Source organism: Oncorhynchus clarkii, chromosome 7 (assembly GCF_045791955.1).
Source record: "Oncorhynchus clarkii lewisi isolate Uvic-CL-2024 chromosome 7, UVic_Ocla_1.0, whole genome shotgun sequence".
Lineage (NCBI taxonomy): Eukaryota > Metazoa > Chordata > Actinopteri > Salmoniformes > Salmonidae > Oncorhynchus > Oncorhynchus clarkii.
The window spans coordinates 85254529-85398707 of NC_092153.1; the positions used below are offsets into that span (position 1 = coordinate 85254529).

The 144179-nt window shown below is 42.7% G+C and overlaps 1 protein-coding gene and 1 long non-coding RNA gene across 4 annotated transcripts; one reads left to right on the forward strand and one right to left on the reverse strand.

Moving 5' to 3' along the window:
* Positions 1 to 23790: 23790 nt before the first annotated feature.
* On the reverse strand, positions 23791 to 80479 carry LOC139413943 (MAP kinase-activated protein kinase 2-like). 3 transcript variants are annotated; one of them, XM_071161832.1, is made up of 10 exons: positions 79528 to 80479; positions 36015 to 36154; positions 32759 to 32823; positions 32613 to 32692; positions 32347 to 32473; positions 31979 to 32054; positions 29174 to 29298; positions 27903 to 27988; positions 25627 to 25707; positions 23791 to 25334 (listed from the first exon to the last, which is right to left on the reverse strand). In XM_071161832.1, exons 1-10 carry the CDS (start codon positions 79771 to 79773, stop codon positions 25173 to 25175), a joined length of 1188 nt encoding a protein of 395 aa, XP_071017933.1. In that variant the 5' UTR covers positions 79774 to 80479; the 3' UTR covers positions 23791 to 25172. The 3 variants fall into 3 exon arrangements, with proteins under 3 accessions (XP_071017933.1, XP_071017936.1, XP_071017935.1); XM_071161835.1 differs by having other exon boundaries at positions 25627 to 25732; positions 79528 to 79773; XM_071161834.1 differs by having other exon boundaries at positions 23799 to 25334; positions 25627 to 25704; positions 79528 to 80274.
* LOC139413944 (uncharacterized) lies at positions 79664 to 87965 on the forward strand. The gene is made up of 3 exons (XR_011634856.1): positions 79664 to 79846; positions 85887 to 85974; positions 86888 to 87965. It is a non-coding gene; the product is annotated as an uncharacterized lncRNA (long non-coding RNA).
* Positions 87966 to 144179: the final 56214 nt, after the last annotated feature.

Genomic DNA, 144179 nt, shown 5'->3' on the forward strand with positions numbered 1-144179 from the left:
GAGGAATAATGGTCTGGGGCTGTTTTTCATGGTTTAGGATACGCCCTTTAGTTCCAGTGGAGGGGAATCTTAATGCTACAGCATACAATGGCTTTCTAGACGATTCTGTGCTTCCAAATTTGGGGCAAAAGTTTGGGGAAGGCTCTTTCCTGTTTCAGCATGACAATGCCTCCGTGCACAAAGCAAGGTCCAGACAGAAATGGTTTGTTGACATCGGTGTGGAAGAACTTGACTGGCCTGCACAGAGCCCTGACCTCATGGAAAACCTTGAATTGGAATGCCTAAACGCCCAACATCAGGGCCCGACCTCATTAATGCTCTTGTGGCTGGATGGTTCCAAGTCCCCGCAACAATGTTCCAACATCTAGTGGAAAGCCTTCCCAGAAGAGTGGAGGCTGTTATAGCAGCAATGTTCCAACATCTAGTAGAAAGCCTTCCCAGAAGAGTGGAGGCTGTTATAGCAGAAAAGGGGGGGACCAACTCCATATTAATGTCCATGACTTTGAAATGAGATGTTCAATGAGCAGGTGTCCACATACTTTTGGTCATGTAGTGTATCTTTCATACTGGATCCAGAGACATACACATGGTATACAAGCATCCCTTTAAGGTTTGGATTGGGTGAGGGGAACCAAGATCTGTACCTAGTGGTAACACACCTGTAATACAGTGGAAACTGAAATGGTTCACCCACACAGAAGGTGTACAACCTCAGAAGGCTGAGGAAATTTGGCTTGTCGCCAAAAACACTCACAAACTTTTACAGATGCACAATCGAGAGCATCCTGTCGGGCTGTATCACCGCCTGGTATGGCAACTTCTCCGCCCACAACCGTAAGGCTCTCCAGAGGGTAGTGAGGTCTGCACAACGCATCACCGGGGGCAAACTACCTGCCCTCCAGGACACCTACACCACCTGATGTCACAGGAAGGACATAAAGATCATCAAGGACAACAACCACCCGAGCCACTGCCTGTTCACCCCGCTATCGTCCAGAAGGCGAGGTCAGTACAGGTGCATCAAAGGAGGGACCGAGAGACTGAAAAACAGCTTCTATCTCAAGGCCATCAGACTGTTAAACAGCCACCACTAACATTGAGTGGCTGCTGCCAACACACTGACTCAACTCCAGCCACTTTAATAATGGGTATTGATTGGAATTGATGTCAAATATATCACTAGCCACTTTAAACTATGCTACTTAATATAATGGTAACATACATTTACACACCCTACATTACTCATCTCATATGTATATACTGTATTCTATACCATCTACTGCATCTTGCCTATGCCGTTCGGCCATCACTCTTCCATATATTTATAAGTACATATTCTCATTCACCCCTTTAGATTTGTTTGTATTAGGTAGTTGTTGTGGAATTGTTAGATTACTTGTTAGATATTACTGCACGTTCGGAACTAAAATCACAAGCCGTTCGCTACACTCGCATTAACATCTGCTAACCATGTGTATGTGACAAATAACATCTGCTAACCATGTGTATGTGACCAATAACATCTGCTAACCATGTGTATGTGACCAATAAAATGTGATTTGATTTGATCTTTACCCCAGAGTTAACACACCTGTAATAAGTGGAAACTTTACCCCAGAGCTAACACACCTGTAATAAGTGGAAACTTTACCCCAGAGCTAACACACCTGTAATACAGTGGAAACTTAACCCCAGAGTTAACACACCTGTAATAAGTGGAAACTTTACCCCAGAGCTAACACACCTGTAATAAGTGGAAACTTTACCCCAGAGCTAACACACCTGTAATAAGTGGAAACTTTACCCCAGAGCTAACACACCTGTAATACAGTGGAAACTTTACCTCAGAGCTAACACACCTGTAATAAGTGGAAACTTTACCCCAGAGCTAACACACCTGTAATACAGTGGAAGACAACAGAGAACGAGAGAAATTACATCACATCTTACAGTAACAAACATACTTTAACACCTAGACAGTAAGCAACACCCTAGACGGTAAGCAACACCCTAGTCAGTAAGCAACACCCTAGACAGTAAGCAACACCCTATACGGTAAGCAACACCCTAGACGGTAAGCAACACCCTAGAAGGTAAGTAACACCCTAGACAGTAAGCAACACCCTAGACAGTAAGCAACACCCTAGACAGTAAGCAACACCCTAGTCAGTAAGCAACACCCTAGACAGTAAGCAACACCCTAGACGGTAAGCAACACCCTAGTCAGTAAGCAACACCCTAGACAGTAAGCAACACCCTATACGGTAAGCAACACCCTAGACGGTAAGCAACACCCTAGAAGGTAAGTAACACCCTAGACAGTAAGCAACACCCTAGACAGTAAGCAACACCCTAGACAGTAAGCAACACCCTAGTCAGTAAGCAACACCCTAGACAGTAAGCAACACCATAGTCAGTAAGCAATACCCTAGTCAGTAAGCAACACCCTGGACAGTAAGCAAAACCCTAGTCAGTAAGCAACACCCTAGTCAGTAAGCAACACCCTAGTCAGTAAGCAACACCCTAGTCAGTAAGCAACACCCTAGACAGTAAGCAACACCCTAGTCAGTAAGCAACACCCTAGACAGTAAGCAATACCCTCGTCAGTAAGCAACACCCTAGTCAGTAAGCAACACCCTAGTCAGAAAGGAACACCCTAGACAGTAAGCAACACACTAGCCAGTAAGCAACACCCTAGACAGTAAGCAACACCCTAGATGGTAAGCAACACCCTAGTCAGTAAGCAACATCCTAGACAGTAAGCAACACCCTAGTCAGTAAGCAACACCCTAGACAGTAAGCAACGCCATAGTCAGTAAGCAGCACCCTAGACAGTAAGCAACACCCTAGATGGTAAGGAACACCCTAGATGGTAAGCAACACCCTAGTCAGTAAGCAACACCCTAGTCAGTAAGCAACACCCTAGACAGTAAGCAACACCCTAGTCAGTAAGCAACACCCTAGACAGTAAGCAACACCCTAGATGGTAAGCAACACCATAGTCAGTAAGCAACACCCTAGACAGTAAGCAACACCCTAGTCAGTAAGCAACACCCTAGTCAGTAAGCAACACCATAGTCAGTAAGTAATACCCTCGTCAGTAAGCAACACCCTAGTCAGTAAGCAACACCCTAGTCAGTAAGCAACACCCTAGTCAGTAAGCAACACCCTAGACCTTAAGCAACACCCTAGACAGTAAGCAACACCCTAGTCAGTAAGCAACACCCTAGACAGTAAGCAACACCCTAGTCAGTAAGCAACACCCTAGACAGTAAGCAACACCCTAGATGGTAAGCAACACCCTAGTCAGTAAGCAACATCCTAGACAGTAAGCAACACCCTAGTCAGTAAGCAACACCCTAGACAGTAAGCAACACCATAGTCAGTAAGCAGCACCCTAGACAGTAAGCAACACCCTAGATGGTAAGGAACACCCTAGATGGTAAGCAACACCCTAGTCAGTAAGCAACACCCTAGTCAGTAAGCAACACCATAGTCAGTAAGCAATACCCTAGTCAGTAAGCAACACCCTAGACAGTAAGCAACACCCAAGACAGTAAGCAACACCCTAGTCAGTAAGCAACACCCTAGACCGTAAGCAACACCCTAGACAGTAAGCAACACCCTAGACAGTAAGCAACACCCTAGTCAGTAAGCAACACCCTAGACAGTAAGCAACACCCAGACAGTAAGCAACACCCTAGATGGTAAGCAACACCCTAGTCAGTAAGCAACACCCTATACCTTAAGCAACACCCTAGACAGTAAGCAACACCCTAGTCAGTAAGCAACACCCTAGACAGTAAGCAACACCCTAGTCAGTAAGCAACACCCTAGACAGTAAGCAACACCCTAGATGGTAAGCAACACCCTAGTCAGTAAGCAACATCCTAGACAGTAAGCAACACCCTAGTCAGTAAGCAACACCCTAGACAGTAAGCAACACCATAGTCAGTAAGCAGCACCCTAGACAGTAAGCAACACCCTAGATGGTAAGGAACACCCTAGATGGTAAGCAACACCCTAGTCAGTAAGCAACACCCTAGATGGTAAGCAACACCCTAGTCAGTAAGCAACACCCTGGAGAGTAAGCAACACCCTGGACAGTAAGCAACACCCTAGACCGTAAGCAACACCCTAGACAGTAAGCAACACCCTAGACAGTAAGCAACACCCTAGTCAGTAAGCAACACACTGTGAGGTGAAGATCGGGAGGATTTTCTCTCAGTGACTGTCAGAGAGAGAGAGACAGAAATACCCTCAGTAACATTGGTTAGGGTCAGGGGGAAGGGTCAGGGGTCAGGATGGGGTCTTTGTTTCTCACTGTCTGGTTCTAGGTTCTACTATACCCACACCTCCAACATGCTACATTATACACATGCTACATTAGATGTGCAGTATGTCAATGTGCTAAACACACAGAGGTGATTAGCTAGCTGTCGCCACATCAAAGCTAGATGACACGCTCCCACCCCAGCCTTGCTACACTCTCAGGTTGGGCGTGTGTGAGAATGCCCCTAAAACATTTGCCCCATTCCATTACAATCTTTTCAGTTGCAGTGACTAGGAACAGGGTTCGGGCCTGCGTTTCATTGTCTGGTTCAAGGGCTCTCCTCTGACCCCATTCTCACACCTCCAACATGGTTCACACACACACACACACACACACACACACACACACACACACACACACACACACACACACACACACACACACACACACACACACACACACACACACACACACACACACCCGTTAGACATTGGATAAAACAGAGCACCGTGTGTATTCAGCGCATTGGGCGGCAGGGTAGCCTAGTGGTTAGAGTGTTAGACTAGTAACCGAAAGGTTGCAAGTTCATATCCCCGAGCTGACAAGATTTGTCGTTCTGCCCCTGGACAGGCAGTTCCTGGGCCGTCATTGAAAATAAGAATTTGTTCTTAACTGACTTGCCTAGTTAAATAAAGGTAAAATTAGGATTCAGTCCTCCTGAGTTTATCCACATTTTGCCTTCTTCATAAAATGTATTAAATATTTTCATCAATTTACACACAATTATGACAAAGCAAAATAAGTTAAGAAATGTTTGCAAATGTATTCAAAATAAAAAACAGAAATACCTTATTTACATACGTATTCAGACCCTTTTGCTCTGAGACTCAAAATTGAGCTCAGGTGCATCCTGTTTCCATTGATCATCCTTGAGATGTTTCTACAGCTTGATTGGACTCCACCTGTGGTCAATTAAATTGATTGGCCATTATTTGGAAAGGCGCACAGCTGTCTGTATAAGGTCCCACAGTTCACAGTGCATGTCAGAGCAAAAACCAAGCCAATGAGGTTGAAGGAATTGTCCGTTGAGCTCCGAGAAGGGATTGTGTCGAGGCACAGATCTGGGGAAAGGTACCAAAAAAATATCTGCAGCATTGAAGGTACCCAAGAACACAGTGGCCTCCATCATTCATAAATGGAAGAAGTTTGGAACCAACAAGACTCTTCCTAGAGCTGGCCTGAGCAATCAGGGGAGAAGGGTCTTGGACAGGGGAGTGACCAAGAACCCGATGATGACCAGAGTTCCTCTGTGGAGATGGGAGAACCTTCCAGAAGGACAACCATCTCTACAGAACTCCACCAATCAGGCCTTTATGGTAGAGTGGCGAGAGGGAAGCCACTCCTCAGTAAAAGGCACATGACAGTCCGCTTGGAGTTTGCCAAAAGCCACCTAAAGACTCTCAGACCATGACAAACAAGATTATCTGGTCTGATGAAACCAAGATTGAACTCTTTGGCCTGAATGCCAAGCGTCACATTTGAAGGAAACCTGGCACCATCCCTACGGTGAAGCATGGTGGTGGCAGCATCACGCTGTGGGGATGTTCTTCAGCATCAGGGACTGGGAGAATAGTCAGGATCGAGGGAAAGATGAACAGAGCAAAGTAGAGAGATCCTTGATGAAAACCTGCTCCAGAGCACTCAGGACCGCAGACTGGGGCAAAAGTTCACCTTCCAACAGGACAACGACCCTAAGTACACAGCCAGGACAACACAGGAGTGGCTTCGGGACAAGTCTCAATTGTCCTTGAGGGGCCCAGCCAGAGTCCGGACTTGAACCCGATCAAACATCTCTGTAGAGCAAAGGGTCTGAATATCTATGAAAATGTGTTATTTAAATTCTATTTCAGTATTTTATTTTGAATAAACTAGCAAGAATTCTAAAAACCTGTTTTTGCTTTGTCATTATGGGGTGTTGTGTGTAGATTGATGAAGGGAAAAAAACTATTATCCATTTTAGAATAAGGCTGTAACGTAACAAAATTTGGAAAAAGTCAAGGGGTCTGAATACTTTCCAAAGGCATTGTATATATGAAATATAAATGTGATGAAATGTTATACACCTTTAGTATTTATAGTTACCTGATTTTATATATTCTGTTGTTATTAGTGTACCTTAGTTCATGGCTCTCCCTCTTGCACATTCATTGTACTGTGACGTGTGTTAGTGTTAGGATTAAGGCGGGATTAAGGCAGGAAGTTGGGCCCTGGGTGGGAGGAGTCCTAGCTAGATGCGGTATAGTGTTTTGATCACACACACACAGACCATATTATGTCTTTTCATTGCCAGTTATCTATGATTTAAGTTGATCAGATCATAATTTTGTTTGTTAAAAAAAGGAAAATAAATCCTGTTTTGTTGCATCATATCAGATTTTTGTGAAATATGTTTTGTCATTTGGGAACTTTGAATGTGGACTGTATGCATCCAAAACAACCCTTTAAATGGTAAGGAAGGAAATCTCTCTCTCTCACACACACACTCCCTGTCCTGAGGGGCTGTACACATGAATAATATATAATATATCCCACAAGGCACTCTATTCACTATTTAGTACACTACTACCCATAGGGCCCTGGTCAAAAGTAGTGCACTACATAGGGATTAGGGTGCCATTTGGGACAGGTGAAGACATATAATCATCTCTCCCGCGAGACAACCGTAAACACAGGAAACAAACAAGGTGTTGGCTTGACAAAGGAATTTCAAACTACAACCTGTAACAACCAACCAGATAATTTTCCTGTCCCCCAGTGTGACCAAACAGAGGAGTTTCCTGTCCCCCAGTGTGACCAACCAACCAGAGGAGTTTCCTCTCCCCCAGTGTGACCAACCAGAGGAGTTTCCTGTCCCCCAGAGTGACCAAACAATCAGAGGAGTTTCCTGTCCCCCAGTGTGACCAACCAACCAACCAGAGGAGTTTCCTGTCCTCCAGTGTGACCAACCAACCAGAGGAATTTTCCTGTCCTCCAGTGTGACCAACCAACCAACCAACCAGAGGAGTTTCCTGTCCCCCAGTGTGACCAACCAACCAGAGGAGTTTCCAGTCCCCCAGTGTGACCAACCAACCAGAGGAGTTTCCTGTCCTCCAGTGTGACCAACCAACCAGAGGAGTTTCCTGTCCCCCAGTGTGACCAACCAACCAGAGGAGTTTCCTGTCCTCCAGTGTGACCAACCAACCAGAGGAGTTTCCTGTCCTCCAGTGTGACCAACCAACCAAGCAACCAGAGGGGTTTCCTGTCCTCCAGTGTGACCAACCAGAGGAGTTTCCTCTCCCCCAGTGTGACCAACCAGAGGAGTTTCCTCTCTCGCAGTGTGACCAAACAGAGGAGTTTCCAGTCCCCCAGAGTGACCAACCAACCAGAGGAGTTTCCAGTCCCCCAGTGTGACCAACCAACCAGAGGAGTTTCCTCTCCCCCAGTGTTACCAAACAGAGGAATTTCCTCTCCCCAGTGTGACCAACCAACCAGAGGAGTTTCCTCTCCCCCAGTGTGACCAAACAGAGGAGTTTCCTCTCCCACAGTGTGACCAAACAGAGGAGTTTCCTGTCCATCAGTGTGACCAAAAAAACAGAGGAGTTTCCTCTCCCCCAGTGTGACCAACCAACCAGAGGAGTTTCCTGTCCTCCAGTGTGACCAAACAACCAGAGGAGTTTCCTGTCCTCCAGTGTGACCAAACAACCAGAGGAGTTTCCTGTCCCCCAGTGTGACCAACCAACCAGAGGAGTTTCCTGTCCCCCAGTGTGACCAACCAACCAGAGAATTCTCCTCTCCCCCAGTGTGACCAAACAGAGGAGTTTCCTCTCCCGCAGTGTGACCAAACAGAGGAGTTTCCAGTCCCCCAGAGTGACCAACCAACCAGAGGAGTTTCCAGTCCCCCAGTGTGTCCAACTAACCAGAGGAGTTTCCTCTCCCCCAGTGTGACCAAACAACCAGAGGAGTTTCCTGTCCTCAAGTGTGACCAAACAGAGGAGTTTCCTGTACCCCAGTGTGACCAACCAACCAGAGGAGTTTCCTGTCCCCCAGTGTGACCAAACAGAGGAGTTTCCTCTCCCACAGTGTGACCAAACAGAGGAGTTTCCTGTCCCCCAGTGTGACCAAACAACCAGAGGAGTTTCCTCTCCCCCAGTGTGAACAACCAACCAGAGGGGTTTCCTGTCCTCCAGTGTGACCAACCAACCAGAGGAGTTTCCTGTCCTCCAGTGTGACCAAACAACCAGATGAGTTTCCTGTCCCCAAGTGTGACCAACCAACCAGAGGAGTTTCCTGTCCCCCAGTGTGACCAACCAACCAGAGAATTTTCCTGTCCCCCAGTGTGACCAAACAGAGGAGTTTCCTGTCCCCCAGTGTGACCAACCAACCAGAGGAGTTTCCTCTCCCACAGTGTGACCAACCAGAGGAGTTTCCTGTCCCCCAGAGTGACCAAACAACCAGAGGAGTTTCCTGTCCCCCAGTGTGACCAACCAACCAGAGGAGTTTCCTGTCCCCCAGAGTGACCAAACAACCAGAGGAGTTTCCAGTCCCCCAGTGTGACCAAACAACCTGATGAGTTTCCTGTCCCCCAGAGTGACCAAACAACCAGAGGAGTTTCCTGTCCCCCAGAGTGACCAAACAACCAGAGGAGTTTCCTGTCCCCCAGAGTGACCAAACAACCAACCAGAGGAGTTTCCTGTCCCCCAGTGTGACCAACCAACCAACCAGAGGAGTTTCCTGTCCTCCAGTGTGACCAACCAACCAGAGGAGTTTCCTGTCCTCCAGTGTGACCAACCAACCAACCAACCAACCAGAGGAGTTTCCTGTCCCCCAGTGTGACAAACCAACAAGAGGAGTTTCCTGTCCTCCAGTGTGACCAACCAACCATAGGAGTTTCCTGTCCCCCAGTGTGACCAACCAACCAGAGGAGTTTCCTGTCCTCCAGTGTGACCAACCAACCAGAGGAGTTTCCTGTCCTCCAGTGTGACCAACCAACCAAGCAACCAGAGGGGTTTCCTGTCCTCCAGTGTGACCAACCAGAGGAGTTTCCTCTCCCCCAGTGTGACCAAACAGAGGAGTTTCCTCTCCCCCAGTGTGACCAAACAGAGGAGTTTCCTCTCCCACAGTGTGACCAAACAGAGGAGTTTCCTGTCCCCCAGTGTGACCAAACAACCAGAGGAGTTTCCTCTCCCCCAGTGTGACCAACCAACCAGAGGAGTTTCCTCTCCCACAGTGTGACCAACCAGAGGAGTTTCCTGTCCCCCAGAGTGACCAAACAACCAGAGGAGTTTCCTGTCCCCCAGTGTGACCAACCAACCAGAGGAGTTTCCTGTCCCCCAGAGTGACCAAACAACCAGAGGAGTTTCCAGTCCCCCAGTGTGACCAACCAACCTGATGAGTTTCCTGTCCCCCAGAGTGACCAAACAACCAGAGGAGTTTCCTGTCCCCCAGAGTGACCAAACAACCAGAGGAGTTTCCTGTCCCCCAGAGTGACCAAACAACCAACCAGAGGAGTTTCCTGTCCCCCAGTGTGACCAACCAACCAACCAGAGGAGTTTCCTGTCCTCCAGTGTGACCAACCAACCAGAGGAGTTTCCTGTCCTCCAGTGTGACCAACCAACCAACCAACCAGAGGAGTTTCCTGTCCCCCAGTGTGACCAACCAACAAGAGGAGTTTCCTGTCCTCCAGTGTGACCAACCAACCATAGGAGTTTCCTGTCCCCCAGTGTGACCAACCAACCAGAGGAGTTTCCTGTCCTCCAGTGTGACCAACCAACCAGAGGAGTTTCCTGTCCTCCAGTGTGACCAACCAACCAAGCAACCAGAGGGGTTTCCTGTCCTCCAGTGTGACCAACCAGAGGAGTTTCCTCTCCCCCAGTGTGACCAAACAGAGGAGTTTCCTCTCCCCCAGTGTGACCAAACAGAGGAGTTTCCTCTCCCACAGTGTGACCAAACAGAGGAGTTTCCTGTCCCCCAGTGTGACCAAACAACCAGAGGAGTTTCCTCTCCCCCAGTGTGACCAACCAACCAGAGGAGTTTCCTGTCCTCCAATGTGACCAAACAACCAGAGGAGTTTCCTGTCCCCCAGAGTGACCAACCAACCAGAGGAGTTTCCAGTCCCCCAGTGTGTCCAACTAACCAGAGGAGTTTCCTCTCCCCCAGTGTGACCAAACAACCAGAGGAGTTTCCTGTCCTCAAGTGTGACCAAACAGAGGAGTTTCCTGTACCCCAGTGTGACCAACCAACCAGAGGAGTTTCCTGTCCCCCAGTGTGACCAAACAGAGGAGTTTCCTCTCCCACAGTGTGACCAAACAGAGGAGTTTCCTGTCCCCCAGTGTGACCAAACAACCAGAGGAGTTTCCTCTCCCCCAGTGTGAACAACCAACCAGAGGGGTTTCCTGTCCTCCAGTGTGACCAACCAACCAGAGGAGTTTCCTGTCCTCCAGTGTGACCAAACAACCAGATGAGTTTCCTGTCCCCAAGTGTGACCAACCAACCAGAGGAGTTTCCTGTCCCCCAGTGTGACCAACCAACCAGAGAATTTTCCTGTCCCCCAGTGTGACCAAACAGAGGAGTTTCCTGTCCCCCAGTGTGACCAACCAACCAGAGGAGTTTCCTCTCCCACAGTGTGACCAACCAGAGGAGTTTCCTGTCCCCCAGAGTGACCAAACAACCAGAGGAGTTTCCTGTCCCCCAGTGTGACCAACCAACCAGAGGAGTTTCCTGTCCCCCAGAGTGACCAAACAACCAGAGGAGTTTCCAGTCCCCCAGTGTGACCAACCAACCTGATGAGTTTCCTGTCCCCCAGAGTGACCAAACAACCAGAGGAGTTTCCTGTCCCCCAGAGTGACCAAACAACCAGAGGAGTTTCCTGTCCCCCAGAGTGACCAAACAACCAACCAGAGGAGTTTCCTGTCCCCCAGTGTGACCAACCAACCAACCAGAGGAGTTTCCTGTCCTCCAGTGTGACCAACCAACCAGAGGAGTTTCCTGTCCTCCAGTGTGACCAACCAACCAACCAACCAACCAGAGGAGTTTCCTGTCCCCCAGTGTGACCAACCAACAAGAGGAGTTTCCTGTCCTCCAGTGTGACCAACCAACCATAGGAGTTTCCTGTCCCCCAGTGTGACCAACCAACCAGAGGAGTTTCCTGTCCTCCAGTGTGACCAACCAACCAGAGGAGTTTCCTGTCCTCCAGTGTGACCAACCAACCAAGCAACCAGAGGGGTTTCCTGTCCTCCAGTGTGACCAACCAGAGGAGTTTCCTCTCCCCCAGTGTGACCAAACAGAGGAGTTTCCTCTCCCCCAGTGTGACCAAACAGAGGAGTTTCCTCTCCCACAGTGTGACCAAACAGAGGAGTTTCCTGTCCCCCAGTGTGACCAAACAACCAGAGGAGTTTCCTCTCCCCCAGTGTGACCAACCAACCAGAGGAGTTTCCTCTCCCACAGTGTGACCAACCAGAGGAGTTTCCTGTCCCCCAGAGTGACCAAACAACCAGAGGAGTTTCCTGTCCCCCAGTGTGACCAACCAACCAGAGGAGTTTCCTGTCCCCCAGAGTGACCAAACAACCAGAGGAGTTTCCAGTCCCCCAGTGTGACCAACCAACCTGATGAGTTTCCTGTCCCCCAGAGTGACCAAACAACCAGAGGAGTTTCCTGTCCCCCAGAGTGACCAAACAACCAGAGGAGTTTCCTGTCCCCCAGAGTGACCAAACAACCAACCAGAGGAGTTTCCTGTCCCCCAGTGTGACCAACCAACCAACCAGAGGAGTTTCCTGTCCTCCAGTGTGACCAACCAACCAGAGGAGTTTCCTGTCCTCCAGTGTGACCAACCAACCAACCAACCAGAGGAGTTTCCTGTCCCCCAGTGTGACCAACCAACAAGAGGAGTTTCCTGTCCTCCAGTGTGACCAACCAACCATAGGAGTTTCCTGTCCCCCAGTGTGACCAACCAACCAGAGGAGTTTCCTGTCCTCCAGTGTGACCAACCAACCAGAGGAGTTTCCTGTCCTCCAGTGTGACCAACCAACCAAGCAACCAGAGGGGTTTCCTGTCCTCCAGTGTGACCAACCAGAGGAGTTTCCTCTCCCCCAGTGTGACCAAACAGAGGAGTTTCCTCTCCCCCAGTGTGACCAAACAGAGGAGTTTCCTCTCCCACAGTGTGACCAAACAGAGGAGTTTCCTGTCCCCCAGTGTGACCAAACAACCAGAGGAGTTTCCTCTCCCCCAGTGTGACCAACCAACCAGAGGAGTTTCCTGTCCTCCAATGTGACCAAACAACCAGAGGAGTTTCCTGTCCCCCAGAGTGACCAACCAACCAGAGGAGTTTCCAGTCCCCCAGTGTGTCCAACTAACCAGAGGAGTTTCCTCTCCCCCAGTGTGACCAAACAACCAGAGGAGTTTCCTGTCCTCAAGTGTGACCAAACAGAGGAGTTTCCTGTACCCCAGTGTGACCAACCAACCAGAGGAGTTTCCTGTCCCCCAGTGTGACCAAACAGAGGAGTTTCCTCTCCCACAGTGTGACCAAACAGAGGAGTTTCCTGTCCCCCAGTGTGACCAAACAACCAGAGGAGTTTCCTCTCCCCCAGTGTGAACAACCAACCAGAGGGGTTTCCTGTCCTCCAGTGTGACCAACCAACCAGAGGAGTTTCCTGTCCTCCAGTGTGACCAAACAACCAGATGAGTTTCCTGTCCCCAAGTGTGACCAACCAACCAGAGGAGTTTCCTGTCCCCCAGTGTGACCAACCAACCAGAGAATTTTCCTGTCCCCCAGTGTGACCAAACAGAGGAGTTTCCTGTCCCCCAGTGTGACCAACCAACCAGAGGAGTTTCCTCTCCCACAGTGTGACCAACCAGAGGAGTTTCCTGTCCCCCAGAGTGACCAAACAACCAGAGGAGTTTCCTGTCCCCCAGTGTGACCAACCAACCAGAGGAGTTTCCTGTCCCCCAGAGTGACCAAACAACCAGAGGAGTTTCCAGTCCCCCAGTGTGACCAACCAACCTGATGAGTTTCCTGTCCCCCAGAGTGACCAAACAACCAGAGGAGTTTCCTGTCCCCCAGAGTGACCAAACAACCAGAGGAGTTTCCTGTCCCCCAGAGTGACCAAACAACCAACCAGAGGAGTTTCCTGTCCCCCAGTGTGACCAACCAACCAACCAGAGGAGTTTCCTGTCCTCCAGTGTGACCAACCAACCAGAGGAGTTTCCTGTCCTCCAGTGTGACCAACCAACCAACCAACCAGAGGAGTTTCCTGTCCCCCAGTGTGACCAACCAACAAGAGGAGTTTCCTGTCCTCCAGTGTGACCAACCAACCATAGGAGTTTCCTGTCCCCCAGTGTGACCAACCAACCAGAGGAGTTTCCTGTCTTCCAGTGTGACCAACCAACCAGAGGAGTTTCCTGTCCTCCAGTGTGACCAACCAACCAAGCAACCAGAGGGGTTTCCTGTCCTCCAGTGTGACCAACCAGAGGAGTTTCCTCTCCCCCAGTGTGACCAAACAGAGGAGTTTCCTCTCCCCCAGTGTGACCAAACAGAGGAGTTTCCTCTCCCACAGTGTGACCAAACAGAGGAGTTTCCTGTCCCCCAGTGTGACCAAACAACCAGAGGAGTTTCCTCTCCCCCAGTGTGACCAACCAACCAGAGGAGTTTCCTCTCCCACAGTGTGACCAACCAGAGGAGTTTCCTGTCCCCCAGAGTGACCAAACAACCAGAGGAGTTTCCTGTCCCCCAGTGTGACCAACCAACCAGAGGAGTTTCCTGTCCCCCAGAGTGACCAAACAACCAGAGGAGTTTCCAGTCCCCCAGTGTGACCAACCAACCTGATGAGTTTCCTGTCCCCCAGAGTGACCAAACAACCAGAGGAGTTTCCTGTCCCCCAGAGTGACCAAACAACCAGAGGAGTTTCCTGTCCCCCAGAGTGACCAAACAACCAACCAGAGGAGTTTCCTGTCCCCCAGTGTGACCAACCAACCAACCAGAGGAGTTTCCTGTCCTCCAGTGTGACCAACCAACCAGAGGAGTTTCCTGTCCTCCAGTGTGACCAACCAACCAACCAACCAGAGGAGTTTCCTGTCCCCCAGTGTGACCAACCAACAAGAGGAGTTTCCTGTCCTCCAGTGTGACCAACCAACCATAGGAGTTTCCTGTCCCCCAGTGTGACCAACCAACCAGAGGAGTTTCCTGTCCTCCAGTGTGACCAACCAACCAGAGGAGTTTCCTGTCCTCCAGTGTGACCAACCAACCAAGCAACCAGAGGGGTTTCCTGTCCTCCAGTGTGACCAACCAGAGGAGTTTCCTCTCCCCCAGTGTGACCAAACAGAGGAGTTTCCTCTCCCCCAGTGTGACCAAACAGAGGAGTTTCCTCTCCCACAGTGTGACCAAACAGAGGAGTTTCCTGTCCCCCAGTGTGACCAAACAACCAGAGGAGTTTCCTCTCCCCCAGTGTGACCAACCAACCAGAGGAGTTTCCTGTCCTCCAATGTGACCAAACAACCAGAGGAGTTTCCTGTCCCCCAGTGTGACCAACCAACCAGAGGAGTTTCCTGTCCCCCAGTGTGACCAACCAACCAGAGAATTTTCCTGTCCCCCAGTGTGACCAAACAGAGGAGTTTCCTGTCCCCCAGTGTTACCAAACAACCAGAGGAGTTTCCTGTCCCCCAGTGTGACCAACCAACCAGAGGAGTTTCCAGTCCCCCAGTGTGACTAACCAACCTGAGGAGTTTCCTGTCCCCCAGAGTGACCAAACAACCAGAGGAGTTTCCAGTCCCCCAGTGTGACTAACCAACCTGAGGAGTTTCCTGTCCCCCAGAGTGACCAAACAACCAGAGGAGTTTCCTGTCCCCCAGTGTGACCAACCAACCAACCAGAGGAGTTTCCTGCCCTCCAGTGTGACCAACCAACCAGAGGAGTTTCCTGTCCCCCAGAGTGACCAACCAACCAGAGGAGTTTCCAGTCCCCCAGTGTGACCAACCAACCTGAGGAGTTTCCTGTCCCCCAGAGTGACCAAACAACCAGAGGAGTTTCCTGTCCCCCAGTGTGACCAACCAACCAACCAGAGGAGTTTCCTGTCCCCCAGTGTGACCAACCAACCAGAGGAGTTTCCTGTCCTCCAGTGTGACCAACCAACCATAGGAGTTTCCTGTCCCCCAGTGTGACCAACCAACCAGAGGAGTTTCCTGTCCTCCAGTATGACCAACCAACCAGAGGAGTTTCCTGTCCTCCAGTGTGACCAACCAACCAAGCAACGAGAGGGGTTTCCTGTCCTCCAGTGTGACCAACCAGAGGAGTTTCCTCTCCCCCAGTGTGACCAAACAGAGGAGTTTCCTCTCCCGCAGTGTGACCAAACAGAGGAGTTTCCAGTCCCCCAGTGTGACCAACCAACCAACCAGAGGAGTTTCCTGTCCTCCAGTGTGACCAACCAACCAGAGGAATTTTCCTGTCCTCCAGTGTGACCAACCAACCAACCAACCAGAGGAGTTTCCAGTCCTCCAGTGTGACCAAACAACCAGAGGAGTTTCCTGTCCCCCAGTGTGACCAACCAACCAGAGGAGTTTCCTGTCCTCCAGTGTGACCAACCAACCAGAGGAGTTTCCTGTCCTCCAGTGTGACCAATCAACCAAGCAACCAGAGGGGTTTCCTGTCCTCCAGTGTGACCAAACAGAGGAGTTTCCTCTCCAAACAGAGGAGTTTCCAGTCCCCCAGAGTGACCAACCAACCAGAGGAGTTTCCAGTCCCCCAGTGTGACCAACCAACCAGAGGAGTTTCCTCTCCCCCATTGTGACCAAACAGAGGAGTTTCCTCTCCCCCAGTGTGACCAAACAGAGGAGTTTCCTGTCCCCCAGTGTGACCAAACAACCAGAGGAGTTTCCTCTCCCCCAGTGTGACCAACCAACCAGAGGAGTTTCCTGTCCTCCAGTGTGACCAAACAACCAGAGGAGTTTCCTGTCCTCCAGTGTGACCAAACAACCAGAGGAGTTTCCTGTCCCCCAGTGTGACCAACCAACCAGAGGAGTTTCCTGTCCACCAGTGTGACCAACCAACCAGAGAATGTTCCTGTCCCCCAGTGTGACCAAACAGAGGAGTTTCCTGTCCCCCAGTGTGACCAACCAACCTGAGGAGTTTCCTGTCCCAAAGAGTGACCAAACAACCAGAGGAGTTTCCTGTCCCCCAGTGTGACCAACCAACCAACCAGATGAGTTTTCTGTCCTCCAGTGTGACCAACCAACCAGAGGAGTTTCCTGTCCTCCAGTGTGACCAACCAACCAACCAACCAGAGGAGTTTCCTGTCCCCCAGTGTGACCAACCAACCAGAGGAGTTTCCTGTCCTCCAGTATGACCAACCAACCAGAGGAGTTTCCTGTCCCCCAGTGTGACCAACCAACCAGAGGAGTTTCCTGTCCTCCAGTGTGACCAACCAACCAGAGGAGTTTCCTGTCCTCTAGTGTGACCAACCAACCAAGCAACCAGAGGGGTTTCCTGTCCTCCAGTGTGACCAACCAGAGGAGTTTCCTCTCCCCCAGTGTGACCAACCAACCAGAGGAGTTTCCTGTCCTCCATTGTGACCAAACAACCAGAGGAGTTTCATGTCCTCCAGTGTGACCAAACAACCAGAGGAGTTTCCTGTCCTCCAGTGTGACCAAACAACCAGAGGAGTTTCCTGTCCTCCAGTGTGACCAAACAACCAGAAGATTTTCCTGTCCCCCAGTGTGACCAACCAACCAGAGGAGTTTCCTGTCCCCAAGTGTGACCAACCAACCAGAGAATTTTCCTGTCCCCCAGTGTGACCAAACAGAGGAGTTTCCTGTCCCCCAGTGTGACCAAACAACCAGAGGAGTTTCCAGTCCCCCAGTGTGACCAACCAACCAGAGGAGTTTCCTCTCCCCAGTGTGACCAACCAGAGGAGTTTCCTGTCCCCCAGAGTGACCAAACAACCAGAGGAGTTTCCTGTCCCCCAGTGTGACCAACCAACCAGAGGAGTTTCCTGTCCCCCAGTGTGACCAACTAACCTGAGGAGTTTCCTGTCCCCCAGAGTGACCAAACAACTAGAGGAGTTTACTGTCCTCCAGTGTGACCAACCAACCAACCAGAGGAGTTTCCTGTCCTCCAGTGTGACCAACCAACCAGAGGAGTTTCCTGTCCTCTAGTGTGACCAACCAACCAACCAGAGGAGTTTCCTGTCCCCCAGTGTGACCAACCAGCCAGAGGAGTTTCCAGTCCCCCAGTGTGACCAACCAACCAGAGGAGTTTCCTGTCCTCCAGTGTGACCAACCAACCAACCAACCAGAGGAGTTTCCTGTCCCCCAGTGTGACCAACCAACCAGAGGAGTTTCCTGTCCTCCAGTGTGACCAACCAACCAGAGGAGTTTCCTGTCCTCCAGTGTGACCAACCAACCAACCAACCAGAGGGGTTTCCTGTCCTCCAGTGTGACCAACCAACCAGAGGAGTTTCCTGTCCTCCAGTGTGACCAACCAACCAGAGGAGTTTCCTGTCCTCCAGTGTGACCAACCAACCAGAGAATGTTCCTGTCCCCCAGTGTGACCAACCAGAGGAGTTTCATCTCCCCCAGTGTGACCAACCAACCAGAGGAGTTTCCTGTCCTCCAGTGTGACCAAACAACCAGAGGAGTTTCCTGTCCTCCAGTGTGACCAAACATCCAGAAGAGTTTCCTGTCCCCCAGTGTGACCAACCAACCAGAGGAGTTTCCAGTCCCCCAGTGTGACCAACAAACCAGAGAAGTTTCCTCTCCCCCAGTGTGACCAACCAGAGGAGTTTCCTGTCCCCCAGAGTGACCAAACAACCAGAGGAGTTTCCTGTCCCCCAGTGTGACCAACCAACCAGAGGAGTTTCCTGTCCCCCAGTGTGACCAACCAACCTGAGGAGTTTCCTGTCCCCCAGAGTGACCAAACAACCAGAGGAGTTTCCTGTCCCCCAGTGTGACCAACCAACCAACCAGAGGAGTTTCCTGTCCTCCAGTGTGACCAACCAACCAGAGGAGTTTCCTGTCCTCTATTGTGACCAACCAACCAACCAACCAGAGGAGTTTCCTGTCCCCCAGTGTGACCAACCAGCCAGAGGAGTTCAGTCCCCCAGTGTGACCAACCAACCAGAGGAGTTTCCTGTCCTCCAGTGTGACCAACCAACCAGAGGAGTTTCCTGTCCCCCAGTGTGACCAACCAACCAACCAACCAGAGGAGTTTCCTGTCCTCCAGTGTGACCAACCAGCCAGAGGAGTTTCCAGTCCCCCAGTGTGACCAACCAACCAGAGGAGTTTCCTGTCCTCCAGTGTGACCAACCAACCAGAGGATTTTCCTGTCCTCCAGTGTGACCAAACAACCAGAGGAGTTTCCTGTCCCCCAGTGTGACCAACCAACCAGAGGAGTTTCCTGTCCCCCAGTGTGACCAACCAACCTGAGGAGTTTCCTGTCCCCCAGAGTGACCAAACAACCAGAGGAGTTTCCTGTCCCCCAGTGTGACCAACCAACCAACCAGAGGAGTTTCCTGTCCTCCAGTGTGACCAACCAACCAGAGGAGTTTCCTGTCCTCTATTGTGACCAACCAACCAACCAACCAGAGGAGTTTCCTGTCCCCCAGTGTGACCAACCAGCCAGAGGAGTTCAGTCCCCCAGTGTGACCAACCAACCAGAGGAGTTTCCTGTCCTCCAGTGTGACCAACCAACCAGAGGAGTTTCCTGTCCCCCAGTGTGACCAACCAACCAACCAACCAGAGGAGTTTCCTGTCCTCCAGTGTGACCAACCAGCCAGAGGAGTTTCCAGTCCCCCAGTGTGACCAACCAACCAGAGGAGTTTCCTGTCCTCCAGTGTGACCAACCAACCAGAGGAGTTTCCAGTCCCCCAGTGTGACCAATCAACCAGAGGATTTTCCTGTCCTCCAGTGTGACCAACCAACCAGAGGAGTTTCCTGTCCTCCAGTGTGACCAACCAACCAACCAACCAGAGGGGTTTCCTGTCCTCCAGTGTGACCAACCAACCAGAGGAGTTTCCTGTCCTCCAGTGTGACCAACCAACCAGAGGAGTTTCCTGTCCTCCAGTGTGACCAACCAACCAGAGGAGTTTCCTGTCCCCCAGTGTGACATACCAACCAGAGGAGTTTCCTGTCCTCCAGTGTGACCAACCAACCAACCAGAGGAGTTTCCTGTCCTCCAGTGTGACCAACCAACCAGAGGAGTTTCCTGTCCTCCAGTGTGACCAACCAACCAACCAACCAGAGGAGTTTCCTGTCCCCCAGTGTGACCAACCAACCAGAGGAGTTACCTGTCCTCCAGTGTGACCAACCAACCTGAGGAGTTTCCTGTCCTCGACCAACCAACCAGAGGAGTTTCCTGTCCCCCATTGTGACCAACCAACCAGAGGAGTTTCCTGTCCCCCATTGTGACCAACCAACCAGAGGAGTTTCCTGTCCCCCAGTGTGACCAACCAACCAACCAGAGGAGTTTCCTGTCCTCCAGTGTGACCAACCAACCAACCAGAGGAGTTTCCTGTCCTCCAGTGTGACCAACCAACCAGAGGAGTTTCCTGTCCCCCATTGTGACCAACCAGAGGAGTTTCCTGTCCCCCATTGTGACCAACCAACCAGAGGAGTTTCCTGTCCCCCAGTGTGACCAACCAACCAACCAGAGGAGTTTCCTGTCCTCCAGTGTGACCAACCAACCAACCAGAGGAGTTTCCTGTCCCCCAGTGTGACCAACCAACCAACCAGAGGAGTTTCCTGTCCTCCAGTGTGACCAACCAACCAACCAGAGGAGTTTCCTGTCCCCCAGTGTGACCAACCAGAGGAGTTTCCTGTCCCCCAGTGTGACCAACCAGAGAAGTTTCCTGTTTCCCAGTGTGACCAACCAGAGGAGTTTCCTGTCCCCCAGTGTGACCGACCAACCAGAGGAGTTTCCTGTCCCCGAGTGTGACCAAACAACCAGAGGAGTTTCCTGTCCCCCAGTGTGACCAACCAACCATAGGAGTTTCCTCTCCCCCAGTGTGACCGACCAACCAGAGGAGTTTCCTGTCCCCCAGTGTGACCAACCAAACAGAGGAGTTTCCTGTCCCCCAGTGTGACCAACCAGAGGAGTTTCCTGTCCCCCAGTGTGAGCATGGAGCAGCATAGAGTAAGAATGAGCAGAAAATGCATCCTCATTCCGGTAGCAACGCACATGCCCTGCCCACCTGAGGATCGGTCTCCTTCAGTCATCTCATTCCTGTGTTTGATGTAAAAATCCACTTGTCACCTAAATTTCACTGGATTGTCTGTTTTCATTTTACTCCTGCGACTCTTTCATCCTCTTGCTTGTGCCTGTCGTTTTTCCCCCGTTAACGTTACGACTGCAGAAATGTTTGTAATGACCTGTCAAACACCTCGGTAATGAGTGAAATGGGCTCAATGTTGTCTTTCCGCTGCATCTATAAGAACGCTAAAGCTTTGTCCGGGATTCAACGCCTCGACATTTACATCACAAGGAAGATAACTTTATTTTGATGGATGTTATTTTTTGGGTGGAATTGAAAAAAAAAAGTTATAATTTAATACAATTGAAATGTTTACAAATTAAAAGCTCTGAAATGAAAGCAACTTCCTGAAAATGAACACTTGACTATATTTATGTTATGTCTGATCTCACAATGTAAAGTATTTTTAGATAGGTGTAATCTAGAACCTGTTGATTTTTAAACCTAGGGTGTCCTGCTATTGAACTGTACAACAGAATGTGACAACAGTAATTAATGAGGTCTAGACACCGCAGGTGAGTGCAGGTAGGCCGAGACAAAGCACGTTTTTTTTTGTGGTTGCAGCCTTGTCCCAATCATTTATGTTAATGTATTAATATATGCAAATACACCCAGTGTATTTATGCAAATGCAGCACTTAGAAATGTTATTTATTTTCACACAAAATATAGAAAAATACCTGATACCATTAGAACATGTAAATATGAGAGCATTAAAATACACTGCTCAAAAAAATAATAACACATCCTAGATCTGAATGAATTAAATATTCTTATTAAATACTTTTTTCTTTACATAGTTGAATGTGCTGACAACAAAATCACACAAAAATGATCAATGGAAATCAAATTTATCAACCCATGGAGGTCTGGATTTGGAGTCACACTCAAAATTAAAGTGGAAAACCACACTACAGGCTGATCCAACTTTGATGTAAATGTCCTTAAAACAAGTCAAAATGAGGCTCAGTAGTGTGTGTGGCCTCCACGTGCCTGTATGACCTCCCTACAACGCCTGGGCATGCTCCTGATGAGGAGGCGGATGGTCTCCTGAGGGATCTCCTCCCAGACCTGGACTAAAGCATCCGCCAACTCCTGGACAGTCTGTGGTGGATGGAGCGAGACATGATGTCCCAGATGTGCTCAATTGGATTCAGGTCTGGGGAACGGGCAGGCCAGTCCATAGCATCAATGCCTTCCTCTTGCAGGAACTGCTGACACACTCCAGCCACATGAGGTCTAGCATTGTCTTGCATTAGGAGGAACCCAGGGCCAACCGCACCAGCATATGGTCTCACAAGGGGTCTGAGGATCTCATCTCGGTACCTAATGGCAGTCAGGCTACCTCTGGCGAGCACATGGAGGGCTGTGAGGCCCCCCAAAGAAATGCCACGCCACACCATGACTGACCCACCGCCAAACCGGTCATGCTGGAGAATGTTGCAGGCAGCAGAACGTTCTCCACGGCGTCTCCAGACTCTGTCACGTCTGTCATGTGCTCAGTGTGAACCTGCTTTCATCTGTGAAGAGCACAGGGCGCCAGTGGCGAATTTGCCAATCTTGGTGTTCTCTGGCAAATGAAAAACGTCCTGCACGGTGTTGGGCTGTAAGCACAACCCCCACCTGTGGACGTCGGGCCCTCATACCACCCTCATGGAGTCTGTTTCTGACCGTTTGAGCAGACACATGCACATTTTTGGCCTGCTGGAGGTAATTTTGCAGGGCTCTGGTAGTGCTCCTCCTGCTCCTCCTTGCACAAAGGCGGAGGTAGCAGTCCTGCTGCTGGGTTGTTGCCCTCCTACGGCCTCCTCCACGTCTCCTGATGTACTGGCCTGTCTCCTGGTAGCGCCTTCATGCTCTGGACACTACGCTGACAGACACAGCAAACCTTCTTGCCACAGCTCGCATTGATGTGCCATCCTGGATGAGCTGCATTACCTGAGCCACTTGTGTGGGTTGTAGACTCCGTCTCATTCTACCACTAGAGTGAAAGCACCGCCAGCATTCAAAAGTGACCAAAACATCAGCCAGGAAGCATAGGAACTGAGAAGTGGTCTGTGGTCACCACCTGCCGAACCACTCCTTTATTGGGGGTGTCTTGCTAATTGCCTATAATTTCCACCTGCATGTGAAATTTATTGTCAAGCAGTGTTGCTTCCTAAGTGGACAGTTTGATTTCACAGAAGTGTGATTGACTTGGAGTGACATTGTGTTGTTTAAGTGTTTAAGAGCAGTGTATATTTAAAACCCAAATTCCCATCAAAATACCAGAACCATTATTCGTCTGCACCCAGCAACATGTTTTATGTGCTATAATTCAGTTAATACCTGATGGATTTTTTTTACTCAAAATATTTGAGCATATTCATCTATTGTTCAAATTGTTGCATTTATTATATATAAAAAAAATAAAAAATGTTGTTGTTCTTAAATTTTTGGTGATTACATTCAGGTCAATGATGCCATAATTCATTCAGATCTAGGATGTGTTATTATTTTTTTGAGCAGTGTATTTTAATGCTCACAGGTGTCACTCTACACTCCATGACCAAAAGTATGTGGACACCTGCTCATCAAATATATTCCCAAAACATTTTATAACTCTGTGTTCCCGCTCTGTGAACTTGTGTGGCCTACCACTTCCCGAATGAGCCGTTGTTGCTCCTAGACATTTCCACTTGACAATAACAGCACTTACAGTTGACCGGGGCAGCTCTAACAGGACAGAAATTTGGCAAACTGACTTGTTGGCAATGTGGCATCCTACGACGGTGCCACGTTGAAAGTCACTGAGCTCGTAGAGGTGGAGTCCCGTAGGCCAGGGAGACCAGAATGTCACCACACCTCTCAGTGAGATATAGGGAGGCTTGCTGTTTCTGTGTCCCAAAATACAAATTCCCAATAAAAAGTGCCCAAATCATTTTTACCCTTTTCCTCCCCAATTTCATTGTTTCCAAACTTGTCTCATCACTGCAACTCCGTATGGACTTTGGAGAGGTGAAGCTTGAGAGCCGTGCTCCCTCCGAAACCCTGCCAAGCCACACTGCTTCTCAACACAAACCCTCCCCTAACCCGGACGACGCTGGGCCAATTGTGCGACACCTCATAGATCTAACGGTCACAGCCGGCTGTGACACAGCCTGGGATCGAACCCGGGTCTGTAATGACGCAGCTAGCAGGACTACTTGTGACCCACAGTGAGAGGATGCAGGAACACACACACACACACACACACACACGAGACACAAAGTGACAATAAGATTCTGCAACACTATATTTACACACAAAATCAAAGCAGTATCAAAATGATGTAGAAGGTAGTTTTGGGGTGAAGCCCTCTGCATAGCATTCACACAGTACAAAGTCTGAGCAGAAAGGGATTCTGAACATTGTAACAGCCAGGATAAGAACAGGCTGAGATGGCCTCTGGCTGCATTCCATTACGAAACATGGCTGCCTTGTCTCTGCCCTTAAACACTTGTACCCTGGGCGTATCAGCTCTCCACAAGTGCATAGGGGGTAGAGGGAAGTGGTTAAGGACTTGGGTGGAGGCCAAGTGAACTGTACTCAACTATTCATCTTGTACTGTGGGAAAGTGGTTCATGAATGGGGCGTGACTTCATATGTCTCTCAATGGGACGTAACCAGGAAGTGACTTCATATGTCTCTGAATGGGACGTAACCAGGAAGTGACTTCATATGTCTCTGAATGGGACGTGGCAGGGGGGTGCTACACAGGGCTCTGAATGAGACGTGGCCGGGGGACGACGACACACTTCATAGGTCTCTGAATGGGACGTGTCCGGGGGACACACACACACACACTTCATAGGTCTCTGAATGAGACGTGGCCGGGGGGGGGTGACTTCATAGGTCTCTGAATGAGACGTGGCCGGGGGGGGTGACTTCATAGGTCTCTGAATGAGACGTGGCCGGGGGGGGTGACTTCATAGGTCTCTGAATGGGACGTGTCCGGGGGGGGGGGGGTGACTTCATAGGTCTCTGAATGAGACGTGGCCGGGGGGGGGGGGGCGACACACTTCATAGGTCTCTGAATGGGACGTGGCCGGGGGGGGGGGGGGGTGACTTCATAGGTCTCTGAATGGGACGTGTCCGAGGGGGGGGGTGACTTCATAGGTCTCTGAATGGGACGTGGCCGGGGGGTGACTTCATAGGTCTCTGAATGGGACGTGGCCGGGGGGGGGGGGGTGACTTCATAGGTCTCTGAATGGGACGTGTCCGGGCCGTGACGTCCCAGACCTCGATGTGTAAGTGTGTGTTTACATTCCCACAAGCCATTTCAATAACACACATGGTTTGTTAATCTATCACTAACGGATACAGGGAAGTCTGTTTGGATTTAGTCAAAACCATGGACTCAGACCCTCTTCTCATAATCTCTTGGTTGGTTTAAAAGGTGAACATAGCAGAGTGGTTGATTAGGTAAAAACATTGATTAATCAAAATAAATGCCTTTTAAAAACATTAAAACTGGTCATGAAAAATAAACTTCTATGCTTTAAGAAAATTCATGCACTCCCCAGAGAGTCGATAACCCTTATTGCTTCTGTTTACCAACACGTGTATGAGTGGGTGTATCCCTGTGTGTGTGTGTATATATATATATATGTCTCATAGGGCAGGTCTCTGTGTGTCTGGGACCGTGTGATTGGCTGAGGGCTGTATTTTCTTCCTCCTCTTCATCAGAAGGGGATTGGAGGACTCCTCAATGGTCTTGATTTTGACTTGCTCATAGTCCACTCTCATGGTCGCTAAGGCGCTATTCATCTCCTCCTGAGAGACACACAGACAGGAAGTTCATCAGACAACGTTCTGTAACAACATCCCACTGACGTCTAGGTAGGAAGACATATTTAATTAAACATTTTCTTTACCAAGACACCGGCGGCCCCAAAAAGAGCATCCCACTGGGCTTGGCTTGGAACCCTCTCACTGGGCTACATAGGGACTAGTGTGCACTACATAGGGACTAGTGTGCACTACATAGGGACTAGTGTGCACTACATAGGGACTAGTGTGCACTACATAGGGGAAAGTGTTCCATTTAGGATGCATTCAGTCTCACCCTGAGGTCCTCCCAAGCATCTCTCTCCTCGATCAGAACTCGCCTGGTGTGGAGAGGAATCTGGGGAACCTCCATCGACTGCTACAGAGAAAGAGACACACACACACTAGGGATGAGACACACACACTCACACACAAGCGATGTGACACACACGCTAGGGATGTGACAAATGGAAAATGTTAATTGTTTTCCGTTAAATGAATAACATATATGTACACACACACTAGGGATGTACCAGTCAAAAGTTTGGACACACCTACTCATTCAAGGATTTTTCTTTATTTGAGCTATTTTCTACTTTGTAGAATAATAGTGAAGACATCAAAACTATGAAATAACACATACGGAATCATGTAGTAACCAAAAAAGTGTTAAACAAATATTCATTTATTTTATATATGAGATTCTTTAAAGTAGCCACCATTTGCCTTGACAGCTTTGCACACTCTTGGCATTCTCTCAACCTGCTTCACCTGGAATGCTTTTCCAACAGTCTTGAACGAGTTCCCACATATGCTGAGCACTTGTTGGCTACTTTCCTTCACTCGGAGGTTCAACTCATCCCAAACCATCTCAATTGGGTTGAGGTCGGGTGATTGTGGAGGCCAGGTCATCTGATGCAGCACCATCACTCTCCTTCTTGGTCAAATAGCCCTTAGACAGTCTGGAGGTGTGTTGGGTCATTGTCCTGTTGAAAAACAAATGATAGTCCCACTAAGCGCAAACCAGATGTGATGGTGTATCACTGCAGAATGCAAAAAAATGTCTCTCAAATTTGGACTCACTTTCCACCGGTCTAATGTCCATTGCTTGTGTTTCTTGGCTTCATGCAGTCTCAACTGAACAGTTGATGTTGAGATGTGTCTGTTACTTGAACACTGAAGCATTTATTTGGGCTGCAATTTCAGAGTAACTGTAATGAACTTATCCTCTGCAGCAGAGGTAGCTCTGGGCCTTCCTTTCCTGTGGCGGTCCTCATGAGAGACAGCTTCATCACAGCGCTTGATGTTTTTTGCGACTGCACTTGAAGAAACTTTCAAAGTTCTTGAAATTTTCCGTATTGACTGACCTTCATGTCTTAAAGTAGATTCTCTATGTAATTTTTTTGGAGAGGTATTTTTCTTTTAACGTGACAGAGTCTGGAGACGCCGTGGAGAACGTTCTGCTGCCTGCAACATCCTCCAGCATGACCGGTTTGGCAGTGGGTCAGTCATGGTGTGGGGTGGCATTTCTTTGGGGGGCCGCACAGCCCTCCATGTGCTCGCCAGAGGTAGCCTGACTGCCATTAGGTACCGAGATGAGATCCTCAGACCCCTTGTGAGACCATATGCTGGTGCGGTTGGCCCTGGGTTCCTCCTGGGTTCCTCCGAATGCAAGGCAATGCTAGACCTCATGTGGCTGGAGAGTGTCAGCAGTTCCTGCAAGAGGAAGGCATTGATGCTATGGACTGGCCCGCCCGTTCCCCAGACCTGAATCCAATTGAGCACATCTGGGACATCATGTCTCGCTGCACCACAGACTGTCCAGGAGTTGGCGGATGCTTTAGTCCAGGTCTGGGAGGAGATCCCTCAGGAGACCATCCACCCCCTCATCAGGAGCATGCCCAGGCGTTGTAGGGAGGTCATACAGGCACGTGGAGGCCACACACACTACTGGGCCTCATTTTGACTTGTTTTAAGGACATTTACATCAAAGTTGGATCAGCCTGTAGTGTGGTTTTCCACTGTAATTTTGAGTGTGACTCCAAATCCAGACCTCCATGGGTTGATAAATTTGATTTCCATTGATAATTTTTGTGTGATTTTGTTGTCAGCACATTCAACTATGTAAAGAAAAAAGTATTTATATATATATATATATATTTAGATATTTAGATATATATATATATATATATATATACATACACACACACACACACACACACACATACATATATGTATGTATATATATTACATATGTATGTGTGTATATATATATGTATATATATATTATATATGTATATATATATACACACATACATATGTAATATATATACACACATACATATATAATATACACATATATATATGTGTGTGTGTATGTGCGTATATATGACATTTGTAATGTATTTATTATTTTGAAACTTCTGTGAGTAATGTTTACTGTTCATTTTTATTGTTTATTTCACTTTTGTATATTATCAACCTCACTTGCTTTGGCAATGTTAACACATGTTTCCCATGCCAATAAAGCCCCTTGAATTGAATTGACAGGGGAGAGGAGAGAGAGAAACTCACGTTGATCCATGGATTGTTCATGAACTCGGTGATGGTCAACCTCTGCGTGGGCTCGGTCTTCAGCAGGGTTCTGATGAGCTGCTTGGCTACACACACACACACACACACACACACACACACACTAGAATTAAGTAACTATTAAGGTACATTTATATTGTGGAAATCCAGGATGGCGAAGTACACTCTATATGTGAATTACCACGTACTGGAGCGCCAAGTGTGGACCAAAATATTCCTGAACAGCTTCTACCCCCAAGCCACCAGACTACTGAACAGCTTCTACCCCCAAGCCACCAGACTACTGAACAGCTTCTACACCAAGCCATCAGACTGCTGAACAGCTTCTACCCCCCAAGCCAACCGGAAAGCTGAACAGCTTCTACTCCCAAGCCATCAGAAAGCTGACCAGCTTCTACCCCCCAAGCCATCAGACTGCTGAACAGCTTCTACCCCCAAGCCGTCAGACTGATGAACAGCTTCTACCCCCCAAGCCACCAGAAAGCTGAACAGCTTCTACCCCCAAGCCATCAGAAAGCTGAACAGCTTCTACCCCCAAGCCATCAGACTGCTAAACAGCTTCTACCAGCAGGCCATCAGACTGCTAAACAGCTTCTACCAGCAGGCCATCAGACTGCTAAACAGCTTCTACCAGCAGGCCATCAGACTGCTAAACAGCTTCTACCCCCAAGCCATCAGACTGCTAAACAGCTTCTACCCCCAAGCCATCAGACTGCTGAACAGCTTCTACCCCCCAAGCCATCAGACTGCTAAACAGCTTCTACCCCCCAAGCCATCAGACTGCTGAACAGCTTCTACACCCAGCCATCAGACTGCTGAACAGCTTCTACCCCCAAGCCATCAGACTGCTGAACAGCTTCTACCAGCAGGCCATCAGACTGCTGAACAGCTTCTACCAGCAGGCCATCAGACTGCTGAACAGCTTCTACCCCCAAGCCATCAGACTGCTAAACAGCTTCTACCCCCAAGCCATCAGACTGCTGAACAGCTTCTACCCCCAAGCCATCAGACTGCTAAACAGCTTCTACCCCCAAGCCATCAGACTGCTGAACAGCTTCCACACCCAGCCATCAGACTGCTGAACAGCTTCTACACCCAGCCATCAGACTGCTGAACAGCTTCTACCCCCAAGCCATCAGACTGCTGAACAGCTTCTACACCAAGCCATCAGACTGCTGAACAATTATTTATTATACAAGCCCATTATACAAGCCCATTATACAAGCCCACTATACAAGCCAAGCCACACTTACCCTCCTCTGATACGTCGGACCACTCTGGGTTAGGAAACTCATACTGTCCCATCCTGATTCTCTTCTTCATCCCAGGAGAGATGGCCAGACCATGGTTAGAGTAGAACGGTGGATAACCACATAACCTGGGGGGGGGGGGGGGACAGGGGACAGAAGAGAGGAGAGAGAGATGGACAGACCCTTAGAGTAGAACCAAGGTTAGAAGGAAGGAGAGATGAGACTAGACTCATTCAATATTCAGTTTAGAAACACACAACCCGTTTAGGGGGGGGGGGGGGGGGACAGGGGACAGAAGAGAGGAGAGAGAGATGGCCAGACCATGGTTAGAGTAGAATGGTGGATAACCACATAACCTGGGGGGGGGGGGGGGGGGGTGGGGGGCAGGGGACAGAAGAGAGGAGAGAGAGATGGACAGACCCTTAGAGTAGAACCAAGGTTAGAAGGAAGGAGAGATGAGACTAGAATCATTCAATATTCAGTTTAGAAACACACAACCCGTTTAGGAAACACAACCCGCTGAGAAACACATAGGACAGGTAGGCGTGTAAAGGGTTAACCCTATAATAATGATACAGATAGAGAGGTAGGCGTGTAAAGGGTTAACCCTATAATAATGATACAGATATAGAGGTAGGAGTGTAAAGGGTTAACCCTATAATAATGATACAGATAGAGGTAGGAGTGTAAAGGGTTAAAACCCTATAATAATGATACAGATAGAGGTAGGAGTGTAAAGGGTTAAAACCCTATAATAATGATACAGATAGAGAGGTAGGAGTGTAAAGGGTTAACCCTATAATAATGATACAGATAGAGAGGTAGGAGTGTAAAGGGTTAACCCTATAATAATGATACAGATAGAGAGGTAGGAGTGTAAAGGGTTAACCCTATAATAATGGTACAGATATAGAGGTAGGAGTGTAAAGGGTTAAAACCCTATAATAATGATACAGATATAGAGGTAGGAGTGTAAAGGGTTAAAACCCTATAATAATGATACAGATAGAGGTAGGAGTGTAAAGGGTTAAAACCCTATAATAATGATACAGATATAGAGGTAGGAGTGTAAAGGGTTAGAACCCTATAATAATGATACAGATAGAGAGGTAGGAGTGTAAAGGGTTAACCCTATAATAATGATACAGATAGAGAGGTAGGAGTGTAAAGGGTTAACCCTATAATAATGATACAGATAGAGAGGTAGGAGTGTAAAGGGTTAAAACCCTATAATAATGATACAGATAGAGGTAGGAGTGTAAAGGGTTAAAACCCTATAATAATGATACAGATAGAGGTAGGAGTGTAAAGGGTTAAAACCCTATAATAATGATACAGATAGAGGTAGGAGTGTAAAGGGTTAAAACCCTATAATAATGATACAGATAGAGGTAGGAGTGTAAAGGGTTAAAACCCTATAATAATGATACAGATATAGAGGTAGGAGTGTAAAGGGTTAGAACCCTATAATAATGATAAATAAAAAAATAACTTGTTTAAAAAAAATAAAAACAGTTAATAACTGAAAAGTGGTGTGTGCATATGTATTCACCCCCTTTGCTATGAAGCCCCTAAATAAGATCTGGTGCAAAAAATTACCTTCAGAAGTCACATAATTAGTTAAATAAAGTACACCTGTGTGCACTCTAAGTGTCACATGATCTCAGTACATATACACCTGTTCTGAAAGGCCCCAGAGTCTGCAACACCGCTAAAGCAAGGGTCATCACCAAGCAAGCGGCACCATGAAGACCAAGGAGCTCTCCAAACAGGTCAGAGACAAAGTTGTTGAGAAGTACAGATCAGGGTTGGGTTAGAAAAAAATATCAGAAACTTTGAACATCCCACGGAGCGCCATTAAATCCATCCACCAGTCGTACTCTCCACAGAGCTGGGCTTTACGGAAGAGTGCCCAGAAAAAAAGCCATTGCTTAAAGAAAAAAAAAGAAGCTAACACGTTTGGTGTTCACCAAAAGGCATGTTGGAGACTCCCCAAACATATGGAAGAAAGTACTCTGGTCAGATGAAACTAAAATTGAGCTTTTTGGCCATCAAGGAAAACGCTATGTCTGGCGCAAACCCAACACCTCTCATCACCCTGAGAACATCATCCCCCCAATGAAGCATGGTGGTGGCATATGTTTTTCATTGGCAGGGTCTGGGAAACTGGTCAGAATTGAAGGAATGATGGATGGAGCTAATTACAGGGAAATTCTTGAGGGAAACCTGTTTCAGTCTTCCAGAGATTTGAGACTGGGACGGAGGTTCACCTTCCAGCAGGACAATGACCCTAAGCATACTGCTAAAGCAACACTCTAGTGGTTTAAGGGGAAGCATTTAAATGTCTTGGAATGGCCTAGTCAAAGCCCAGACCTCAATCCAATTGAGAATCTGTGGTATGACTTAAAGATCGCTGTACACAAGCGGAACCCATCCAACTTGAAGGAGCAGTTTTGCCTTGAAGAATGGGGCAAATATCCCAGTGGCTAGATGTGCCAAGCTTATAGAGACATACCCCAAGAGACTTGCAGCTGTAATTGCTGCAGAAGGTGGCAGTGCAAAGCATTGACTTTGGGGGGGTTAATAGTTATGCACGCTCAAGTTTTCAGTTGTTCACAATAAAACATATTTTGCATCTTCAAAGTGGTAGGCATGTTGTGTAAATCAAATTATACAACCCCCCCCCCCCCCCAAAAAAAAATAAATATATATTTTAATTCCAGGTTATAAGGCAACAAAATAAGAAAAATGCCAAGGGGGGTGGATACCACTGTATGGGGGTAGGGGTGTAAAGTTAACAGGACTTACAGGATGTACATGATGACACCTAGCGACCACATGTCACATGACTTATCATACTTCTCTGGTCCCAACACCTCTGGAGCTGAGAGAGAGAGAGAGCGAGATACATATCACCAATATTGATATTCCCCTCACTATTAGTAATACAACTATCAGCCACATTGTTAAAACACTGGACGCAGCTGATCATACAAACACTTTGCAATGTTCACTGTTAATTTCTGTTTTTTTTGTTGTTCTGTTTATTTCATTTGTAAACATAAAGCCCTTTGAAGAGACAGAGAAAATTCAAGACCGTAAACTATCCTAATGGTACATTCTGTATAGTTCATGCAAGATGAGTGTGAGGTGCGTGGGTCTGTGCGTGTCCTTACCAACGTAGTATGGTGTGTAGCAGGGGGTGACCAGTGAGTTGTGTGTGGTGGTCTCTTTAGCAAAACCAAAGTCTGTCAGTTTCAGCAGAGCATTAGGCCTCTTAGATAAATACAGTAGGTTCTCTGGCTGCAGAAGGGACGAGAGAACGAGCGAGGAGGTCAGTCACTATGGTTATATAATCATATTATAGAGTCAGCGATATAAGAAGGGGAAGCTTACAAGTCAGCGGTAAGGGGTTAGAGGTCGAGGGGCAGGGGTTAGGTACCTTGACATCTCTGTGAGCGATGTTGATGGCATGAAGGAACTGAATGGCCTCTCCTATACTCTTCATGATATCAGAGGCCTCTGAAATACACACACAAAGTTAGCAAACAGATAAAGTTTTTGCCTCTGTGTCTGTGTGTGTTCTACCTCTCTCTGTGAAGGCCTGGTCTCCTCTGTCCTGGATACGACTGAACAGCTCTCCCCCATCCATGCTGTAACACACACACACACACACACACACACGGTTAGGGCCGAATTATAGTAAATCTAATCTGGATTCTCACGATGAGGTAGACCACACACACCACTCTGCATGCTACAGGCGGAAGGGTCTGAAACAAAACCAAGTGTTTGTCAGAACGTGTCATCTCTGGCAGCTTTCCAGTAAACTAACCCCAACACCCCCCTCCCATCTTTCTGGGGTTAGTTTACTGGAAAGCTGCCAGAGAGGGCAAGGGGTCTCAGTCATTCAGAAAGGGAAACAGAAAAAAAAACAAGACCTTAGAAGAGATGAAAAAAAGAGAAACAGAGAGAGAGGGAGAGAAAAAAACCCTGACAGACAGACAGAGAGACCATCTTAATTATCTGCACCAGTCATGTGAACAGGCTCAACCAACCAACAACCTCAAAACACAATTAAGAAAAACGCATTGGAAATGTTGCCTTTTCTTCTAACATCAAACGCTGTGACAGTCATGAAAAGCTATTGAAAACTGCTGCTACTGCTGTAAATGCTGTGACCACAAAAAACACCATCCCCAAGTGACAGCGATTACCACACCATGAGAATGTGCACCCCGGTGTGTGTGTGTGTGTGAGAGAGAGAAGAAGTTCAGTGGTTTGATATCTCTCACGCCTCGTTAGTGGAAATAGAACAGTAAGTCAACGGAACTAACCTGGTTTAGGAGAAACGAATCAGCTTCATTTAACTCAACATGCTACTCTGCCGGCTCAGACGGCATCCCAAGCCGTGTCCTCAGAGCACGCGCAGACCAGCCGGCTGGTGTGTTTACGGACATATTAAAGTCGAAGTCACCCCAAACTTTTGAACGGTCGTGTTTGTCTCGTGTCTGAGCCGTTGAATTGGCGACTTCACTTTTAGACAAAACATCCTGATTATTATAAATATGAAAATATTTTAAAAAATGAATGATTTGTTTGTGTTTCTATTCCAAAGAAATGCGGGCAACAACATGAAACTGGTTGTAAACCGTGTATTTAAAGCGATGCCACATACACATTGAAGGAGTAGAGAAATAATGTTTTCAGATCTTTTATGCGTTTTTATGGGCTAATAGCAGTATGGGCTAATAGCAGTATGGGCTAATAGCAGTATGGGCTAATAGCAGTAAGGGCTAATAGCAGTATGGGCTAATAGCAGTATGGGCTAATAGCAGTATGGGCTAATAGCAGTATGGGCTAATAGCAGTATGGGCTAATAGCAGTATGGGCTAATAGCAGTATGGGCTAATAGCAGTATGGGCTAATAGCAGTATGGGCTAATAGCAGTATGGGCTAATAGCAGTATGGGCTAATAGCAGTATGGGCTAATAGCAGTATGGGCTAATAGCAGTATGGGCTAATAGCAGTATGGGCTAATAGCAGTAAGGGCTAATAGCAGTATGGGCTAATAGCAGTATGGGCTAATAGCAGTAAGGGCTAATAGCAGTATGGGCTAATAGCAGTATGGGCTAATAGCAGTATGGGCTAATAGCAGTATGGGCTAATAGCAGTATGGGCTAATAGCAGTATGGGCTAATAGCAGTATGGGCTAATAGCAGTATGGGCTAATAGCAGTATGGGCTAATAGCAGTATGGGCTAATAGCAGTATGGGCTAATAGCAGTATGGGCTAATAGCAGTAAGGGCTAATAGCAGTATGGGCTAATAGCAGTATGGGCTAATAGCAGTATGGGCTAATAGCAGTATGGGCTAATAGCAGTATGGGCTAATAGCAGTATGGGCTAGTAGCAGGATGGGCTAATAGCAGTATGGGCTAATAGCAGTATGGGCTAATAGCAGTATGGGCTAATAGCAGTATGGGCTAATAGCAGTAAGGGCTAATAGCAGTATGGGCTAATAGCAGTATGGGCTAATAGCAGTATGGGCTAGTAGCAGTATGGGCTAGTAGCAGTATGGGCTAATAGCAGTATGGGCTAATAGCAGTATGGGCTAGTAGCAGTATGGGCTAGTAGCAGTATGGGCTAGTAGCAGTATGGGCTAGTAGCAGTATGGGCTAATAGCAGTATGGGCTAATAGCAGTATGGGCTAGTAGCAGTATGGGCTAATAGCAGTATGGGCTAATAGCAGTATGGGCTAATAGCAGTATGGGCTAATAGCAGTATGGGCTAATAGCAGTATGGGCTAATAGCAGTATGGGCTAATAGCAGTATGGGCTAGTAGCAGTATGGGCTAGTAGCAGTATGGGCTAATAGCAGTATGGGCTAATAGCAGTATGGGCTAATAGCAGTATGGGCTAATAGCAGTATGGGCTAATAGCAGTATGGGCTAGTAGCAGTATGGGCTAGTAGCAGTATGGGCTAGTAGCAGTATGGGCTAGTAGCAGTATGGGCTAATAGCAGTATGGGCTAGTAGCAGTATGGGCTAATAGCAGTATGGGCTAATAGCAGTTTGGGCTAATAGCAGTATGGGCTAATAGCAGTATGGGCTAATAGCAGTATGGGCTAATAGCAGTATGGGATAATAGCAGTATGGGCTAATAGCAGTATGGGCTAATAGCAGTATGGGCTAATAGCAGTATGGGCTAATAGCAGTATGGGCTAGTAGCAGTATGGGCTAGTAGCAGTATGGGCTAATAGCAGTATGGGCTAATAGCAGTAAGGCCAAATACACCTTTTCATCAAATAATTATTTTTTCTATACAGGACCAGTCAAAAGTTTGGACACACCTAGTCTTTCAAGGGGTTTTCTTTATTTGTACTATTTTCTACATTGTAGAAACATAGTGAAGACATCAAAACGATGAAATAACACACATGGAATCATGTAGAGTGTACAAAGCTGTCATCAAGGCAAAGGGTGGCTGCTTTGAATGATCTAAAATCGATGTATATTGTTTAACACTTTTTTGGTTACTACATGATTCCATATACGCCATTTCATAGGTTTTGATGACTTCACTATTATTCTACAACGCTCCCTCCTATGGCTCTCTCACAACGTCACAGCATAATAGAGAAAATAAAAACATGTTTGAGAAAACATTTAAATTGGGAATATATTTCGTAGAACAGACATGATTCTGTCTGTATTAGGCTACGTCATGTGTTAGGCTACGTCCAAACCATATAACCACTGCCTCCCGAATTTCTAGCACAATCCTCTTTTTTTTTGTCCCAAGTGTGTGTATTTTTTAAATGTGGGCAGTGTCGTGTAGCACCCACCATTCCATGACTATGAGCAGACACTTCCTGCCCTGGTAGAGGTTTTCAAAGACGTCCACGATGCGTACGATGGTGGAACAGGGCGACGCCCTACAGTGAAGATCCACCTCCCTCCGAGCCTTCGCACAGTCCTGCAGCATCTACACACACACACACACACACACACACACACACACACACGAACACACACACACACGTTAAAGAAGCTTGTGAAAGCCAGAAAGGCTCAAAAGGAGCCCACCTCCTGTTTCTGTAGTGAAGCAGCTTGATGTACCAGTACACCCCCTAGTTTATAGCAGGGTCACATTATCAACAGTACTCTCATTTTATCACAGTTAACCCAAACCTCTAGGATACATCCACATTGCCCTTATAACCAAGGTCTCTAGTAATGTAGTGGCAGAGAGAAAGGAATATCTGTGTTCGTGGTGTAGTGTAGTGGCGCCCTCTATGGGTGGCAGTCAGTAATTACAGCTAGGTTAACAGTCGTTCCACATCAAAAAGCACTAGAAACCATCTCAGATTGTTCTGAAATTGTGTCTGTAGTTAGAAACAGATAAGATTTACATTCCTGAAACATCATTTAAAAAATATTATTTGATCTCAAAATTAAACTCAAAATTGTCCATTATGTCCAGCTCAGGATAACCAAAACATTTCTTTATTAAAAGACCATCAGAAAGAACGTATTCAGTCAACATATATATATATATATATATTTTAAGAATATCATGGAACATAATTGAACATTTTAGTTACTCCATGCTTGTCTCAGAGCAGTGCGAAACGGTGCTGAAATAGTTGACCACAGCGGGTAGGCTATATTATATCACGATATTTAAGATAATTTAGTTTTCAAAAAAACTAAAGTGAGCGATTGTAATCTGAATAAAAAGGCCAAAATATTTACTGTAGTTTTTAGAGGGAGAGAAACCATAAGCCCAACTTGCCTATTTTTTTTTAGACAAGGACATCCCGGCCAGCCGAACCCTCCCTATGGGACTCCCAATATGATACAGCCTGGATTCGAACCAGGGACTGTAGAGATGACTCTCGTTAATAACAATAACTTTTTTTTTTACACTTCCATGTTATTAAAAGGTTCCAATTGATAACGTTTTTATTTATTTATTTTTACATCAATTCGTATATTTGAATTTAACCACAATATTTGTTGTATTATTTGTTCTGTCTTTAATAATAATAATAAATCGCTTTGTTAAAAAAAATATATATATATATTTTGGAGATTATTTTTTTTTCCAAATAAGGGCCATTCTTGAACGTGGGATGAGACATTGTTACTAATTTGTAAATTAAGTTGGTTTGTAATTTAGAGTCGCCTCAGTCGCGGCCGGCACGGGTATTGAACCAGCATCTGTAGCAGGGCCGTTTGCACTGCGATGCAGTGTCTTAGACCGCTGCGCCACTCGGGTGCTGTACAATGTGACCGGTCGGGAGTAGACTACAGTACTACAGTAAGAGCAAAATAATCCTAACATTTCCACACCCTAATTGTAGTCTACGTTTCTCTTAGAATAAAAACCTTAGTGTAACAACAGTATTAGTAAGTAATACTAAAGTTGTGCACAATTATCAGTTTCTATTTAGGTTTATGTCGCCCATTTATTGTCAGTTAGAGACACAGTAGGACACAAAAGCATAATCAGTGCTCTAACTCCCCCTTGTGGTGGTCTGGAGCAATGAACCAGTGACGCAGGGTACCGTACTAAACCACGAATTACCTCTTAAGTCCCGCAGCATAATCTCAAAACCTTTAGTTGAGCAACCACAGTGCATTCGGAAAGTATTCAGACCCCTTGACTTTTTCCACCTTTTGTTAGGTTACAGCTAGGGCTGTGGCGGTCACGAAATTTCGTCAGATGGTGATTGTGATGCATATAACTGTCAGTCTCACGGTAATTGACCGTTAATTAACATAACACATTTTGTACTTCCACACAGACTACAAGCCACTGATGCAGACCTTTGGAACAGCTACACTTAAAACAAGTCTAATAAATCCATATAGTCTACACCATCACCATAAATCCATGTAGTCTACACCATCACAATAAATCCATATAGTCTACACCATCACAATAAATCCATATAGTCTACACCATCACAATAAATCCATATAGTCTACACCATCACAATAAATCCATATAGTCTACACCATCACAATAAATCCATATAGTCTACACCATCACAATAAATCCATATAGTCTACACCATCACAATAAATCCATATAGTCTACACCATCACAATAAATCCATATAGTCTACACCATCACAATAAATCCATATAGTCTACACCATCACAATAAATCCATATAGTCTACACCATCACAATAAATCCATATAGTCTACACCATCACAATAAATCCATATAGTCTACACCATCACAATAAATCCATATAGTCTACACCATCACAATAAATCCATATAGTCTACACCATCACAATAAATCCATATAGTCTACACCATCACAATAAATCCATATAGTCTACACCATCACAATAAATCCATATAGTCTACACCATCACAATAAATCCATATAGTCTACACCATCACAATAAATCCATGTAGTCTACACCATCACAATAAATCCATATAGTCTACACCATCACAATAAATCCATATAGTCTACACCATCACAATAAATCCATGTAATATAGTCTACCTACACCATCACAATAAATCCATGTAATATAGTCTACCTACATCATCACAATAAATCCATGTAATATAGTCTACACCATCACAATAAATCCATATAGTCTACACCATCACAATAAATCCATGTAATATAGTCTACCTACACCATCACAATAAATCCATGTAATATAGTCTACACCATCACAATAAATCCATGTAATATAGTCTACCTACACCATCACAATAAATCCATGTAATATAGTCTACACCATCACAATAAATCCATATAGTCTACACCATCACAATAAATCCATATAGTCTACACCATCACAATAAATCCATGTAATATAGTCTACCTACACCATCACAATAAATCCATGTAATATAGTCTACACCATCACAATAAATCCATGTAATATAGTCTACACCATCACAATAAATCCATGTAATATAGTCTACACCATCACAATAAATCCATGTAATAGTCTACACCGTCACAATAAATCCATGTAATATAGTCTACACCATCACAATAAATCCATGTAATATAGTCTACACCATCACAATAAATCCATGTAATATAGTCTACACCATCACAATAAATCAATATAGTCTACACCATCACAATAAATCCATATAGTCTACACCATCACAATAAATCCATGTAATATAGTCTACCTACACCATCACAATAAATCCATGTAATATAGTCTACACCATCACAATAAATCCATATAGTCTACACCATCACAATAAATCCATATAGTCTACACCATCACAATAAATCCATGTAATATAGTCTACCTACACCATCACAATAAATCCATGTAATATAGTCTACACCATCACAATAAATCCATGTAATATAGTCTACACCATCACAATAAATCCATGTAATATAGTCTACACCATCACAATAAATCCATGTAATATAGTCTACACCATCACAATAAATCCATGTAATATAGCCTACACCATCACAATAAATCCATGTAATATAGTCTACACCATCACAATAAATCCATGTAATATAGTCTACACCATCACAATAAATCCATATAGTCTACACCATCACAATAAATCCATATAGTCTACACCATCACAATAAATCCATATAGTCTACACCATCACAATAAATCCATATAGTCTACACCATCACAATAAATCCATATAGTCTACACCATCACAATAAATCCATGTAATATAGTCTACACCATCACAATAAATCCATGTAATATAGTCTACACCATCACAATAAATCCATGTAATATAGTCTACACCATCACAATAAATCCATGTAATATAGTCTACACCATCACAATAAATCCATGTAATATAGTCTACACCATCACAATAAATCCATGTAATATAGTCTACACCATCACAATAAATCCATGTAATATAGCCTACCTACACCATCACAATACATCCATGTAATATAGTCTACACCATCACAATACATCCATGTAATATAGTCTACACCATCACAATAAATCCATGTAATATAGTCTACCTACACCATCACAATAAATCCATGTAATATAGTCTACACCATCACAATAAATCCATGTAATATAGTCTACACCATCACAATAAATCCATGTAATATAGTCTACCTACACCATCACAATAAATCCATGTAATATAGTCTACACCATCACAATAAATCCATGTAATATAGTCTACACCATCACAATAAATCCATGTAATATAGTCTACCTACACCATCACAATAAATCCATATAGTCTACACCATCACAATAAATCCATATAGTCTACACCATCACAATAAATCCATGTAATATAGTCTACCTACACCGTCACAATAAATCCATGTAATATAGTCTACACCATCACAATAAATCCATGTAATATAGTCTACACCATCACAATAAATCCATGTAATATAGTCTACCTACACCATCACAATAAATCCATATAGTCTACACCATCACAATAAATCCATATAGTCTACACCATCACAATAAATCCATGTAATATAGTCTACCTACACCGTCACAATAAATCCATGTAATATAGTCTACACCATCACAATAAATCCATGTAATATAGTCTACACCATCACAATAAATCCATGTAATATAGTCTACACCATCACAATAAATCCATGTAATATAGTCTACACCATCACAATAAATCCATGTAATATAGTCTACCTACACCATCACAATAAATCCATGTAATATAGTCTACCTACACCATCACAATAAATCCATGTAATATAGTCTACCTACACCATCACAATAAATCCATGTAACATAGTCTACCTACACCATCACAATAAATCCATGTAATATAGTCTACCTACACCATCACAATAAATCCATGTAATATAGTCTACCTACACCATCACAATAAATCCATGTAATATAGTCTACACCATCACAATAAATCCATGTAATATAGTCTACCTACACCATCACAATAAATCCATGTAATATAGTCTACACCATCACAATAAATCCATGTAATATAGTCTACCTACACCATCACAATAAATCCATGTAATATAGTCTACCTACACCATCACAATAAATCCATGTAACATAGTCTACCTACACCATCACAATAAATCCATGTAATATAGTCTACCTACACCATCACAATAAATCCATGTAATATAGTCTACCTACACCATCACAATAAATCCATGTAATATAGTCTACCTACACCATCACAATAAATCCATGTAATATAGTCTACCTACACCATCACAATAAATCCATGTAATATAGTCTGCCTACACCATCACAATAAATCCATGTAATATAGCCTACACCATCACAATAAATCCATGTAATATAGCCTACACCATCACAATAAATCCATGTAATATAGTCTACCTACACCATCACAATAAATCCATGTAATATAGTCTACCTACACCATCACAATAAATCCATGTAATATAGTCTACCTACACCATCACAATAAATCCATGTAATATAGTCTACCTACACCATCACAATAAATCCATGTAATATAGTCTACCTACACCATCACAATAAATCCATGTAATATAGTCTGCCTACACCATCACAATAAATCCATGTAATATAGTCTGCCTACACCATCACAATAAATCCATGTAATATAGTCTACCTACACCATCACAATAAATCCATGTAATATAGTCTACACCATCACAATAAATCCATGTAATATAGTCTACCTACACCATCACAATAAATCCATGTAATATAGTCTACACCATCACAATAAATCCATGTAATATAGTCTACCTACACCATCACAATAAATCCATGTAATTTAGTCTACACCATCACAATAAATCCATTATTTATTTTAGACAGGTCTAAAGAAACATGATATGAAGAAAATATGATAATATGATATGAAGAAAATTTAGTTTATTTCAGAAGAACAGATTAACATACTCTGAGTTGTCCTCATGTTAGGTCCTGATGTGGCTATGCCAAATGGCTGTGGGCTACACTAGTTCATTTAGCACACTAGATTTGCTTAGAATTCCGTGGCATTATTTTATAGTATGAAGAATACAATTGAAAAAAGCTGAATAAAATAGAAAGTTGTTCTACAAACGTTGGGCTATACGTTTAAACATTTATTTTTTTAGGCTGCATGATGCGACTAATGATGATTTTGAAAGACGTTGCTTTAAAAAAGGCTCTGCTTAGTTTGTTTGCGCACTTCATCAACCTCGGGTTCACAATTTGACACGTGATACAGCCTCGAATTTCACGGCGGCATCACCACCTCTCTGTGGCCGTAATGCGCGGTAAAAAAAAAAAGAAATCCATGCCTTTTGTGGCCAGTGGCCGTTGTGCGCTTCTCCCGGAGTGCTGTGCGCTTCTCCCGGAGTGCTGTGTGCTCCATCACCTGATCTCACAAGTGAAGACAGACACATCGGAGACGCAACTGCTGAATTATCCAATTCCGAGGAGCATATTGAAAGAACTGTCCACGTTTACTTTTCGTCAGCCAACAAGATGAGTAGGTCTAATGAACAGAAAAAAGCACTAGCCTATGTCAATCTACTATCCCCCATAGTACAAAATTCATCCTATTCTATTCTGTGCGAGAAATAAATATTCCAAACCGTCTGGGACAGTTGTGGGATGGGCTAGATCCCAAATTAATACAAAAACATTTTTTTACGCAATGTGGCAGACGCAACAGATCAGAACGTTAAGCTTAAAATGTTGATAAACTATTAGTAATGATAGCAAAGCACATGGTAGTAAGCGCGAATGTTCCATTAGTGGAAAACACCATTATCAAAAGTGATCGCAAATGTGATTGTGCAGGTCATGCTTTTATAATAAAAGTGCGTTTTTTTTAATGGTGAAAATGAACTTCCCCCACACTTGAAACTCACACTCTGCTTATGTATCCCAGTTAGGCTCTTGTAAAATGGATTAATGTGCTTAATTCAAATGAACCTTTATTGGTCGCATGTTTAGCAGATGTTATTGTGGGTGTAGTGAAATACTTGTGTATTCCAACTAGAGGTCGGCCAATTAATTAGGGCCGATTTCAAGTTCTCATAACAAATCGGAAATCGGTATTTTTGGACACCGATTTTACACCTTTATTTAATCTTTATTTAACCAGGCAAGTCAGTTAAGAACACATTCTTATTTACAATGACGGCCTAGGAACGGTGGGTTAACTGCCTCGTTCAGGGGCAGAACGATAGATTTTCATCTTGTCAGCTCGGGGGATCCAATCTTGCAACCTTACGGTTAACTAGTCCAACGCAATAAAGACCGTTGCACTCCACGAGGAGACTGCCTGCCTGTTACGCGAATGCAGCAAGCCAAGGTAAGTTGCTAGCTAGCATTAAACGTATCTTATAAAAAACAATCAATCATAATCACTAGTTAACGACACATGGTTGATGATATTACTAGATATTATCTAGCGTGTCCTGCGTTGCGTATAATCTGACTGAGCATACAAGCATACAAGTATCTCAGTATCTGACTGAGCGGTGGTAGGCAGAAGCAGGCGCGTAAACATTCATTCAAACAGCACTGTCGTTCGTTTTGCCAGCAGCTCTTCGTTGTGCGTCAAGCATTGCGCTGTTTATGACTTCAAGTCTATCAACTCCCGAGATTAGGCTGGTGTAACCAAAGTGAAATGGCTGGCAAGTTAGCGCGCGCTAATAGCGTTTCAAACGTCACTCACTCTGAGCCTTGGGGTGGTTGTTTCCCTTGCTCTGCATGGGTAATGCTGATTCGAGGGTGGCTGTTGTCGTTGTGTTCTTGGTTCGAGCCCAGGGAGGAGCGTGACGGAAGCTATACTGTTACACTGGCAATACTAAAGTGCCTATAAGGGGTGGCAGGGTAGCCTAGTGGTTAGAGCGTTGGACTAGTAACCGAAAGGTTGCAAGTTCGAATCCCCGAGCTGTCGTTCTGCCCTTGAACAAGGCAGTTAACCCACTGTTCCTAGGCCGTCATTGAAAATAAGAATTTGTTCTTCACTTGCCTGGTTAAATAAAATAAAAAAAATAAGAACATCCAATAGTCAAAGGTATATGAAATACAAATGGTATAGAGGGAAATATTCCTATAAATACTATATTAACTACAACCTAAAACCACTTTCCTTGGAATATTGAAGACTTGTTAAAAGGAACCACCAGCTTTCATATGTTCTGAACAAGGAACTGAAACGTTAGCTCTTTTACTTTATTCTCCAACACTTTGTTTTTGCATTATTTAAACCAAATTGAACATGTTTAATTATTTACTTGAGGCTAAATTGATTTTATTGATGTATTATATTAAGTGAAAATAAGTGTTCATTCAGTATTATTATTACAAATAATTTTTTAATTTTTTTTAGTCATTATTACTATTTTTTAAATTGGCCGATTAAAATCGGTATTGGCTTTTTTGGTCCTCCAAAAATCGCTATCGGCGTTGAAAAATCATAATCAGTCGACCTCTAATTCAAACAGTGCTGTAATATCTTTCAGGTTATGTTGATATAGGACTCATTTTACTGTGGATATAGATACTTTTGTACCCGTTTCCTCCAGAATCTTCACAAGGTCCTTTGCTGTTGTTCCGGCATTGATTTGCACTTTTTGCACCAAAGTACATTCATCTCTAGGAGATGCTCTCCTTCCTGAGCGGTATGACAGCTGCGTGGTCCCATGGTGGTTATACTGGCGTACTATTGTTTGTACAGATAAACGTGGTACCTTCAGGTGTTTGGAAATTGCTCCCAAGGATGAACCAGACTTGGAGGTCTACAATTTATTTTCTGGGGTGAGGTCTTGGATGATTTTTGATTTTCCCATGATGTCAAGCAAAGAGGCACCGAGTTTGAAGGTAGGCCTTGAACTACATCCACAGGTACACCTACAATTGACTCAAATGATGTCAATTAGCCTTTCAGAAGCTTCTAAAGCCAAGACATCATTTTCTGGAATTTTCCAAGCTGTTTAAAGGCACAGTCATCTTAGTGAATGTAAATGTCTGACCCACTAGAAATGTGATACACTGATTTATAAGTGAAATAATCTGTCTGTAAACAATTGTTGGAAAAATGAAATAAATTAAATCTACATGACCAAAAGTATGTGGACATCAGCTCATCGAACACCTCATTCCAAAAGCATGGCCATTAATATGGAGTTGGTCCCCCCTTTGATGCTATAACAGCCTCCACTCTACTGGGAAGGCTTTCCACTAGATGTAGGAACATTGCCGCAGGGACTTGCTTCCATTCAGCCACAAGAGCATTAGTGCGGTCGGGCACTGATGTTGGGCGATTAGACCTGGCTCGCAGACGGTGTTCCAATTCATCCCAAAGGTGTTCGATGGGGTCGAGGTCAGGGCTCTGTGCAGGCCAGTCAAGTTCTTTCACACCGATCTCGACAAACAATTTCTGTATGGACCTCGATTTGTGCATGGGGGAATTGTCATGCTGAAACAGGAAAGGGCCTTCCCCAAACTGTTGCCACAAAGTTGGAAGCACAGAATCGTCTAGAATATCATTGTATGCTGTAGCGTTAAGATTTCCCTTCACTGGAACTAAGGGCCCCGAACCATGAAAAACAGCCCCAGACCATTATTCCTCTTCCACCAAACTTTACAGTTGGCACTATGCATTCGTGCAGGTAGCGTTCTCCTGGCATCACCAGATTCGTCCATCAGACTGCCAGATGGTGAAGCGTGATTCATCACTCCAGTGAACGGGTATCACTGTTCCAGAGTCCCATGGCGGCGTGTTTTACACCACTCCAGCAGACGCTTGGCATTGCGCATGGTGATCTTAGGCTTGTGTGCGGCTGCTCGGCCATGGAAACCCATTTCATGAATCTCCCGACGAACAGTTCTTGTGCTGACGTCGCTTCCAGAGGCAGTTGAACTCGGTAGTGAGTTTTGCAACCGAGGACAGGGGATATTGACGTTCTATGCGCATCAGCCCTTGGCAGTCCCGTTCTGTGAGCTTGTGCGGCCTACCAATTTGCGGTTGAGCCATTGTTGCTCCTTTTTAAGGGGTGTCCACATACTTTTGTGTATATATAATTTTCAACAAAAATCCAAAGATCTGTACCTCTGTGTCCTACAGCTCTGCACACACACACACAATCAGTCATCATCATGGCTCAGTTAAACTGTAGTGTGTGTGTGTGTGTGTGTGTGTGTGTTAGTGCCACATTTTTTCCTAAATCAACCCATTCAATGTCAGTACATCTGCTGTTGAAGTACAGAACAAAAACCTGGTCCTTCATTATTTTGGTTCATGTTGCTACAGACACGACCCAGTCGTTAATTCTTTTTGCATTAGTTGCTAGAGAAGTTTAGCAACCAACCTAACGCTTGTGCAACTACGGGAAAAAACAGACGTGTTTGGCTTAGATTGTTGACAACATGTAAACTATATTTAGTGTCCAAAATGTTTGAAAACATAAACACAGCCATTTTTGTCGCTCAAATATCATTGTTACATTGTTAACATGACGACAGTCAAAACACCTCACAACAAGACATGGTAACAATAACAAGACACAACGAACTGAAACCAGCCACCTACCAGCCCCCACAAGGCAGCTTCGTGTCATTGTTGCTAGCTATCTGACCGTTCAGAATCACAACAATGCACACCTTCCAGCCATAGGTCCACCCACTTGGGAGCCAGGCCCAGCCAATCAGAATTAGTTTTTCCCCACAAAAAGGCTTAATTACAGACAGAAATACTCCAAAGTTCCATCAGCTGTCCAGGTGGCTGAGCCGGTAGGTGAAGAAGCCGGATGTGGAGGTCCTGAGCTAGCGTGGTTACATGTGGTCTGCGGTTGTGAGGTCGGTTGGACATACTGCGATATTCTCCCCAAAAAACATTGAAGACGGCTTATGGTAGAGAAATGAACAGAGATAAGACACCCGCACACTGCTCTGTCTAGGATGCTCCAATCAGGACGCGGAGGTCTGGAGTACCACGATGAGGATGATCCAATCAGGACCCGGAGGTCTGGAATACCACGATGAGGATGATCCAATCAGGACCCGGAGGCCTGGAGTACCACGATGAGGATGATCCAATCAGGACCCAGAGGTCTGGAGTACCACGATGAGGATGATCCAATCAGAACCCAGAGGTCTGGAGTACCACTATGAGGATGATCCAATCAGGACCCAGAGGTCTGGAGTACCACGATGAGGATGATCCAATCAGGACCCAGAGGTCTGGAGTACCACGATGAGGATGATCCAATCAGGACCCAGAGGTCTGGAGTACCACGATGAGGATGATCCAATCAGGACCCAGAGGTCTGGAGTACCACGATGAGGATGATCCAATCAGGACCAGATAGAGTCAACAGACTCAAGACTCAGTATGATCTGATACAGGGCTCTCCTGGAGTTACCATCTAGTGCACCTGATTCTAATCACTAGCTGGTTGATAAGCTACAGGAGGGTAAACTCTCCAGGAGATCTGAACCTCCAGCTAGTCTCCCCCCCCACCATTTTCTCCTGTAACCTCTCTCCCTATACTGTAGCAGTCTTTGACGATTGGACTGAGATGGATGTGAACACAAGACGGCTTGCAGCTACCACATTTAATTAACAAACGTGTGATACATTCACCATTACCTCATCGTTCCAATTAAGTGGAATATTCTTTGTTTGTGCAAAAGTCTCGTTCAGGTGGGTTAATATGGAATAGTAATGCTGACTGTATTACAATCATATTGTCACGGTTGTTATGGTTATGTTTTTATTTTTTAATTGTCATATATTCTGTAACTGGTCTCATCAGGTGCTGCTTGCATTTTCAATAGCTCACATCAGTCAACAGACATTTTAGTGCAGAACAACGTTGCCCGGACACATATGTTTTATTTGTAGTGAGACGAAAGGGGACATATGGTCAAAGAGTAGCTAATACTGACGATCAAGGTAAGAACAGACATAGCGTTCTACTACCTTTTGATGACTTTTGATGGCGCAGTATTATGAGCATTGGTTTGAGTAGCTAACTAGCTAGTTACGGTGGCTAACTAGCTAGTTAAAAACAAAATATTGTTGTTTTTTTTAACCTAAAAATCAACAACATCTTTCTCGAATATTCAAATGAAAGGAAGTGGTCATAATTAAATCGTTCTCTGAGATTTGAGTGTCACTGTTGACTGTGGCGCTATCTGGCTACCATTTAGGGAATGGGGTTCTCAGAGGAGGTCCCATTTAGGGAATGGGGTTCTCAGAGGAGGTCCCATTTAGGGAATGGGGTTCTCAGAGGAGGTCCCATTTAGGGAATGGGGTTCTCAGAGGAGGTCCCATTTAGGGAATGGGGTTCTCAGAGGAGGTCTCATTTAGGGAATGGGGTTCTCAGAGGAGATCCCGTTTAGGGAATGGGGTTCTCAGAGGAGGTCCCGTTTAGGGAATGGGGTTCTCAGAGGAGATCCCGTTTAGGGAATGGGGTTCTCAGAGGAGATCCCTTTTAGGGAATGGGGTTCTCAGAGGAGATCCCGTTTAGGGAATGGGGTTCTCAGAGGAGGTCCCGTTTAGGGAATGGGGTTCTCAGAGGAGGTCCCGTTTAGGGAATGGGGTTCTCAGAGGAGGTCCCGTTTAGGGAATTGGGTTCTCAGAGGAGGTCCCGTTTAGGGAATTGGGTTCTCAGAGGAGGTCCCGTTTAGGGAATGGGGTTCTCAGAGGAGATCCCGTTTAGGGAATGGGGTTCTCAGAGGAGATCCCGTTTAGGGAATGGGGTTCTCAGAGGAGATCCCGTTTAGTGAATGGGGTTCTCAGAGGAGATCCCGTTTAGGGAATGGGGTTCTCAGAGGAGATCCCGTTTAGGGAATGGGGTTCTCAGAGGAGATCCCGTTTAGGGAATGGGGTTCTCAGAGGAGATCCCGTTTAGGGAATGGGGTTCTCAGAGGAGATCCCGTTTAGGGAATGGGGTTCTCAGAGGAGATCCCGTTTAGGGAATGGGGTTCTCAGAGGAGATCCCAAATGACCTTCAGGAATTTGGAGTATTGACCACGGAGGTAAAACAAGAACTGGAGACTGCGTCCAAGATGTCCGACCGTTGTTTTCAAGGTATTCTACTCACATTTGTGTACCTCGATTCATGGACCGTCTTTGTCGGGCTTGCATCTGGTTTAAACGGACCAAAATCACTAGCGCTCAGGGAGCAGCGACGACGTCATCATGTTATCCAAAAACATGACAGACATTGGATGAATGTAAAATGTTAATATCTTTGGCTGTGAGAGATGTAAAATGATTATTATTATAATCTTTTTCATATTATTTTTATTATTATTTTTAAAAATCGGCCTCAGCGACCGGCTTGATTTGGTTCTATGTAGCAACATCTGTACGTGTTTTTTTTTTTTTTTAAACGTAGAGACTCAGATCTAGAAAAATGGTATTTCATACACTACAGTTGAGGAATAATGGGAAAGTAATTATGTTTTTAAAGTTGATAAACTTGTAACCCCACTTTTGAGAAAATGGCCCTTGAATGTACTTTGTCTACACCCATTTGTTCACACCCTCTTAAGCCTTAGCCTCACCCATTTCTTTAAGGATTCACATGTGAGGCCATGTACTAAACAGAGTGGGTAAGGTAGCATAGTAAACAATCAAAGACTAATAGTGGTGAAAGTAGAAGCAAAAATACACTATCTAGTTCTTGGCCTATATCCTAATCTGCCTTTGGTGCAGGTCATGTTGATCTTTACATTACCATCTCTGGTAAACACACACTGTCTCACATGCTTAGCATACAGAAGGTGCAAACGGTAGGGTGAAATGGTTACTTGCATAGTAGCAATATCAAACATTTAAAAAATAATATTTTATAATTATTAGATGATTCTTAACCAGACGCACTTGTCTAAATTGATGGGTTGTGTGAAAGAAACGCTATATCCACATCTAGTTAAGTGGATGGGCCACTATTGTCTAGACGTGTACACCTGTTCATGAAATAATCACCCCCAGTCACATCTAGCTAAGTGGATGGGTCACTATTGTCTAGACGTGTTCAAGAACTACAATATATGGCTGTAATCACCCCCCAGACTCACCTGGCTAACTTGATGGGTCACGTAGCTAGCTAGCTAGCTGAACAATGAGCCTGATGCTGCTTTCAAGACAACTGGGAATTTGGAAAAATATGAGGTCAAATCATGACGTCAGTGATCTTCCGGTCGGAAGAGTTCTCGAGTTGGAATTTCGAGTTGGATGAGCTGGAGTTGCCAGTTGTCTTGAACGTACTGAAGTCAAAGATTACCGAGTTCCCAATTCAGAGTTCTCAGTTATTTTGAACGCAGAAATGATCCCAACCCATACTACTAGCAATACAAACTGATTGTCATAGCTTGCCACCATGCATGAAACTGCAGGTAGCTAAAGCTAACCAACTACAGTAGGTTCAATGTTAGCTAGCTAGCTAACATTAGGCTACAACTAATAATGCAAATGTATTTCTGAGATACACGGATCATACACGTAATTGTAGCTAGTGAGCCAGCAGGCTAAAGTTAGCTAGCTAGCTAACTAACAGTACCCTTTAACTTGCAATGAAAATGACATTGACAAAATTTGAAACGTATAATATCTGAAAATGTAGCTAGCTAGACTATTTTACCCATATACATGGATGAACGCTTCTCCCTCTCTGTCACGGATGCTGTGACCTTAGTTTCAAGATTTAATCCGGAGACAGGTGTTTTAAACAGCCTTCTGTGCTCTCTTTCAACTCCCTCCCCATATTTGCAATCAAACGTCAGAATTTTTGCCCCAAAAGCATATTTTACATTCAAATGCCAAATGTTCCTGAAATGAGTCACAATTATTTGAATAATTCAATGGATGTTTTTTGCACAATGGTGATGACTAAAGTGTCTTATTAGGAATTTTAAAATCTGACATCTCTATGTGGCAGTCTATGGTAATTGTCTTTCTGGGCCGAGCATCAGTTAAACTGGAGTACCAAAACAAAACTGTAGGAGCAGTCAAAACTGTGTTTCTAGACCGAAACCCTGGAGAAAAGATGGGGGGGGGGGGGACTCACTTAAACATGTATTGGCCAATCAAAACCTAATATAGACGCAGCCATTGTCACGTTTACAATACACCCTCATGTCCTCCGACTGTTTGAACAATTTAGCCTGTTAACTTTGTTTAAATCAGAGGTTTGTTCTCAACGTGCCTACCTGGTTAAATAAAGGTGTTCTCAACGTGCCTACCTGGTTAAATAAAGGTGTTCTCAACGTGCCTACCTGGTTAAATAAAGGTGTTCTCAACGTGCCTACCTGGTTAAATAAAGGTGTTCTCAACGTGCCTACCTGGTTAAATAAAGGTGAAATAAAAAGGTCACCATCCTTTTCAGAGTTAAGATCACTTTGAGTCAAAATGCAAGATGTACCGCTCAGATGTTTTTAATGACTTAAATAACATAAGCCTATGCAACATTAACCAATTAAAAACAGTTCTGTAGCAATGAGGTTTGTACAGTAGTAGGCTATAGACCCAATACATTATCCCTGTATATTGGCTATACTCAGTAGGCTATAGACCCAATACATGATCTCTGCATATTGGCTATACTCAGTAGGCTATAGACCCAATACATGATCTCTGCATATTGGCTATGCTCAGTAGGCTATAGACCCAATACATTATCACTGCATATTGGCTATACTCAGTAGGCTATAGATCCAATACATTATCTCTGCATATTGGCTATGCTCAGTAGGCTATAGACCCAATACATTATCACTGCATATTGGCTATGCTCAGTAGGCTATAGACCTGCATATTGGCTATGCTCAGTAGGCTATAGACCCAATACATTATCCCTGCATATTGGCTATACTCAGTAGGCTATAGACCCAGTACATTATCCCTGCATATTGGCTATACTCAGTAGGCTATAGACCCAATACATTACCACTGCATATTGGCAATGCTCAGGTAAATTATCACACTGGTAATATATAATTTGTTGTTTTACTTGTGAGGCACATCCGAGTGACTGATGGCCTGCATCTGATGGTCAGTCTGAGGGGAGGGAGAGCTGTGGTGAGACTCCCTCCCTCCAAGGACACCGAATCAATCACCTATTGCCGACAGCACAAAACAGACAATAGGAAGGCAAGGCCTAATCTTAAAAAAAAAAAAAATTACAGACATGTTTGGTGATCGACTCGGAATGCCTTGGACATCAACCAGTCAATGGCGATTGGCCGGTTGGTGACCACTGGTTTAGAGGTTCAAATCAAGGGCCCTACCTGGATAAGAGGATTATTTCTCAGAAAGAGTTGCCAATTCCTGATATTCATATTTCTATGGTCCTTGCACACAACCATCCCTACCTAGGCCTGTACAACTTCCATTGCTCTTTCACACTGAGGATTGGTGATTATTGTTGATTTTTTTTCTTCAAATAGCTTGTGAGTTACTATAGTTTTAATATATTATCATTCACAATGAATGTTAAAAAAAACAAAAAAACAACAACACTTTCCTACATTTCCGAGCAGCAGGTCGAGGTTTCTCAGGTACGCGCTTCTCCCTCAACGTTATCAGGACAGAGAAACCAGACGCATGCTCACATGGAACACATGGAACACATGGAACACACGGAACACTCCAAAAATGGTACACAGAACAAACCACATGATGGTTATGAAATACACACAAAAAAAACTTTCACTAGTGTAGCAGGTTGTGAACTGCTGTAAACAACGCTTTCCACTGAGAATGACAACAGTAAATGACTGTAATGAATATATACATTAACCGAAATGAATATAACCAAACCACTGGGATTAATGGTACATTTACTACTGGGGACATATGTCAATGGGGAATTGCTTAAAATAAAAAATAAATAAAAATAAAATAAAAATGAAGGACAAACAATTCAGTCAACGAAAACGAATGTGCACGAATTGGCGGGAGACAGCGGAGCCATTTTGGAGAGAGACTTCACCACATACCCCTCCCATTCTTCTTGTCTCAACATTTTAAATTATACTCGAGAAATCTTATCTTCACACATATTTGAGATGTTTTACAGTCACAGCTCAATAATCAGCCTATTGCCAATCGTGCTGTTTAAATTACGGGCTTCCTAAATAGGCCTATGAGCATGTGATATGAAACAATCTAAAGCCATTTTAAAAGCTAATGATCCTCGATTCCTCTGTGACTAAGTTATGCTTTCTGGTAAAGTATTTAGAATGATTTCAATGTATTTCTGTACAGACCGGTGTAATTATATAACTTCGGCAAATGTATTTCCATTTACTTCCCTATTGGATCCACCACTATGTCATTTCTCTTCCTGTTTGGCCCTGTCCGGGGGTGTCCTCGGATGGGGCCAGTGTCTCCTGACCCCTTCTGTCTCAGCCTCCAGTATTTATGCTGCAGTAGTGCTCTGTCTAGAATGGTGTTCTCCCAGGTGTTCTGTCTAGAATGGTGTTCTCCCAGGTGTTCTGTCTAGAATGGTGTTCTCCCAGGTGTTCTGTCTAGAATGGTGTTCTCCCCAGGTGCTCTGTCTAGAATGGTGTTCTGTCTAGAATGGTGTTCTCCCAGGTGTTCTGTCTAGAATGGTGTTCTCCCAGGTGCTCTGTCTAGAATGGTGTTCTGTCTAGAATGGTGTTCTCCCAGGTGTTCTGTCTAGAATGGTGTTCTCCCAGGTGCTCTGTCTAGAATGGTGTTCTCCCAGGTGTTCTGTCTAGAATGGTGTTCTCCCAGGTGTTCTGTCTAGAATGGTGTTCTCCCAGGTGTTCTGTCTAGAATGGTGTTCTCCCCAGGTGCTCTGTCTAGAATGGTGTTCTGTCTAGAATGGTGTTCTCCCAGGTGTTCTGTCTAGAATGGTGTTCTCCCAGGTGTTCTGTCTAGAATGGTGTTCTCCCCAGGTGCTCTGTCTAGAATGGTGTTCTGTCTAGAATGGTGTTCTCCCAGGTGCTCTGTCTAGAATGGTGTTCTGTCTAGAATGGTGTTCTCCCAGGTGTTCTGTCTAGAATGGTGTTCTCCCAGGTGCTCTGTCTAGAATGGTGTTCTGTCTAGAATGGTGTTCTCCCAGGTGCTCTGTCTAGAATGGTGTTCTGTCTAGAATGGTGTTCTCCCAGGTGTTCTGTCTAGAATGGTGTTCTCCCAGGTGCTCTGTCTAGAATGGTGTTCTGTCTAGAATGGTGTTCTGTCTAGAATGGTGTTCTGTCTAGAATGGTGTTCTGTCTAGAATGGTGTTCTCCCAGGTGCTCTGTCTAGAATGGTGTTCTCCCAGGTGCTCTGTCTAGAATGGTGTTCTGTCTAGAATGGTGTTCTGTCTAGAATGGTGTTCTGTCTAGAATGGTGTTCTGTCTAGAATGGTGTTCTGTCTAGAATGGTGTTATCGCCAGGTGTTCTGTCTAGAATGGTGTTATCGCCAGGTGTTCTGTCTAGAATGGTGTTCTGTCTAGAATGGTGTTCTGTCTAGAATGGTGTTCTGTCTAGAATGGTGTTATCCCCAGGTGTTCTGTCTAGAATGGTGTTATCCCCAGGTGTTCTGTCTAGAATGGTGTTATCCCCAGGTGTTCTGTCTAGAATGGTGTTATCCCCAGGTGTTCTGTCTAGAATGGTGTTATCCCCAGGTGTTCTGTCTAGAATGGTGTTATCGCCAGGTGCTCTGTCTAGAATGGTGTTCTGTCTAGAATGGTGTTCTGTCTAGAATGGTGTTCTGTCTAGAATGGTGCTCTGTCTAGAATGGTGTTCTGTCTAGAATGGTGTTCTGTCTAGAATGGTGTTCTGTCTAGAATGGTGTTCTGTCTAGAATGGTGTTCTGTCTAGAATGGTGTTCTGTCTAGAATGGTGTTATCCCCAGGTGTTCTGTCTAGAATGGTGTTATCCCCAGGTGTTCTGTCTAGAATGGTGTTATCCCCAGGTGTTCTGTCTAGAATGGTGTTATCCCCAGGTGTTCTGTCTAGAATGGTGTTATCCCCAGGTGTTCTGTCTAGAATGGTGTTCTGTCTAGAATGGTGTTCTGTCTAGAATGGTGTTCTCCCCAGGTGTTCTGTCTAGAATGGTGTTCTGTCTAGAATGGTGTTCTGTCTAGAATGGTGTTCTCCCCAGGTGTTCTGTCTAGAATGGTGTTCTGTCTAGAATGGTGCTCTGTCTAGAATGGTGTTCTGTCTAGAATGGTGTTCTGTCTAGAATGGTGTTCTGTCTAGAATGGTGTTCTGTCTAGAATGGTGTTATCCCCAGGTGTTCTGTCTAGAATGGTGTTATCCCCAGGTGTTCTGTCTAGAATGGTGTTATCCCCAGGTGTTCTGTCTAGAATGGTGTTCTGTCTAGAATGGTGTTATCCCCAGGTGTTCTGTCTAGAATGGTGTTATCCCCAGGTGTTCTGTCTAGAATGGTGTTATCCCCAGGTGTTCTGTCTAGAATGGTGTTATCCCCAGGTGTTCTGTCTAGAATGGTGTTATCCCCAGGTGTTCTGTCTAGAATGGTGTTATCCCCAGGTGTTCTGTCTAGAATGGTGTTATCCCCAGGTGTTCTGTCTAGAATGGTGTTCTGTCTAGAATGGTGTTCTGTCTAGAATGGTGTTATCCCCAGGTGTTCTGTCTAGAATGGTGTTCTGTCTAGAATGGTGTTCTGTCTAGAATGGTGTTCTGTCTAGAATGGTGTTCTGTCTAGAATGGTGTTCTGTCTAGAATGGTGTTCTCCCAGGTGCTCTGTCTAGAATGGTGTTCTCCCAGGTGCTCTGTCTAGAATGGTGTTCTGTCTAGAATGGTGTTCTGTCTAGAATGGTGTTCTGTCTAGAATGGTGCTCTGTCTAGAATTGTGTTCTGTCTAGAATGGTGCTCTGTCTAGAATGGTGCTCTGTCTAGAATGGTGTTCTGTCTAGAATGGTGTTCTGTCTAGAATGGTGTTCTCCCAGGTGTTCTGTCTAGAATGGTGTTCTCCCAGGTGTTCTGTCTAGAATGGTGTTCTCCCAGGTGTTCTGTCTAGAATGGTGTTCTCCCAGGTGTTCTGTCTAGAATGGTGTTCTGTCTAGAATGGTGTTCTGTCTAGAATGGTGTTCTGTCTAGAATGGTGTTCTGTCTAGAATGGTGCTCTGTCTAGAATGGTGTTCTGTCTAGAATGGTGCTCTGTCTAGAATGGTGCTCTGTCTAGAATGGTGCTCTGTCTAGAATGGTGCTCTGTCTAGAATGGTGCTCTGTCTAGAATGGTGCTCTGTCTAGAATGGTGCTCTGTCTAGAATGGTGTTCTGTCTAGAATGGTGTTCTGTCTAGAATGGTGTTCTGTCTAGAATGGTGCTCTGTCTAGAATGGTGTTCTGTCTAGAATGGTGTTCTGTCTAGAATGGTGTTCTGTCTAGAATGGTGTTCTGTCTAGAATGGTGTTATCGCCAGGTGTTCTGTCTAGAATGGTGTTATCGCCAGGTGTTCTGTCTAGAATGGTGTTCTGTCTAGAATGGTGTTCTGTCTAGAATGGTGTTCTGTCTAGAATGGTGTTATCCCCAGGTGTTCTGTCTAGAATGGTGTTATCCCCAGGTGTTCTGTCTAGAATGGTGTTATCCCCAGGTGTTCTGTCTAGAATGGTGTTATCCCCAGGTGTTCTGTCTAGAATGGTGTTATCGCCAGGTGCTCTGTCTAGAATGGTGTTCTGTCTAGAATGGTGTTCTGTCTAGAATGGTGTTCTGTCTAGAATGGTGCTCTGTCTAGAATGGTGTTCTGTCTAGAATGGTGTTCTGTCTAGAATGGTGTTCTGTCTAGAATGGTGTTCTGTCTAGAATGGTGTTCTGTCTAGAATGGTGTTATCCCCAGGTGTTCTGTCTAGAATGGTGTTATCCCCAGGTGTTCTGTCTAGAATGGTGTTATCCCCAGGTGTTCTGTCTAGAATGGTGTTATCCCCAGGTGTTCTGTCTAGAATGGTGTTATCGCCAGGTGCTCTGTCTAGAATGGTGTTCTGTCTAGAATGGTGTTCTGTCTAGAATGGTGTTCTGTCTAGAATGGTGTTCTGTCTAGAATGGTGCTCTGTCTAGAATGGTGTTCTGTCTAGAATGGTGTTCTGTCTAGAATGGTGTTCTGTCTAGAATGGTGTTCTCCCCAGGTGTTCTGTCTAGAATGGTGTTCTGTCTAGAATGGTGCTCTGTCTAGAATGGTGTTCTGTCTAGAATGGTGTTCTGTCTAGAATGGTGTTCTGTCTAGAATGGTGTTCTGTCTAGAATGGTGTTATCCCCAGGTGTTCTGTCTAGAATGGTGTTATCCCCAGGTGTTCTGTCTAGAATGGTGTTATCCCCAGGTGTTCTGTCTAGAATGGTGTTCTGTCTAGAATGGTGTTCTGTCTAGAATGGTGTTCTGTCTAGAATGGTGTTATCCCCAGGTGTTCTGTCTAGAATGGTGTTATCCCCAGGTGTTCTGTCTAGAATGGTGTTCTCCCCAGGTGTTCTGTCTAGAATGGTGTTATCCCCAGGTGTTCTGTCTAGAATGGTGTTATCCCCAGGTGTTCTGTCTAGAATGGTGTTCTGTCTAGAATGGTGTTCTGTCTAGAATGGTGTTCTCCCCAGGTGTTCTGTCTAGAATGGTGTTCTGTCTAGAATGGTGTTCTGTCTAGAATGGTGTTCTCCCCAGGTGTTCTGTCTAGAATGGTGTTCTGTCTAGAATGGTGCTCTGTCTAGAATGGTGTTCTGTCTAGAATGGTGTTCTGTCTAGAATGGTGTTCTGTCTAGAATGGTGTTCTGTCTAGAATGGTGTTCTGTCTAGAATGGTGTTATCCCCAGGTGTTCTGTCTAGAATGGTGTTCTGTCTAGAATGGTGTTCTGTCTAGAATGGTGTTCTGTCTAGAATGGTGTTCTGTCTAGAATGGTGTTCTGTCTAGAATGGTGTTATCCCCAGGTGTTCTGTCTAGAATGGTGTTATCCCCAGGTGTTCTGTCTAGAATGGTGTTATCCCCAGGTGTTCTGTCTAGAATGGTGTTATCCCCAGGTGTTCTGTCTAGAATGGTGTTATCCCCAGGTGTTCTGTCTAGAATGGTGTTCTGTCTAGAATGGTGTTCTGTCTAGAATGGTGTTATCGCCAGGTGTTCTGTCTAGAATGGTGTTCTGTCTAGAATGGTGTTCTGTCTAGAATGGTGTTCTGTCTAGAATGGTGTTCTGTCTAGAATGGTGTTATCGCCAGGTGTTCTGTCTAGAATGGTGTTCTCCCCAGGTGCTCTGTCTAGAATGGTGTTATCGCCAGGTGCTCTGTCTAGAATGGTGTTATCGCCAGGTGCTCTGTCTAGAATGGTGTTATCGCCAGGTGTTCTGTCTAGAATGGTGTTATCGCCAGGTGCTCTGTCTAGAATGGTGTTATCGCCAGGTGCTCTGTCTAGAATGGTGTTATCGCCAGGTGCTCTGTCTAGAATGGTGTTATCGCCAGGTGCTCTGTCTAGAATGGTGTTATCGCCAGGTGTTCTGTCTAGAATGGTGTTATCGCCAGGTGCTCTGTCTAGAATGGTGTTATCGCCAGGTGTTCTGTCTAGAATGGTGTTCTCCCCAGGTGTTCTGTCTAGAATGGTGTTCTGTCTAGAATGGTGTTCTGTCTAGAATGGTGTTCTGTCTAGAATGGTGTTATCCCCAGGTGTTCTGTCTAGAATGGTGTTATCGCCAGGTGTTCTGTCTAGAATGGTGTTATCGCCAGGTGTTCTGTCTAGAATGGTGTTATCGCCAGGTGTTCTGTCTAGAATGGTGTTATCGCCAGGTGTTCTGTCTAGAATGGTGTTATCGCCAGGTGTTCTGTCTAGAATGGTGTTATCGCCAGGTGTTCTGTCTAGAATGGTGTTATCGCCAGGTGTTCTGTCTAGAATGGTGTCATCGCCAGGTGTTCTGTCTAGAATGGTGTCATCGCCAGGTGTTCTGTCTAGAATGGTGTTATCGCCAGGTGTTCTGTCTAGAATGGTGTTCTGTCTAGAATGGTGTTCTGTCTAGAATGGTGTTCTGTCTAGAATGGTGTTATCGCCAGGTGTTCTGTCTAGAATGGTGTTCTCCCCAGGTGCTCTGTCTAGAATGGTGTTATCGCCAGGTGCTCTGTCTAGAATGGTGTTATCGCCAGGTGCTCTGTCTAGAATGGTGTTATCGCCAGGTGTTCTGTCTAGAATGGTGTTATCGCCAGGTGCTCTGTCTAGAATGGTGTTATCGCCAGGTGCTCTGTCTAGAATGGTGTTATCGCCAGGTGTTCTGTCTAGAATGGTGTTATCGCCAGGTGCTCTGTCTAGAATGGTGTTATCGCCAGGTGCTCTGTCTAGAATGGTGTTATCGCCAGGTGCTCTGTCTAGAATGGTGTTATCGCCAGGTGCTCTGTCTAGAATGGTGTTATCGCCAGGTGTTCTGTCTAGAATGGTGTTATCGCCAGGTGCTCTGTCTAGAATGGTGTTATCGCCAGGTGTTCTGTCTAGAATGGTGTTCTCCCCAGGTGTTCTGTCTAGAATGGTGTTCTGTCTAGAATGGTGTTCTGTCTAGAATGGTGTTCTGTCTAGAATGGTGTTCTGTCTAGAATGGTGTTCTGTCTAGAATGGTGTTATCCCCAGGTGTTCTGTCTAGAATGGTGTTATCGCCAGGTGTTCTGTCTAGAATGGTGTTATCGCCAGGTGTTCTGTCTAGAATGGTGTTATCGCCAGGTGTTCTGTCTAGAATGGTGTTATCGCCAGGTGTTCTGTCTAGAATGGTGTTATCGCCAGGTGTTCTGTCTAGAATGGTGTTATCGCCAGGTGTTCTGTCTAGAATGGTGTTATCGCCAGGTGTTCTGTCTAGAATGGTGTCATCGCCAGGTGTTCTGTCTAGAATGGTGTCATCGCCAGGTGTTCTGTCTAGAATGGTGTTATCGCCAGGTGCTCTGTCTAGAATGGTGTTCTCCCAGGTACTCTGTCTAGAATGGTGTTATCGCCAGGTGCTCTGTCTAGAATGGTGTTCTCCCCAGGTGCTCTGTCTAGAATGGTGTTCTCCCCAGGTGCTCTGTCTAGAATGGTGTTCTCCCCAGGTGCTCTGTCTAGAATGGTGTTCTCCCCAGGTGCTCTGTCTAGAATGGTGTTCTCCCCAGGTGCTCTGTCTAGAATGGTGTTCTCCCAGATGCTCTGTCTAGAATGGTGTTCTCCCAGGTGCTCTGTCTAGAATGGTGTTCTCCCCAGGTGCTCTGTCTAGAATGGTGTTCTCCCAGGTGCTCTGTCTAGAATGGTGTTCTCGCAGGTGCTCTGTCTAGAATGGTGTTCTCGCAGGTGCTCTGTCTAGAATGGTGTTCTCCCCAGGTGCTCTGTCTAGAATGGTGTTCCCCCAGGTGCTCTGTCTAGAATGGTGTTCTCCCCGGTGCTCTGTCTAGAATGGTGTTCTCCCCGGTGCTCTGTCTAGAATGGTGTTCTCCCCAGGTGCTCTGTCTAGAATGGTGTTCTCCCCAGGTGCTCTGTCTAGAATGGTGTTCTCCCCAGGTGCTCTGTCTAGAATGGTGTTCTGTCTAGAATGGTGTTCTCCCCAGGTGCTCTGTCTAGAATGGTGTTTTCCCGCAAATTGCATTTTGGCAAATGTTTGAAAATGCCGTTTTATTAGTCGTTTCATTAATAAATGCATGACCATAATCTACATGTGACTTCTGTCCTGAGCACAGTGTGTGGACACCCTCATGGGTTATGGACCCACAATGCATAGGAGTTGGGTCAATTTAAATCTTACAGGTCACGTTGTTTGACACCACATTTCCCAAACAGAAACCCTGCCCCCCGTGCGCGCACACACGCGCACACACACACACACACACACACACACACACACACACACACACACACACACACACACACACACGAGGAAGTGAGAGCAGAGTGTTTAGTAAAGAGGGGTGGAGGTGTCAGAGAAACACTTCCTCCCTCTCGTATTCCCCCCTCAAAAGAAAATAGACCAACACTCATTAGAAGATGGTGGCTGACCACCGAACATCGGCCACCATTTCCTGTTCCGGGTTATTCAACACGTTGTAGCTGTCTGCTGTAATATGCTACCTGAAGCATCTCTAATGTAGAGAGGTTGGTTCTCATGTTAGCTCCACTAACTCACTGCTAGCCTGGGAGTCTGGGCTGTATTATGTTAGCTCCACTAACTCACTGCTAGCCTGGGAGTCTGGGCTGCATCATGTTAGCTCCACTAACTCACTAATAGCCTGGGAGTCTGGACTGCATCATGTTAGCTCCACTAACTCACTGCTAGCCTGCACTGGGAGTCTGGGCTGTATCATGTTAGCTCCACTAACTCACTGCTAGTCTGGGAGTCTGGGCTGCATCATGTTAGCTCCACTAACTCACTGCTAGCCTGGGAGTCTGGGCTGCATCATGTTAGCTCCACTAACTCACTGCTAGCCTGTACTGGGAGTCTGGGCTGCATCATGTTTGCTCCACTAACTAACTGCTAGCCTGGGAGTCTGGGCTGTATCATGTTAGCTCCACTAACTCACTGCTAGCCTGGGAGTCTGGACTGCATCATGTTAGCTCCACTAACTCACTGCTAGCCTGGGAGTCTGGGCTGCATCATGTTAGCTCCACTAACTCACTGCTAGCCTGTACTGGGAGTCTGGGCTGCATCATGTTTGCTCCACTAACTAACTGCTAGCCTGGGAGTCTGGGCTGCATCATGTTAGCTCCACTAACTCACTGCTAGCCTGTACTGGGAGCCTGGGCTGCATCATGTTAGCTCCACTAACTCACTGCTAGCCTGGGAGTCTGGGCTGCATCATATTAGCTCCACTAACTAACTGCTAGCCTGGGCTGCATCATGTTAGCTCCACTAACTCACTGCTAGCCTGGGAGTCTGGGCTGCATCATGTTAGCTCCACTAACTCACTGCTAGCCTGGGAGTCTGGGCTGCATCATGTTAGCTCCACTAACTCACTGCTAGCCTGGGAGTCTGGGCTGCATCATGTTAGCTCCACTAACTAACTGCTAGCCTGGGAGTCTGGGCTGTATCATGTTAGGTCCACTTATATGAGTAGGCTGGAGGTCTGCCGGGTGCAGGGTCGACCCTGCTGGAGGCCTGCCGGGTGCAGGGTCGAGCCTGCTGGAGGCCTGCCGGGTGCAGGGTCGACCCTGCTGGAGGCCTGCCGGGTGCAGGGTCGACCCTGCTGGAGGCCTGCTGGGTGCAGGGTCGACCCTGCTGGAGGCCTGCTGGGTGCAGGGTCGACCCTGCTGGAGGCCTGCCGGGTGCAGGGTCGATCCTGCTGGAGGCCTGCCGGGTGCAGGGTCGACCCTGCTGGAGGCCTGCTGGGTGCAGGGTCGACCCTGCTGGAGGCCTGCCGGGTGCAGGGTCGACCCTGCTGGAGGCCTGCTGGGTGCAGGGTCGACCCTGCTGGAGGCCTGCTGGGTGTAGGGTCGACCCTGCTGGAGGCCTGCTGGGTGCAGGGCTCTGTTTTAGCCCATCAATAACACACCTGATACAACAAATCTAATGAGTTGATAATCAAGAAGTCTGTTCCCCCCCCAGTAGATCAGGGATCAGTAGAGCGATGATTGGCCACCGCTGGTATGCAGTTTTATTTGTTCATTTGAGATGATGCTTTAGCAATAATAACCTACTCCTCTAGAATGGTGTTCTGTCTAGAATGGTGTTCTGTCTAGAATGGTGTTCTGTCTAGAATGGTGTTCTGTCTAGAATGGTGTTCTGTCTAGAATGGTGTTCTGTCTAGAATGGTGTTCTGTCTAGAATGGTGTTCTCCCAGGTGTTCTGTCTAGAATGGTGTTCTCCCAGGTGCTCTGTCTAGAATGGTGTTCTGTCTAGAATGGTGTTCTCCCAGGTGTTCTGTCTAGAATGGTGTTCTCCCAGGTGCTCTGTCTAGAATGGTGTTCTCCCAGGTGTTCTGTCTAGAATGGTGTTCTCCCAGGTGTTCTGTCTAGAATGGTGTTCTCCCAGGTGTTCTGTCTAGAATGGTGTTCTCCCCAGGTGCTCTGTCTAGAATGGTGTTCTGTCTAGAATGGTGTTCTCCCAGGTGTTCTGTCTAGAATGGTGTTCTCCCAGGTGCTCTGTCTAGAATGGTGTTCTGTCTAGAATGGTGTTCTCCCAGGTGTTCTGTCTAGAATGGTGTTCTCCCAGGTGCTCTGTCTAGAATGGTGTTCTCCCAGGTGTTCTGTCTAGAATGGTGTTCTCCCAGGTGTTCTGTCTAGAATGGTGTTCTCCCCAGGTGCTCTGTCTAGAATGGTGTTCTGTCTAGAATGGTGTTCTCCCAGGTGTTCTGTCTAGAATGGTGTTCTCCCAGGTGTTCTGTCTAGAATGGTGTTCTCCCCAGGTGCTCTGTCTAGAATGGTGTTCTGTCTAGAATGGTGTTCTCCCAGGTGCTCTGTCTAGAATGGTGTTCTGTCTAGAATGGTGTTCTCCCAGGTGTTCTGTCTAGAATGGTGTTCTCCCAGGTGCTCTGTCTAGAATGGTGTTCTGTCTAGAATGGTGTTCTCCCAGGTGCTCTGTCTAGAATGGTGTTCTGTCTAGAATGGTGTTCTCCCAGGTGTTCTGTCTAGAATGGTGTTCTCCCAGGTGCTCTGTCTAGAATGGTGTTCTGTCTAGAATGGTGTTCTGTCTAGAATGGTGTTCTGTCTAGAATGGTGTTCTGTCTAGAATGGTGTTCTCCCAGGTGCTCTGTCTAGAATGGTGTTCTCCCAGGTGCTCTGTCTAGAATGGTGTTCTGTCTAGAATGGTGTTCTGTCTAGAATGGTGTTCTGTCTAGAATGGTGCTCTGTCTAGAATTGTGTTCTGTCTAGAATGGTGCTCTGTCTAGAATGGTGCTCTGTCTAGAATGGTGCTCTGTCTAGAATGGTGCTCTGTCTAGAATGGTGCTCTGTCTAGAATGGTGCTCTGTCTAGAATGGTGCTCTGTCTAGAATGGTGCTCTGTCTAGAATGGTGCTCTGTCTAGAATGGTGTTCTGTCTAGAATGGTGTTCTGTCTAGAATGGTGTTCTGTCTAGAATGGTGCTCTGTCTAGAATGGTGTTCTGTCTAGAATGGTGTTCTGTCTAGAATGGTGTTCTGTCTAGAATGGTGTTCTGTCTAGAATGGTGTTCTGTCTAGAATGGTGTTATCGCCAGGTGTTCTGTCTAGAATGGTGTTATCGCCAGGTGTTCTGTCTAGAATGGTGTTCTGTCTAGAATGGTGTTCTGTCTAGAATGGTGTTCTGTCTAGAATGGTGTTATCCCCAGGTGTTCTGTCTAGAATGGTGTTATCCCCAGGTGTTCTGTCTAGAATGGTGTTATCCCCAGGTGTTCTGTCTAGAATGGTGTTATCCCCAGGTGTTCTGTCTAGAATGGTGTTATCGCCAGGTGCTCTGTCTAGAATGGTGTTCTGTCTAGAATGGTGTTCTGTCTAGAATGGTGTTCTGTCTAGAATGGTGCTCTGTCTAGAATGGTGTTCTGTCTAGAATGGTGTTCTGTCTAGAATGGTGTTCTGTCTAGAATGGTGTTCTGTCTAGAATGGTGTTCTCCCCAGGTGTTCTGTCTAGAATGGTGTTCTGTCTAGAATGGTGTTCTGTCTAGAATGGTGTTCTGTCTAGAATGGTGTTATCCCCAGGTGTTCTGTCTAGAATGGTGTTATCCCCAGGTGTTCTGTCTAGAATGGTGTTATCCCCAGGTGTTCTGTCTAGAATGGTGTTATCCCCAGGTGTTCTGTCTAGAATGGTGTTATCCCCAGGTGTTCTGTCTAGAATGGTGTTCTGTCTAGAATGGTGTTCTGTCTAGAATGGTGTTCTCCCCAGGTGTTCTGTCTAGAATGGTGTTCTGTCTAGAATGGTGTTCTGTCTAGAATGGTGTTCTCCCCAGGTGTTCTGTCTAGAATGGTGTTCTGTCTAGAATGGTGCTCTGTCTAGAATGGTGTTCTGTCTAGAATGGTGTTCTGTCTAGAATGGTGTTCTGTCTAGAATGGTGTTCTGTCTAGAATGGTGTTATCCCCAGGTGTTCTGTCTAGAATGGTGTTATCCCCAGGTGTTCTGTCTAGAATGGTGTTATCCCCAGGTGTTCTGTCTAGAATGGTGTTCTGTCTAGAATGGTGTTCTGTCTAGAATGGTGTTCTGTCTAGAATGGTGTTATCCCCAGGTGTTCTGTCTAGAATGGTGTTATCCCCAGGTGTTCTGTCTAGAATGGTGTTATCCCCAGGTGTTCTGTCTAGAATGGTGTTATCCCCAGGTGTTCTGTCTAGAATGGTGTTATCCCCAGGTGTTCTGTCTAGAATGGTGTTATCCCCAGGTGTTCTGTCTAGAATGGTGTTCTGTCTAGAATGGTGTTCTGTCTAGAATGGTGTTATCCCCAGGTGTTCTGTCTAGAATGGTGTTCTGTCTAGAATGGTGTTATCGCCAGGTGTTCTGTCTAGAATGGTGTTCTGTCTAGAATGGTGTTCTGTCTAGAATGGTGTTCTGTCTAGAATGGTGTTATCGCCAGGTGTTCTGTCTAGAATGGTGTTCTCCCCAGGTGCTCTGTCTAGAATGGTGTTATCGCCAGGTGCTCTGTCTAGAATGGTGTTATCGCCAGGTGCTCTGTCTAGAATGGTGTTATCGCCAGGTGTTCTGTCTAGAATGGTGTTATCGCCAGGTGCTCTGTCTAGAATGGTGTTATCGCCAGGTGTTCTGTCTAGAATGGTGTTATCGCCAGGTGCTCTGTCTAGAATGGTGTTATCGCCAGGTGTTCTGTCTAGAATGGTGTTATCGCCAGGTGTTCTGTCTAGAATGGTGTTATCGCCAGGTGCTCTGTCTAGAATGGTGTTATCGCCAGGTGCTCTGTCTAGAATGGTGTTATCGCCAGGTGTTCTGTCTAGAATGGTGTTATCGCCAGGTGCTCTGTCTAGAATGGTGTTATCGCCAGGTGTTCTGTCTAGAATGGTGTTATCGCCAGGTGCTCTGTCTAGAATGGTGTTATCGCCAGGTGTTCTGTCTAGAATGGTGTTATCGCCAGGTGTTCTGTCTAGAATGGTGTTATCGCCAGGTGCTCTGTCTAGAATGGTGTTATCGCCAGGTGCTCTGTCTAGAATGGTGTTATCGCCAGGTGTTCTGTCTAGAATGGTGTTATCGCCAGGTGCTCTGTCTAGAATGGTGTTATCGCCAGGTGTTCTGTCTAGAATGGTGTTCTCCCCAGGTGTTCTGTCTAGAATGGTGTTCTGTCTAGAATGGTGTTCTGTCTAGAATGGTGTTCTGTCTAGAATGGTGTTCTGTCTAGAATGGTGTTCTGTCTAGAATGGTGTTATCCCCAGGTGTTCTGTCTAGAATGGTGTTATCGCCAGGTGTTCTGTCTAGAATGGTGTTATCGCCAGGTGTTCTGTCTAGAATGGTGTTATCGCCAGGTGTTCTGTCTAGAATGGTGTTATCGCCAGGTGTTCTGTCTAGAATGGTGTTATCGCCAGGTGTTCTGTCTAGAATGGTGTCATCGCCAGGTGTTCTGTCTAGAATGGTGTCATCGCCAGGTGTTCTGTCTAGAATGGTGTCATCGCCAGGTGTTCTGTCTAGAATGGTGTTATCGCCAGGTGCTCTGTCTAGAATGGTGTTCTCCCAGGTACTCTGTCTAGAATGGTGTTATCGCCAGGTGCTCTGTCTAGAATGGTGTTCTCCCCAGGTGCTCTGTCTAGAATGGTGTTCTCCCCAGGTGCTCTGTCTAGAATGGTGTTCTCCCCAGGTGCTCTGTCTAGAATGGTGTTCTCCCAGGTGCTCTGTCTAGAATGGTGTTCTCCCCAGGTGCTCTGTCTAGAATGGTGTTCCCCCAGGTGCTCTGTCTAGAATGGTGTTCTCCCCGGTGCTCTGTCTAGAATGGTGTTCTCCCCGGTGCTCTGTCTAGAATGGTGTTCTCCCCAGGTGCTCTGTCTAGAATGGTGTTCTCCCCAGGTGCTCTGTCTAGAATGGTGTTCTCCCCAGGTGCTCTGTCTAGAATGGTGTTCTGTCTAGAATGGTGTTCTCCCCAGGTGCTCTGTCTAGAATGGTGTTCTGTCTAGAATGGTGTTCTCCCCAGGTGCTCTGTCTAGAATGGTGTTTTCCCGCAAATTGCATTTTGGCAAATGTTTGAAAATGCCGTTTTATTAGTCGTTTCATTAATAAATGCATGACCATAATCTACATGTGACTTCTGTCCTGAGCACAGTGTGTGGACACCCTCATGGGTTATGGACCCACAATGCATAGGAGTTGGGTCAATTTAAATCTTACAGGTCACGTTGTTTGACACCACATTTCCCAAACAGAAACCCTGCCCCCCGTGCGCGCACACACACACACACACACACACACACACACACACACACACACACACACACACACACACACACACACACACACACACACACACACAAGGAAGTGAGAGCAGAGTGTTTAGTAAAGAGGGGTGGAGGTGTCAGAGAAACACTTCCTCCCTCTCGTATTCCCCCCTCAAAAGAAAATAGACCAACACTCATTAGAAGATGGTGGCTGACCACCGAACATCGGCCACCATTTCCTGTTCCGGGTTATTCAACACGTTGTAGCTGTCTGCTGTAATATGCTACCTGAAGCATCTCTAATGTAGAGAGGTTGGTTCTCATGTTAGCTCCACTAACTCACTGCTAGCCTGGGAGTCTGGGCTGTATTATGTTAGCTCCACTAACTCACTGCTAGCCTGGGAGTCTGGGCTGCATCATGTTAGCTCCACTAACTCACTAATAGCCTGGGAGTCTGGACTGCATCATGTTAGCTCCACTAACTCACTGCTAGCCTGCACTGGGAGTCTGGGCTGTATCATGTTAGCTCCACTAACTCACTGCTAGTCTGGGAGTCTGGGCTGCATCATGTTAGCTCCACTAACTCACTGCTAGCCTGGGAGTCTGGGCTGCATCATGTTAGCTCCACTAACTCACTGCTAGCCTGTACTGGGAGTCTGGGCTGCATCATGTTTGCTCCACTAACTAACTGCTAGCCTGGGAGTCTGGGCTGTATCATGTTAGCTCCACTAACTCACTGCTAGCCTGGGAGTCTGGACTGCATCATGTTAGCTCCACTAACTCACTGCTAGCCTGGGAGTCTGGGCTGCATCATGTTAGCTCCACTAACTCACTGCTAGCCTGTACTGGGAGTCTGGGCTGCATCATGTTTGCTCCACTAACTAACTGCTAGCCTGGGAGTCTGGGCTGCATCATGTTAGCTCCACTAACTCACTGCTAGCCTGTACTGGGAGCCTGGGCTGCATCATGTTAGCTCCACTAACTCACTGCTAGCCTGGGAGTCTGGGCTGCATCATATTAGCTCCACTAACTAACTGCTAGCCTGGGCTGCATCATGTTAGCTCCACTAACTCACTGCTAGCCTGGGAGTCTGGGCTGCATCATGTTAGCTCCACTAACTCACTGCTAGCCTGGGAGTCTGGGCTGCATCATGTTAGCTCCACTAACTCACTGCTAGCCTGGGAGTCTGGGCTGCATCATGTTAGCTCCACTAACTAACTGCTAGCCTGGGAGTCTGGGCTGTATCATGTTAGGTCCACTTATATGAGTAGGCTGGAGGTCTGCCGGGTGCAGGGTCGACCCTGCTGGAGGCCTGCCGGGTGCAGGGTCGAGCCTGCTGGAGGCCTGCCGGGTGCAGGGTCGACCCTGCTGGAGGCCTGCCGGGTGCAGGGTCGACCCTGCTGGAGGCCTGCTGGTGCTCTGAATGGTGCTCTGTCTAGAATGGTGCTCTGTCTAGAATGGTGTTCTGTCTAGAATGGTGTTCTGTCTAGAATGGTGTTCTCCCAGGTGTTCTGTCTAGAATGGTGTTCTCCCAGGTGTTCTGTCTAGAATGGTGTTCTCCCAGGTGTTCTGTCTAGAATGGTGCTCTGTCTAGAATGGTGTTCTGTCTAGAATGGTGTTCTCCCAGGTGTTCTGTCTAGAATGGTGTTCTCCCAGGTGTTCTGTCTAGAATGGTGTTCTCCCAGGTGTTCTGTCTAGAATGGTGTTCTCCCAGGTGTTCTGTCTAGAATGGTGTTCTCCCAGGTGTTCTGTCTAGAATGGTGTTCTCCCAGGTGTTCTGTCTAGAATGGTGTTCTCCCAGGTGCTCTGTCTAGAATGGTGTTCTGTCTAGAATGGTGTTCTCCCAGGTGTTCTGTCTAGAATGGTGTTCTCCCAGGTGCTCTGTCTAGAATGGTGTTCTGTCTAGAATGGTGTTCTCCCAGGTGCTCTGTCTAGAATGGTGTTCTGTCTAGAATGGTGTTCTCCCAGGTGTTCTGTCTAGAATGGTGTTCTCCCAGGTGCTCTGTCTAGAATGGTGTTCTGTCTAGAATGGTGTTCTGTCTAGAATGGTGTTCTGTCTAGAATGGTGTTCTGTCTAGAATGGTGTTCTGTCTAGAATGGTGTTCTCCCAGGTGCTCTGTCTAGAATGGTGTTCTCCCAGGTGCTCTGTCTAGAATGGTGTTCTGTCTAGAATGGTGTTCTGTCTAGAATGGTGTTCTGTCTAGAATGGTGCTCTGTCTAGAATTGTGTTCTGTCTAGAATGGTGCTCTGTCTAGAATGGTGCTCTGTCTAGAATGGTGTTCTGTCTAGAATGGTGTTCTGTCTAGAATGGTGTTCTCCCAGGTGTTCTGTCTAGAATGGTGTTCTCCCAGGTGTTCTGTCTAGAATGGTGTTCTCCCAGGTGTTCTGTCTAGAATGGTGCTCTGTCTAGAATGGTGTTCTGTCTAGAATGGTGTTCTCCCAGGTGTTCTGTCTAGAATGGTGTTCTCCCAGGTGTTCTGTCTAGAATGGTGTTCTCCCAGGTGTTCTGTCTAGAATGGTGTTCTCCCAGGTGTTCTGTCTAGAATGGTGTTCTCCCAGGTGTTCTGTCTAGAATGGTGTTCTCCCAGGTGTTCTGTCTAGAATGGTGTTCTGTCTAGAATGGTGTTCTGTCTAGAATGGTGCTCTGTCTAGAATGGTGCTCTGTCTAGAATGGTGCTCTGTCTAGAATGGTGCTCTGTCTAGAATGGTGCTCTGTCTAGAATGGTGCTCTGTCTAGAATGGTGCTCTGTCTAGAATGGTGTTCTGTCTAGAATGGTGTTCTGTCTAGAATGGTGCTCTGTCTAGAATGGTGCTCTGTCTAGAATGGTGTTCTGTCTAGAATGGTGTTCTGTCTAGAATGGTGTTCTGTCTAGAATGGTGTTCTGTCTAGAATGGTGTTATCGCCAGGTGTTCTGTCTAGAATGGTGTTATCGCCAGGTGTTCTGTCTAGAATGGTGTTCTGTCTAGAATGGTGTTATCCCCAGGTGTTCTGTCTAGAATGGTGTTATCCCCAGGTGTTCTGTCTAGAATGGTGTTATCCCCAGGTGTTCTGTCTAGAATGGTGTTATCCCCAGGTGTTCTGTCTAGAATGGTGTTATCGCCAGGTGCTCTGTCTAGAATGGTGTTCTGTCTAGAATGGTGTTCTGTCTAGAATGGTGCTCTGTCTAGAATGGTGTTCTGTCTAGAATGGTGTTCTGTCTAGAATGGTGTTCTGTCTAGAATGGTGTTCTGTCTAGAATGGTGTTATCCCCAGGTGTTCTGTCTAGAATGGTGTTCTGTCTAGAATGGTGTTCTGTCTAGAATGGTGTTCTGTCTAGAATGGTGTTCTGTCTAGAATGGTGTTCTGTCTAGAATGGTGTTATCCCCAGGTGTTCTGTCTAGAATGGTGTTATCCCCAGGTGTTCTGTCTAGAATGGTGTTATCCCCAGGTGTTCTGTCTAGAATGGTGTTATCCCCAGGTGTTCTGTCTAGAATGGTGTTATCCCCAGGTGTTCTGTCTAGAATGGTGTTCTGTCTAGAATGGTGTTCTGTCTAGAATGGTGTTCTCCCCAGGTGTTCTGTCTAGAATGGTGTTCTGTCTAGAATGGTGTTCTGTCTAGAATGGTGTTCTCCCCAGGTGTTCTGTCTAGAATGGTGTTCTGTCTAGAATGGTGCTCTGTCTAGAATGGTGTTCTGTCTAGAATGGTGTTCTGTCTAGAATGGTGTTCTGTCTAGAATGGTGTTATCCCCAGGTGTTCTGTCTAGAATGGTGTTATCCCCAGGTGTTCTGTCTAGAATGGTGTTATCCCCAGGTGTTCTGTCTAGAATGGTGTTCTGTCTAGAATGGTGTTCTGTCTAGAATGGTGTTCTGTCTAGAATGGTGTTATCCCCAGGTGTTCTGTCTAGAATGGTGTTATCCCCAGGTGTTCTGTCTAGAATGGTGTTATCCCCAGGTGTTCTGTCTAGAATGGTGTTATCCCCAGGTGTTCTGTCTAGAATGGTGTTATCCCCAGGTGTTCTGTCTAGAATGGTGTTATCCCCAGGTGTTCTGTCTAGAATGGTGTTCTGTCTAGAATGGTGTTCTGTCTAGAATGGTGTTATCCCCAGGTGTTCTGTCTAGAATGGTGTTCTGTCTAGAATGGTGTTATCGCCAGGTGTTCTGTCTAGAATGGTGTTCTGTCTAGAATGGTGTTCTGTCTAGAATGGTGTTCTGTCTAGAATGGTGTTATCGCCAGGTGTTCTGTCTAGAATGGTGTTCTCCCCAGGTGCTCTGTCTAGAATGGTGTTATCGCCAGGTGCTCTGTCTAGAATGGTGTTATCGCCAGGTGCTCTGTCTAGAATGGTGTTATCGCCAGGTGTTCTGTCTAGAATGGTGTTATCGCCAGGTGCTCTGTCTAGAATGGTGTTATCGCCAGGTGCTCTGTCTAGAATGGTGTTATCGCCAGGTGTTCTGTCTAGAATGGTGTTATCGCCAGGTGCTCTGTCTAGAATGGTGTTATCGCCAGGTGTTCTGTCTAGAATGGTGTTATCGCCAGGTGCTCTGTCTAGAATGGTGTTATCGCCAGGTGCTCTGTCTAGAATGGTGTTATCGCCAGGTGTTCTGTCTAGAATGGTGTTATCGCCAGGTGCTCTGTCTAGAATGGTGTTATCGCCAGGTGTTCTGTCTAGAATGGTGTTCTCCCCAGGTGTTCTGTCTAGAATGGTGTTCTGTCTAGAATGGTGTTCTGTCTAGAATGGTGTTCTGTCTAGAATGGTGTTCTGTCTAGAATGGTGTTATCCCCAGGTGTTCTGTCTAGAATGGTGTTATCGCCAGGTGTTCTGTCTAGAATGGTGTTATCGCCAGGTGTTCTGTCTAGAATGGTGTTATCGCCAGGTGTTCTGTCTAGAATGGTGTTATCGCCAGGTGTTCTGTCTAGAATGGTGTTATCGCCAGGTGTTCTGTCTAGAATGGTGTTATCGCCAGGTGTTCTGTCTAGAATGGTGTCATCGCCAGGTGTTTTGTCTAGAATGGTGTCATCGCCAGGTGTTCTGTCTAGAATGGTGTCATCGCCAGGTGTTCTGTCTAGAATGGTGTTATCGCCAGGTGCTCTGTCTAGAATGGTGTTATCGCCAGGTGTTCTGTCTAGAATGGTGTTATCGCCAGGTGCTCTGTCTAGAATGGTGTTATCGCCAGGTGCTCTGTCTAGAATGGTGTTATCGCCAGGTGCTCTGTCTAGAATGGTGTTATCGCCAGGTGCTCTGTCTAGAATGGTGTTATCGCCAGGTGTTCTGTCTAGAATGGTGTTCTCCCCAGGTGTTCTGTCTAGAATGGTGTTCTGTCTAGAATGGTGTTCTGTCTAGAATGGTGTTCTGTCTAGAATGGTGTTCTGTCTAGAATGGTGCTCTGTCTAGAATGGTGCTCTGTCTAGAATGGTGTTCTGTCTAGAATGGTGTTCTGTCTAGAATGGTGTTCTCCCCAGGTGTTCTGTCTAGAATGGTGTTCTGTCTAGAATGGTGTTCTGTCTAGAATGGTGTTCTGTCTAGAATGGTGTTCTCCCCAGGTGCTCTGTCTAGAATGGTGTTATCCCCAGGTGCTCTGTCTAGAATGGTGTTATCCCCAGGAGCTCTGTCTAGAATGGTGCTCTGTCTAGAATGGTGTTCTCCCCAGGTGCTCTGTCTAGAATGGTGTTCTCCCCAGGTGTTCTGTCTAGAATGGTGTTCTCCCCAGGTGCTCTGTCTAGAATGGTGTTCTCCCAGGTGTTCTGTCTAGAATGGTGTTATCCCCAGGTGCTCTGTCTAGAATGGTGTTCTCCCCAGGTGCTCTGTCTAGAATGGTGTTCTCCCAGGTGCTCTGTCTAGAATGGTGTTCTCCCAGGTGCTCTGTCTAGAATGGTGTTCTCCCAGGTGCTCTGTCTAGAATGGTGTTCTCCCAGGTGCTCTGTCTAGAATGGTGTTCTCCCAGGTGCTCTGTCTAGAATGGTGTTCTCCCAGGTGCTCTGTCTAGAATGGTGTTCTCCCCAGGTGCTCTGTCTAGAATGGTGTTCTCCCAGGTGCTCTGTCTAGAATGGTGTTCTCCCAGGTGCTCTGTCTAGAATGGTGTTCTCCCAGGTGCTCTGTCTAGAATGGTGTTCTCCCAGGTGCTCTGTCTAGAATGGTGTTCTCCCAGGTGCTCTGTCTAGAATGGTGTTCTCCCAGGTGCTCTGTCTAGAATGGTGTTCTCGCCAGGTGCTCTGTCTAGAATGGTGTTCTCCCAGGTGCTCTGTCTAGAATGGTGTTCTCCCAGGTGCTCTGTCTAGAATGGTGTTCTCCCCAGGTGCTCTGTCTAGAATGGTGTTCTCGCCAGGTGCTCTGTCTAGAATGGTGTTCTCGCCAGGTGCTCTGTCTAGAATGGTGTCATCGCCAGGTGCTCTGTCTAGAATGGTGTCATCGCCAGGTGCTCTGTCTAGAATGGTGTCATCGCCAGGTGCTCTGTCTAGAATGGTGTCATCGCCAGGTGCTCTGTCTAGAATGGTGTCATCGCCAGGTGCTCTGTCTAGAATGGTGTTATCGCCAGGTGCTCTGTCTAGAATGGTGTTATCGCCAGGTGCTCTGTCTAGAATGGTGTTATCGCCAGGTGCTCTGTCTAGAATGGTGTTATCGCCAGGTGCTCTGTCTAGAATGGTGTTATCGCCAGGTGCTCTGTCTAGAATGGTGTTATCGCCAGGTGCTCTGTCTAGAATGGTGTTATCGCCAGGTGCTCTGTCTAGAATGGTGTTATCGCCAGGTGCTCTGTCTAGAATGGTGTTATCGCCAGGTGCTCTGTCTAGAATGGTGTTATCGCCAGGTGCTCTGTCTAGAATGGTGTTATCGCCAGGTGCTCTGTCTAGAATGGTGTTATCGCCAGGTGCTCTGTCTAGAATGGTGTTATCGCCAGGTGCTCTGTCTAGAATGGTGTTATCGCCAGGTGCTCTGTCTAGAATGGTGTTATCGCCAGGTGCTCTGTCTAGAATGGTGTTATCGCCAGGTGCTCTGTCTAGAATAGTGTCATCGCCAGGTGCTCTGTCTAGAATGGTGTCAGCGCCAGGTGCTCTGTCTAGAATGGTGTCATCGCCAGGTGCTCTGTCTAGAATGGTGTCATCCCCAGGTGCTCTGTCTAGAATGGTGTTATCCCCAGGTGCTCTGTCTAGAATGGTGTTATCGCCAGGTGCTCTGTCTAGAATGGTGTTATCGCCAGGTGTTCTGTCTAGAATGGTGTTATCGCCAGGTGTTCTGTCTAGAATGGTGTTATCGCCAGGTGTTCTGTCTAGAATGGTGTTATCGCCAGGTGCTCTGTCTAGAATGGTGTTATCGCCAGGTGCTCTGTCTAGAATGGTGTTATCGCCAGGTGCTCTGTCTAGAATGGTGTTATCGCCAGGTGCTCTGTCTAGAATGGTGTTATCGCCAGGTGCTCTGTCTAGAATGGTGTTATCGCCAGGTGTTCTGTCTAGAATGGTGTTATCGCCAGGTGCTCTGTCTAGAATGGTGTTATCGCCAGGTGTTCTGTCTAGAATGGTGTTATTGCCAGGTGCTCTGTCTAGAATGGTGTTATCGCCAGGTGCTCTGTCTAGAATGGTGTTATCGCCAGGTGCTCTGTCTAGAATGGTGTTATCGCCAGGTGCTCTGTCTAGAATGGTGTTATCGCCAGGTGCTCTGTCTAGAATGGTGTTATCGCCAGGTGCTCTGTCTAGAATGGTGTTATCGCCAGGTGCTCTGTCTAGAATGGTGTTATCGCCAGGTGCTCTGTCTAGAATGGTGTTATCGCCAGGTGCTCTGTCTAGAATGGTGTTATCGCCAGGTGTTCTGTCTAGAATGGTGTTATCGCCAGGTGCTCTGTCTAGAATGGTGTTATCGCCAGGTGCTCTGTCTAGAATGGTGTTATCGCCAGGTGCTCTGTCTAGAATGGTGTTATCGCCAGGTGCTCTGTCTAGAATGGTGTTATCGCCAGGTGCTCTGTCTAGAATGGTGTTATCGCCAGGTGTTCTGTCTAGAATGGTGTTCTCCCCAGGTGCTCTGTCTAGAATGGTGTTATCGCCAGGTGCTCTGTCTAGAATGGTGTTATCGCCAGGTGTTCTGTCTAGAATGGTGTTCTCCCCAGGTGCTCTGTCTAGAATGGTGTTATCGCCAGGTGCTCTGTCTAGAATGGTGTTATCGCCAGGTGCTCTGTCTAGAATGGTGTTATCGCCAGGTGTTCTGTCTAGAATAGTGTCATCGCCAGGTGCTCTGTCTAGAATAGTGTCATCGCCAGGTGCTCTGTCTAGAATGGTGTTCTACCCAGGTGCTCTGTCTAGAATGGTGTTATCGCCAGGTGCTCTGTCTAGAATGGTGTTATCGCCAGGTGCTCTGTCTAGAATGGTGTTATCGCCAGGTGCTCTGTCTAGAATAGTGTCATCGCCAGGTGCTCTGTCTAGAATAGTGTCATCGCCAGGTGCTCTGTCTAGAATAGTGTCATCGCCAGGTGCTCTGTCTAGAATAGTGTCATCGCCAGGTGCTCTGTCTAGAATGGTGTCATCGCCAGGTGCTCTGTCTAGAATGGTGTTATCGCCAGGTGCTCTGTCTAGAATGGTGTTATCGCCAGGTGCTCTGTCTAGAATGGTGTTATCGCCAGGTGCTCTGTCTAGAATAGTGTCATCGCCAGGTGCTCTGTCTAGAATGGTGTTCTACCCAGGTGCTCTGTCTAGAATGGTGTTCTACCCAGGTGCTCTGTCTAGAATGGTGTTCTACCCAGGTGCTTTCCCCAGTTGCTCTGTCTAGAATGGTGTTCTCCCCAGGAGCTCTGTCTAGAATGGTGCTCTGTCTAGAATGGTTTTCTCCCCAGGTGCTCTGTCTAGAATGGTGTTCTCCCCAGGTGCTCTGTCTAGAATGGTGTTCTCCCAGGTGCTCTGTCTAGAATGATGTTCTACCCAGGTGCTCTCCCCAGTTGCTCTGTCTAGAATGGTGTTCTCCCCAGGAGCTCTGTCTAGAATGGTGCTCTGTCTAGAATGGTGTTCTCCCCAGGTGCTCTGTCTAGAATGGTGCTCTCGCCAGATGCTCTGTCTAGAATGGTGCTCTCGCCAGGTGCTCTGTCTAGAATGGTGTTCTCCCCAGGTGCTCTGTCTAGAATGGTGTTCTCCCCAGGTGCTCTGTCTAGAATGGTGTTCTCCCAGGTGCTCTGTCTTGAATGGTGCTCTGTCTAGAATGGTGTTCTCCCCAGGTGCTCTGTCTAGAATGGTGCTCTCGCCAGGTGCTCTGTCTAGAATGGTGTTCTCCCCAGGTGCTCTGTCTAGAATGGTGTTCTCCCAGGTGCTCTGTCTAGAATGGTGTTCTCCCAGGTGCTCTGTCTAGAATGGTCTTCTCCCAGGTGCTCTGTCTAGAATGGTCTTCTCCTAGGTGCTCTGTCTTGAATGGTGCTCTGTCTAGAATGGTGCTCTCGCCAGGTGCTCTGTCTAGAATGGTGCTCTCGCCAGGTGCTCTGTCTAGAATGGTGTTCTCCCCAGGTGCTCTGTCTAGAATGGTGTTCTCCCAGGTGCTCTGTCTTGAATGGTGCTCTGTCTAGAATGGTGTTCTCCCCAGGTGCTCTGTCTAGAATGGTGTTCTCCCAGGTGCTCTGTCTAGAATGGTGTTCTGTCTAGAATGGTGTTCTCCCCAGGTGCTCTGTCTAGAATGGTGTTCTCCCAGGTGCTCTGTCTAGAATGGTGTTCTGTCTAGAATGGTGTTCTCCCCAGGTGCTCTGTCTAGCATCGTGTTCTCCCAGGTGCACCATTCTAGACAGATACATCTTTACCTACCAATTAGCTTATTTGACCATTTTGACGTTTTGATTCTTTGTTGTAATTTTTAAACTATTCAAAATGAACTAGTGTCAATGTTGAATAATCACATATCACAATCCTACAATAAAAATGGGGAAGAGGTTCCATTTCCTCGTCTAGTTGTAACAGCTCCAACACTCCGTCCAGAGTGTAGTTTGAGAGAGAGATACAGTACATGGCTGCTCTAGTTTGGCCTATCACTGACCTGGAAAAGCTAGACCAGGATGGGCAACTTCAGTCTTCAGGGAACTTATTGGTCATGCTACTACCCCAGCTAACACATGAATAATCAATAATCAACCAATCATGATCTTCAGTTTAGAATGGAATTAGTTTAATCAGCTGTGTTCGCTAGGGATGGGGTAAAGGGTTACACCACTCTGGCCCCATGAGGACTGGAGTTACCCATCCCGGAGCTAGATACTGGCCTCACGTTTAGGTCAATGTAAGGCTGTTTTTATACAAACGCTGTTGGCTTTATAATCGTGAGAGGAATTGAACTAGCTAGTAGCTATCGGTAGCTAGTTATACCTAGGTAGGTTAGCAGACTTTTCTCAAAACAAACCAAATTGTGGCTAGCTTCTGGTCCCTCATGCAAAGCCTTTACAGTCAAATATCATTCCAGAAATGTTCAAATTAAAAATATGAATATATGGCCAGCATTATAAACCATTCCTCCCGTTGCTCCAGGGGATCTTCAAATAACAGAGAAATGCTGTGAAAACCAGCGCACTGCAAACATTCCAAAATGTTTAGTCAGCAGTGCTCGTTTTGTTGACATTTAGTCGCCACTGTAGCTCCTACAGCACCACCCTGGTGAGCCGTACGTAGCAGCAAGGCATTTGATTGGTTTGACGTACTTTGAGGAGTCATTGATTTTACACCGGGGTATAACCCCTCTTTAGCCGATTTCTGCCAGGGAACTTCCCCAGGCTTCCCGTTTTAGGGAAACCGGTTTCATGACGAGGCTATGACCAGACAGTGTCTCTCGCATACACACACACCTCTACCCCGGTCAGTCTGCTCTGCATGCCAGGGGACGTTGCCAGACAGTGACTCAGTGTAATGTTGACGTCAGCTACTGGCGGGAGACAAGCTGGCATGGCAGGACTTGTTCTAACCGTGTAAAGAAATAATTCATAGCTAGAACCTACTACTTCTGTCTTTCTACTGTCAGGGCTATATCGACTGATTGTGGTCTTTAGTCTGGACAACCATTAGTTGGATCAGATAACCATGAACGACTTTGACTATGACTTCATAACAGCGTTTAATGGTCTGGTTAGAAACAACATTAGCCTAACCTACGTCAGCCTTCTTCAACTGGTCCTGGACAAACACTAGATGTGCAGGTATTTCCTCCAGCCCGTCACTAAAACACAGGATTCAACTAGGCCTAATTGTTGTCTAACCCCCCCCCCCCCCCCAGGCTAAATGCACATAAACCTGCAGCGACTCAAATCTGGTCTACAGGGGTGTGAGGGGCCTAGTCAATAGTCAAAGGGATGGCCCGGGACGTTTTATCAATCTTTCTGTTGTGTTAACAAAGGCCACTTTTGACTTGTTGATTAACCAGACCTTCCGAGGATTTGTCAGAAGTGTCAAGGTGAGATTAGAGGATTTGTCAGAAGTGTCAAGGTGAGATTAGAGGATTTGTCAGAAGTGTCAAGGTGAGATTAGAAGATTTGTCAGAAGTGTCTGGTGAGATTAGAGAGCTTGACCAGGGTGACGCTCATGGAGTCAGCTAATGACATCACGCCACTGGTGCGTTCAGTTTGATTAAATGTTTGCGTGACGTTTCCTTAAAATGTTCTGCAACATTCTCGAACAGACTTACATTTGCACTGTTTGTTGGGTATGGCATTGTGTGGCTTGAAGCCATGAGTGATGTATTTAAAAAGGGCAGTGGCCATGGTGACAGCGATACCCAACCCCTCCCCAATTTTCAACTTGTCGATCAGAACACCACAGTATTCATTTAAATTTGAACTTTGTACACCATTGTTTCGTACTGAAAGCAGCCCAGCGTATAGTACAGTGATGACATCACAGCAGTATAGAGAGAGCGGAGTGATCAATAAGGCCTATCAGATCTGCTGCCCATCATTCTGTCTGCTGATCAATCATTAGAATGTGTTCTTAACTGACTTGCCTAGTTAAATAAACGGTTAACAGACAGGAGAGAATAACGAGAGGGAACGCAGCCTTTGTTCTCAACACACCTATATTTAAAATGTTGATTGTTACAGCAAACATGTCAGTTAGTTACTCTGTCAAAAAATAAATACATGACCAAGTCGCACTGTTTCAACAAAACTATAGCGGGACATTGAAAGTGTAGCTAAAATAACTTCTTATCCAACAGACTACTAGATATGTATAACAAACTTCCCCGTTAATCTATGATATTACCTTGAGGGCGTATTTGTCTCCGCTTTTCTTGTGGAAGATCTCCAGCACCCTTCCATTGATGCCGTGTCCCAGTACCTGACTGGTCACTTTGTACTCGTCCGTTATTGCGTTCTTCTTGATCTGTAGGGTCGGTTTCACATGAAACTGTGAGAGGTGACCCGAAGAGGGCGGGTTAGGTTGGCCCGCCGGGTTAGCTGGGCCCTGGGTCGGGGGGAACAGAGGCTGGGTCCCGGTGTTGGACATCATATTGGGTCAGCTCAACCAGACAATGACAGCACTTTTCTTCTCTCTCTGTCGGTCTCTCCTTCCTGGGTTACAGGTAGGTAGTTGGCTTCTGAAAGTGAAGTTGGATCCTCAACAACAACAAAAAAAAGGACAGCGAGTTTGAAAATAAGTTCGCTAAAAACAAAGTGTTCACGATAACGTTATAGTCCAGGTTGAAGTGGCTAAATAAATTAGCCCGGTTAGTTAGCTGCTTTAGGCTAAGCTAACGTTAGCTGAAATCCATCTCGGTGGTCCGTCCGCCTATTCCAGGTAGATTCAAACAGATTTCAAGCCGTTTCAAATTGTGTAGGTTAATGAACAACTATGGCACTAACTGCGAAGTTATATTTCAACACGTTACGGCGTAAGGTTAAAAAAAAAAAACTGACTTAAATTAAGAAAACACAAAAACTCAAGACATCAGAGTGCACACACACTCACAATCCCCGACTTTCCGATAATAGTTATGGTGCGTTCAAGACTACTGAGTTCTCTGAAAAAACGAGGTAATATCGTGACTTCAGTGATCTTTAGGTAGGAAAGTTGGAGCTCAAGGAATACCAGAGTTTCCGAGTTGGATGACTGTTAAAAAACTACTTTTCCCAGTCGTAACTCGTTTTTTTTTCCGAGTTTCCAGTTGCCATGAAATTCGTATTTTGGGGATTTCCGAGTTCAAAGTTCCCAAGTTGTCATGAATGCGACATCACACAAGGAGGGGCTCCTCTGATGACGTCATGGCACGAGATATGACGCCTGCTGAAATTTTCTGCGTTCAAAACAACTGGGAACTCGGGAAAAATAAGGTCAAATCATGACGCCAGTGATCTTTAGGACGGAGCTCTAGGAAGATGCCCGAGTTTCCGACTTGAAATCCCAATTTGGATGACCTTTCAAACTATTTTTCCAAGTTGGAGCTCGATTTTTCCCCGAGTATCCAGGTGTTTTGAACGCTCTGAAATCGGAAGTGAGATTTCCGAGTTCCCAGGGGTTGTGAACGCGGCAATTCTCCTTCAAGTTTGGTTAGCTGCAGGCCAATATGGCGACCGGAGTATGGGCGAGTGGGTGTGTCGAAAGGGTGGGTGTATGGAAAGCGAATCAGCTGATTGGGCAGATTTGTTGTCACTCAAGACCGTTTTGCGTGCCTGATTGGGGTGTTCCTTCCTTTTGAAGCGCTTCCTACTGTGTATCATCAAATCAAATTGTATTGGTCATATACACATGGTTAGCAGATGTTATTGCAGGTGTAGCGAAATGCTTGTGTTTCTAGTTCTGACAGTGCAGTAATATCTAATATGTAATCTAAAAATTCCCTAACAACTACCTAATACATATCAATCTAAGTAAAGGAATGGAATAAGAATATGTACATATAAATATATGGATGAGAAATGTCAGAGCGGCATAGGAAAGATGCAATAGATGGTATAAAATACAGTATATATAGTGCCTTGCGAAAGTATTCGGCTCCCTTGAACTTTGCGACCTTTTGCCACATTTCAGGCTTCAAACATAAAGATATAAAACTGTATTTTTTTGTGAAGAATCAACAACAAGTGGGACACAATCATGAAGTGGAATGACATTTATTGGATATTTCAAACTTTTTTAACAAATCAAAAACTGAAAAATTGGGCGTGCAAAATTATTCAGCCCCCTTAAGTTAATACTTTGTAGCGCCACCTTTTGCTGCGATTACAGCTGTAAGTCGCTTGGGGTATGTCTCTATCAGTTTTGCACATCGAGAGACTGACATTTTTTCCCATTCCTCCTTGCAAAACAGCTCGAGCTCAGTGAGGTTGGATGGAGAGCATTTGTGAACAGCAGTTTTCAGTTCTTTCCACAGATTCTCGATTGGATTCAGGTCTGGACTTTGAATTGGCCATTCTAACACCTGGATATGTTTATTTTTGAACCATTCCATTGTAGATTTTGCTTTATGTTTTGGATCATTGTCTTGTTGGAAGACAAATCTCCGTCCCAGTCTCAGGTCTTTTGCAGACTCCATCAGGTTTTCTTCCAGAATGGTCCTGTATTTGGCTCCATCCATCTTCCCATCAATTTTAACCATCTTCCCTGTCCCTGCTGAAGAAAAGCAGGCCCAAACCATGATGCTGCCACCACCATGTTTGACAGTGGGGATGGTGTGTTCAGCTGTGTTGCTTTTACGCCAAACATAACGTTTTGCATTGTTGCCAAAAAGTTCAATTTTGGTTTCATCTGACCAGAGCACCTTCTTCCACATGTTTGGTGTGTCTCCCAGGTGGCTTGTGGCAAACTTTAAACAACACTTTTTATGGATATCTTTAAGAAATGGCTTTCTTCTTGCCACTCTTCCATAAAGGCCAGATTTGTGCAATATACAACTGATTGTTGTCCTATGGACAGAGTCTCCCACCTCAGCTGTAGATCTCTGCAGTTCATCCAGAGTGATCATGGGCCTCTTGGCTGCATCTCTGATCAGTCTTCTCCTTGTATGAGCTGAAAGTTTAGAGGGACGGCCAGGTCTTGGTAGATTTGCAGTGGTCTGATACTCCTTCCATTTCAATATTATCGCTTGCACAGTGCTCCTTGGGATGTTTAAAGCTTGGGAAATCTTTTTGTATCCAAATCCGGCTTTAAACTTCTTCACAACAGTATATCGGACCTGCCTGGTGTGTTCCTTGTTCTTCATGATGCTCTCTGCGCTTTTAACGGACCTCTGAGACTATCACAGTGCAGGTGCATTTATACGGAGACTTGATTACACACAGGTGGATTGTATTTATCATCATTAGTCATTTAGGTCAACATTGGATCATTCAGAGATCCTCACTGAACTTCTGGAGAGAGTTTGCTGCACTGAAAGTAAAGGGGCTGAATAATTTTGCACGCCCAATTTTTCAGTTTTTGATTTGTTAAAAAAGTTTGAAATATCCAATAAATGTCGTTCCACTTCATGATTGTGTCCCACTTGTTGTTGATTCTTCACAAAAAAATACAGTTTTATATCTTTATGTTTGAAGCCTGAAATGTGGCAAAAGGTCGCAAAGTTCAAGGGGGCCGAATACTTTCGCAAGGCACTGTACATATGAAATGAGTAATGCAAGATATGTAAACATTATTAAAGTGGCCAATGATTTCAAGTCTGTATGTAGGCAGCAGCCTCTCTGTTAGTGATGGCTGTTTAAAGATAGAAGCTGTTTTTCAGTCTCTCGGTCTCAGCTTTGAGGCACCTGTACTGACCTCGCCTTCTGGATGGTAGCGGCGTGAACAGGCAGTGGCTCGGGTGGTTGTTGTCCTTGAAAATATTTTTGGCCTTCCTGTGACATCAGGTGCTGTAGGTGTCCTGGAGGGCAGGTGGTTTGCCCCCGGTAATGCGTTGTGCAAACCGCACCACCCTCTGAATAGCCATGCGGTTGTGGGCGGTGCAGTTGCCGAACCAGTTGGTGATGCAGCTCGACAGGATACTCTCAATTGTGCATCTGTAAAAGTTTGTGAGGGTTTTAGGTGACAAGCCACATTTCTTCAGCCTCCTGAGGTTGAAGAGGCGCCGTTGCACCTTCTTCACCACACTGTCTGTGTGGGTGGACCATTTCAGTTTGTCCGTGATGTGTATGCCGAGGAACTTAAAACTTTTCACCTCCTCCACCTACTGTCCCGTCGATGTGGATAGGGGGATGCTCCCTCCGCTGTTTCCTGAAGTCCACGATCATCTCTTTTGTTTTGTTGACATTGAGTGAGAGGTTGTTTTGCTGACACCACACTCCGAATGACCTCACCTCCTCCCTGTGGGCTGTCTCGTTGTTGTTGGTAATCAAGCCTACGACTGTTGTGTCATCTGCAAACTTGATGATTGAGTTGAAGGCGTGCATGGCCACACAGTCATGGTTGAACATGGAGTACAGGAGGGGGCTGAACACGCACCCCTGTGGGGCCCCAGTGTTGAGGATCAGCGAAGTGGAGATGTTGTTTCCTGCCTTCACCACCTGGGAGCGGCTCGTCAAGAAGTCCAGGATCCAATTTCACAGGGCGGTGTTGAGACCCAGGGCCTCTAGCTTAATGATGAGCTTGGAGGGTACTATGGTGTTGAATTTTGAGCTGAAGTCAATGAACAGCATTCTTACATAGGTATTCCTCTTGTCCAGATAGGATAGGGCAGTGTGCAGTGTTATGGCAATTGCATCGTCTGTGGACCTATTGGGGCGGTAAGAAAATTGAAGTGGGTCCAGGGTGACAGGTGAGGTGAGGTGATATGATCCTTGACTAGCCTCTTAAAGCACTTCATGATAACAGAATTGAGTGCTACGGGGCGATAGTAATTTAGTTTAGTTACCTTTTCCTTGGGTACAGGAACAATGGTGGCCATCTTGAAGCATGTGGGGACAGCAGACTGGGATCGAGAGAGATTGAATATGTCCGTAAACACACCAGCCAGCTGGTCTTCGAATGCTCTGGGCCGTCTTGGCCGGCAGCCTTGCGAGGGTCAACATGTTTAAATGTCTTACTCACATTGGCCATGGAGAAGGAGATCCCACAGTCCTTCGTACTGGCCGCGTCGGTGGCACTGTATTATCCTCAAAGCGGGCGAAGAAGGTGTTTAGTTTGTCTGGAAGCAAGACGTTGGTGTCCGTGACGTGGCTGGTTTTTATTTTTGTAGTCCATGATTTTCTGTAGACCCTGCCACATACTGTACGTCTCGTGTCTGAGCCGTTGAATTGCGACTCCACTTTGTCTCTATACTGACATTTCGCTTGTTTGTGCCTTTGGAGGGAAAAACTACAATGTTTGTATTCGGCCATAATCCCAGTCACTTTTCCATGGTTAAATTCAGTTTTGCGCGAATGCCACCATCTATCCACGGTTTCTGGTTAGGGTAGGTTTTAATAGTCACAGTGGGTACAACATCTCCTCCTATGCACTTTCTTATAAACTCACTCACGAATCAGCGTATATGTCGATATTATTCTCTGAGGTTACCCAGAACATGTCCCAGTCCACGTGATCAAAACAATCTTGAAGCATGGATTCCGATTGGTCAGACCAGCGTTGAATAGACCTTAACACGGGTACATCCTGTTTGAGTTACTGCCTACAGGAAGGGAGGAGCAAAATGGAGTCATGGTCATATTTTCCAAAGGGAGTGTGGGGGAGGTCCTTGTATGCATCGCAGAAGTTAGAGTAGCTGTGATCCAGATTTTTGCCAGCACGAGTACTACAGTCAATATGCTGATAGAATTTAGGAAGCCTTGTTCTCAAAGTTGCTTTGTTAAAATCCCCAGCTATAATAAATGTAGCCTCAGGATATGTGGTTTCCAGTTTGCATTGTCCAGTGAAATTCCTTGAGGGCCATCGTGGTATCGGCTTGAGGGGGATATACACGGCTGTGACAATAACTAAGGATCATTATTTTGGGAGATAATATGATCGGCATTTGATTGTGAGAAATTCTAAGTCAGGTGAACAAAAGGACTTGAGTTCCTGTATGTTGTTACAATTACACCATGAGTCATTAATCATGAAACATACACCCCCTTCTTCTTCTTCTTCCCAGAGAGATGTTTATTCCTGTCGGCGCAATGTATAAAGAATCCAGGTGTCTGTACCGTCTCCGACATCATACTATGAATCATACTACCAATAAAACCTAGCAGTAAATCCCGGAAATGGTTCCAATCGTTCTTTTACCATTCATTTTTCCTTAGGGGATTTTATAACTACTTCATATAAGGTCTGTGTTTCGCGTAGCCTTACCCCGGCGTGGCGTTTTGATAACCTCGCAAATCTCTATCGGACAAAGTAACTTTATATATTCGTCTGTAATTAGCCCCTAAAAACAAGACTAATTAGCCGCTAATGTGGCTAACACAGAACTACACATCTTGTCACAAGCTTTGATGTCATCCCTCAAGGCAAATTTCTCCATGCAAACTCATCGACAAGTATCAAATACCCTAGCAAGTAGTATAGATATTATAGCCTTTTTAGTTTCTCCTGTAAATAATTGATATTGTGTTTCTTGTGTGGTGTTGTTTTAGCATTTTTCAAATTACCTAGCTAGCTATCTTAACATGTTTAAAAAAAAACATTTTTTTATTTATTTCCCTCTGCCTTTGTAGCGAACTTGTTAACCTTAGGTCTCTCCGTCGATCAGAAGCAAGGATCGTACTGTGCTATCTACTCTGATTTGATTGTTTTCCAGCCTTTGTAAGTGAGAGGCATCGCTGTGATAAAATAAGCCCCGTTTGCTAGTTACTAACAAGGCATTTTGGTTAAGTCAAAGATCTGTGGTTAACATGGTGCTTAGCTAGTTAACCACCAACTGTAGTTACATGTACAACATACATTACCTTCTTTACAAGTAAAAAGAAAACCAGCATAGGCTAGAAGCATGACTGTTGTGACATTTTATATTGACAAGTCTTCAGTGAGCTAGCCTGCTACTTTTTTACATGGTGACATGCTAGCTACCGTTAGCCCACCAGAGAAGGGATATTTAACTCACTAGTTAATGTTAACTCACCGTTCATGTAGTCAGACTTGCTAACTAACGTTAGGCGGGCATCATGGCAAGGTTAGTTGGTTAGCTAGTATGTCACCACTTAGAAAAGTCTGACTACACGAATGGTGAGCTAATGTTAACTAGCTAGCTAAATATTGCCTTGTGGGCTAGCTAGTTAGGCACCTTGGTTGGCTAGTTAGCTACAATAGCTAAAGTTGGTTAGCTAGCTCACAAAGGACTTGTGGGCTCAATGTTTTCCCCATACAAAACACAAAAACTGTTTTGTTCCACGGCCGCATCTGTTGTTCATGACTAATCAAATTACCTGTGCAGTCAGATCGAAATGTCAGCAGGGATGGAAATTAATCTAGCCCGAGGCTAGTAATTTTCAGACTGGATAGTAGACAATGTGCCAAACTAGCCTGACACAGCTGTGAAATTTTGCCTTTACAAACATCGCATGTCACAGATTTATGACCAGAATGTAGAAATCGTCGTCGGCTGGCCAGTGTCCTTATGTTCCATCCCTGCATGCCAGTCCCTTTCAGACGTTGTTGTTACCATTTTAGTAATCAACTTAGCTAGCTAGTCAAAGTAAATAACAAATGTGTCTTTCAGATGGGTGTACCGGAAACCTAGTTACAACACTCTGCAGCTGCCAGTTTCCGGGTGGGAAAGAGAAATGTCCCTGTATTTACCAGAAAAGGCCGTTCATCCGCCAGAAGGCAGAAGAGGAAGATCCGGACTGTTGATTGGGAAACAGGAACTAAACAATGAGGCATGAGGATTGGATGTTGAGTGACCAGTTGTCACATTGTCCAATGCTTTTTCCGTCCAGATAAAGATGGTGATACAGCATTGGAAAAATACCTACCACTGACAAAATGTGTCTTTGTTTTCCAGTCCAACAACAGTGACATCCGGTGCCAGTGTGATCCAGTTGTAGAGGTTCAAGCCGAGGGACGGACAGATCAATAATTCATCGAGTATGATACAACAGCGTAAAACATTGGATTAGTAGATGCATCGAAAGTTGACATTGTCTCCTTTTCCCCATGTTTTAGAGACATGAGGCGTAACACGCGAAACATCAGGCTCACCCCAGGAGAAGCAGTGCATGATCAACGCCACTCTCAGCAAGGAGATCTGCTGGAAATGATCGTTCTCTAAGACATTTAAACATCACAGATAGAAATTCGCACACGATAAAATGCAACGTGGATTGTATTGTACTACTAAATGAAACTGAGGAGATGCACTCAGATCTTGGTGATTGAACTTACGTTAACTTAGACATAGGAGTGGTATGGTGGTATGGTGTTGATATTGTGTTGATATCGTGTAGTCATAGTAACCAGGAGTGGTATGGTGGTATGGTGTTGATATCGTGTTGATATCGTGTAGTCATAGTAACCAGGAGTGGTATGGTGTTGATATCGTGTAGGCATAGTAACCAGGAGTGGTATGGTGGTATGGTGGTATGGTGTTGATATCGTGTAGTCATAGTAACCAGGAGTGGTATGGTGTTGATATCGTGTAGTCATAGTAACCAGGAGTGGTATGGTGTTGATATCGTGTAGGCATAGTAACCAGGAGTGGTATGGTGTTGATATCGTGTAGTCATAGTAACCAGGAGTGGTATGGTGTTGATATCGTGTAGTCATAGTAACCAGGAGTGGTATGGTGTTGATATCGTCCGTATCTAAAGAACAAAAGGCAGTCCCTCCAGGATTTCGCAACATTTTTTCTGAATTTCTGCAGCCAAAAATGCTTGATTTTTCGGCAGCTTTTCTGAAATTCTGCGACACACTTCACAATGTTTTTTTGTTGCTGCGATAATTTCATATAAACCAGTAAAAGTCGTATGTGCTCAGTTTTAGGACCACTTTAAGCAGAAAACATCATACAAAAACAATTAAACATATAAAGTGCTCAATTGTGTTTATTTTCCTGAACAAACAACTCATAATAAATAACTCAACGTCATAATCCACTCACACCTCTCTTCTCCATCAGGCTTGGGGCTTGCTGTCAACTCAAGATGCACCTCCCATTCCCCCTCTCTCTCTCCCCCTCTCCTCTCCATCAGGCTTGGGGCTTGCTGTCAACTCAAGATGCACCTCCCATTCCCCCTCTCTCTCTCCCCCTCTCCTCTCCATCAGGCTTGGGGCTTGCTGTCAACTCAAGATGCACCTCCCATTCCTTCTCTCTCTCTCCCTCTCTCTCTCTCTCTTAAAAAAACAAATAGATTCAAAGCTGATCAATCACCTTTCAATTTGAGGATCGATATTTCTTTCTAATAAATTGTCTTCAAAATTCTTGAGATTGTGATTTTTTTCTGAAAAGGGTCGTAAAGGGAGATAAAGAACAGGACACGTAAGAATAGAGTTGTGGTTGATTATTATTCCATTTCTAATAAATCCTGAAAGATAGTTTTTTCGTGATCCGAATGAAGTTTTACACAGAGTTTAAAACGGCAAAGCTGACAAATTGCCCTCAGTGCTTTGAGCAGCGCTCTCCATAGACAGACTGGGGAGAGCAGAGTGCCCTCAGTGCTTTGAGCAGCGCTCTCCATAGACAGACTGGGGAGAGCAGAGTGCCCTCAGTGCTTTGAGCAGCGCTCTCCATAGACAGACTGGGGAGAGCAGAGAGCCGACCACCCTGCTGAAGCAGAGGTTAGGCTGGGGAGAGCAGAGTGCCCTCAGTGCTTTGAGCAGCGCTCTCCTTAGACAGACTGGGGAGAACAGAGTGCCCTCAGTGCTTTGAGCAGCGCTCTCCATAGACAGACTGGGGAGAACAGAGTGCCCTCAGTGCTTTGAGCAGCGCTCTCCTTAGACAGACTGGGGAGAGCAGAATGCCCTCAGTGCTTTGAGCAGCGCTCTCCATAGAAAGACTGGGGAGAGCAGAGTGCCCTCAGTGCATTGAGCAGCGCTCTCCATAGACAGACTGGGGAGAGCAGAGTGCCCTCAGTGCTTTGAGCAGCGCTCTCCATAGACAGACTGGGGAGAGCAGAGTGCCCTCAGTGCTTTGAGCAGCGCTCTCCATAGACAGACTGGGGAGAGCAGAGAGCCGACCACCCTGCTGAAGCAGAGGTTAGGCTGGGGAGAGCAGAGTGCCCTCAGTGCTTTGAGCAGTGCTCTCCGTAGACAGACTGGGGAGAGCAGAGTGCCCTCAGTGCTTTGAGCAGCGCTCTTCTTAGACAGACTGGGGAGAGCAGAGTGCCCTCAGTGCTTTGAGCAGCGCTCTCCTTAGACAGACTGGGGAGAACAGAGTGCCCTCAGTGCTTTGAGCAGCGCTTTCCATAGACAGACTGGGGAGAGCAGAGAGCCGACCACCCTGCTGAAGCAGAGGTTAGGCTGGGGAGAGCAGAGTGCCCTCAGTGCTTTGAGCAGCGCTCTCCTTAGACAGACTGGGGAGAACAGAGTGCCCTCAGTGCTTTGAGCAGCGCTCTCCTTAGACAGACTGGGGAGAACAGAGTGCCCTCAGTGCTTTTAGTAGTGCTCTCCATAGACAGACTGGGGAGAGCAGAGAGCCGACCGCCCTGCTGAAGCAGAGGTTAGGCTGGGGAGAGCAGAGTGCCCTCAGTGCTTTGAGCAGCGCTCTCCATAGACAGACTGGGGAGAGCAGAGTGCCGACCACCCTACTAAAGCAGAGGTTAGACTGGGGAGAGCAGAGTGCCGATCACCCTACTAAAGCAGAGGTTAGACTGGGGAGAGCAGAGTGCCGACCACCCTACTAAAGCAGAGGTTAGACTGGGGAGAGCAGAGTGCCGATCACCCTACTAAAGCAGAGGTTAGACTGGGGAGAGCAGAGTGCCGACCACCCTACTAAAGCCAAGGTTAGACTGGGGAGAGCAGAGTGCCGACCACCCTACTAAAGCCGAGGTTAGACTGGGGAGAGCAGAGTGCCGACCACCCTACTAAAGCCAAGGTTAGACTGGGGAGAGCAGAGTGCCGACCACCCTACTAAAGCCGAGGTTAGACTGGGGAGAGCAGAGTGCCGATCACCCTACTAAAGCCAAGGTTAGACTGGGGAGAGCAGAGTGCCGATCACCCTACTAAAGCAGAGGTTAGACTGGGGAGAGCAGAGTGCCGACCACCCTACTAAAGCCAAGGTTAGACTGGGGAGAGCAGAGTGCCGACCACCCTACTAAAGCAGAGGTTAGACTGGGGAGAACAGAGTGCCGACCACCCTACTAAAGCAGAGGTTAGACTGAGGAGAGCAGCGAGCCGACCACCCTACTAAAGCCAAGGTTAGACTGGGGAGAGCAGAGTGTCGACCACCCTACTAAAGCCAAGGTTAGACTGGGGAGAGCAGAGTGCCGACCACCCTACTAAAGCCAAGGTTAGCGGAGTAAACGTTTGAGTAAAACGCCACTCACGTTGATTCGTTCAGCGCTTGTCACAGTCTTCCCTGCTACCACTTCAGTCATGGTGATCTGCTGTGGGAACTGTTCTGACATTCTCATATGCTTCGCTGATTCCAAGTGACTGTCGACTTTCTCTAGTTTCCAAAAACAAAAGTAAGTGTCCAAGAAGTCCAAGAAGCTGGACATCATTATATCTGCAGCCGAGAAGTTTTTGGGCCTCCAAGACTTAACGGCAGAAGCAGGGTTAGACCCAAACGCAGACTGTGTTGAAGTATCACTGTTTATTATGGCAACAGGGACAGAAAAAGAGAGACTGGGGAAAAGCAGGAGCTGAGACAAAACGCTGTTTGACTTGACAAACAAGACGAACTGGCAACAGACAAACTGAAAACACAGGTATAAATACACAGGGGATAATGGGGAAGATGGGCGACACCTGGAGGGAGTGGAGACAATCACAAGGTCAGAAAAAACAGATCAGGGTGTGACACCTTTGAAGCAGCATGTGTAACCTCATGTCCTTGTAGATTTCCCCAATATGTCTAGATGTCGTCTTCTTTACTTTAACGGCATCTCTCCCAGCTCTACCTGCATCACTGTCAAATGTTTTGAGTAGCCTTCCACAAGCTCCCACAATAAGTTGGATGAATTTTGGCCCATTCCTCCTGACAGAGCTGGTGTAACGGAGTCAGGTTTGTAGGCCTCCTGACAGAGCTGGTGTAACTGAGTCAGGTTTGTAGGCCTCCTTGCTCGCACACACTTTTTAATTTTTCTGCCCCAAATGTTCTATAGGATTGAGGTCAGGGCTTTGTGATGGCCACTCCAATACCTTGACTTTGTTGTCCTTAAACCATTTTGCCACACCGTTGGAAGTATGCTTGGGGTCATTGTCCATTTGGAAGACCCATTTGCGACCAAGCTTTAACTTCCTGACGGATGTCTTCAATATATTCACATAATTTTCCTACCTCATGACGCCATCTATTTTGTGAAGTGCACCAGTCCCGCCTGCAGCAAAACACCCACACAACATGATGCTGCAACCCCCGTGCTTCACGGTTGGGATGGTGTTCTTTGGCATGCAAGCCTCCCCTTTCCTCCAAACGTAACGATGGTCATGATGCAGCCAAACAGTTCTATTTTGTTTCGTCAGACCACAGGACATTTCTCCAAAAAGTACAATGTTTGTCCCTATATGCAGTTGCAAACCCTAGTCTGGCTTTTTTATGGAGGTTTTGGAGCAGTGGCTTCTTCCTTGCTGATCAGCCTTTCAGGTTATGTCGATATAGGACTCGTTTTACTGTGGATGTAGATACCTCTGTACCTGTTTCCTCCATTATCTTCACAAGGTCCTTTGCTGTTGTTCTGGGATTGATTTGCACTTTTCGCACCAAAGTACGTTCATCTCTAGGAGACAGAACGTGTCTCCTTCCTGAGGGGCATTTATTTATTTTTCTTTATTTCACCTTTATTTTACCAGGTAGGTTAGTTGAGACCAAGTGCTCATTTGCAACTGCTACCTGGCCAAGATAAAGCATAGCAATTTGACACATACAACAACACAGAGTTACACATGAAATAAACAAAACATACAGTCAATAACACAAAAAAAAGAAAACAAAAAGGTCTATATACAGTGTGTGCAAATGAGGTAAGTTAAGGGAGTTAAGGCAATAAATAGGCCATGGTGGCAAAGTAATTACAATATAGCAATTAAACACTGGAATGGTAGATACTGGGGTGCACAGGAGCATGGGGATGAGGTAGATAGATGGGCTGTTTACAGATGGGCTGTGTACAGGTGCAGTGATCTGTGAGCTGCTCAGACAGCTTGTGCTTAAAGTTAGTGAGGGAGATATGAGTCTCCAGCTTCAGTGATTTTTGCAGTTCATTCCAGTCATTGGCAGCAGAGAACTGGAAGGAAAGGTGGCCAAAGGGGGAATTGGCTTTGGGGGTGATCAGTGAGATATATCTGCTGGAACGCGTGCTACGGGTGGGTGTTGTTATGGTGTATGACGAGTATGACGACTGCGTGGTCCCATGGTGTTTATACTTGCGTACTATTGTTTGTACAGATGAACGTGGTTCCTTCAGGCATTTGGAAATTGCTCCCAAGGATGAACCAGACTTGTGGAGGTCTACTGTCACGAATACCACCGAAGGTGGCTCCCCTTCCTGCTCGGGTGGCGCTCGGCGGTCGTCATCGCAGGTCTATTAGCTGCCACCGATCCCTTTTTCTGCTGAAGGGGGGGGGGGGGGGGGGTGCGTTTGCAGTGGTCAGCAGAGGAGGACGGAGCGTTCCGTCATTTGAAGGCGCTGTTCACCGACACGCCAGTGTTGGCGCATCCGGACCCTTCTTTGGCATTCATAGTTGAGGTGGACCAATCCGAGAGGCTGGGGTTGGAGCTGTGCTCTCCCAGCGCTCGGGTACCCCACCGAAGCTCCGCCCATGTGCTTTTTTTTCGAAGAATCTCGGGCCAGCGAAGCGGAATTATGATGTGGGGGATAGGGAGTTGTTGGCCATGGTTAAGGCTCTGAAGGTGTGGAGACACTGGCTTGAGGGGGCAAGCACCCTTTCCTCATCTGGACTGACCACCGTAACCTGGAGTATATCCGATCAGCTAGGAGACTGAATCGTCGACAGGCAAGGTGGGCCATGTATTTCACCCGATTTCGTTTTACGATCTCGAATCGACCAGGTTCCCTCAATACTAAGGCCGACGCGCTGTCCCGCCTATACGACTCTGATGATCGGTCCATCGATCCTACTCCCATCATTCCGGCTGCCAAGCTGGTAGCACCGGTAGTATGGGAGGTGGACAAGGACATCGAGCGGGCACTAAGGGAGGAACCTACACCTCCACAGTGCCCGACGGGTCGTAGGTACCTGCCGCTCGATGTTCGTGATCAATTGATTCAATGGGCACATAGTCTACCCTCATCAGGTCACCCCGGTATTTCGAGGACGGTGCGAAGTCTTAGAGGGAAGTACTGGTGGCCTACCTTGGTGAGAGACGTGCGATTCTATGTCTCCTCCTGTTCGGTGTGCGCTCAGAGTAAGGCTCCTAGGCATTTGCCACGAGGGAAATTACAACCCCTCCCCGTTCCACAACGACCGTGGTCCCATCTATCGGTGGATTTTCTTACGGATCTTCCCCTGTCTCAGGGAAACACGATGATCCTGGTCGTTGTGGATCGGTTCTCTAAGTCCTGCTGTCTTATCCCGTTGCCCGGTCTCCCTACGGCCCTGCAGACTGCGGAGGCATTATTCACCCATGTCTTTCGGCACTACGGGGTGCCCGAGGATATCATTTCGGATTGGGGTCCCCAGTTTACGTCCAGAGTATGGAAGGCGTTTATGGTGCGGCTGGGGGTCTCGGTCACTCTGAACTTGGGTTATCACCCGGAAAGTAATGGGCAGGTGGAGAGAGTGAACCAGGAGGTGGGTAGGTTTCTGTGGTCGTATTGCCAGGACCGGCCAGGGGAGTGGGCGAGATACATCCCTGGGCAGAAATGGCCCAGAACTCACTAAGCCACTCCTCTACCAACATGTCACCGTTTGAGTGTGTGTTGTGGTACCACCCGGTTCTGGCACCATGGCATCAGAGCCAGACCGAGGCTCCTGCGGTGGAGGAGTGGGTGCAGTGCTCTAAGGAGACCTGGAGAGCCATCCAGGAGTCATTGCATCAGGCGAGTGGACGGCAGAAGAAGAGCGCTGACCGTCACCGCAGTGAGGCCCCCGTGTTTGCACCGGGGGACAGGGTCTGGCTCTCGACCCGAAACCAGCCCCTCCGCCTGCCCTGCCGGAAGCTGGGTCTGCAGTGTGTAGGGCCATTTAAAGTCCTGAGGTGAATAAACGAGGTGTGTTATCGATTGTTACTCCCTTCATATTATCGTATTAACCCCTCGTTTCATGTGTCTCTCCTCAGGCCGGTGGTAGCTTGTCCCATGTAGGAAAGTGAGGTTCCGGAGGTCCCTCCGCCACCTCTGGACATCGAGGGGTCCCCGGCGTACACGATACGGTCCATTCTGGACTCCAGACGCTGGGTGAGGGGCCTGCAGTACCTCGTGGACTGGGAGGGTTACGGGCCGGAGGAGAGGTGCTGGGTCCCGGTGGGGGATATATTGGATCCCTCCATCCGGATCGCCCTGCGCCTCGCCCCCCGGGTCGTCCCCGAGGCCGGATTCGGCGCGCATGTCAGGGGGGTGGTACTGTCACGAAAACCACTGAAGGTGGCTCTCCTTCCTGCTCAGGTGGCGCTCGGCGGTCGTCGTCGCCGGTCTATTAGCTGCCACCAATCCCTTTTTCCTTTTCGTTTGTTTTTGTCTAACATGTTTTCACCTGTTCCTTGTTGGGGTTGTGGGATGGGTGTTATTTAAGTTTGTTTTGCCCGCTGGTGTTTGTGCGGGCTTGTTGTGTTTGTTACGTTTGTGGTGTATCGTCGGTTTTGGGTTTTCGCTGTCCGGGTTTGTGTAACTAGGTTTTGGGTTTTAGGGCATTCACCCATGTTTGGACCTGTTACTTTGTTAAGAAACATTAAAGCTTTTTTTCCCATTTACTTTGCTCTCTGCATTTGACTCCTCACCCATCACTCACCCACCGTTACATCTACAATATTGAGGTCTTGGCTGATTTCCTCTGATTTACCCATGATGTCAAGCAAAGAGGCACTGCGTTCGAAGGTAGGTCTTGAAATACATCCACAGGTACACCTCCAATTGACTCAAATTATGTCAATTAGCCTATCAGAAGCTTCTAAAGCCATGACATCATTTCCTGGTATTTTCCAAGCTGTTTGAAGGCACAGTCAACTTAGTGTATGTAAACTTCTGACCCACTGGAATGGTGGTACAGTGAATTATAACTGAAACAATCTGTCTGTAAACAATTGTTGGATAAAATGACTTGTGTCATCCAGACCGACTTGCCAACCTGTTTATTAACAAGAAATTTGTGGAGTGGTTGAAAAACAAGTTTTAATGACTCCAACCTAAGTGTATGTAAACTTCCGACTTCCACTGTAACTGATACCTAGTCAGGTGTACCACTGAAATGTGTCTTTCACATTTAACCCCAATGAAATACAGTTAGGAAAATGTATTTATATTTGTGCTATGTTAATAGCTATGTTACCTAATACATTAAAAAAGGATAAATACATTACTGTAGCATTCAAAACATATAATGTATCTTTATAAAACAACTTATTACACCTGAACAGGATTTACCATCTACTATCTCTGGATGAAAGACAGATGGAAAACCTCAACGTATGAATAAACATGGATGGGTGATTACACAGGCCTTCTGGAAGATCTGATGAAGGACGAGACGATGGACAAGATAAAAAAGGAGCGACATGGAAAATGTTTTGAGTGAATATGGTATGGAGGATCGCACAGAACCTTTGGAAGAGCTTGAGGAGGAAATGGGACAGGATGACAGTGAGGATGAATTAAACGTGGTGGCAGGTGGGACAGGATGAGAGTGAGGATGAATTAAACATGGTGGCAGGTGGGACAGGATGAATTAAACGTGGTGGCAGGTGGGACAGGATGAGAGTGAGGATGAATTAAACATGGTGGCAGGTGGGACAGGATGAGAGTGAGGATGAAGTACCTAAGGGGAGGATCGCCGAGTTCAGGCTTCATCACAAAGATGATGAGGATGACTGTGGCGTGAGATTTGTAGACAGAATGGATCCTTGCTGTTTGGTTGATCTATATGTGGTGTCTGGTTAGGTGTAGTAGAGGTTGGAGACTGTTGAGTTGGTGAAGGTAACTTGGAGTAGACTCACAATGATTTATTGTGTTTCCACCGGCAAAAGGGAGCTCTGGATTACGAGATTAGGGGCAAGAATTGTGATGTGCTTTGCTCTCCGGAGCAGGGCGCCGTTGAAAGGAGTGATAATGGGGGTGGCATTAGGTGTTGAGGAGGAGCAGTTGAAATGGAAGATTCCCCAGCGTCTGTGACGCCCACCTCTTGATGAGAGGTAGATCCGGTAGGGGAACGGAGAAGACATTATCTGTCATGCTGAGTTTTGATACAGAGTCGTTACTAGATAAGATCAAGGTAGGAAGTGTCAGTTATCCCGGGAGAGTTTATGTTCCAAAAATATTACGATGTTTTAGGTGTCAAGATTATGGGCATGTTGCTGCAGTGTGTAAGAGGGAGAGTACTAGATGTGAGAAGTGTGCACGAGGGCAAGAGACGAAGGAATGTGTAGTATCGGTGGAGAAAGTTGTGTTTGTTAGCTGTGGGTGTGCCCATGAGACTGGAATGTTGGGTGAGATAGAGGCAGGCTGAGGTTGGCAGGGTTAGAGTAGTACAGAAAGTGTTGTGTGCCGTAGCAGTGAAGAGAGTGGTAGAGGAAGATGGGTACAGGGTGAAGGATCCTGAGAGGATTCCTGTGAGTAGGCAGAGATCAAAGAGACAGTGATGGGAAGAATATGTGCTTCAGTAAACTGGGCTTTTTAGCATTCATAGCCATGGTTGTCAATTGTACTGTAGAAATGGATCAGAAGTCACAGACAATAGAGGTTGGATTGGCAGCAGCAGAGAAGTCCTTGGGATTGTGCAGATTTACTGCAGAAGAGCTGCAGGGGGTGTTGAGTGGGAGTGATTTGTCCTCTCAGACCGTCGGTCTGGAGATTAATTAGATAGGATGAAATAGTGGAATGGGTGGAGGTTTTTTATTTCATTTTCTTGGAATTCACCTTTATTTAACCAGGTAGACCAGATCACCTTTATTTAACCAGGTAGACCAGATCACCTTTATTTAACCAGGTAGACCAGATCACCTTTATTTAACCAGGTAGACCAGATCACCTTTATTTAACCAGGTAGACCAGATCACCTTTATTTAACCAGGTAGACCAGATCACCTTTATTTAACCAGGTAGACCAGATCACCTTTATTTAACCAGGTAGACCAGATCACCTTTATTTAACCAGGTAGACCAGATCACCTTTATTTAACCAGGTAGGTCAGATCACCTTTATTTAACCAGGTAGACCAGATCACCTTTATTTAACCAGGTAGACCAGATCACCTTTATTTAACCAGGTAGACCAGATCACCTTTATTTAACCAGGTAGACCAGATCACCTTTATTTAACCAGGTAGACCAGATCACCTTTATTTAACCAGGTAGGCCAGATCACCTTTATTTAACCAGGTAGACCAGATCACCTTTATTTAACCAGGTAGACCAGATCACCTTTATTTAACCAGGTAGACCAGATCACCTTTAATTAACCAGGTAGACCAGATCACCTTTATTTAACCAGGTAGACCAGATCACCTTTATTTAACCAGGTAGACCAGATCACCTTTATTTAACCAGGTAGACCAGATCACCTTTATTTAACCAGGTAGACCAGATCACCTTTATTTAACCAGGTAGACCAGATCACCTTTATTTAACCAGGTAGACCAGATCACCTTTATTTAACCAGGTAGACCAGATCACCTTTATTTAACCAGGTAGGTCAGATCACCTTTATTTAACCAGGTAGACCAGATCACCTTTATTTAACCAGGTAGACCAGATCACCTTTATTTAACCAGGTAGACCAGATCACCTTTATTTAACCAGGTAGGCCAGATTACCTTTATTTAACCAGGTAGACCAGATCACCTTTATTTAACCAGGTAGGCCAGATCACCTTTATTTAACCAGGTAGGCCAGATCACCTTTATTTAACCAGGTAGACCAGATCACCTTTATTTAACCAGGTAGGCCAGATCACCTTTATTTAACCAGGTAGGCCAGATCACCTTTATTTAACCAGGTAGGCCAGATCACCTTTATTTAACCAGGTAGGCCAGATCACCTTTATTTAACCAGGTAGGCCAGATCACCTTTATTTAACCAGGTAGACCAGATCACCTTTATTTAACCAGGTAGGCCAGTTGAGAACAAGTTCTTATGTACGGTCAATAACACAATAGAAAAATCTACATGCAGTTTGTTCAAATTATGCACGATTAGGTAGGTAAGGCAATAAATAGGCCATTGTGGCAAAATTATTACAATTTAGAATTAACACTGGAGCAATAGATGTGCAAATGATGAATGTGCAAGTGGAGATACTGGGGTGCAAAAGAGCATTTAAAAAAATAATAATAACAATATGGGGATGAGATAGTTGGGTGGGCTATTTACAGATTGGCTGTGTACAGCTGCAGTGATCGATAAACTGCTCTGACAGCTGATGCTTAAAGTTAGAGAGGGAGATATAAGTCTGCAGCTTCAGTGATATTTGCAATTCGTTCAAGTCGTTGGCAGGAAAGGCGGCCAAAGGAGGTGTTGGGTTTGGGGATGACCAGTGACATATACCTGCTGGAGCGTGTGCTATGGGTGGGTGTTGCTATGGTGACCAGTGAGCTGAGATAAGGCGAGGCTTTAACTAGCAAAGACTTATAGATGACCTGGAGCCAGTGGGTTTGGCGATGAATATGTAGCGAGGGCCAGCCAACGAGAGCATACAGGTCACAGTGGTGGGTAGTGTATGGGGCTTTGGTGACAAAACGGATGGCATTGTGATAGACTGCATCCAATTTGCTGAGTAGAGTGTTGGAGGCTATTTTGTAAATGACATCACCGAAGAGGGTTTTAGTGGGCTCATAGGTGGCAGGATTATATAGTGGAATGGGTGGTAGGGTTAAATAGTGGAATGGGCCGTGGGTTATATAGAGGAATGGGTGGTAGGGTTATATAGTGGAATGGCTTAAATAGTGGAGTGGGTGGTGGTTTTTGTGGAATGGGTGGTAGGGGTATATAGTGGAATGGGTGGTGGGGTTATATCATGGAATGGGTGGTAGGGTTGTATAGTGGAATGGGTGGTTGGGTTATATAGTGGAATGGCTTAAATATTGGAATGGGTGGTGGGTTTTAGTGGAATGGGTGGTAGGGTTATATAGTGAAATGGGTGGTAGGGTTATATAATGGAATGGGTGGTAGGGTTAAACAGTGGAATGGTTGGTAGGGTTATATAGTGGAATGGCTTAAATAGTGGAATGGGTGGTAGGCTTAAATCGTGGAATGGGTGGTGGGGTTAAATAGTGGAATGGGTGGTAGGGTTATATAGTGGAATGGATGGTAGGGTTATATAGTGGAATGGGTGGTAGGGTTATATAGTGGAATGGGTGGTAGGGTTATATAGTGGAATAGGTGGAAGGGTTATATATAATAGAGACAGTAGATGTAACTGGTCTGTCATAATATAAAAGAGACAGTAGATCTAGCTGGTCTTTCATAATATAATAGAGACAGTAGATCTAGCTGGTCTGTCATTATATAATAGAGACAAAATATCTAGCTGGTCTGTCATAATATAATCGAGACAGTAGATCTAGCTGGTCTGTCATAATATAATAGAGACAGTAGATCTAGCTGGTCTGTCATAATATAATAGAGACAGTAGATCTAGCTGGTCTGTCATAATATAATAGAGACAAAATATCTAGCTGGTCTGTCATAATATAATGGAGACAGTAGATCTAGCTGGTCTGTCATAATATAATAGAGACAGTAGATCTAGCTGGTCTGTGATAATATAATAGAGACAGAAGATCTAGCTGGTCTGTTGTAATATAATAGAGAAAGTAGATCAAGCTGGTCTGTCATAATAGAATAGAGACATAGAGACAGTAGATCTAGCTGGTCTGTCATAATATAATAGAGACAGTAGATCGAGCTGGTCTGTCATAATATAATAGAGACAGAAGATCTAGCTGGTCTATCATAATATAATAGAGACAGAGACAGTAGATCTAGCTGGTATGTCATAATATAATAGAGACAGTAGATCTATTTGTTCTATCATAATATAATAGAGACAGTAGATCTAGCTGGTCTGTCATAATATAAAAGAGACAGTAGATCTAGCTGGTCTGTCATAATATAATAGAGAAAGTAGATCAAGCTGGTCTGTCATAATATAATAGAGAGAGAGACAGTAGATCTAGCTGGTCTGTCATAATATAATAGAGAAAGTAGATCAAGCTGGTCTGTCATAATAGAATAGAGACATAGAGACAGTAGATCTAGCTGGTCTTTCATAATATAATAGAGACAGTAGACCGAGCTGGTCTGTCATAACATAATAGAGACAAAATATCTAGCTGGTCTATCACAATATAATAGAGACAGAGACAGTAGATCTAGCTGGTCTGTCATAATATAATCGAGACAGTAGATCAAGCTGGTCTGTCATAATATAATAGAGACAGTAGATCTAGCTGGTCTGTCATAATATAATAGAGACAGTAGATCTAGCTGGTCTGTCATAATATAATAGAGACAAAATATCTAGCTGGTCTGTCATAATATAATGGAGACAGTAGATCTAGCTGGTCTGTCATAATATAATAGAGACAGTAGATCTAGATGGTCTGTGATAATATAATAGAGACAGATGATCTAGCTGGTCTGTTGTAATATAATAGAGAAAGTAGATCAAGCTGGTCTGTCATAATAGAATAGAGACATAGAGACAGTAGATCTAGCTGGTCTGTCATAATATAATAGAGACAGTAGATCGAGCTGGTCTGTCATAATATAATAGAGACAGAAGATCTAGCTGGTCTATCATAATATAATAGAGACAGAGACAGTAGATCTAGCTGGTATGTCATAATATAATAGAGACAGTAGATCTATTTGTTCTATCATAATATAATAGAGACAGTAGATCTAGCTGGTCTGTCATAATATAAAAGAGACAGTAGATCTAGCTGGTCTGTCATAATATAATAGAGAAAGTAGATCAAGCTGGTCTGTCATAATATAATAGAGAGAGAGACAGTAGATCTAGCTGGTCTGTCATAATATAATAGAGAAAGTAGATCAAGCTGGTCTGTCATAATAGAATAGAGACATAGAGACAGTAGATCTAGCTGGTCTTTCATAATATAATAGAGACAGTAGACCGAGCTGGTCTGTCATAACATAATAGAGACAAAATATCTAGCTGGTCTATCATAATATAATAGAGACAGAGACAGTAGATCTAGCTGGTCTGTCATAATATAATAGAGAAAGTAGATCAAGCTGGTCTGTCATAATATAATAGAGACAGTAGATCTAGCTGGTCTGTCATAATATAATAGAGAAAGTAGATCAAGCTGGTCTGTCATAATATAATAGAGACAGAGACAGTAGATCTAGCTGGTCTGTAATAATATAATAGAGACAGTAGATCTAGCTGGTCTGTCATAATATAATAGAGACAGTAGATCGAGCTGGTCTGTCATAATATAATAGAGAGAGAGAGAGACAGTAGAACTAGCTGGTCTGTCATAATATAATGGAGACAGTAGATCTAGCTGGTCTGTCATAATATAATAGAGACAGTAGATCGAGCTGGTCTATCATAATATAATAGAGACAGTAGATCTAGCTGGTCTGTCATAATATAATAGAGAAAGTAGATCAAGCTGGTCTGTCATAATATAATAGAGACAGAGACAGTAGATCTAGCTGGTCTGTAATAATATAATATAGACAGTAGATCTAGCTGGTCTGTCATAATATAATAGAGACAGTAGATCGAGCTGGTCTGTCATAATATAATAGAGACAGTAGATGTAGCTGGTCTATCATAATATATTAGAGACATAGAGAGTAGATCTAGCTGGTATGTCATAATATAATAGAGACAGTAGATCTAGCTGGTCTGTCATAATATAATAGAGACAGTAGATCTAGATGGTCTGTCAAAATATAATAGAGACAGTAGATGTAACTGGTCTGTCATAATATAAAAGATACAGTAGATCTAGCTGGTCTGTAATAATATAATAGAGACAGTAGATCTAGCTGATCTGTCATAATATAATAGAGAAAGTAGATCAAGCTGGTCTGTCATAATATAATAGAGAGAGAGAGACAGTAGATCTAGCTGGTCTGTCATAATATAATGGAGACAGTAGATCTAGCTGGTCTGTCATAATATAATAGAGACAATAGATCGAGCTGGTCTATCATAATATAATAGAGACAGTAGATCTAGCTGGTCTGTCATAATATAATAGAGACAGTAGATCTAGCTGGTCTGTCATAATATAATAGAGAAAGTAGATCAAGCTGGTCTGTCATAATAAAATAGAGACAGAGAAAGTAGATCTAGCTGGTCTGTAATAATATAATAGAGACAGTAGATCTAGCTGGTCTGTCATAGTATAATAGAGACAGTAGATCGAGCTGGTCTGTCATAATGTAATAGAGACATAGACAGTAGATCTAGCTGGTATGTCATAATATAATAGAGCCAGTAGATCTAGCTGCTCTGTCATAATACAATAGAGACAGTAGATCTAGCTGGTCTGTCATAATATAATAGAGACAGAGACAGTAGATCTAGCTGGTCTGTAATAATATAATAGAGACAGTAGATCTAGCTGGTCTGTCATAATATAATAGAGACAGTAGATCGAGCTGGTCTGTCATAATATAATAGAGAAAGAGACAGTAGATCTAGCTGGTATGTGATAATATAATAGAGCCAGTAGATCTAGCTGCTCTGTCATAATACAATAGAGACAGTAGATCTAGCTGCTCTGTCATAATATAATAGAGACAGTAGATCTAGCTGGTCTGTCATAATATAATAGAGACAGTAGATCTAGCTGGTCTGTCATAATATAATAGAGAAAGTAGATCAAGCTGGTCTGTCATAATATAATAGAGACAGAGACAGTAGATCTAGCTGGTCTGTAATAATATAATAGAGACAGTAGATCTAGCTGGTCTGTCATAATATAATAGAGACAGTAGATCGAGATGGTCTGTCATAATATAATAGAGAGAGAGAGACAGTAGATCTAGCTGGTCTGTCATAATATAATGGAGACAGTAGATCTAGCTGGTCTGTCATAATATAATAGAGACAGTAGATCGAGCTGGTCTATCATAATATAATAGAGACAGTAGATCTAGCTGGTCTGTCATAATATAATAGAGACAGTAGATCTAGCTGGTCTGTCATAATATAATAGAGAAAGTAGATCAAGCTGGTCTGTCATAATAAAATAGAGACAGAGACAGTAGATCTAGCTGGTCTGTAATAATATAATAGAGACAGTAGATCTAGCTGGTCTGTCATAGTATAATAGAGACAGTAGATCGAGCTGGTCTGTCATAATGTAATAGAGACAGAGACAGTAGATCTAGCTGGTATGTCATAATATAATAGAGCCAGTAGATCTAGCTGCTCTGTCATAATACAAAAGAGACAGAAGATCTAGCTGGTCTGTCATAATATAATAGAGACAGAGACAGTAGATCTAGCTGGTCTGTCATAATATAATAGAGAAAGTAGATCAAGCTGGTCTGTCATAATATAATAGAGACAGAGACAGTAGATCTAGCTGGTCTGTAATAATATAATAGAGACAGTAGATCTAGCTGGTCTGTCATAATATAATAGAGACAGTAGATCGAGCTGGTCTGTCATAATATAATAGAGAGAGAGAGAGACAGTAGAACTAGCTGGTCTGTCATAATATAATGGAGACAGTAGATCTAGCTGGTCTGTCATAATATAATAGAGACAGTAGATCGAGCTGGTCTATCATAATATAATAGAGACAGTAGATCTAATTGGTCTGTCATAATATAATAGAGACAGTAGATCTAGCTGGTCTGTCATAATATAATAGAGACAGTAGATCTAGATGGTCTGTCAAAATATAATAGAGACAGTAGATGTAACTGGTCTGTCATAATATAAAAGATACAGTAGATCGAGCTGGTCTGTCATAATGTAATAGAGACAGAGACAGTAGATCTAGCTGGTATGTCATAATATAATAGAGCCAGTAGATCTAGCTGCTCTGTCATAATACAATAGAGACAGTAGATCTAGCTGGTCTGTCATAATATAATAGAGACAGAGACAGTAGATCTAGCTGGTCTGTAATAATATAATAGAGACAGTAGATGTAGCTGGTCTATCATAATATATTAGAGATATAGAGAGTAGATCTAGCTGGTATGTCATAATATAATAGAGACAGTAGATCTAGCTGGTCTGTCATAATATAATAGAGACAGTAGATCTAGATGGTCTGTCAAAATATAATAGAGACAGTAGATGTAACTGGTCTGTCATAATATAAAAGAGACAGTAGATCTAGCTGGTCTGTAATAATATAATAGAGACAGTAGATCTAGCTGGTCTGTCATAATATAATAGAGAAAGTAGATCAAGCTGGTCTGTCATAATATAATAGAGAGAGAGAGAGAGACAGTAGATCTAGCTGGTCTGTCATAATATAATGGAGACAGTAGATCTAGCTGGTCTGTCATAATATAATAGAGACAGTAGATCGAGCTGGTCTATCATAATAAAATAGAGACAGTAGATCTAGCTGGTCTGTCATAATATAATAGAGACAGTAGATCTAGCTGGTCTGTCATAATATAATAGAGAAAGTAGATCAAGCTGGTCTGTCATAATATAATAGAGACAGAGACAGTAGATCTAGCTGGTCTGTAATAATATAATAGAGACAGTAGATCTAGCTGGTCTGTCATAATATAATAGAGACAGTAGATCGAGCTGGTCTGTCATAATATAATAGAGAAAGAGACAGTAGATCTAGCTGGTATGTGATAATATAATAGAGCCAGTAGATCTAGCTGCTCTGTCATAATACAATAGAGACAGTAGATCTAGCTGCTCTGTCATAATATAATAGAGACAGTAGATCTAGCTGGTCTGTCATAATATAATAGAGACAGTAGATCTAGCTGGTCTGTCATAATATAATAGAGAAAGTAGATCAAGCTGGTCTGTCATAATATAATAGAGACAGAGACAGTAGATCTAGCTGGTCTGTAATAATATAATAGAGACAGTAGATCTAGCTGGTCTGTCATAATATAATAGAGACAGTAGATCGAGATGGTCTGTCACTATATAATAGAGAGAGAGAGACAGTAGATCTAGCTGGTCTGTCATAACATAATGGAGACAGTAGATCTAGCTGGTCTGTCATAATATAATAGAGACAGTAGATCGAGCTGGTCTATCATAATATAATAGAGACAGTAGATCTAGCTGGTCTGTCATAATATAATAGAGAAAGTAGATCAAGCTGGTCTGTCGTAATAAAATAGAGACAGAGACAGTAGATCTAGCTGGTCTGTAATAATATAATAGAGACAGTAGATCTAGCTGGTCTGTCATAGTATAATAGAGACAGTAGATCGAGCTGGTCTGTCATAATGTAATAGAGACAGAGACAGTAGATCTAGCTGGTATGTCATAATATAATAGAGCCAGTAGATCTAGCTGCTCTGTCATAATACAATAGAGACAGTAGATCTAGCTGGTCTGTCATAATATAATAGAGACAGACAGTAGATCTAGCTGGTCTGTAATAATATAATAGAGACAGTAGATCTAGCTGGTCTGTCATAATATAATACAGACAGCAGATGTAGCTTGTCTGACATAATATAATAGAGACAGTAGATCTAGCTGGACTGTCATAATATAATAGAGAAAGTAGATCAAGCTGGTCTGTCATAATATAATAGAGACAGAGACAGTAGATCTAGCTGGTCTGTAATAATATAATAGAGACAGTAGATCTAGCTGGTCTGTCATAATATAATAGAGACAGTAGATCGAGCTGGTCTGTCATAATATAATAGAGACAGAGACAGTAGATCTAGCTGGTATGTCATAATATAATAGAGCCAGTAGATCTAGCTGCTCTGTCATAATACAATAGAGACAGTAGATCTAGCTGCTCTGTCATAATATAATAGAGACAGTAGATCTAGCTGGTCTGTCATAATATAATAGAGAATGTAGATCAAGCTGTTCTGTCATAATATAATAGAGACAGAGACAGTAGATCTAGCTGGTCTGTCATATTATAATAGAGACAGTAGATCTAGCTGGCCTTTCATACTATAATATAGACAGTAGATCTAGCTGGTCTGTCATAATATAATAGAGACAGTAGATCTATTTGTTCTATCATAATATAATAGAGACAGTAGATCTAGCTGGTCTGTCAAAATATAATAGAGACAGTAGATCTAGATGGTCTGTCAAAATATAATAGAGACAGTAGATGTAACTGGTCTGTCATAATATAAAAGAGACAGTAGATCTAGCTGGTTTGTCATAACATAATAGAGAAAGTAGATCAAGCTGGTCTGTCATAATATAATAGAGAGACAGACAGTAGATCTAGCTGGTCTGTCATAATATAATAGAGACAGTAGATCTAGCTGGTCTGTCATATTATAATAGAGACAGTAGATCGAGCTGGTCTATCATAATATATTAGAGACATAGAGAGTAGATCTAGCTGGTATGTCATAATATAATAGAGACAGTAGATCTAGTTGGTCTGTCATAATATAATGGAGACAGTAGATCTAGCTGGTCTGTCATAATATAATAGAGACAGTAGATCTAGATCACATATGTCAGAGTCAAGGCCCGCGGGCCACATCCGGCCCGCAAGAAGGTTTTTTACGGCCCCTGGGATGATCTTGATTTATTATTAGAACCGGCCCGCAGCAAGCCGGCAGCCCGCAGATCTTTTACACGCACCAATACTACATTTCCCACAATGCAAAGGTGACGCACCGAGCAGTAGGCTGCTTCATTTCAATATTTATTGGCACAGCAGTCGTCAGCATCACAGTAAAATTAACTTTCAGATACCCATCAAAAATGGCAAAACGGAAGGTGGATACTGAGAACCGGGGGTTTCAAACAAGGTGGGAGTCGGAGTATATGTTCACGAAGGTAGCTGGAAAACCTGTGTGTCTTCTGTGTGGAGAAAGTGTGGCGGTACTGAAAGAGTATAATCTGAGACGACATTATGAAACGAAACACGCGGACAAAAACAAGAATATGGACATGGAACAAAGGCTACAAAAGGCAGAGGAATTAAAACGAGGCCTCAAATCTCGACAGGCTCTGTTCAAAAAAGCCAAATCACAAGGCCAGGCTGCTGTCAAGGCCAGTTTTATTTTGGCAGAAGAGATCGCTAAATCAGCCCGGCCATTTAATGAGGGGGATTTCATCAAAAACTGCATGATTAAAGTTTGTGACGAAGTTTGCCCAGAAAAAAGGCAACTCTTTTTAAATGTGAGTCTGAGCAGAAACACCATTGCCGAGAGAGTAGACCAGTTGTCCATCAATCCAAAAGAGCAGCTTGTGAAAAAGGGAAAAGATTTTATTGCATATTCCTTGGCTGTGGATGAGAGCACCGACATTTCTGACATTGCCCAGTTGTCAATTTTCATCCGCGGAGTGGACTCCAACCTAAGCGTGACAGAGGAGTTTTTGGCTTTACGTCCTATGCATGGCACAACTACGGGGCATGATTTGTATGAAGAGGTGTCAAGATGTGTAAATGAGATGGAGCTGCCTTGGGAAAAACTCGTGGGTTTGACAACCGACGGAGCACCTGCGATGTGTGGACACAGGAGCGGACCACACATTAAAACCAAACTGACTCTGTGGGAGACGCAGATGCGGAAAGAAAATTTGAGCCACTTTCCCAGCTGCCAGACCATGAAAGAGAAGCTCTCTACCAGTGCGTTCCCGAGCACACAGTTGGCTGATAAAATAGGTATGCTTGCCGCTGACTTTCGACGCCGATTTGCTGACTTTGAAGCACAAAAAAGCAGGTTGGAACTGCTCGGTAACCCATTTGCTGTTGACGTGGAAAGCTCACCACCAAACCTCCAAATGGAGTTGATTGACCTCCAATGCAATGATGCACTGAGGGCAAAATATGCGGCAGTGGGTGCTGCGGAGTTCGCCCGTTTCCTCCCCGGCACAATGCCCCAGCTGCGCATCCAGGCTGCTCAAACGTTGTCTATGTTTGGCAGCACATACCTGTGTGAACAACTGTTTTCTTTGATGAACCTGAACAAAACATCACACAGAAGTCGACTTACTGCTGAACACCTCCACTCAATTCTGAGGATTTCTTCAGCTCAGAGCCTTACCCCGAACATTGATGAACTTGTGGAAAAGATGGGACACCACCAAGTATCACCCTCAACCTCAAACAAGTGAACATTACTGTGCAATCACATATTTAGAGTTTTTACTCAGTTCAAGTTTAAAAGTTAAAATTTAATATTTGTTTTCACTGCATGTTACTTCTCCTTAAACAAAGTGTTGTTTTTGATTAATAGATTTTTGCACTTTATTTTTTTGTATTTCAATCCAATTATATTTTAAAAATATTTCAGTTGAGTGGATGATAGAAAATTGCTATTATTGTTTTTTCTTTGAAGTAAATTTAGCCCACTTTTGCTAAAATAGAAAATATAGTCTACTGATGGTGCCTTGAATACCGGTTTCTTTCATTTAATGTTCATGTTATGGGGATATTTATATAAAGGAAATTTGTCTTTTGTGTCTGTTGAAAATTAAAGATTACTGACAGAGCCATAAGAAAATATTGCTTTATTTATCTGATCATATTGTAATATATTTGTTAGGTTTTCAGTAGGTTCAATTAGGTTCACTAGACTATATGCGTCATTTAAAATTTTTTCAATGAACATTCGAACAGTCCGGCCCTCGTCTTGTAGCTGATTTTTTTATTTGGCCCTCCGTCCATTTGACTTTGACACCCCTGATCTAGATGGTCTGTCATAATATAATAGAGACAGTAGATCTAGCTGGTCTGTGATAATATAATAGAGACAGAAGATCTAGCTGGTCTGTTGTAATATAATAGAGAAAGTAGATCAAGCTGGTCTGTCATAATAGAATAGAGACATAGAGACAGTAGATCTAGCTGGTCTGTCATAATATAATAGAGACAGTAGATCGAGCTGGTCTGTCATAATATAATAGAGACAGAAGATCTAGCTGGTCTATCATAATATAATAGAGACAGAGACAGTAGATCTAGCTGGTATGTCATAATATAATAGAGACAGTAGATCTATTTGTTCTATCATAATATAATAGAGACAGTAGATCTAGCTGGTCTGTCATAATATAAAAGAGACAGTAGATCTAGCTGGTCTGTCATAATATAATAGAGAAAGTAGATCAAGCTGGTCTGTCATAATATAATAGAGAGAGAGACAGTAGATCTAGCTGGTCTGTCATAATATAATAGAGAAAGTAGATCAAGCTGGTCTGTCATAATAGAATAGAGACATAGAGACAGTAGATCTAGCTGGTCTTTCATAATATAATAGAGACAGTAGACCGAGCTGGTCTGTCATAACATAATAGAGACAAAATATCTAGCTGGTCTATCATAATATAATAGAGACAGAGACAGTAGATCTAGCTGGTCTGTCATAATATAATAGAGAAAGTAGATCAAGCTGGTCTGTCATAATATAATAGAGACAGTAGATCTAGCTGGTCTGTCATAATATAATAGAGAAAGTAGATCAAGCTGGTCTGTCATAATATAATAGAGACAGAGACAGTAGATCTAGCTGGTCTGTAATAATATAATAGAGACAGTAGATCTAGCTGGTCTGTCATAATATAATAGAGACAGTAGATCGAGCTGGTCTGTCATAATATAATAGAGAGAGAGAGAGACAGTAGAACTAGCTGGTCTGTCATAATATAATGGAGACAGTAGATCTAGCTGGTCTGTCATAATATAATAGAGACAGTAGATCGAGCTGGTCTATCATAATATAATAGAGACAGTAGATCTAGCTGGTCTGTCATAATATAATAGAGAAAGTAGATCAAGCTGGTCTGTCATAATATAATAGAGACAGAGACAGTAGATCTAGCTGGTCTGTAATAATATAATATAGACAGTAGATCTAGCTGGTCTGTCATAATATAATAGAGACAGTAGATCGAGCTGGTCTGTCATAATATAATAGAGACAGTAGATGTAGCTGGTCTATCATAATATATTAGAGACATAGAGAGTAGATCTAGCTGGTATGTCATAATATAATAGAGACAGTAGATCTAGCTGGTCTGTCATAATATAATAGAGACAGTAGATCTAGATGGTCTGTCAAAATATAATAGAGACAGTAGATGTAACTGGTCTGTCATAATATAAAAGATACAGTAGATCTAGCTGGTCTGTAATAATATAATAGAGACAGTAGATCTAGCTGATCTGTCATAATATAATAGAGAAAGTAGATCAAGCTGGTCTGTCATAATATAATAGAGAGAGAGAGACAGTAGATCTAGCTGGTCTGTCATAATATAATGGAGACAGTAGATCTAGCTGGTCTGTCATAATATAATAGAGACAATAGATCGAGCTGGTCTATCATAATATAATAGAGACAGTAGATCTAGCTGGTCTGTCATAATATAATAGAGACAGTAGATCTAGCTGGTCTGTCATAATATAATAGAGGAAGTAGATCAAGCTGGTCTGTCATAATAAAATAGAGACAGAGAAAGTAGATCTAGCTGGTCTGTAATAATATAATAGAGACAGTAGATCTAGCTGGTCTGTCATAGTATAATAGAGACAGTAGATCGAGCTGGTCTGTCATAATGTAATAGAGACATAGACAGTAGATCTAGCTGGTATGTCATAATATAATAGAGCCAGTAGATCTAGCTGCTCTGTCATAATACAATAGAGACAGTAGATCTAGCAGGTCTGTCATAATATAATAGAGACAGAGACAGTAGATCTAGCTGGTCTGTAATAATATAATAGAGACAGTAGATCTAGCTGGTCTGTCATAATATAATAGAGACAGTAGATCGAGCTGGTCTGTCATAATATAATAGAGAAAGAGACAGTAGATCTAGCTGGTATGTGATAATATAATAGAGCCAGTAGATCTAGCTGCTCTGTCATAATACAATAGAGACAGTAGATCTAGCTGCTCTGTCATAATATAATAGAGACAGTAGATCTAGCTGGTCTGTCATAATATAATAGAGACAGTAGATCTAGCTGGTCTGTCATAATATAATAGAGAAAGTAGATCAAGCTGGTCTGTCATAATATAATAGAGACAGAGACAGTAGATCTAGCTGGTCTGTAATAATATAATAGAGACAGTAGATCTAGCTGGTCTGTCATAATATAATAGAGACAGTAGATCGAGATGGTCTGTCATAATATAATAGAGAGAGAGAGACAGTAGATCTAGCTGGTCTGTCATAATATAATGGAGACAGTAGATCTAGCTGGTCTGTCATAATATAATAGAGACAGTAGATCGAGCTGGTCTATCATAATATAATAGAGACAGTAGATCTAGCTGGTCTGTCATAATATAATAGAGACAGTAGATCTAGCTGGTCTGTCATAATATAATAGAGAAAGTAGATCAAGCTGGTCTGTCATAATAAAATAGAGACAGAGACAGTAGATCTAGCTGGTCTGTAATAATATAATAGAGACAGTAGATCTAGCTGGTCTGTCATAGTATAATAGAGACAGTAGATCGAGCTGGTCTGTCATAATGTAATAGAGACAGAGACAGTAGATCTAGCTGGTATGTCATAATATAATAGAGCCAGTAGATCTAGCTGCTCTGTCATAATACAAAAGAGACAGAAGATCTAGCTGGTCTGTCATAATATAATAGAGACAGAGACAGTAGATCTAGCTGGTCTGTCATAATATAATAGAGAAAGTAGATCAAGCTGGTCTGTCATAATATAATAGAGACAGAGACAGTAGATCTAGCTGGTCTGTAATAATATAATAGAGACAGTAGATCTAGCTGGTCTGTCATAATATAATAGAGACAGTAGATCGAGCTGGTCTGTCATAATATAATAGAGAGAGAGAGAGACAGTAGAACTAGCTGGTCTGTCATAATATAATGGAGACAGTAGATCTAGCTGGTCTGTCATAATATAATAGAGACAGTAGATCGAGCTGGTCTATCATAATATAATAGAGACAGTAGATCTAATTGGTCTGTCATAATATAATAGAGACAGTAGATCTAGCTGGTCTGTCATAATATAATAGAGACAGTAGATCTAGATGGTCTGTCAAAATATAATAGAGACAGTAGATGTAACTGGTCTGTCATAATATAAAAGATACAGTAGATCGAGCTGGTCTGTCATAATGTAATAGAGACAGAGACAGTAGATCTAGCTGGTATGTCATAATATAATAGAGCCAGTAGATCTAGCTGCTCTGTCATAATACAATAGAGACAGTAGATCTAGCTGGTCTGTCATAATATAATAGAGACAGAGACAGTAGATCTAGCTGGTCTGTAATAATATAATAGAGACAGTAGATGTAGCTGGTCTATCATAATATATTAGAGATATAGAGAGTAGATCTAGCTGGTATGTCATAATATAATAGAGACAGTAGATCTAGCTGGTCTGTCATAATATAATAGAGACAGTAGATCTAGATGGTCTGTCAAAATATAATAGAGACAGTAGATGTAACTGGTCTGTCATAATATAAAAGAGACAGTAGATCTAGCTGGTCTGTAATAATATAATAGAGACAGTAGATCTAGCTGGTCTGTCATAATATAATAGAGAAAGTAGATCAAGCTGGTCTGTCATAATATAATAGAGAGAGAGAGAGAGACAGTAGATCTAGCTGGTCTGTCATAATATAATGGAGACAGTAGATCTAGCTGGTCTGTCATAATATAATAGAGACAGTAGATCGAGCTGGTCTATCATAATAAAATAGAGACAGTAGATCTAGCTGGTCTGTCATAATATAATAGAGACAGTAGATCTAGCTGGTCTGTCATAATATAATAGAGAAAGTAGATCAAGCTGGTCTGTCATAATATAATAGAGACAGAGACAGTAGATCTAGCTGGTCTGTAATAATATAATAGAGACAGTAGATCTAGCTGGTCTGTCATAATATAATAGAGACAGTAGATCGAGCTGGTCTGTCATAATATAATAGAGAAAGAGACAGTAGATCTAGCTGGTATGTGATAATATAATAGAGCCAGTAGATCTAGCTGCTCTGTCATAATACAATAGAGACAGTAGATCTAGCTGCTCTGTCATAATATAATAGAGACAGTAGATCTAGCTGGTCTGTCATAATATAATAGAGACAGTAGATCTAGCTGGTCTGTCATAATATAATAGAGAAAGTAGATCAAGCTGGTCTGTCATAATATAATAGAGACAGAGACAGTAGATCTAGCTGGTCTGTAATAATATAATAGAGACAGTAGATCTAGCTGGTCTGTCATAATATAATAGAGACAGTAGATCGAGATGGTCTGTCACTATATAATAGAGAGAGAGAGACAGTAGATCTAGCTGGTCTGTCATAACATAATGGAGACAGTAGATCTAGCTGGTCTGTCATAATATAATAGAGACAGTAGATCGAGCTGGTCTATCATAATATAATAGAGACAGTAGATCTAGCTGGTCTGTCATAATATAATAGAGAAAGTAGATCAAGCTGGTCTGTCGTAATAAAATAGAGACAGAGACAGTAGATCTAGCTGGTCTGTAATAATATAATAGAGACAGTAGATCTAGCTGGTCTGTCATAGTATAATAGAGACAGTAGATCGAGCTGGTCTGTCATAATGTAATAGAGACAGAGACAGTAGATCTAGCTGGTATGTCATAATATAATAGAGCCAGTAGATCTAGCTGCTCTGTCATAATACAATAGAGACAGTAGATCTAGCTGGTCTGTCATAATATAATAGAGACAGACAGTAGATCTAGCTGGTCTGTAATAATATAATAGAGACAGTAGATCTAGCTGGTCTGTCATAATATAATACAGACAGCAGATGTAGCTTGTCTGACATAATATAATAGAGACAGTAGATCTAGCTGGACTGTCATAATATAATAGAGAAAGTAGATCAAGCTGGTCTGTCATAATATAATAGAGACAGAGACAGTAGATCTAGCTGGTCTGTAATAATATAATAGAGACAGTAGATCTAGCTGGTCTGTCATAATATAATAGAGACAGTAGATCGAGCTGGTCTGTCATAATATAATAGAGACAGAGACAGTAGATCTAGCTGGTATGTCATAATATAATAGAGCCAGTAGATCTAGCTGCTCTGTCATAATACAATAGAGACAGTAGATCTAGCTGCTCTGTCATAATATAATAGAGACAGTAGATCTAGCTGGTCTGTCATAATATAATAGAGAATGTAGATCAAGCTGTTCTGTCATAATATAATAGAGACAGAGACAGTAGATCTAGCTGGTCTGTCATATTATAATAGAGACAGTAGATCTAGCTGGCCTTTCATACTATAATATAGACAGTAGATCTAGCTGGTCTGTCATAATATAATAGAGACAGTAGATCTATTTGTTCTATCATAATATAATAGAGACAGTAGATCTAGCTGGTCTGTCAAAATATAATAGAGACAGTAGATCTAGATGGTCTGTCAAAATATAATAGAGACAGTAGATGTAACTGGTCTGTCATAATATAAAAGAGACAGTAGATCTAGCTGGTTTGTCATAACATAATAGAGAAAGTAGATCAAGCTGGTCTGTCATAATATAATAGAGAGACAGACAGTAGATCTAGCTGGTCTGTCATAATATAATAGAGACAGTAGATCTAGCTGGTCTGTCATATTATAATAGAGACAGTAGATCGAGCTGGTCTATCATAATATATTAGAGACATAGAGAGTAGATCTAGCTGGTATGTCATAATATAATAGAGACAGTAGATCTAGTTGGTCTGTCATAATATAATAGAGACAGTAGATCTAGCTGGTCTGTCATAATATAATAGAGAAAGTAGATCAAGCTGGTCTGTCATAATATAATGGAGATAGTAGATCTAGCTGGTCTGTCATAATATAATAGAGACAGTAGATCGAGCTGGTCTATCTAATATAATAGAGACAGTAGATCTAGCTGGTCTGTCATAATATAATAGAGACAGTAGATCTAGCTGGTCTGTCATAATATAATAGAGAAAGTAGATCTAGCTGGTTTGTCATAACATAATAGAGAAAGTAGATCAAGCTGGTCTGTCATAATATAATAGAGAGACAGACAGTAGATCTAGCTGGTCTGTCATAATATAATAGAGACAGTAGATCTAGCTGGTCTGTCATATTATAATAGAGACAGTAGATCGAGCTGGTCTATCATAATATATTAGAGACATAGAGAGTAGATCTAGCTGGTATGTCATAATATAATAGAGACAGTAGATCTAGTTGGTCTGTCATAATATAATAGAGACAGTAGATCTAGCTGGTCTGTCATGTCTCTCTCTCTCTTTTATATTATGACAGACCAGCTAGATCTACTTTCTCTATTATATTATGACAGACCAGCTAGATCTACTGTCTCTATTATATTATGACAGACCAGCTAGATCTAATGTCTCTATTATATTATGACATACCAGCTAGATCTACTCTCTATGTCTCTAATAAATTAAGATAGACCAGCTAGATCTACTGTCTCTTATTATATTATGACAGACCAGCTCGATCTACTGTCTCTATTATAATATGACAGACCAGCTAGATCTACTGTCTCTATTATATTATGACAGACCAGCTAGATCTACTGTCTCTCTCTCTATTATATTATGACAGACCAGCTTGATCTACTTTCTCTATTATATTATGACAGACCTGCTAGGTCTTCTGTCTCTATTATATTATCACAGACCAGCTAGATCTACTGTCTCTATTATATTATGACAGACCAGCTAGATCTACTGTCTCTATTATATTATGACAGACCAGCTAGATCTACTGTCTCTATTATATTATGACAGACCAGCTAGATATTTTGTCTCTATTATATTATGACAGACCAGCTAGATCTACTGTCTCTAATATATTATGACAGAGCAGCTAGATCTACTGTCTCTATTGTATTATGACAGAGCAGCTAGATCTACTGGCTCTATTATATTATGACATACCAGCTAGATCTACTGTCTCTATTATATTATGACAGACCAGCTCGATCTACTGTATCTATTATATTATGACAGACAAGCTAAATCTATTGTCTCTATGTCTCTATTCTATTATGACAGACCAGCTTGATCTACTTTCTCTATTATATTATGACAGACCAGCTAGATCTACTGTCTCTATTATATTATCACAGACCAGCTTGATCTACTGTCTCTATTATATTATGACAGACCAGCTAGATCTACTGTCTCTATTATATTATGACAGACCAGCTAGATCTACTGTCTCTATTATATTATGACAGACCAGCTAGATCTACTGTCTCTGTCTCTATTATATTATGACAGACCAGGTTGATCTACTTTCTCTATTATATTATGACAGACCAGCTAGATCTACTGTCTCTATTAAACCAGCTAGATCTACTTTCTCTATTATATCTAGCTGGTCTGTCATAATATAATAGAGAAAGTAGATCTAGCTGGTCTGTCATAATATAATAGAGAGAGAGAGACAGCAGATCTAGCTGGTCTGTCATAATATAATGGAGACAGTAGATCTAGCTGGTCTGTCATAATATAATAGAGACAGTAGATCAAGCTGGTCTATCATAATATAATAGAGACAGTAGATCTAGCTGGTCTGTCATAATATAATAGAGACAGTAGATCTAGCTGGTCTGTCATAATATAATAGAGAAAGTAGATCAAGCTGGTCTGTCATAATATAATAGAGACAGAGACAGTAGATCTAGCTGGTCTGTAATAATATAATAGAGACAGTAGATCTAGCTGGTCTGTCATAATATAATAGAGACAGTAGATCTAGCTGATCTGTCATAATATAATAGAGATAGTAGATCGAGCTGGTCTGTCCTAATATAATAGAGACAGTAGATCTAGCTGGTCTGTCATAATATAATAGAGACAAAATATCTAGCTGGTCTGTCATAATATAATAGAGACAGTAGATCTAGCTGGTCTGTCATAATATAATAGAGACAGTAGATCTAGCTGGTCTGTCATAATATAATAGAGACAGTAGATCTAGCTGGTCTGTCATAATATAATAGAGACAGTAGATCTAGCTGGTCTGTCATAATATAATAGAGACAGTAGATCTTGATGGTCTGTCATAATATAATAGAGACAGTAGATCTAGCTGGTCTGTGATAATATAATAGAGACAGAAGACCTAGCAGGTCTGTCATAATATAATAGAGAAAGTAGATCAAGCTGGTCTGTCATAATATAATAGAGAAAGTAGATCAAGCTGGTCTGTCATAATATAATAGAGAGAGAGACAGTAGATCTAGCTGGTCTGTCATAATATAATAGAGATAGTAGATCTAGCTGGTCTGTCAAATTATAATAGAGACAGTAGATCGAGCTGGTCTGTCATAATATAATAGAGACAGTAGATCTAGCTGGTCTGTCATAATATAATAGAGAAAGTAGATCTAGCTGGTCTGTCATAATATAATAGAGAGAGAGAGACAGTAGATCTAGCTGGTCTGTCATAATATAATGGAGACAGTAGATCTAGCTGGTCTGTCATAATATAATAGAGACAGTAGATCGAGCTGGTCTATCATAATATAATAGAGACAGTAGATCTAGCTGGTCTGTCATAATATAATAGAGACAGTAGATCTAGCTGGTCTGTCATAATATAATAGAGACAGAGACAGTAGATCTAGCTGGTCTGTAATAATATAATAGAGAAAGTAGATCTAGCTGGTCTGTCATAATATAATAGAGACAGTAGATCGAGCCGGTCTGTCATAATATAATAGAGATAGTAGAACTAGCTGGTCTGTCATAATATAATAGAGACAGTAGATCTAGCTGGTCTGTCATAATATAATAGAGACAAAATATCTAGCTGGTCTGTCATAATATAATAGAGACAGTAGATCCAGCTGGTCTGTCATAATATAATAGAGACAGTAGATCTAGCTGGTCTGTCATAATATAATAGAGACAGTAGATCTAGCTGGTCTGTCATAATATAATAGAGACAGTAGATCTAGCTGGTCTGTCATAATATAATAGAGACAGTAGATCTAGATGGTCTGTCATAATATAATAGAGACAGTAGATCTAGCTGGTCTGTGATAATATAATAGAGACAGAAGACCTAGCAGGTCTGTCATAATATAATAGAGAAAGTAGATCAAGCTGGTCTGTCATAATAGAATAGAGACATAGAGACAGTAGATCTAGCTGGTCTGTCATAATATAATAGAGACAGAGACAGGAGATCTAGCTGGTCTGTAATAATATAATAGAGACAGTAGATCTAGCTGGTCTGTCATAATATAATAGAGACAGTAGATCGAGCCGGTCTGTCATAATATAATAGAGATAGTAGATCTAGCTGGTCTGTCATAATATAATAGAGACAGTAGATCTAGCTGGTCTTTCATAATATAATAGAGACAAAATATCTAGCTGGTCTGTCATAATATAATAGAGACAGTAGATCTAGCTGGTCTGTCATAATATAATAGAGACAGAGACAGGAGATCTAGCTGGTCTGTAATAATATAATAGAGACAGTAGATCTAGCTGGTCTGTCATAATATAATAGAGACAGTAGATCGAGCCGGTCTGTCATAATATAATAGAGATAGTAGATCTAGCTGGTGTGTCATAATATAATAGAGACAGTAGATCTAGCTGGTCTGTCATAATATAACATAGACAAAATATCTAGCTGGTCTGTCATAATATAATAAGAGACAGTAGATCTAGCTGGTCTTTTCATAATATAATAGAGACAGTAGATCTAGCTGGTCTGTCATAATATAATAGAGACAGTAGATCTAGCTGGTCTGTCATAATATAATAGAGACAGTAGATCTAGCTGGTCTGTCATAATATAATAGAGACAGTAGATCTAGATGGTCTGTCATAATATAATAGAGACAGTAGATCTAGCTGGTCTGTGATAATATAATAGAGACAGAAGACCTAGCAGGTCTGTCATAATATAATAGAGAAAGTAGATCAAGCTGGTCTGTCATAATATAATAGAGACAGTAGATCAAGCTGGTCTGTCATAATATAATAGAGAGAGAGACAGTAGATCTAGCTGGTCTGTCATAATATAATAGAGATAGTAGATCTAGCTGGTCTGTCATATTATAATAGAAACAGTAGATCGAGCTGGTCTGTCATAATATAATAGAGACAGTAGATCTAGCTGGTCTGTCATAATATAATAGAGAAAGTAGATCTAGCTGGTCTGTCATAATATAATAGAGAGAGAGAGACAGTAGATCTAGCTGGTCTGTCATAATATAATGGAGACAGTAGATCTAGCTGGTCTGTCATAATATAATAGAGACAGTAGATCGAGCTGGTCTATCATAATATAATAGAGACAGTAGATCTAGCTGGTCTGTCATAATATAATAGAGACAGTAGATCTAGCTGGTCTGTCATAATATAATAGAGACAGTAGATCTAGCTGGTCTGTCATAATATAATAGAGACAGTAGATCGAGCGGTCTGTCATAATATAATAGAGATAGTAGATCTAGCTGGTCTGTCATAATATAATAGAGACAGTAGATCTAGCTGGTCTGTCATAATATAATAGAGACAGAGACAGGAGATCTAGCTGGTCTGTAATAATATAATAGAGACAGTAGATCTAGCTGGTCTGTCATAATATAATAGAGACAGTAGATCGAGCCGGTCTGTCATAATATAATAGAGATAGTAGATCTAGCTGGTCTGTCATAATATAATAGAGACAGTAGATCTAGCTGGTCTGTCATAATATAATAGAGACAGTAGATCTAGCTGGTCTGTCATAATATAATAGAGAAAGTAGATCTAGCTGGTCTGTCATAATATAATAGAGAGAGAGAGACAGTAGATCTAGCTGGTCTGTCATAATATAATGGAGACAGTAGATCTAGCTGGTCTGTCATAATATAATAGAGACAGTAGATCGAGCTGGTCTATCATAATATAATAGAGACAGTAGATCTAGCTGGTCTGTCATAATATAATAGAGACAGTAGATCTAGCTGGTCTGTCATAATATAATAGAGACAGTAGATCTAGCTGGTCTGTCATAATATAATAGAGACAGTAGATCGAGCGGTCTGTCATAATATAATAGAGACAGTAGATCTAGCTGGTCTGTCATAATATAATAGAGACAGTAGATCTAGCTGGTCTGTCATAATATAATAGAGACAGTAGATCGAGCGGTCTGTCATAATATAATAGAGACAGTAGATCTAGCTGGTCTGTCATAATATAATAGAGAAAGTAGATCAAGCTGGTCTGTCATAATATAATAGAGACAGAGACAGTAGATCTAGCTGGTCTGTAATAATATAATAGAGACAGTAGATCTAGCTGGTCTGTCATAATATAATAGAGACAGTAGATTGAGCGGTCTGTCATAATATAATAGAGATAGTAGATCTAGCTGGTCTGTCATAATATAATAGAGACAAAATATCTAGCTGGTCTGTCATAATATAATAGAGACAGTAGATCTAGCTGGTCTGTCATAATATAATAGAGACAGTAGATCTAGCTGGTCTGTCATAATATAATAAAGACAGTAGATCTAGCTGGTCTGTCATAATATAATAGAGACAAAATATCTAGCTGGTCTGTCATAATATAATAGAGACAGTAGATCTAGCTGGTCTGTCATAATATAATAGAGACAGTAGATCTAGCTGGTCTGTCATAATATAATAGAGACAAAATATCTAGCTGGTCTGTCATAATATAATAGAGACAGTAGATCTAGCTGGTCTGTCATAATATAATAGAGACAGTAGATCTAGCTGGTCTGTCATAATATAATAAAGACAGTAGATCTAGCTGGTCTGTCATAATATAATAGAGACAGTAGATCTAGCTGGTTTGTCATAATATAATAGAGACAGTAGATCTAGATGGTCTGTCATAATATAATAGAGACAGTAGATCTAGCTGGTCTGTGATAATATAATAGAGACAGAAGACCTAGCAGGTCTGTCATAATATAATAGAGAAAGTAGATCAAGCTGGTCTGTCATAATAGAATAGAGACAGTAGATCTAGCTGGTCTGTCATAATATAATAGAGACAGTAGATCTAGCTGGTCTGTCATAATATAATAGAGACAGTAGATCTAGCTGGTCTGTCATAATATAATAGAGACAGTAGATCGAGCTGGTCTGTCATAATATAATAGAGACAGTAGATCTAGCTGGTATGTCATAATATAACAGAGCCAGTAGAACTAGCTGCTCTGTCATAATACAATAGAGACAGTAGATCTAGCTGCTCTGTCATAATATAAAAGAGACAGTAGATCTAGCTGGTCTGTCATAATATAATAGAGAAAGTAGATCAAGCTGGTCTGTCATAATATAACAGAGACAGAGACAGTAGATCTAGCTGGTCTGTCATATTATAATAGAGACAGTAGATCTAGCTGGTCTGTCATAATATAATAGAGACAGTAGATCTATTTGTTCAATCATAATATAATAGAGACAGTAGATCTAGCTGGTCTGTCATAATATAATAGAGACAGTAGATCTAGATGGTCTGTCAAAATATAATAGAGACAGTAGATGTAACTGGTCTGTCATAATATAAAAGAGTCAGTAGATCTAGCTGGTCTGTCATAATATAATAGAGACAGTAGATCTAGCTGGTCTGTCATAATATAATAGAGACAAAATATCTAGCTGGTCTGTCATAATATAATAGAGACAGTAGATCTAGCTGGTCTGTCATAATATAATAGAGACAGTAGATCTAGCTGGTCTGTCATAATATAATAAAGACAGTAGATCTAGCTGGTCTGTCATAATATAATAGAGACAGTAGATCTAGCTGGTTTGTCATAATATAATAGAGACAGTAGATCTAGATGGTCTGTCATAATATAATAGAGACAGTAGATCTAGCTGGTCTGTGATAATATAATAGAGACAGAAGACCTAGCAGGTCTGTCATAATATAATAGAGAAAGTAGATCAAGCTGGTCTGTCATAATAGAATAGAGACAGTAGATCTAGCTGGTCTGTCATAATATAATAGAGACAGTAGATCTAGCTGGTCTGTCATAATATAATAGAGACAGTAGATCTAGCTGGTCTGTCATAATATAATAGAGACAGTAGATCGAGCTGGTCTGTCATAATATAATAGAGACAGTAGATCTAGCTGGTATGTCATAATATAACAGAGCCAGTAGAACTAGCTGCTCTGTCATAATACAATAGAGACAGTAGATCTAGCTGCTCTGTCATAATATAAAAGAGACAGTAGATCTAGCTGGTCTGTCATAATATAATAGAGAAAGTAGATCAAGCTGGTCTGTCATAATATAACAGAGACAGAGACAGTAGATCTAGCTGGTCTGTCATATTATAATAGAGACAGTAGATCTAGCTGGTCTGTCATAATATAATAGAGACAGTAGATCTATTTGTTCAATCATAATATAATAGAGACAGTAGATCTAGCTGGTCTGTCATAATATAATAGAGACAGTAGATCTAGATGGTCTGTCAAAATATAATAGAGACAGTAGATGTAACTGGTCTGTCATAATATAAAAGAGTCAGTAGATCTAGCTGGTCTGTCATAATATAATAGAGAAAGTAGATCAAGCTGGTCTGTCATAATATAATAGAGACAGTAGATCTAGCTGGTCTGTCATAATATAATAGCGACAGTAGATCTAGCTGGTCTGTCATAATATAATAGAGAAAGTAGAACAACCTGGTCTGTCATATTATAATAGAGACAGAGACAGGAAATCTAGCTGGTCTGTAATAATATAATAGAGACAGTAGATCTAGCTGGTCTGTCATAATATAATAGAGACAGTAGATCGAGCTGGTCTGTCATAATATAATAGAGACAGAAGATATAGCTGGTCTATCATAATATAATAGAGACAGAGACAGTAGATCTAGATGGTATGTCATAATATAATAGAGCCAGTAGATCTAGCTGCTCTGTCATCATACAATAGAGACAGTAGATCTAGCTGCTCTGTCATAATATAATAGAGACAGTAGATCTAGCTGGTCTGTCATAATATAATAGAGACAGTAGATGTAACTGGTCTGTCATAATATAAAAGTGACAGTAGATCTAGCTGGTCTGTCATAATATAATATAGAAAGTAGATCAAGCTGGTCTGTCATAATATAATAGAGAGAGAGACAGTAGATCTAGCTGGTCTGTCATAATATAATAGAGACAGTAGATCTAGCTGGTCTGTCATCATATAATAGAGACAGTAGATCTAGCTGGTCTATCATAATATATTAGAGACATAGAGAGTAGATCTAGCTGGTATGTCATAATATAATAGAGACAGTAGATCTAGCTGGTCTGTCATAATATAATAGAGACAGTAGATCTAGCTGGTCTGTCATACTATAATAGAGAAAGTAGATCTAGCTGGTCTGTCATAATATAATAGAGAGAGAGAGACAGTAGATCTAGCTGGTCTGTCATAATATAATGGAGACAGTAGATCTAGCTGGTCTGTCATAATATAATAGAGACAGTAGATCGAGGTGGTCTCTCATAATATAATAGAGACAGAAGATCTAGCTGGTCTGTCATAATATAATAGAGACAGTAGATCTAGCTGGTCTGTCATAATATATTAGAGAAAGTAGATCAAGCTGGTCTGTCATAATATAATAGAGACAGAGACAGTAGATCTAGCTGGTCTATAATAATATAATAGAGACAGTAGATCTAGCTGGTCTGTCATAATATAATAGAGACAGTAGATCGAGCTGGTCTGTCATAATATAATAGAGACAGTAGATCTAGCTGGTCTGTCATAATATAATAGAGACAGTAGATCTAGCTGGTCTGTCATAATATAATAGAGACAAAATATCTAGCTGGTCTGTCATAATATAATAGAGACAGTAGATCTAGCTGGTCTGTCATAATATAATAGAGACAGTAGATCTAGCTGGTCTGTCATAATATAATAGAGACAGTAGATCTAGCTGGTCTGTCATAACATAATAGAGACAGTAGATCTAGCTGGTCTGTCATAATATAATAGAGACAGTAGATCTAGATGGTCTGTCATAATATAATAGAGACAGTAGATCTAGCTGGTCTGTCATAATATAATAGAGCCAGTAGATCTAGCTGCTCTGTCATAATACAATAGAGACAGTAGATCTAGCTGCTCTGTCATAATATAATAGAGACAGTAGATCTAGCTGGCCTGTCATAATATAATAGAGAAAGTAGATCAAGCTGGTCTGTCATAATATAATAGAGACAGAGACAGTAGATCTAGCTGGTCTGTCATATTATAATAGAGACAGTAGATCTAGCTGGTCTGTCATAATATAATAGAGACAGTAGATCTAGCTGGTCTGTCATAATATAATAGAGAAAGTAGATCAAGCTGGTCTGTCATAATATAATAGAGAGAGAGAGACAGTAGATCTAGCTGGTCTGTCATAATATAATAGAGACAGTAGATCGAGCTGGTCTGTCATAATATAATAGAGACAGTAGATCTAGCTGGTATGTCATAATATAATAGAGCCAGTAGATCTAGCTGCTCTGTCATAATACAATAGAGACAGTAGATCTAGCTGCTCTGTCATAATATAATAGAGACAGTAGATCTAGCTGGTCTGTCATAATATAATAGAGAAAGTAGATCAAGCTGGTCTGTCATAATATAATAGAGACAGAGACAGTAGATCTAGCTGGTCTGTCATATTATAATAGAGAAAGTAGATCTAGCTGGTCTGTCATAATATAATAGAGACAGTAGATCTAGCTGGTCTGTCATAATATAATAGAGAAAGTAGATCAAGCTGGTCTGTCATAATATAATAGAGAGAGAGACAGTAGATCTAGCTGGTCTGTCATAATATAATAGAGACAGTAGATCTAGCTGGTCTGTCATATTATAATAGAGACAGTAGATCGAGCTGGTCTGTCATAATATAATAGACACAGTAGATCTAGCTGGTCTATCATAATATATTAGAGACATAGAGAGTAGATCTAGCTGGTATGTCATAATATAATAGACAGTAGATCTAGCTGGTCTGTCATAATATAATAGAGACAGTAGATCTAGATGGTCTGTCATAATATAATAGAGACAGTAGATCGAGGTGGTCTCTCATAATATAATAGAGACAGAAGATCTAGCTGGTCTGTCATAATATAATAGAGACAGTAGATCTAGCTGGTCTGTCATAATATATTAGAGAAAGTAGATCAAGCTGGTCTGTCATAATATAATAGAGACAGAGACAGTAGATCTAGCTGGTCTATAATAATATAATAGAGACAGTAGATCTAGCTGGTCTGTCATAATATAATAGAGACAGTAGATCAAGCTGGTCTGTCATAATATAATAGAGAAAGTAGATCAAGCTGGTCTGTCATAATATAATAGAGAGAGAGACAGTAGATCTAGCTGGTCTGTCATAATATAATAGAGACAGTAGATCTAGCTGGTCTGTCATATTATAATAGAGACAGTAGATCTAGCTGGTCTGTCATATTATAATAGAGACAGTAGATCGAGCTGGTCTGTCATAATATAATAGACACAGTAGATCTAGCTGGTCTATCATAATATATTAGAGACATAGAGAGTAGATCTAGCTGGTATGTCATAATATAATAGACAGTAGATCTAGCTGGTCTGTCATAATATAATAGAGACAGTAGATCTAGATGGTCTGTCATAATATAATAGAGACAGTAGATCGAGCCGGTCTGTCATAATATAATAGAGATAGTAGATCTAGCTGGTCTGTCATAATATAATAGAGACAGTAGATCTAGCTGGTCTGTCATAATATAATAGAGACAGTAGATCTAGCTGGTCTGTCATAATATAATAGAGACAGTAGATCTAGATGGTCTGTCATAATATAATAGAGACAGTAGATCTAGCTGGTCTGTGATAATATAATAGAGACAGAAGACCTAGCAGGTCTGTCATAATATAATAGAGAAAGTAGATCAAGCTGGTCTGTCATAATATAATAGAGAAAGTAGATCAAGCTGGTCTGTCATAATATAATAGAGAGAGAGACAGTAGATCTAGCTGGTCTGTCATAATATAATAGAGATAGTAGATCTAGCTGGTCTGTCAAATTATAATAGAGACAGTAGATCGAGCTGGTCTGTCATAATATAATAGAGACAATAGATCTAGCTGGTCTGTCATAATATAATAGAGAAAGTAGATCTAGCTGGTCTGTCCTAATATAATAGAGACAGTAGATCTATTTGTTCAATCATAATATAATAGAGACAGTAGATCTAGCTGGTCTGTCATAATATAATAGAGACAGTAGATCTAGATGGTCTGTCAAAATATAATAGAGACAGTAGATGTAACTGGTCTGTCATAATATAAAAGAGTCAGTAGATCTAGCTGGTCTGTCATAATATAATAGAGAAAGTAGATCAAGCTGGTCTGTCATAATATAATAGAGAGAGAGACAGTAGATCTAGCTGGTCTGTCATAATATAATAGAGACAGTAGATCTAGCTGGTCTGTCATATTATAATAGAGACAGTAGATCGAGCTGGTCTGTCATAATATAATAGACACAGTAGATCTAGCTGGTCTATCATAATATATTAGAGACATAGAGAGTAGATCTAGCTGGTATGTCATAATATAATAGACAGTAGATCTAGCTGGTCTGTCATAATATAATAGAGACAGTAGATCTAGATGGTCTGTCATAATATAATAGAGACAGTAGATCGAGCCGGTCTGTCATAATATAATAGAGATAGTAGATCTAGCTGGTCTGTCATAATATAATAGAGACAGTAGATCTAGCTGGTCTGTCATAATATAATAGAGACAGTAGATCTAGCTGGTCTGTCATAATATAATAGAGACAGTAGATCTAGATGGTCTGTCATAATATAATAGAGACAGTAGATCTAGCTGGTCTGTGATAATATAATAGAGACAGAAGACCTAGCAGGTCTGTCATAATATAATAGAGAAAGTAGATCAAGCTGGTCTGTCATAATATAATAGAGAAAGTAGATCAAGCTGGTCTGTCATAATATAATAGAGAGAGAGACAGTAGATCTAGCTGGTCTGTCATAATATAATAGAGATAGTAGATCTAGCTGGTCTGTCAAATTATAATAGAGACAGTAGATCGAGCTGGTCTGTCATAATATAATAGAGACAATAGATCTAGCTGGTCTGTCATAATATAATAGAGAAAGTAGATCTAGCTGGTCTGTCATAATATAATAGAGAGAGAGAGACAGTAGATCTAGCTGGTCTGTCATAATATAATGGAGACAGTAGATCTAGCTGGTCTGTCATAATATAATAGAGACAGTAGATCGAGCTGGTCTATCATAATATAATAGAGACAGTAGATCTAGCTGGTCTGTCATAATATAATAGAGACAGAGACAGTAGATCTAGCTGGTCTGTAATAATATAATAGAGAAAGTAGATCTAGCTGGTCTGTCATAATATAATAGAGACAGTAGATCGAGCCGGTCTGTCATAATATAATAGAGATAGTAGAACTAGCTGGTCTGTCATAATATAATAGAGACAGTAGATCTAGCTGGTCTGTCATAATATAATAGAGACAAAATATCTAGCTGGTCTGTCATAATATAATAGAGACAGTAGATCTAGCTGGTCTGTCATAATATAATAGAGACAGTAGATCTAGCTGGTCTGTCATAATATAATAGAGACAGTAGATCTAGCTGGTCTGTCATAATATAATAGAGACAGTAGATCTAGCTGGTCTGTCATAATATAATAGAGACAGTAGATCTAGCTGGTCTGTCATAATATAATAGAGACAGTAGATCTAGATGGTCTGTCATAATATAATAGAGACAGTAGATCTAGCTGGTCTGTGATAATATAATAGAGACAGAAGACCTAGCAGGTCTGTCATAATATAATAGAGAAAGTAGATCAAGCTGGTCTGTCATAATAGAATAGAGACATAGAGACAGTAGATCTAGCTGGTCTGTCATAATATAATAGAGACAGAGACAGGAGATCTAGCTGGTCTGTAATAATATAATAGAGACAGTAGATCTAGCTGGTCTGTCATAATATAATAGAGACAGTAGATCGAGCCGGTCTGTCATAATATAATAGAGATAGTAGATCTAGCTGGTCTGTCATAATATAATAGAGACAGTAGATCTAGCTGGTCTGTCATAATATAATAGAGACAAAATATCTAGCTGGTCTGTCATAATATAATAGAGACAGTAGATCTAGCTGGTCTGTCATAATATAATAGAGACAGAGACAGGAGATCTAGCTGGTCTGTAATAATATAATAGAGACAGTAGATCTAGCTGGTCTGTCATAATATAATAGAGACAGTAGATCGAGCCGGTCTGTCATAATATAATAGAGATAGTAGATCTAGCTGGTCTGTCATAATATAATAGAGACAGTAGATCTAGCTGGTCTGTCATAATATAATAGAGACAAAATATCTAGCTGGTCTGTCATAATATAATAGAGACAGTAGATCTAGCTGGTCTGTCATAATATAATAGAGACAGTAGATCTAGCTGGTCTGTCATAATATAATAGAGACAGTAGATCTAGCTGGTCTGTCATAATATAATAGAGACAGTAGATCTAGCTGGTCTGTCATAATATAATAGAGACAGTAGATCTAGATGGTCTGTCATAATATAATAGAGACAGTAGATCTAGCTGGTCTGTGATAATATAATAGAGACAGAAGACCTAGCAGGTCTGTCATAATATAATAGAGAAAGTAGATCAAGCTGGTCTGTCATAATATAATAGAGAAAGTAGATCAAGCTGGTCTGTCATAATATAATAGAGAGAGAGACAGTAGATCTAGCTGGTCTGTCATAATATAATAGAGATAGTAGATCTAGCTGGTCTGTCATATTATAATAGAGACAGTAGATCGAGCTGGTCTGTCATAATATAATAGAGACAGTAGATCTAGCTGGTCTGTCATAATATAATAGAGAAAGTAGATCTAGCTGGTCTGTCATAATATAATGGAGACAGTAGATCTAGCTGGTCAGTCATAATATAATAGAGACAGTAGATCGAGCTGGTCTATCATAATATAATTGAGACAGTAGATCTAGCTGGTCTGTCATAATATAATAGCGACAGTAGATCTAGCTGGTCTGTCATAATATAATAGAGAAAGTAGATCAAGCTGGTCTGTCATAATATAATAGAGACAGAGACAGTAGATCTAGCTGGTCTGTAATAATATAATAGAGAAAGTAGATCTAGCTGGTCTGTCATAATATAATAGAGACAGTAGATCGAGCCGGTCTGTCATAATATAATAGAGATAGTAGATCTAGCTGGTCTGTCATAATATAATAGAGACAGTAGATCTAGCTGGTCTGTCATAATATAATAGAGACAAAATATCTAGCTGGTCTGTCATAATATAATAGAGACAGTAGATCTAGCTGGTCTGTCATAATATAATAGAGACAGTAGATCTAGCTGGTCTGTCATAATGTAATAGAGACAGTAGATCTAGCTGGTCTGTCATAATATAATAGAGACAGTAGATCTAGCTGGTCTGTCATAATATAATAGAGACAGTAGATCTAGATGGTCTGTCATAATATAATAGAGACAGTAGATCTAGCTGGTCTGTTATAATATAATAGAGACAGAAGACCTAGCAGGTCTGTCATAATATAATAGAGAAAGTAGATCAACCTGGTCTGTCATAATATAATAGAGAAAGTAGATCAAGCTGGTCTGTCATAATATAATAGAGAGAGAGACAGTAGATCTAGCTGGTCTGTCATAATATAATAGAGATAGTAGATCTAGCTGGTCTGTCATATTATAATAGAGACAGTAGATCGAGCTGGTCTGTCATAATATAATAGAGACAGTAGATCTAGCTGGTCTGTCATAATATAATAGAGAAAGTAGATCTAGCTGGTCTGTCATAATATAATATAGAGAGATTGACAGTAGATCTAGCTGGTCTGTCATAATATAATGGAGACAGTAGATCTAGCTGGTCTGTCATAATATAATAGAGACAGTAGATCGAGCTGGTCTATCATAATATAATAGAGACAGTAGATCTAGCTGGTCTGTCATAATATAATAGAGACAGTAGATCTAGCTGGTCTGTCATAATATAATAGAGAAAGTAGATCAAGCTGGTCTGTCATAATATAACAGAGACAGAGACAGTAGATCTAGCTGGTCTGTAATAATATAATAGAGACAGTAGATCTAGCTGGTCTGTCATGATATAATAGAGACAGTAGATCGAGCGGTCTGTCATAATATAATAGAGATAGTAGATCTAGCTGGTCTGTCATAATATAATAGAGACAGTAGATCTAGCTGGTCTGTCATAATATAATAGAGACAAAATATCTAGCTGGTCTGTCATAATATAACAGAGACAGTAGATCTAGCTGGTCTGTCATAATATAATAGAGACAGTAGATCTAGCTGGTCTGTCATAATATAATAGAGACAGTAGATCTAGCTGGTCTGTCATAATATAATAGAGACAGTAGATCTAGCTGGTCTGTCATAATATAATAGAGACAGTAGATCTAGATGGTCTGTCATAATATAATAGAGACAGTAGATCTAGCTGGTCTGTGATAATATAATAGAGACAGAAGACCTAGCAGGTCTGTCATAATATAATAGAGAAAGTAGATCAAGCTGGTCTGTCATAATAGAATAGAGACATAGAGACAGTAGATCTAGCTGGTCTGTCATAATATAATAGAGACAGTAGATCGAGCTGGTCTGTCATAATATAATAGAGACAGTAGATCTAGCTGGTATGTCATAATATAACAGAGCCAGTAGAACTAGCTGCTCTGTCATAATACAATAGAGACAGTAGATCTAGCTGCTCTGTCATAATATAAAAGAGACAGTAGATCTAGCTGGTCTGTCATAATATAATAGAGAAAGTAGATCAAGCTGGTCTGTCATAATATAACAGAGACAGAGACAGTAGATCTAGCTGGTCTGTCATATTATAATAGAGACAGTAGATCTAGCTGGTCTGTCATAATATAATAGAGACAGTAGATCTATTTGTTCAATCATAATATAATAGAGACAGTAGATCTAGCTGGTCTGTCATAATATAATAGAGACAGTAGATCTAGATGGTCTGTCAAAATATAATAGAGACAGTAGATGTAACTGGTCTGTCATAATATAAAAGAGTCAGTAGATCTAGCTGGTCTGTCATAATATAATAGAGAAAGTAGATCAAGCTGGTCTGTCATAATATAATAGAGACAGTAGATCTAGCTGGTCTGTCATAATATAATAGCGACAGTAGATCTAGCTGGTCTGTCATAATATAATAGAGAAAGTAGATCAACCTGGTCTGTCATATTATAATAGAGACAGAGACAGGAAATCTAGCTGGTCTGTAATAATATAATAGAGACAGTAGATCTAGCTGGTCTGTCATAATATAATAGAGACAGTAGATCGAGCTGGTCTGTCATAATATAATAGAGACAGAAGATATAGCTGGTCTATCATAATATAATAGAGACAGAGACAGTAGATCTAGATGGTATGTCATAATATAATAGAGCCAGTAGATCTAGCTGCTCTGTCATCATACAATAGAGACAGTAGATCTAGCTGCTCTGTCATAATATAATAGAGACAATAGATCTAGCTGGTCTGTCATAATATAATAGAGAAAGTAGATCAAGCTGGACTGTCATAATATAATAGAGACAGAGACAGTAGATCTAGCTGGTCTGTCATATTATAATAGAGACAGTAGATCTAGCTGGCCTTTCATACTATAATATAGACAGTAGATCTAGCTGGTCTGTCATAATATAATAGAGACAGTAGATCTATTTGTTCTATCATAATATAATAGAGACAGTAGATCTAGCTGGTCTGTCATAATATAATAGAGGCAGTAGATCTAGATGGTCTGTCAAAATATAATAGAGACAGTAGATGTAACTGGTCTGTCATAATATAAAAGTGACAGTAGATCTAGCTGGTCTGTCATAATATAATATAGAAAGTAGATCAAGCTGGTCTGTCATAATATTATAGAGAGAGAGACAGTAGATCTAGCTGGTCTGTCATAATATAATAGAGACAGTAGATCTAGCTGGTCTGTCATATTATAATAGAGACAGTAGATCGAGCTGGTCTGTCATCATATAATAGAGACAGTAGATCTAGCTGGTCTATCATAATATATTAGAGACATAGAGAGTAGATCTAGCTGGTATGTCATAATATAATAGAGACAGTAGATCTAGCTGGTCTGTCATAATATAATAGAGACAGTAGATCTAGCTGGTCTGTCATAATATAATAGAGAAAGTAGATCTAGCTGGTCTGTCATAATATAATAGAGAGAGAGAGACAGTAGATCTAGCTGGTCTGTCATAATATAATGGAGACAGTAGATCTAGCTGGTCTGTCATAATATAATAGAGACAGTAGATCGAGGTGGTCTCTCATAATATAATAGAGACAGAAGATCTAGCTGGTCTGTCATAATATAATAGAGACAGTAGATCTAGCTGGTCTGTCATAATATATTAGAGAAAGTAGATCAAGCTGGTCTGTCATAATATAATAGAGACAGAGACAGTAGATCTAGCTGGTCTATAATAATATAATAGAGACAGTAGATCTAGCTGGTCTGTCATAATATAATAGAGACAGTAGATCGAGCTGGTCTGTCATAATATAATAGAGACAGTAGATCTAGCTGGTCTGTCATAATATAATAGAGACAGTAGATCTAGCTGGTCTGTCATAATATAATGGAGACAAAATATCTAGCTGGTCTGTCATAATATAATAGAGACAGTAGATCTAGCTGGTCTGTCATAATATAATAGAGACAGTAGATCTAGCTGGTCTGTCATAATATAATAGAGACAGTAGATCTAGCTGGTCTGTCATAATATAATAGAGACAGTAGATCTAGCTGGTCTGTCATAATATAATAGAGACAGTAGATCTAGATGGTCTGTCATAATATAATAGAGACAGTAGATCTAGCTGGTCTGTGATAATATAATAGAGACAGAGACAGTAGATCTAGCTGGTCTGTCATAATATAATAGAGACAGTAGATCTAGCTGGTCTGTCATAATATAATAGAGACAGTAGATCTAGCTGCTCTGTCATAATACAATAGAGACAGTAGATCTAGCTGCTCTGTCATAATATAATAGAGACAGTAGATCTAGCTGGTCTGTCATAATATAATAGAGAAAGTAGATCAAGCTGGTCTGTCATAATATAATAGAGACAGAGACAGTAGATCTAGCTGGTCTGTCATATTATAATAGAGACAGTAGATCTAGCTGGTCTGTCATAATATAATAGAGACAGTAGATCTAGCTGGTCAGTCATAATATAATAGAGTAAGTAGATCAAGCTGGTCTGTCATAATATAATAGAGAGAGAGAGACAGTAGATCTAGCTGGTCTGTCATAATATAATAGAGACAGTAGATCGAGCTGGTCTGTCATAATATAATAGAGACAGTAGATCTAGCTGGTATGTCATAATATAATAGAGCCAGTAGATCTAGCTGCTCTGTCATAATACAATAGAGACAGTAGATCTAGCTGCTCTGTCATAATATAATAGAGACAGTAGATCTAGCTGGTCTGTCATAATATAATAGAGAAAGTAGATCAAGCTGGTCTGTCATAATATAATAGAGACAGAGACAGTAGATTTAGCTGGTCTGTCATATTATAATAGAGACAGTAGATCTAGCTGGTCTGTCATAATATAATAGAGACAGTAGATCTAGCTGGTCTGTCATAATATAATAGAGAAAGTAGATCAAGCTGGTCTGTCATAATATAATAGAGAGAGAGACAGTAGATCTAGCTGGTCTGTCATAATATAATGGAGACAGTAGATCTAGCTGGTCTGTCATAATATAATAGAGACAGTAGATCGAGGTGGTCTCTCATAATATAATAGAGACAGAAGATCTAGCTGGTCTGTAATAATATAATATAGAAAGTAGATCAAGCTGGTCTGTCATAATATAATAGAGACAGAGACAGTAGATCTAGCTGGTCTATAATAATATAATAGAGACAGTAGATCTAGCTGGTCTGTCATAATATAATAGAGACAGTAGATCGAGCTGGTCTGTCATAATATAACAGAGACAGTAGATCTAGCTGGTCTGTCATAATATAATAGAGAGAGTAGATCTAGCTGGTCTGTCATAATATAATAGAGACAGTAGATCTAGCTGGTCTGTCATAATATAATAGAGACAGTAGATCTAGCTGGTCTGTCATAATATAATAGAGACAGTAGATCTAGCTGGTCTGTCATAATATAATAGAGACAGTAGATCTAGATGGTCTGTCATAATATAATAGAGACAGTAGATCTAGCTGGTCTGTGATAATATAATAGAGACAGAAGACCTAGCAGGTCTGTCATAATATAATAGAGAAAGTAGATCAAGCTGGTCTGTCATAATAGAATAGAGACATAGAGACAGTAGATCTAGCTGGTCTGTCATAATATAATAGAGACAGTAGATCGAGCTGGTCTGTCATAATATAATAGAGACAGTAGATCTAGCTGGTATGTCATAATATAATAGAGCCAGTAGATCTAGCTGCTCTGTCATAATACAATAGAGACAGTAGATCTAGCTGCTCTGTCATAATATAATAGAGACAGTAGATCTAGCTGGTCTGTCATAATATAATAGAGAAAGTAGATCAAGCTGGTCTGTCCTAATATAATAGAGACAGTAGATCTATTTGTTCAATCATAATATAATAGAGACAGTAGATCTAGCTGGTCTGTCATAATATAATAGAGACAGTAGATCTAGATGGTCTGTCAAAATATAATAGAGACAGTAGATGTAACTGGTCCGTCATAATATAAAAGAGTCAGTAGATCTAGCTGGTCTGTCATAATATAATAGAGAAAGTAGATCAAGCTGGTCTGTCATAATATAATAGAGAGAGAGACAGTAGATCTAGCTGGTCTGTCATAATATAATAGAGACAGTAGATCTAGCTGGTCTGTCATATTATAATAGAGACAGTAGATCGAGCTGGTCTGTCATAATATAATAGACACAGTAGATCTAGCTGGTCTATCATAATATATTAGAGACATAGAGAGTAGATCTAGCTGGTATGTCATAATATAATAGACAGTAGATCTAGCTGGTCTGTCATAATATAATAGAGACAGTAGATCTAGATGGTCTGTCAAAATATAATAGAGACAGTAGATCTAGCTGGTCTGTCATAATATAATAGAGACAGTAGATCTAGCTGGTCTGTCATAATATAATAGAGACAGTAGATCTAGCTGGTCTGTCATAATATAATAGAGACAGTAGATCTAGCTGGTCTGTCATAATATAATAGAGACAGTAGATCTAGATGGTCTGTCATAATATAATAGAGACAGTAGATCTAGCTGGTCTGTGATAATATAATAGAGACAGAAGACCTAGCAGGTCTGTCATAATATAATAGATAAAGTAGATCAAGCTGGTCTGTCATAAAAGAATAGAGACATAGAGACAGTAGATCTAGCTGGTCTGTCATTATATAATAGAGACAGTAGATCGAGCTGGTCTGTCATAATATAATAGAGACAGTAGATCTAGCTGGTATGTCATAATATAATAGAGCCAGTAGATCTAGATGCTCTGTCATAATACAATAGAGACAGTAGATCTAGCTGCTCTGTCATAATATAATAGAGACAGTAGATCTAGCTGGTCTGTCATAATATAATAGAGAAAGTAGATCAAGCTGGTCTGTCATAATATAATAGAGACAGAGACAGTAGATCTAGCTGGTCTGTCATATTATAATAGAGACAGTAGATCTAGCTGGCCTTTCATACTATAATATAGACAGTAGATCTAGCTGGTCTGTCATAATATAATAGAGACAGTAGATCTATTTGTTCAATCATAATATAATAGAGACAGTAGATCTAGCTGGTCTGTCATAATATAATAGAGACAGTAGATCTAGATGGTCTGTCATAATATAATAGAGACAGTAGATCGAGCTGGTCTGTCATAATATAATAGAGACAGTAGATCTAGCTGGTATGTCATAATATAATAGAGCCAGTAGATCTAGCTGCTCTGTCATAATACAATAGAGACATTAGATCTAGCTGCTCTGTCATAATATAATAGAGACAGTAGATCTAGCTGGTCTGTCATAATATAATAGAGAAAGTAGATCAAGCTGGTCTGTCATAATATAATAGAGACAGAGACAGTAGATCTAGCTGGTCTATAATAATATAATAGAGACAGTAGATCTAGCTGGTCTGTCATAATATAATAGAGACAGTAGATCGAGCTGGTCTGTCATAATATAACAGAGACAGTAGATCTAGCTGGTCTGTCATAATATAATAGAGAGAGTAGATCTAGCTGGTCTGTCATAATATAATAGAGACAGTAGATCTAGCTGGTCTGTCATAATATAATAGAGACAGTAGATCTAGCTGGTCTGTCATAATATAATAGAGACAGTAGATCTAGCTGGTCTGTCATAATATAATAGAGACAGTAGATCTAGATGGTCTGTCATAATATAATAGAGACAGTAGATCTAGCTGGTCTGTGATAATATAATAGAGACAGAAGACCTAGCAGGTCTGTCATAATATAATAGAGAAAGTAGATCAAGCTGGTCTGTCATAATAGAATAGAGACATAGAGACAGTAGATCTAGCTGGTCTGTCATAATATAATAGAGACAGTAGATCGAGCTGGTCTGTCATAATATAATAGAGACAGTAGATCTAGCTGGTATGTCATAATATAATAGAGCCAGTAGATCTAGCTGCTCTGTCATAATACAATAGAGACAGTAGATCTAGCTGCTCTGTCATAATATAATAGAGACAGTAGATCTAGCTGGTCTGTCATAATATAATAGAGAAAGTAGATCAAGCTGGTCTGTCCTAATATAATAGAGACAGTAGATCTATTTGTTCAATCATAATATAATAGAGACAGTAGATCTAGCTGGTCTGTCATAATATAATAGAGACAGTAGATCTAGATGGTCTGTCAAAATATAATAGAGACAGTAGATGTAACTGGTCCGTCATAATATAAAAGAGTCAGTAGATCTAGCTGGTCTGTCATAATATAATAGAGAAAGTAGATCAAGCTGGTCTGTCATAATATAATAGAGAGAGAGACAGTAGATCTAGCTGGTCTGTCATAATATAATAGAGACAGTAGATCTAGCTGGTCTGTCATATTATAATAGAGACAGTAGATCGAGCTGGTCTGTCATAATATAATAGACACAGTAGATCTAGCTGGTCTATCATAATATATTAGAGACATAGAGAGTAGATCTAGCTGGTATGTCATAATATAATAGACAGTAGATCTAGCTGGTCTGTCATAATATAATAGAGACAGTAGATCTAGATGGTCTGTCAAAATATAATAGAGACAGTAGATCTAGCTGGTCTGTCATAATATAATAGAGACAGTAGATCTAGCTGGTCTGTCATAATATAATAGAGACAGTAGATCTAGCTGGTCTGTCATAATATAATAGAGACAGTAGATCTAGCTGGTCTGTCATAATATAATAGAGACAGTAGATCTAGATGGTCTGTCATAATATAATAGAGACAGTAGATCTAGCTGGTCTGTGATAATATAATAGAGACAGAAGACCTAGCAGGTCTGTCATAATATAATAGATAAAGTAGATCAAGCTGGTCTGTCATAAAAGAATAGAGACATAGAGACAGTAGATCTAGCTGGTCTGTCATTATATAATAGAGACAGTAGATCGAGCTGGTCTGTCATAATATAATAGAGACAGTAGATCTAGCTGGTATGTCATAATATAATAGAGCCAGTAGATCTAGATGCTCTGTCATAATACAATAGAGACAGTAGATCTAGCTGCTCTGTCATAATATAATAGAGACAGTAGATCTAGCTGGTCTGTCATAATATAATAGAGAAAGTAGATCAAGCTGGTCTGTCATAATATAATAGAGACAGAGACAGTAGATCTAGCTGGTCTGTCATATTATAATAGAGACAGTAGATCTAGCTGGCCTTTCATACTATAATATAGACAGTAGATCTAGCTGGTCTGTCATAATATAATAGAGACAGTAGATCTATTTGTTCAATCATAATATAATAGAGACAGTAGATCTAGCTGGTCTGTCATAATATAATAGAGACAGTAGATCTAGATGGTCTGTCATAATATAATAGAGACAGTAGATCAAGCTGGTCTGTCATAATATAATAGAGACAGTAGATCTAGCTGGTATGTCATAATATAATAGAGCCAGTAGATCTAGCTGCTCTGTCATAATACAATAGAGACAGTAGATCTAGCTGCTCTGTCATAATATAATAGAGACAGTAGATCTAGCTGGTCTGTCATAATATAATAGAGAAAGTAGATCAAGCTGGTCTGTCATAACATAATAGAGACAGAGACAGTAGATCTAGCTGGTCTCTCATATTATAATAGAGACAGTAGATCTAGCTGGCCTTTCATAATATAATAGAGACATTAAGAAAGTAGATCTAGCTGGTCTGTCATAATATGAGACAGTAGTTCTAGCTGGTCAGTCATATTATAATAGAGACAGTAGATCTAGCTGGTCTGTCATAATATAATAGAGACAGTAGATCTAGCTGGTCTGTCATAATTTTATAGAGAAGATAGATCTAGCTGGTCTGTTATACTATAAAAAGACAGTAGATCTAGCTGGTCTGTCATAATATAATAGAGAGGATAGATCTAGCTGGTCTGTCATAATATAATAGAGGCAGTTGATCTAGCTGGTGTGTCATATTATAATAGAGACAGTAGATCTAGCTGGACTGTCATAATATAATAGAGACAGTGGATCTAGCTGGTCTGTCATAATATAATAGAGACATAAAGAAAGTAGATCTAGCTGGTCTGTCATATTATAATAGAGACAGTAGATCTAGCTGGTCTGTCATATTATAATAGACACAGTAGATCTAGCCGGTCTGTCATAATATAATAGAGACAGTAGATCTAGCTGGTCTGTCATAATTTTATAGAGAAGATAGATCTAGCTGGTCTGTTATACTATAAAAAGACAGTAGATCTAGCTGGTCTGTCATTTAATAATATAGACAGTAGATCTAGCTGGTCTGTCATATTATAATAGAGACAGTAGATCTAGCTGGTCTGTCATAATAGAATAGAGAATGTAGATCTAGCTGGTCTGTCATAATATAATAGAGACAGTAGATCTAGATGGTCTGTCATACTATAAAAAGACAGTAGTTCTAAAAGGTCTGTCATAAAATAATAGAGACAGTACATCTAGCTGGTCTGTCAGAATATAATAGAGACATAAAGACAGTAGATCTAGCTGGTCTGTCATATTATAATAGAGACAGTAGATCTAGCTGGTCTGTCATTTTATAATAGAGACAGTACATCTAGCTGGTCTGTCATAATATAATAGAGGCAGTTGATCTAGCTGGACTGTCAAATTATAACAGAGACAGTAGATCTAGCTGGTCTGTCATAATATAATAGAGACAGTAGATCTAGCTGGTCTGTTATAATATAATAGCGACATAGAGACAGTAGATTTAGCTGGTCTGTCATAAAATGAGACAGTAGATCTAGTTGGTCTGTCATAATATAATAGAGACAGTAGATCTAGCTGGTCTGTCATAATATAATAGAGAGGATAGATCTAGCTGGTCTGTCATAATATAATAGAGGCAGTTGATCTAGCTGGTCTGTCATATTATAATAGAGACAGTAGATCTAGCTGGACTGACATAATATAATAGAGACAGTACATCTAGCTGGTCTGTCATAATATAATAGAGACATAAAGAAAGTAGATCTAGCTGGTCTGTCATAATATGAGACAGTAGATCTAGTTGGTCTGTCATAATATTATAGAGAGAGTAGATCTAGCTGGTCTGTCATAATTTTATAGAGAGGATAGATCTAGCTGGTCTGTCATAATATAATAGAGAGGATAGATCTAGCTGGTCTGTCATAATATAATAGAGACTGTAGATCTAGCTGGTCTGTCATAATATAATAGAGAGGATAGATGTAGCTGGTCTGTCATACTATAAAAAGACAGTAGATCTAGCTGGTCTGTCACAATATAATAGAGACAGTAGATATAGCTGGACTGTCATAATATAATAGAGACAGTAGATCTAGCTGGTCTGTCATAATATAATAGAGACAGAAGATCTAGCTGGTCTGTCATAATATAATAGAGAGGATAGATCTAGCTGTTCTGTCATAATATAATAGAGACAGTACATCTAGCTGGTCTGTCATAATATAATAGAGACATAAAGAAAGTAGATCTAGCTGGTCTGTCATAATATGAGACAGTAGTTCTAGCTGGTCAGTCATATTATAATAGAGACAGTAGATCTAGCTGGTCTGTCATAATATAATAGAGACAGTAGATCTAGCTGGTCTGTCATATTATAATAGAGACAGTTGATCTAACTGATCTGTCACATTATAACAGAGACAGTAGATCTAGCTGGTCTGTCATAATATAATAGAGACAGTAGATCTAACTGATCTGTCACATTATAACAGAGACAGTAGATCTAGCTGGTCTGTCATAATATAATAGAGACAGTAGATCTAGCTGGTCTGTCATAATATAATAGAGACATAGAGACAGTAGATTTAGCTGGTCTGTCATACTATAAAAAGACAGTATATCTAGCTGGTCTGTCAGAATATGAGACAGTAGATCTAGCTGGTCTGTCATAATATAATAGAGAGGATAGATCTAGCTGGTCTGTCATATTATAATAGAGACAGTAGATCTAGCTGGCCTGTCATAATTTAATATAGACTGTAGATCTAGCTGGTCTGTCATTTAATAATATAGACAGTAGATCTAGCTGGTCTGTCATATTATAATAGAGACAGTAGATCTAGCTGGTCTGTCATAATAGAATAGAGACAGTAGATCTAGCTGGTCTGTCATAATATAATAGAGACAGTAGATCTAGATGGTCTGTCATACTATAAAAAGACAGTAGATCTAAAATGTCTGTCATAATATAATAGAGACAGTACATCTAGCTGGTCTGTCATAATATAATAGAGACATAAAGACAGTAGATCTAGCTGGTCTGTCATATTATAATAGAGGCAGTTGATCTAGCTGGTCTGTCAAATTATAACAGAGACAGTAGATCTAGCTGGTCTGTCATAATATAATAGAGACAGTAGATCTAGCTGGTCTGTTATAATATAATAGAGACATAGAGACAGTAGATTTAGCTGGTCTGTCATAATATGAGACAGTAGATCTAGTTGGTCTGTCATAATATAATAGAGACAGTAGATCTAGCTGGTCTGTCATAATATAATAGAGAGGATAGATGTAGCTGGTCTGTCATACTATAAAAATACAGTAGATCTAGCTGGTCTGTCACAATATAATAGAGACAGTAGATATAGCTGGACTGTCATAATATAATAGAGACAGTAGATCTAGCTGGTCTGTCATAATATAATAGAGACAGAAGATCTAGCTGGTCTGTCATAATATAATAGAGAGGATAGATCTAGCTGTTCTGTCATAATATAATAGAGACAGTACATCTTGCTGGTCTGTCATAATATAATGGAGACATAAAGAAAGTAGATCTAGCTGGTCTGTCATAATATAATAGAGACAGTAGATCTAGCCTGTCTGTCATAATATAATAGAGACAGTAGATCTAGCTGGTCTGTCATAATTTTATAGAGAAGATAGATCTAGCTGGTCTGTTATACTATAAAAGGACAGTAGATCTAGCTGGTCTGTCATAATACAATAGAGACAGAAGATCTAGCTGGACTGACATAATATAATAGAGACAGTACATCTAGCTGGTCTGTCATAATATAATAGAGACATAAAGAAAGTAGATCTAGCTGGTCTGTCATAATATGAGACAGTAGTTCTAGCTGGTCTGTCATATTATAATAGAGACAGTCGATCTAGCTGGTCTGTCATAATATAATAGAGAGAGTAGATCTAGCTGGTCTGTCATAATTTTATAGAGAGGATAGATCTAGCTGGTCTGTTATACTATAAAAAGACAGCAGATCTAGCTGGTCTGTCATAATATAATAGAGAGGATAGATCTAGCTGGTCTGTCATAATATAATAGAGACTGTAGATCTAGATGGTCTGTCATAATATAATAGAGAGGATAGATGTAGCTGGTCTGTCATACTATAAAAAGACAGTAGATCTAGCTGGTCTGTCACAATATAATAGAGACAGTAGATATAGCTGGACTGTCATAATATAATAGAGACAGTAGATCTAGCTGGTCTGTCATAATATAATAGAGACAGAAGATCTAGCTGGTCTGTCATAATATAATAGAGAGGATAGATCTAGCTGTTCTGTCATAATATAATAGAGACAGTACATCTAGCTGGTCTGTCATAATATAATAGAGAAATAAAGAAAGTAGATCTAGCTGGTCTGTCATAATATGAGACAGTAGTTCTAGCTGGTCAGTCATATTATAATAGAGACAGTAGATCTAGCTGGTCTGTCATAATATAATAGAGACAGTAGATCTAGCTGGTCTGTCATCATTTTATAGAGAAGATAGATCTAGCTGGTCTGTTATACTATAAAAAGACAGTAGATCTAGCTGGTCTGTCATATTATAATAGAGACAGTTGATCTAACTGATCTGTCACATTATAACAGAGACAGTAGATCTAGCTGGTCTGTCATAATATAATAGAGACAGTAGATCTAGCTGGTCTGTCATAATATAATAGAGACATAGAGACAGTAGATTTAGCTGGTCTGTCATACTATAAAAAGACAGTATATCTAGCTGGTCTGTCAGAATATGAGACAGTAGATCTAGCTGGTCTGTCATAATATAATAGAGAGGATAGATCTAGCTGGTCTGTCATTTAATAATATAGACAGTAGATCTAGCTGGTCTGTCATATTATAATAGAGACAGTAGATCTAGCTGGTCTGTCATAATAGAATAGAGACAGTAGATCTAGCTGGTCTGTCATAATATAATAGAGACAGTAGATCTAGATGGTCTGTCATACTATAAAAAGACAGTAGATCTAAAATGTCTGTCATAATATAATAGAGACAGTACATCTTGCTGGTCTGTCATAATATAATGGAGACATAAAGAAAGTAGATCTAGCTGGTCTGTCATAATATAATAGAGACAGTAGATCTAGCCTGTCTGTCATAATATAATAGAGACAGTAGATCTAGCTGGTCTGTCATAATTTTATAGAGAAGATAGATCTAGCTGGTCTGTTATACTATAAAAGGACAGTAGATCTAGCTGGTCTGTCATAATACAATAGAGACAGAAGATCTAGCTGGACTGACATAATATAATAGAGACAGTACATCTAGCTGGTCTGTCATAATATAATAGAGACATAAAGAAAGTAGATCTAGCTGGTCTGTCATAATATGAGACAGTAGTTCTAGCTGGTCTGTCATATTATAATAGAGACAGTCGATCTAGCTGGTCTGTCATAATATAATAGAGAGAGTAGATCTAGCTGG

Bases quoted from the DNA above. Each gene is read 5' to 3' on its own strand.
- LOC139413943 (XM_071161832.1), bottom strand. From the start codon at position 79,773: ATGATGTCCAACACCGGGACCCAGCCTCTGTTCCCCCCGACCCAGGGC. The intron at 32,693-32,758 runs GTAGAACACACA...TGTGTATTTCAG, and splicing joins CCAGGCCTTCACAGAGAGAG to AGGCCTCTGATATCATGAAG. The intron at 25,335-25,626 runs GTGAGACTGAAT...TGTGTCTCTCAG, and splicing joins ATGCTTGGGAGGACCTCAGG to GAGGAGATGAATAGCGCCTT.